The 144,179-nt window shown below is 41.0% G+C and overlaps 1 protein-coding gene across 6 annotated transcripts; it reads right to left on the reverse strand.

Moving 5' to 3' along the window:
* Positions 1 to 20,499: 20,499 nt before the first annotated feature.
* Positions 20,500 to 110,087, reverse strand: CHRM2 (cholinergic receptor muscarinic 2). Of its 6 annotated transcripts, none has more exons than XR_014616202.1 (4): positions 109,523 to 110,087; positions 27,560 to 28,992; positions 26,489 to 26,648; positions 20,500 to 24,337 (listed from the first exon to the last, which is right to left on the reverse strand). XR_014616202.1 is itself a non-coding variant. In XM_084206816.1 (4 exons), the coding sequence occupies exons 3-4, from the start codon at positions 28,951 to 28,953 to the stop codon at positions 26,555 to 26,557; spliced, it is 1,488 nt and encodes a 495-aa protein (XP_084062942.1). In that variant the 5' UTR covers positions 28,954 to 28,992; positions 107,428 to 107,501; positions 109,523 to 110,087; the 3' UTR covers positions 20,500 to 26,554. The 6 variants fall into 6 exon arrangements, 5 of the variants coding, with proteins under 5 accessions (XP_084062942.1, XP_084062941.1, XP_084062945.1 ...); XM_084206816.1 differs by adding an exon at positions 107,428 to 107,501 and having other exon boundaries at positions 20,500 to 26,648; XM_084206815.1 differs by having other exon boundaries at positions 20,500 to 26,648.
* Between the last annotated feature and the right edge of the window lie 34,092 nt (positions 110,088 to 144,179).

Raw genomic sequence — 144,179 nt, forward strand, 5'->3', positions numbered from 1 at the left:
AGCAGGCAGGAGTCCTTTGTGGTGTGTGCCCAGTGTAGGGCATGACCCCAGTGCATGTACCCCTGCCAGTAAAATGGGTCCTTTTGGGCTTAGTGTTTCTGTCTTGGAGCAGAATTTGGTTACAGCCGTTCAAAAAGGACACACAAAAAGTCTCTTTTAATATGTGGCAGTAATTACATCTACCTAATATAGACTTAGGTGCATGTTCAGTCTAAAAGAGAGGTAAGCAACTCCTGTTTTTCCAGGGTATGAGTCCTTGTTCAGTGTGCTGGAGGAAAGTGGAAGGTGAAGCATTCTCTGCCTTTACACTGAATTAACTGGGGGTCTCAGCCACAACAATGTAAATGCATGTGCCTTGCTGATTCACTGTCAGTTCATGAATTGATAAAGAGCTAGCTTCTTACCCAAAACTGAGCTTCTAAAATGTCCATGATTGCTTAATGGAAGGGACTAAAGAAAAGCCAGCCAAGGCCTGTGGGCTATTTGGAATTTGAATATGACTAATTTTTCATTCACAATTGAATTCATGCAATGCACTCTGCACAAAGAAAAAAAACACATGTTGTCCCCAAAATAGTTTTTAGATGACTTGGGGGCAGACAGTTTTGTTCTTTGATTGTGTAAACTTAGGACAATAAAAGCCCCAAGGGATCCTAGAGGGGACATGGCTTGGATGCTTAGTGCTAACTAATTCCAAGTGAAATGTCACAGCTGCTGATTAGAAGCATTCACTAAGTTAGCAAGTTGTTTTAACAAGTTTGTGCTATTCCTGTCTCTGTTTTTCTTTTACTTAAAAATTCAAAGCCTCACTAAAGCAGAATATAGAGCATTATTTTAATGATTTGTAAATACATAGGAATAAATGTTATATATATCTTCCAGAAGAGAATAATTTTCATTTATGTGTTGGATTTTTTTCTTGCAGGATATTGAAGATTTGCCAAGATGGCACATCAGACTGAGCAGACTTCTGCTCAAAGAGAATGTGTTCATGAGTAAAGCCATCAATCAATACTAAGCCTTTTGGTAGGTCCTTCCAAAGTGTAAGACCTTCTAAAGGACAGTGTAGGAAATAATAAGTGGAAATCATTATGGATGGAAGACAAAAATGGTGATAGTAATTTTGCATAAATGGGAAACAATAGTGGCCACTTATGCCAGAATAACTTAATATATTAGGAAGTTAGATAATTGGGACACTTTATGGACACAGGTCAGAAGAGTTTAGTCTGTTTAAAAAGCAGCTGATCAAAATTTTATAACTTGCCTCAATTAAGATAAAAGAGTACACTGATATTTTGCCACCTTAAATAAGATATTTATTGATATAAGTGATATAAGTTTATGCAAAAAAAAAAAAAAAAAAAAAGACCATGATGGAGAAAATGCTGTCCTTCTATTAATCCCATGTTCATTCAGCAGAGGAACAGATTCTCATCTTTTAATGCCATAAAAATACCTCAGTGACTCCAGCTCAAGAATTTAAGTTGCCTGGGTAAGGTTTCTGCCCTAGTAAATTAAATTCTTTAGAGAGAATCTTTACATTTACATTGTATAATCTTTCCTATCACATGCACTTTTCAGTGTAATTGTTGGCTGCAAACCCTTTATATCTCTGTGAGACAGGATATGGATGAGGTACTATTTACTTATTTAGTCATTGCATTGCAGCTTCAAACAAAAATTCTTTTTATCTCTTACAGTCGCTTGGGGTGGGTTACTTGAACTCTCTTGGTTCTCAGCTAATGTCAACATGTGGGAGAAACAGAACCTGTCTGGTTCATGCTCTTTTTTGCTCAGAAGTTAATTCTGCTGCGTGTGCAAGGAATGTGCAGCCCTGCCAAATGGATAACCCTGTGGAGGCTGACATTACAGCTTGCTGTGGGGTGCTTGTGCCTGGGATGAAGCAAATTCCCGAGCAGCAGGGACCTGAACATCTTGGAGCACAATCTGTCTGATTTCACTGAGTATCTCACAGAGCTCTGGCCTTTCATCCAATGCAGAATGAAAACAAGGTATTTTCTAAAAATGGAATTCCTGCTTGATATTAATCTAGTCCCACATATTCCACTGATCAGGAGAGCATTGCTGGAGGAAATGAACTACCTCAAGGCTGGGTTCCACCCCCTCCTCAGCTCAGTCTGCCCAATAATTTATGTAGTGCTTAGAAAGAGCAGCCAGGCATTACTTGTAGTGGAGGGAGACCTGCACTTGTATTCCCACTTAAAATTCATCACATTTCTCCCTAAGCCATCACCTGCTTTCTGTGAAAGCTTGGAACAAGCTGTCTGAAGTGGACAGGGGTTCATTGGTTCAGCTCAGCTGGAGTGCTGCTCACAGACACCATCACCACTGCCAGCTGCTAAGCCAGCAGCTGCATGGGAGCATTTGCACTGCTCTGCTGCCACCTGACCTTTCACAACATTGCCAGTATTTTACCCACCTCTTATATTCAGCCTGACTCACACACTGTTCCTTTTCTGCATTGTCAATACCAGTTTTGGGGGTTGTTTGTAAAGGAGTCCAAAAGGAGTACCTCAGTAAAAAAAGGAAAAAATAAAATCTCATTTTACATTTTTATCTGTTTAAGGAGCTGAAAATTGAGGAAAAAAAGGGATGTTAGAGTTGAGTTTAACACACTTTGCTTTTTGCCAGAATAGTCTTGATGCTAGCCTTTGAAGATTTACTTCCTTTGGGGATTGTGTCTTCTCCCTTCCTCAGGAGCCTGGATCAGAGCTGTTTGCCCTTGAAGGCTGCTTCTGGTTAAGAGGAGTTGTCCTCCCACGCTCTCCATAACTGCTCCTGCTGAGGATGAGTGAATTAAAAAACCAAAAGCACTGTGAATGTCAGAAATATTATTTTCCTTGTGATAGTTTAATGAGGTTACAGCTTATGGTAATCAAGAAATTCCCCACTCTGTGAAAGAGAAGGGGTTTATGCTAATCTGCTCTGATGCTGATTGTTTTGCAGAAATGATGTTGTGCCTGTGTAGCAGCAGCCTCAGCCTCTGGCCCCTTGCTGCTGGGCCTGGGGTACAGGGCTGGGGTTGTGGAAGGGGGGAGAGAAAGCCACCCCTGTTTGGTACAAACTGTCCAGGGGTCTCTTACAGGCACTTCAGCAAAGTTCTTCCCTCTGGCCACCACCTCAGGGAAGGTGCAGCTCTCTGTGTGTTCTCTTTGCATGGTCTTGTGAGACCAAGGGCATATCACCCCCTTTAAAAGAAACAATTCTATTTACTGAAAATCTTCCTGCTGAAATATAATTTTATGGGTATGTTAGCTCTCTCCCTTAAATATTGCTTTCATAAACGCTATCTGTTTTCCCTGGGAATTTTATTTGCATGTATTAGGAAACATGTAAACCAAGAAACAGAGCTTTCACTACAGATAAAGGGTAAGAGCGTTGAGGAGGCTGAATAGAAACATTTTAATTGTGGGATTTAAATTAAAAAAGTTCCCAAATATCATCACTTTAAAATTTGATCTCTAAAACTAACCAGGAACATATTTAAGTGAGAAGTGTAACAGTTTACCCAGTAGAGATTGAGATAACCTGGATTAACCTGCAATCACAACCCTTCATATACTGAAAATACTGTCTTGTTTACTCACAGTATTCCTGGGTTTATCCCTGCTTTTCCATGCAGGGATAAACCCTGATCCTTCTGGCTGGGCTCTCTTGGCCCTGAAATTCTGTTGGCTTAGGGGAGATGAACAAAAGGCAGAGGAGAAAACACAGCTTGTTACCAGCTGGCAAAAATGAACTTCAGAGAAGGCTGCATTTCCAAGAAAAACTTTTTGGGTGTCTATAAGCAAAAAGAACTCCAACACTGACAGTTATTGTCTTCTGAAATGGAGGGATAATTCAGGAGTCAGCAGCACTGTAAATGGTTCAGAGACTTCATAGTGAGGGATGGAGTTTGCTTTTTGGGAAAAAATGTGGTGTGAATAAGCCCCCTGTGCATTCAGAGATAAACAGGGAAAAGGAGACACTGTGAGAGTCCTTCAAGCTGACAAATTACAAGTGTTCTACTGTACCACATAATCACAGAATATTCTGTGTTGAAAGGGACTCACAAGGCTCATCAAGCCCAGCTCTGCAGGGAATGGCTCACCCAGGGATCAATCCCACAACCTTGGCGTTAGCACCATGAGCCAGGGGGATTCTAGGCTGAAAAGAGAAACTCCACAGAGACCTGCATGCACAAGGTGTAATCCTACAAGGCTACTCCTGTGCACCCTTGAAAAGCTGCACTGTGTAGAGAGGAAATTGTGACTAGAATGAAGAGATTCCCTTGTACACCCATATTACCTGGGGTAGGATCACTTCACTGCTCCCTAACATTGTTCTTGGAAAGTTGCTCTATATTAAGAGGCTGGAACAAGTACTGCAATAAACAGCACAAGTTGGATAGTCATAAAAAAATCTACACCAAACTTTAAATACTAATCTGTGCTTGAGACAAATAAGAACCTGGCTCTCATGTGATTTGGGGCATGCAACAGCTGAAAAATGCCTTTACCTAAAAGAATTGTTCAGGACTTGGTGTGCTATGTGCCTATAGGCACACGTTCTTTCCCTGTCCCCCTTTCTCTTTGCCTGAGGCACAGTAATTATATCTGTATTTTGGGAAAACATAGGCAGACCCTCCTTGCAGACATAAAAAATCTCCTGTCTGCACTGCTTTTCCTTTCTTGTCACACAGAGAGGGAGAAGGCTGTGACTGCCTTCAGAACTGCCTGCCTGTGTGAGGAACTGAAGCAGCAGGAGGAATGAATGGTGTTAATGCCAAGTTCCAGAGGAAAGAGGACTTTAGAAGATGTGGGGTGCTCCACATTTCTCAGAGGCCTGGTTTTCCTGAGTGGAAAAAGATATGTGGTAGGTGATTAGGAATTAGAAATCTTCATGGCAATATTTGGACCTGCCTTTTGATATTGTGAAATACAAAGCTGTGTTTCATGTCTGGCACAGAAGGGCAATGTGTGTATTTGTGATTGCGATATGTGTGGACACCAACCATGGGACGACTGCAAATTCTAATATTAACTGAGGAAAGTAAAGCATGGAAGAAGGCCTCTGAACCTAGCCTGTGTTTGCAATTAACCTGGATTAATTTAGGAGCTTTTGAATTACAGCATTCAGGATGTTGCTCTTTGCTTGTAGTCAGGCCTTAAAGAGTGCTACAATAGTAACCTTTTTAAGTATAATTTTGGAATATTGTTTGTATCCTTGAAACTATAGCTTTGGAATGTATAGAAAGGAAATGTGCTTATCTCACTCCTTATCAAAACTGAGGAAAACAACTTGAGAAAGGAAGAGGGACATCCTCTCAAGGATTTACAACTTCAAGGGAAGCTGGACATCACTGATAGTCCTTGTGATAACAAGGGGGACCCACATCTGGGGAGCTGGACTTCACCAGATGGGATTTGTCATTGTTCTTGCGGAAACTGGACCAACATCTCGGAGGCTGCCACCACCATCTGGGGATCTCCTTTTTGGGACACATCCTGAGAAAAACTAAATCACAACAGTGTATAGAATTATGATAGAAATAGAAACTGCTGAGAAAGCTTCTGAGCATCCCTATAAATTCCTGTAAGCCCAAATATCGGTGTGCAGTCGGAGGGTAAACTGCCTCCACTGTACCCAGCGCTGTTTTGCTCATACTTTACCATAATTAATTAATAAATTGATTGTTGCTTGAATATTGGCCTAGTCAAGCTTCTTATTTATAACAAAATGCAAGTAAGGGCAAATCTCCCTGGGTTTCCTGGTGACATGCTCTTTGTCCTGATCCCTTTCCCTTTGCACAGTTCCCCCAGCCACAGCCTTGTCCCCAGCTGGAAGGATGAGGTGTGTGGGAACTTTCCAAAGCTGCCCATTGGTGATGGCACAGGGGGCTCAGCTGAACAACCAACACTTTTTTTTTAATACAACTAAATGCAAGGTTGTTCATCTAGGAAAGAAAATTTTAGGCCTTACTTTTGTAAGATAAAGGCTGTGTTTAGAAATCACAATTGAGATAAAGAGCTGAAGGATCAGGGTGAATAATCTTTGCAACATGAGCTCCAAGGATGGTGTATTAGCAAGACAAGAGCCTGAGCAGTCCCTGATTGTGTAAATGAAGATCAGCCACAAGCAGAGCCACAGTTACCACCACATGCACCAAGACTGTACACAGCTTTTGTGAGAAAACCAGATCTGAGAAGCAGGAATTGCGTTTTGCTGGGTGTTTCAAGGCACAGTCATTGTTTTAGCCCTGCAAACCAAAGTTATCTGATATTTGCTGTGTGAAAGCTAAAGAACTCAAAGGCATTCAAAGCAGCCTGTGCTAAGTAGTGGTTTCACTCCCCTGGGACATTGTGGACTTAAATTCAGTGGCTGGATTGAGTGTCCCACACTCCAGGGGTGCCTTGGAGCCTGGGCACACCTTGGCACCCGGTGCATCTGAACTCCATGATGGTCCCAGCCACAGGCACCTCGTTTCCCAGGCATGGCAGAGTCCCATCCTGTGGGAGTGCTGCAGCAGGACCTGGACATGTGAGTCCCTTTGGACAGTCCCCCAGGACACCCGAGGTGGGGGTCATCCCACCTGGCCGTGGGTCAGGGTTTGGGGGTGTCTGCTTTGCTGGATTGGGATCAGGAATCTGAGCCCAAGACTTCCATGGCAGGAGCAGAGCCAGGAGAGCTCTGGTGGCATGCACAATGAGCTGCAGTGTTCTCAGCTTGGGTCCCCTGAGCTTCAGTGAGTCACAGCAAGTGCAACAACCCCAACTGGAGACAATCCAGGCAGAGCAACGCTGGTATTCGGTCAATCCCCTGTGTCACTGTGATATTTTATGAAAAATCCCTTTGCCAGGATCTTTTCTCCTGAGAAGCTGGGAAGCTTCAGCTTCTCCATGTTTTGCTGCTTTGGAATGTGATGTGGAGAATTGTTTACCCAGCATGTGAATTGTTTTTAATTAATGGCCAATCACAGCCAGCTGTGTCAGACTCTCTGAGTTTGTCGTGGGGTTTTATTATCATTCCTTTCTAGCTTTCTGAGTCTCCTTTCTTTTTCTTTAGTATAGTTTTAGTATATAATTTTATTTTAATATAATAAATATGATATGCTATAGATTAATATAACATAACATAACATAACATAACATAACATAACATAACATAACATAACATAACATCATGATATGATATGATATGATATGATATGATATGATATGATATGATATGATATGATATGACATGATGATATATAATATAATATAATATAATATAATATAATATAATATAATATAATATAATATAATATAATATAATATAATATAATATAATATAATATAATATAATATAATATAATATAATATAATATAATATATATAATATAATATAATATAATATAATATAATATAATATAATATAATATAATATAATATAATATAGATATGATATACAGCATAATATAATATAATGTAATATATCAGCCTTCTGAAACAGGATTCCCATCTCTTCCCATGCCCTGGGACCCTCAAACACCACCACACCCTTGGATTACCAGAATTAAAGATTTGAGACCCCTGCTTTGAACTCGGATGATTTGTATCAGCCACGTTCCTAGAAAATATTTGCATTGTTGGTCTAATTCTGAGGCAGTCTGGCAATCTCCTGTAAATCCACATGTTCATGGAAAGCTTTGTTTTACATTGAGAAAGGTGTTTCAAATCAAACAGTGTTCCCAGTCAGATGTGTTTCATATTTTTAAAAGCATATTGACAAACTGAGAAGTCTAGGAAAGAGCTACAAGGAATACTGGAGCCCTGGAAAATCTTTTTTACTGTAAAATGTCCTTTTCGTTTATCTTTAAAGGTAAATGGTGCCTGTTCACTGCAGATAAGTGCCTATGAGAGGAGCAGATTTACTAGGAGACAACATTTTAACCTTCTGAAAGTATAAAAATCTGCAAATGGCTCTGGTGGCTGGGAGTTGAAGCTACTCAAATTCAGAACAGAAATCAATGGCAAATGCTTAAGCTAAGAATACTCAGTCACTGAAGTATCTTTAAGAGAAATTGATTATACCTGCCAGCAAACTTGTCACTAAATCAGGATTATTTTTAAAATGTCTCCAGATTCAGCAGAAAATTTTTCTGTAAAACCACTTGTAATTCAAGTGGAATTTCTGAACTTGCAGTAGGAATCTCTGGATGGTAACTCATGGTATCTCTTGGTATGTCTTGGAATCTCATGGTATCTCTTCTGCAGAAGGTCAGAATAGATGACTACTGAAGTTAAGGTTTTACAATTATTTTCTGCCTCAGAGGTTAATCTAAAATTAATGATATTAAAAAATACTAGCTCAAACAAAATGTTTTCTTGCTAGATATTCTGTTAAAATCCACTGAAATGAAGCAAGGCTTGTTTTTCTATCCCTTTCCTTAATTTTTCCACTTACTAAACTATAATGTAGGCAATTTTTCAAAGATATTACTTTCTTTTTTACATTTTCCTTAAAATATTTCAATGATTCATTTAAATTTTTTTACTTTCTTTTTTCCCCATGTATAATTTTTGAGAAAATTTTGACCAATAGCTCTGCTTTACTCAAATATGTATTTTATTTATCTCACTACTAAAAGAATCTATGCCTTATCATCTGAGGTCAAATGTTTGTTAGGAATTTGAGAAAAGAAACTGATTTCATACCCTGGTATGTTTCCCCACGCTGAAGGGCATGCAAGCCCTGGGTTGACATGTCTCTTTTTTCCCTGGAGGATTTGTTAAGTAGCAGTCTTAGTTCTAGAGAGATGACAGAAAAAATATTGTATATTCTTGTTTATATGGTTATGGTTAATAAAGAGCAGCAAATTGCCCTGATAAAGGCAGATAAGCAGGTGATGAGGGCTAATTAGTATCAGACCATCTCATTGCTAAATAGGGTTATAGCTGGCTAAAAGAGAACACAAATGCTGAATTTCACCAGTACTACTGATGATTTCAACACAGGAAATAGATTATCCTGCCCAGTTTCACTCTTTTTCTGGTGAGAATTTTATAATTTTATTTTAAGGGACAGCTCCCTGTACTCATGAATGTTTCCACAGCGATGAAAGGCAAAGGTTATGAGAAGATTTTAACCATAAATATTTGATGATTTGCTTTCAATATATTTTTTCTTTGTTTCCTACAAAGCATGCCATAGGTGAGGAAAGCTCCCAGGGATATGTAGAAGTTGTGCACCTAAAAACAGAGATGGCATTCTGGAGTGGCATCCCTTGTGCTTTCTTACTCTGTGGTGAATCCAACACACTGTTAAAACTGCAGTTCCTTGAACACTCCTTCATTTAGTTGAGAAGCTTGCAAATGGATTAAGTTTCAAAGAAGGTTCAATAGGTGCTTTTGGTTGTCTGAGTGTCTGTCTGAATCGCTTTATTTCTACAAGAAATGGTGACATCTAAAAAATGTCCCAGCTGGATGACTGCAGCAATCACCTCATCTTATTACTTTCAAAAATTTGCATGTTGTGACTTCAGAAGAGAAAAAGGGGTTCAGAATCCACCTTAATTTGTGTTGGCATCTCATTACAGACAGTCCTAAAAATGAACGGGGTTCCAATAACCCCTGAAGCTTAGTTTGAAGGAAGATTCCTGCCTACAAGGAAATGAACTCATGTTCAAATGCAGCTCTTGCACAATGAGAGCATCACCACTGGGATCTCCAGGATTTCAGAGGCCTGTGGCCCTGAGCACAAGGCAAAAGTCTTTCCTGAAGGTGAAACCTCAGGGGTAGAAGAAGAGGAAAGAGGAAGGCAGGCCTAGGGAGGGTTGGGTGTGATTAAGAGCTCAGTTTCTATTCAGGAAATACTGCTGAGTGATGAAACCTGAGCTGATTCATCATCTCAGCTCCCAGACCTTTTTCTGTGTTATTCTGATTAATCTATGTTGTGTTGGTGATCAGCTGTTGGATCAGGTTACAGAACTGCATATGTGTCCTGGTTTCAGCCAGGGCAGAGTTAATTTCTTCTCCTTACAGGGCTGTGTTTTGGATTCTGAACGATAATAGTGCTGATAGCACACTGATGTTTTGGGGTTTTTGCTAAGTCATGTTTATCCTAAATCAAGGACTTTTTTTTCCCTTGTCTCATGCTCTGCCCATGAGGAGCTGCACAAGAGAAACTGGGAGGGAGCACAGCAGGGACAGGAGACCCAAAGTGACCAGAGGGATATTCCATACAGCAGAATGTCATGCCCAGTGCATAAAGTGGGGGGAGTTACCCAGAAGAGTGGGTGATCTGGGCTAGGGGAGGAGGGCAACAAGGCTGGTGAGGGGCTTGGAGGAGCTGGGTGTGTTTAGCCTGGAGAAAAGGAGACTCAGAGGTGACCTTATCACTCTACAATTTCCTGAAAGGAGGTTTGTGCTAGATTGCAAGGCACTGTGAATTCTATTTGCCATCTGTTAGAGGTGTGGCAGTTTTCCTTATCTCTTCCACAAACCAATCCTCCCTCCAGGGAGATATCTTCTGTTAATGGGCCTTTGAGTGTCACTGCATGGCTGATAAAATTACATCATCCCATTGGGAGATGCTCCGCCCAGGGGGAGGAGCCAAGCATTCCTAACTGGATACAATCTAAGATCTTGGGGCAGCAGACCAGTTTCTCCACTGGATTTCCCAGAGGAGCAGCTGCCTCTTCCACTGGATCTTCAGAGGAAGACTCCACCCTTCCACAGGATCACTGCTCCAACAGAACCACACCTGACACTCCAGGAGGACTGCAGCCACAATTCCAACTGGACTGCTACCAACACCCTGACCCACAGGGTATCAGGTTGTGTTCTGACTCTGTCAGTGTTGTTTTGGTTTACTGCATTGTTTGTTTTTTTTTTTTTTAATTTTTATTATCTTTTCCCTAATAAAGAACTGTTATTCCTGCTCCCATATTTTTCCTGGGAGCCCCTTTATTTCAGATTTATAACAATTCAGAGGGAGGGGGTTTACATTGTCCATTTCAGGGGAGGCTCCTGCCTTCCTTAGCAGACACCTGTCTTTCCAAACCAAGACAAGGTTGTAGTCAGGTGGGGTTGGTCTCTTTCTCCAGGCAGCAACTGACAAAACCAGAGGACACAGTCTCAAGCTGCATCAAGGGAAATATAGGTTGCTGGGAAGGAGCTGGTTTTTTGGTTAATTGGAGGCAGTGAGGAATAAAAGAGGGCTTGAGAAGACTGAACCTTTTCCTCTAGTTTGTATTTCTAGGTACAATTTTTTCTCAGCTTGCTGCCAGTTTCTTAGGCTTGAAGCAATGCTTTAGTGGCCTAGGAATGCTTGTTTCTGTTAGAACCCACTAGAAAGCCTTGGTTCATATCTCTGTCTGTCATGTCCAAGAAGGCTGAAATATCCATTTCCATTTAAATCTATAAGAGCAACAGATTCAGATAATTTTTTTTTTTTTTTTTTGGTTTGGTTTGGTTTTTTTGGGGTATTTTTTATGCTCAACAGAGTGGCCACCTTTCAGTTTAGAGCACTGGGGAAATAAAAAGGGGGAAAGTCAGCGCTCATAGTTGTCCCTGGCAATATCTGAGGCCCCCACAGGCACCTTCTGCCACAGCTGAGTATCCTAACAGCAGGTACCCAGTAGGTAAGGAGTAATTATTTTGTTCCACACTTTTAGTTCTTAAAAAGTAGGAAAAGTTCAGCCAGGGGATATGAGGAGACATTGCTGACAGCCCCTGCTGACTGCAGGACTGGGAGAAGAACTGGGAAAAAAGTGAAAACTCATGGATAAGAACAGATGAATACTTGAATGAGAACAGATGAATACTTGAAACAAAGCAAAATATGATACAAATAATACTAATGATAACAATGTGGCATTCAACTTCTCTGGAAAAATCCCTTCACCCAGGATTTTTCTCCTGGGAAGCTAAGAAGCCTCAGAGAAAAATGAAAACAATAATTATCGGATTTGTTTCTCCTGTGTTTTGCTCTTTGGGGATGTGTTTGGAGATTGTTTACCCACAGGTGAGTGTTTCATTGGTTTCTGCTGTGAGTTGTTTTGACTCTTTGGCCAATCAGTGCCAAGCTGTGTTGGGACTCTGGAGAGAGCCACAAATATTCATTATTATCTTGTTAGCCTTCTGTAAGTATCTTTTCTGTATTATTTAGTATAGTTTAGTACAGTGTACTGTATAATACTGTATCATAAAATAATAAATTAGCCTTCTGAGAACATGGAGTCAGATTCATCATTCCTTCCTGCCCTGGGGCACCCTGCAAATACAATATAACAATGCTAATAGTTGTAGTGAAAAGGAGAGAGAGGGAAATAAAACCCAAGAAAGGCACAGTTCAAATGATCACCACCTGATGCCTGCCCTGTCCCTGGGCAATGATGGCCACCCCTGGCCAGTTTCCCCCTAGTTTACGTACTGAGCAGGATGTTCTGTGCCGTGGAACATCCCTTTGGTTATTTCAGGTCAGGTCTCCTGGACATGCTCCCCTCCAACTTTTGTTGAGAAAGCACTTGCTTTCTGAAAAGTCCTTGAGTTTGGGTAAACACTACTTAGCAACAACTTAAACATCAGTGTGTTAACAACCTTATTCTCGTATTAAATCCAAAACACAGCACTGTAACAGCTCCTGAGAAGAATATTAACTCTATCCTGGCTGAAACCAGGATTGACGAACAGAACAATATTTGATTATGAGTTTTTGAATCCCAGCAGATCTTGTGGATGAACAGGGACCCTCCATGACCAGCACTCTGCAGGCAGAGGCAGCTCTAGCAATGCAGCTGCAAAGCTTTAGGCACTGAGGAAGTTTTACCAGCTCTCTACTTATTCCTCTACCTCTGCTCCTGTCACTGCACAGGGAGTCTTGCAAACTCAGAGTCCTTGCTCAGCTACCATGTAAGTTGTTCTTAGCTCATTTAAGTGTTTTACTCTGACATTTTGTATGGCTGTTTCTGTGTCCTTATGGCTGAGAGCTTGGGTGTGTTAGGAATGTTTTGTTGTCTTCCTGTGTTATAACTTTTGCTGAAACTTTTGGACTATTTGTGTGTTATGTCAGAAGTGTGGGCACAGGGGAAATGAGGCCTGTTAGGTATTGCTGAAGATGTTAGCTTACTTTGTCTCCTTGCTGTGGTCTAGTGACCTGAATTCAATCACCTTTCTCTTCTGCCTTATTCACTACAATCTCAGTATGAGGGATGTCATAAAGCCAGGATGGAAGTTGCTTTACACTGTAGAACATAGCTAAAACTATGAAAAAAACCCTTGTGTATTATTAGGAAAAACAACCAGGAAAAGAAGTCTTGTCTTGTTTGTCTTTGTCTTGTTTTGTTGGGGTTTTTTTCTGAACATAAATGTTTTATCAAACTCTTTTTTTTTTTTTTTTTTGCACTGGTCCTAAAATCAGGTTTATTTGCATTGTGTTTGCTACAATTGCCTTTTTCACATACACCAACAGCAAGCTGTTAAATTAAGCAGTGAAAATGGGATAGCTCTCTCAAGTTTCCTCATATTTCCTTTGGAAAGCACCCAATATTTTGGGCTTTTTTACGAGCAAACAGGATTTTCTCCTGGGAGCAAAGACACAGATAATGTTTTCTGTGCTTTGTTCTCCATGTTCCTTTCAAGCTGTTCCAATTTCCTCTCTTATTCCCAAGGACCACAGAGCAGCCAAGGCAGGTAGCTGAGCACAGGGGCTGGGGGCTCTGTGGGCCCCATCCCCACTGCAAATTCCTGATTAACCCCCAGCAGCACCTGACACGTGATGGCTTCGTGTGGGAGTTCTCAGTGAAACATCCTGATGTGATAACTCCTGCAGCTGATGGCACCTCTTGGAGCCCTTCTGGGTGTTTGATTGATTGCAGGCTGGTGCTAAGAAAAATGCAGCTCGTGGGTGCTGGAGCTGTTTATTAGCCATTAATAACCACGTGGGTGGACAGCTGCACTGTGCTGATCAATGCACAGAGCTCTGCTCCTGAGACAGGGCTACAGAGAATTTGGCACCCAGGCTGTGCAGGGACAGAGAGAAGAGTTCCCTTCTTGCCTACAGGGGTTCTTGCCCTTGCTCAGCTGGCCTAAACTCTTGCAAGAGGCGATCCCTCCCAGGTGTTTGGAGAGACATGTTTGTGCCAGGCATGGAAGACAGGCTGTGTGCTGATGCTGCACCATCTCCTCTGAACAGGAGAGCAAAAGCCCCCCCCCAGATTTTGAAAAAGTACTGCTTTTCAGTGTTTTTCTGAGGTTTAAAATAGCAGATTTTTCTTTTGTTCTGCTCAAACCACACTCACTGCGCAATTATGTTGAATACAAATTTTAAATATTGAGAAATGTATTTGTACTGAGGAGACAGTAGTTATTTGTAGTTCAGCTTCTGTGCCTGATTTTGGGATATCTAGCGTGTCAACATCCTGGCCTTCAGGTTTTTCAGTTGTACATCTGTGTATATGCTCATGAGGCAGACACACAAATAGTAGGGACATTGAAATAGCTTTCCAATTCATGGAAAACTAGGACATTATTATTTTGGAAATTATTATTTTGTTTGTTTAAGCTTGGAACAAAAGCTTGTTTTGAGAACTTTCCATGAAAATGATAAATCCTGAAAACAGCTTTCAATATTTTATGTTATACAGGATGTGAATTTCATGAATTTCATTATTTATTACAGCATCATTTAGAAATGCATATAATAATCATGCAAAACCATGACATACTCAAAGAATAAATGATGGGATTGTGCTAAACGAAATTTTAATTTTGCTGAATTTTTCATGTCTAGTTTTGAATTGCTTTTCTGATGCTTATATCACTACAAGTATAATACTACACCCCTCCCTTCCCTGGCCACTTTCACTCTAGAATCATTTCCTGACAAATTTATGGGTGAGATGTATTCACAAACAAATGGTCCCTGGGCTTGTATTTGCTCTGAGTTGAAGATTAATTTTGAATTTATTTTCAGATAAGCTACTGGCCTGATGAAAAGCAGCAGAAATTAAAGATAAAACTCATAATGCTCTTTCCCTAAATTCAATATTTCATCTAGACTCTTCCTTTAAGTGCTTTGCTTTGGGGCAGCAGTACCCACCACCATTAACAAATGTTGTTATCAACAGGTTGGAATCACTCTTAGCCATGGAGAAACTAGAGGTGGTTTCAAGGCACTGACCCAGGCATGAGGGGTACTTTATCTCATTGGAAGGTAATCAGCACTGTCTGGACCCCTGAGGAATTACTGTTTCAGGATTAGGTCCATAACCTGATAGAGGGAAAGCCCTTGGAGGAGGTTTCCTGGAACAATAGGCAAAAGGCAATAGAGCAGGAGATAGGGTGTGCAACAGAAATCCCTTTAAACCAGAAGGTAAAACCCAGAGTCTTAAAGCTTCTCCTAGCAAGTTAACAGCTAAGGGTGTATTTTTTATTCAGTATATTTATTGCTTATCCATCACAGTCACAGCCTGTGTCCAGCATAACAGGAAGAGCAGTGGGAAATTGAATCCAAGTCAGTTATTTTCTTTTTCCCTTCTATACAAAATGCAAATTTGAGATGGAGGGGTGGATGGAAATGGAAAAAAGTGCCTGTAAACTACTGCCTGTCCCTTCCTTGCCCTTTGGGTGACTGTCACATTGGGCCTTTGCAATCAGGTTCTCAGCTCCCTTTGAAAGGCTTCTCTCCTTTCAGGTTAGTATCCATGTGGGGGGGTGATGCTCTTGTGAAGTGGCTTTGGGGTGATGCTCTTGTGAAGTGGCTTTGGGGTGATGCTCTTGTGAAGTGGCTTTGGGGTGATGCTCTTGTGAAGTGGCTTTGGGGTGATGCTCTTGTGAAGTGGCTTTCCTGGCACCTTTGGTGGGTGCATGCTAATAGGGAGCGATGGAGAGGAGGAAACATGATGGGGATGTCAGATCCTGTTAGCAGAGCAGTCCTGCTCTGCCCTTTCCAGCTCCACTGCCCCAGGCTGAAGCTCTCTGCCTTACTGCTTTGTTCTCTTCTCAAGAAGTGCCTTTGAGAGGGATGAGAGGGGCAGGTCCATGCCAGCCACGATGATTGCACCCAGGGTAAGGAAAGAAGGCTGCTCTCCTATGCCCTCAGGACACTTAGCTCAAAGGTGGCTCTACTGTGTTCAAGGACATGCCAAACTGGACACAACAGTGCTGCTGTAAGGACCCAAAGCTCTCCCAGAACAAAAGGCACTCCTGAATACAGAACAAAGCCGTAAGAACCGATCAGTTTTATTTTCTCCCCGTATAGTTTGCACCTTTGCATAACAGATTTCTCTTTCCTCCCCTGTCTCATTTTTTCTCAGCATAACACCAGTTATTACAATTATTGTTACAGCTATATCTACAAAGCCTATGAAACCCTGGGACTGTGCACATGTGGACTGAGAAGCATCTTGTCTGACTGTAGCTGTTCAAAAGAGGCTTGTCTGAGCCTGGCACCCTGGCTCTCCCCATCATCAGTATAGGCAGAAAAAACTGTATCCAAAGAGGCCTTCAACCCACTTAAATAAGGTTCCTTAAATAAGGGAAAATTATGTTTCTACATCGCCCCTAGGAGGGTGTCCTACTTTTGGCAGATGAAGCGTGACATGCCTCATCTTCATTTCTTCTGTGCCCTGACAGATCTTTGCAAACACCATTGACTTTCACTTTTCAGCCCTTTCCACTCCCAGCTGTGTCTGCCAAGGGATTAACACATATTTTAGCTTGTAAAGTACATATTCCTCTTTGCAGGGTCCTTGGCATTAGAGGAGCACCTCTATAAGTGTTCATAAAAGCATAATCATGCTGACTGCGTGCTCTGGATTATGACCCAAGCATGCCCAGAACAGAAATTGTGGTCATTCCTGTTCTCTGTGGAATGCTATGGAAACCTGTTTGTGCTTGTTCTAGCTTGGTGCACGATGGCCACTGCTCAAGGCTGTGCATAAGCCATAAAACTTATCCCTTATCCCTTTTTTTCCCTAGAGTATTTCAAACCCAGGAATTCCTCTGAAATCACAGAATAAGCTGAGCTGAAAGGGACCCTCAAGGATCATCGGGTCCAACTCCTGACCTTGCACAGCACCATCCCCTTGAGCCCCACCATGTGCCCAAGAGTATGGTTCAAATTCCTCTTGAACTCTGTGGGGCTGTGCTGTGACCACTGCCCTGGTGAGCCTGTTCCAGTGCCCAGTCACACTCTGGATGAAGAATATTCTCCTGATATCCAACCCTCTGACACAACTTCAGGCCATCCCCTCAGGTCTTGTCACTGCTCACCACAGGGCAAAGATCAGTGTCTCCCCTCCTCTTCCCCTTATGAGGAAATTGTAACTGCAGTGAGGTCTCCCTCAGTCTCCTCTTGCTTTATCCACCCCACTTCCCCACCCCCCCCCAAAAAAAAAATAAAAAATTAACAAATCCTCATTTTATAGCAGAAAAAAAGTTTCACTAGAAAGCTCCCAACCAACTCCATTATTTTTTAGTTGTCTAGCTCATGTCTGCTCAGCATGAAGAGAAGACTTCAACCCTCCCTTTTATAAAATCATGGTGACTTTTTTCCATACAAGGAAATTAAATTCCCTGTAATGGAAAAGATACCAATTAAAACACTTGGAAACTTTTGGTTTATTTTTTTTTTCATTTTAGAAAGACAGCATGAAAAAAACTGGGATTTGATGTCCATGTTTGATATGTCTTGTTTATATTTTCTGTGGAACATCCTGAACATCCACTATTTTAGTAACTAAGCCTCTCTACACTGAATTCTGCTCTCATCCTTATCTCTTGGCTACTGGCAGGAATGCTGAAGCCTAACCCTCCTGTTGAAGGACATTCAACATTGGCAGAAGCTTAACTCTTACCCAAAATGACAACCCAGCCAGACAACCCCAGAATATCTTAATTTGCCCCAAAGAGTGCAACTTTTACAGAGTTCTTGCTCCTTTGGGCTCCTGGCACTGCTCCCATCTGTCATGGGAGCTAAGGTAGGTCTGTGCTGGAGAGATTTAACTTCTTTGACCTCATTCCCTATTCTTTCATTAGCCTGCATTTCAGTAGGATGAATTTTGCAAAACCACAGATCCATTGTGTCTATAGTTCCAGAAAACGATTTGGTGCAGCTGCCATTGGCAATGTTTCTGTTTAGGAATATTGCTCCTGTGCCATATGGATTTAATATTCTCTGCTCAGCCCTGTTTATAAGTGCTTTCCAACTGCAGGCAAAATGACAGTAGTGATTATGGGGGGAGTCAGGGAAAACCTTTGGTTCCTAAACTAAATGAATTAACTCCAGAGTTTTTTGAGGCATTCCTTCTTAGCTCTTTCCATCTTACATTACTTTGCATTTTTAAGCCAAAGGCTTTGATTTTGTAGTGCTTTATTTAGCATCTTTAGCAAGCTGTTAATGAGAGAGAGAAATCTGGAGAGGTAGATGAGACTTGTCAGAGACAGGCGAGGAAGAAAGGGACAGGGAGAGGGAGCAAGGACCAGAACAAGGAAGGAGAGGATGGCAAGACAGGACAAAGACTGAGAGCAGAAGGAAAGGGGTATTTTTGTCTCTCCAATTCTTGGATATCATTCTTGCTGATTTTATTCTTTTTCCCCATTCTGTGTGTTGGCAGAAGGGAACCTGGCAAGCTCCATGGAGAAGAAGGTGTCAATGTCCTGGTGCTGCCAAGTGGGTTCCCACGTGTAGATGGTGCATGCAATGCTTGGCAAAAGGCCAGAAACAGGGGTAATGGATTTACTAAATAGCAGCATTTCTCTGTATTGATCTCCTTAGGGTGCTCCCAGGACTCAGGGTGCAGTAGGCAGCTACACTTTACCTATTTTTTTCTGCTAATAAATGGCCTCAGAGAGAAGCACTTAATAAAGACACTTGTGCCCACATTGTCTCAAAATGTCTCTCCAGAGGGGAGGTAATGTACATTATTAAGTATTACATTAACTGCAAATATTACTGGCTGTACTTGAATATTGTACTTGATTATTGTGCTATATGATTCTAGTCCTTTAAAGAAAAAGATAACTTTGCTCACAGCCTGGTGGTGAAACTGTGAGTCTGAGTGAATGGCTCAGGCAGGTAATCTGGCGTATCCAGGTCTCTTTTCTACTGTGTACAATCAGCACTGGCAAAAAAGCTTTCAAAATATCAGTGGGAAGACAAACAAAAGTTTAGCATCAGTGCTCTGGTAGCCTTAGCAATGTGTTTCTGCAATATGGATCTTAAATACATGTATAAACAAGAAATGTGCATGCTGAATATAGCTGTGCCTTGGGAAAACAGATTTCAGGTACCTGCTTGTGTCTCTGTTGCAATTCTTACAAATGTCTTTTGACCATCAGGGTCTACCCCTTAAAATTTTCCCACCTTGCAGCCTATCAGTAGAGTCCCTGCTCTGCAGGGTGCAAGGGGGCTTAGATACTGGATAAGTACATGTAAATAAATATATTATAACACATCAATTTATCTGATTTCTCTGAGACAAAGGCAGGTGAAAAACTGGATTTGCTCATTTTCATTGTGGAAAGGTGCAGGTGAGGAGGGATGGTGAAATGGCTGAAGGTGAGCTTGGGCTGAAGAAACAGCAGAGCAAATGGCAGGGGCAGAAAGTCTTTGGCAGAGAGGGTGAGACAGGTACAAAGTCCTGTAAAGCTGGAAACAGTGAAGATCCTCAAATTTTAGAAAGGAAAAATTAGGAAAAGGAAGCCAACATAGGCCTATTTTATTAAAATGTCTTCTCATTTTGGAGCAGGTGGACAAAAGTATCTTGACCCAGACAGAGCTGATGCACCATGCCCAAGAGATCCCCCCCTTGAATCACTTGTCAGACTGACTGTGCTCCAAAAACCAGATTTACCTGGGCAGCCATGGTCCCCAGTCACCACCACCACTGGATCCCTTTGCTGCTTCTGAGCTCTCTCTGCTTGTGAAGTAGAGGTGAAACAGTGTCCTGGGACCCTAAGAAGCTGAATATGCACCTGATTTCTTTATTTCTACTCCTGGATGCTTTCTGAGCATGCTCTGCAGACAGGTTTGCAGTCATAAGGCAAAGGGAGCTCAACAAGTATTTGGTTGTTAGTGGTACCATCTCCCTTTAATTTAAAATTTTATTTTTCTTGAATATAACAGGACAGCTACAAAAGAATCTTACCTATTCCCTTTCAATACTTGGATGACAGAAATATCTGGAGGAATGTTTTTTTGGAGGCCCTTGTCAGAATGCTCAAGGGACATTGTGGTTAAAGGTGATATTTTCTGGAGGAGGAACAAAGATGTGGACAAAACAAGAAAAGGTGAAGTTGTACTTGAGATCCTTCTTGAACTTCACACTTGCCAAGGAAGTCAGAGAAAATAAGCTTAGAATTTTTTTTCCTGATTACTACACACATTCTCAGCCTGTGGCTACTGTAGGAAAACCATTTTTCTCCATCCATCACCATTACATTTTACAGAGTAGTTCAGTCAGTAGAAAGATTAAATAAACAGAGATACCACATACAAACACATTTTTACTATTATAATTCTCTGTTTAATGCAATGCTTTAACTAGGAATACAACTCAGCAGAAGTACATACATATATATTGCATGTAATTTTAGTTGTCTCTTCAAAATGTTTCAAACCCTCATCATCTTATTCCTTCATGGCTTGTTTTGATGAAATACCTTCTTTCTTCATCTTGTATAACAAATGCTGCTGAATAACACAGACATTTCTCCTCCAAATGGAACACAACATTACATCCAAATTCCCAGTTAATATAACTTAATCAAACTTTGCTTCCACTGTATGAATGTTGTGTATAATATATGTATATCTATACAGCATATATAAATATATATCTATAATGTATATATAATCAAGTGGGTCAGCTTTACACAGCTAACCATAAACTTGTGCTTATCTTATTTATATGAGATCAAATGTACGGCATCGAGAATTTGACCAGTCCCCTACTTGTAAGATTCTCAGTTCCTGGTTTTACCACATGATTTTGGAGATCACATACATGTAATGCATTCCTTCTTTCTTGCAGTTGTATTTTCTTTTGAAGAAAAGAATGCAGCTTTTTTAAAATATATATATATATATATGAATAACAAGTTTTTCATATTGTTAAGTTAAAAAAGATCTCAAGAAGAGATGAGGTTCTTCCTCATACGTAGAGCTCAAAGCATAATTTGACATTCATTGTGGATATATTTACATTATAAGCTGATCTGGATAGTATTACACATAATGTATTATTTTTTACACAGTCAAGATATGGTGTTGGTCATGTTAAAACACACTATCTAAAGGTATTTACAAATGCTAGCCCCTAACTTACCGACCACCTCAGCTGAGTGGCACCAGAAATAAGGGATAGGATAGAAGGGTGTCTGTTGACTGGCAGTCATGGCACTCCCACCAGTGTTTTTATTACAATTCCTGCCAGGGTGTGCTTCAGGGAAGGGCTGTCTTTGGAGTAGAGGTGGAGAGACAGAGTCTCCAGAGGGGGCAGAAATCCCCACCTCTTCCCTGAAACCCACATGGGCTGGGGGAAGCAGAAAGGCAATCCAGCTGTGGCTTGCTTGTCCCTTTGCCAGCAAGAACACACCAACCTTGTCCCCCTGTGCTTTCTCCAGTGCTGTCAGGTGAGTCAGTCCAGATATTAAACACTCAGTGTTTAGTATCGTAAATCCTTACAAAAATTCTTCCTTCCAAGGGCACTGGATCACGGGCTGTGATCACACTGCCTCAACTACCACACAGAGCTGCTTCTGCCAGAGTCAGAGCACCTTGGGACATCTCAGAACATGGTTGCTGTGTGCTTCTGGGCAAGTATGATCCAGAAAAAAAAATAGAAAAAGAGAAAAAGAAAAAAAGAGACTCACAGTGGAAAGACCAAAAAGAGCAGAATGGCACTCTTCAGGTAATGCAGAACTTTGGAAGGCAAAAAGACACCAGAATTTATTTTCCTTTATTTGGTTATTACTGGAATGAAATGTGTTTAACACATCTACCCAGTACTCTGAAACAGGAGTCCTGGGAGGACTGATACGCTCCTGTAACCCACTAGCTCCACAGTGCAGCAAAGGAGGGAAGTAAAAATACAGGAGAAATAATTGCATTGTTTGTGGTAGATGTTCAACTCAGCCTTGCTGTAATTACATTCTTGGGTTTGGGCTCTCAGTGAATACTCTTCCAGTCAGCTCATGAATGAAAGGGGATTCAAGGGAAGGCAGGGCTGCCTTTCTGTGGCACAGAGCAGAAAATTAATCCGTGCATGTGGCAGCATGATATCCCACTATGAGCACATTCACTCTTGGACATTATCCACCACTGTGCCTAACACAGAGATAACACAACTGGGGAGCAAAAGAACTCATTTGGCCTTGTTTCATCTGAGGGTTTGTTTTACTTCCAATTTAAAACCCATGCAGAAAGGATTTATTCCCACTCCACACAGTAGCTTGGGCTTCAGTGGAGGAGGGTGTTGCATGCTAGGGAAGGCAGTTTTTGGGTGGGGTCAAGGAGGTTAAATACCAGCATTCACAGTGCCTGAAAGGCAAGTGAAACTACAAGCCTGTAGCTGTAGCACAGGTGACACTTGTTAAAGTAAGGAGGAAAGCTTTTTTGGTAAAACTGTGGCAAAAGAGGAAAAACAGGCAGAGAAAAGAGGCCACAGAAAATTAAAGACCATCTCTGAGGTTCCTTCAAGGCAAGGTTCTCTACAAACTTTAAAAAAGAAAGATTCCTTAAAAGTCTAGACCATTTTGTAACATACCAGAAACTCCACAATTTGTCAAAAAATAAAGATTTTTCCAAAGTATTTTAGGGGGAGAGAGAAAACAGCATGGCTCTACTCCACTCCTGCCCCCAAGCTGCATTCATGCCAAGTTTCCAGCAAGTTGGCTGTCAGGATGCTTTACCCACTCAGTCCTGCTGGGCCACTGCCATGATTAATTTTGGGGCACAGAAGTGGCAAGGAGAGGTACTGTCAGCAGAAGTGAAAAATTCAAAGAATGCCACCCCAGCAGCACAGGAGAAACTGGGAGCTGTGTCCTGAGGCAACACTCAGTCACCCACAGGAATGTCCCATTCACAGGAAGGAAGAGCAGAGATCAAAATCAGTCAAAACTGGGGAAGGGGGCAGTGAGTTTTCTAGCAAGTCCCATACACAGATGGACACATTCAAATCCATAAGGAGATAAAATAAAAAGAAGTCTCTGCCCTCCTGCTCCTATCCCTGGATGAGAGGCCAGGAGCTGCTGGGCCACTTCAAGGGTTTCTTCAGTGGTGTGTGGGCTGTTTTCACCACAGCCACACTTCTTGAAGGCACCTCTTCTTGTCAATATGTTTTTCTCCACCAGAAGAGTATAATGCAGAAGGCTGATAGATTTAGCACTTGCTTTTGTCCCCTCCATGCTTTGTGAATGCCAGACAACTGATCTTGGGGGTCCACTTGAACACTGCCATCCCTGTGAGCTTTTGTACAGCAAAAAAAAAAAAACAGTGAAAGAAAGCAAGAAAAAGCAATCTGACCTATATTGTTGTGTTTGTTGTCTTTGGACTGCCTTCCATCAGGCAACATTCAAATACTTTGCAATCTTTCAATAGATCCTATGATTCCTAATAAATCAAATGAAAATCTCAAACAGAAAGAAGGCTGACAAGTTTTTCGTAGACTTTGTTCTCATTGGAAAGCAGATCTTAAACATTGCTTCAGCTTTCTTTCTTCCTTTTCCTTTTCCTTTTCCTTTTCCTTTTCCTTTTCCTTTTCCTTTTCCTTTTCCTTTTCCTTTTCCTTTTCCTTTTCCTTTTCTTCTTTCTCTTTCCTTCTTCCTTTCTTCTTTTCTCTTCCACCACAGACATCTTTAATAGTCAGGAAATTTGCCCACTATTGATTGTGGAGATTGATGCATCTCCAAGGTGCTGTTCTCTTCCTGGAGCATGGAGGTACAGCTGACCCACGACAACACAAATCACTCCCTGTGGGCTGCCTCTTTCTGGAATAATGAAAGAGGAAAAAAAGGAGGGGGCAAGAAGTTCTAGCTGCAATTTTTTGTTGTCAGTTATCATATTTGGGATGTTTTTTCTTTTTCTTTTTGTTCTCATGAGTCACCTGCACAGTGTGCTGGATTTCTATGTGAAACAGAAGTGGCCAGCCCAGCACATGGCGTGGATGTGCTGCTGGGATCCTCTGGCCAAGCTGAAGGTGAAGATGAGGCAGCTCCAGCAGCAGGGCCACCTTGGGGACCACAGGGTGCAGGTGACAGCCAGGGAAGCCGAGGTTACCCAGGGAGAGCTGCTCTTCAAGACTGACATCTAGATCCTGCAGATCTATCACTCAGGAGGGAAGTGAAACCTGGTGAACGTGGTTTGGGACACAAAGGAAAGACATGAAAGCTCAAAGGATATTCAAGAAGAAATTATTTTGGTTCTGGACCATTAGAGCATTTTTGTCTTACTGAGCCACAACCACCTGAAGAGGTTCCTGATATCTGAGGGCACGTTCTGCCTCTTCTCTGCCTTCAGGAGGGGTGAGACAGTGCAATAAGTGCTGGCTCTGCACCTCCCAGCAGCTGGCAATGCACATTAGGCAGACAAGGTTCCATGCAATGTAGTGAATATTAGTTGGTTATTTTTTCATATATATCAACCATGTAGGGTTGTGTGTGTGTTTGCATGCCTGTGGAGCCATACACAGGTGCACTATGTCATCTATTTTTACACTGTTTAATTGTCTGCAAATGTAAGTGTACCATAAACTGTTACAGGGTGGAAACACGGAGGATTGTGTGTCCTTTAAGCCTTTTAAATATACTCGAACACAAATCAAAGCATCTTCTGAGATCAAAAGGGAGTGTGGTGCTAGGGAAAAGTGCTGGAAAACTTTGAAATTATGCTTTTCCTTTGCTTGTATTTTTTCATGAATTCTGGCCCCGAAATATTTTTCTTCCTGTGGTATTTTGAGTGTCATCATATCACATGATGGAGGAGTATAATTGCAATCTATCTGTCACACTTAACCTGCAGGAGTGTCCTTATCTGTTAGATTATTTCATTATGAACAAGTGATAGCTTCAAATGTGACAATAAGGGATTTGCAGGCCTGCCAGAAAACCAAATTTAAAAGATTAAGTATGGCTATACAAACCATTATTTCCCAGACTGAGTATCTGTACTATTGATACCCACAGCACTTGCTAAAAGAAAGAAGCAGGTGTGATTCTTTTACAAAACTTTTCTAAAGAAGTCAGATTTAGAAATTGAACATATTTGATTTTATTCCATCTCGGGACTTTATCTGGATTTTTCTAACACTGTAAGAGACTGAACAAGCCAGGAATGTGTAAGTCCTTCCTTTGACCTGTCAAGATAAATAGTGAATGAAGTTTTAAAAGGCAAGCAGTGCTCATTTTGGCAAGGTTTGTCATTTAGTTATTCTTCCTTACAAGCAGGAAGATTAAAACAGTGATAGTAGATATGACTCAAGGCGAGTGAGGGTTGCAAAATTAGATCCCTGGCTATATAGAGACAGTTATATTAGGATAAAATCACTAGGGGTCTAAATTCAATGACTTCATATTAAGACATGTTGATCTGGAATTGAACATGGCCTTAATTTACTGCCGTTTAATCCTCCTCATTTTCACTTTCTACTGGGAACTTGTGCTGCAAAACATGAAAATTGTCATGATACCAGAGTGCTTTGTCACTCTGCTCCATTAAGCTTGTCAAATGTAAAACTCAATCCTGCAAGATTAATTTCTCTGTAATCTCAGAGGCTGCTATTTTGAGGTGCATTTTGGAATACTCTGAAGTTGTAGCATGAAATAACCAGATGAACTGGTGTCCTGTTTGGTGGGTGGCTTTCACTCCGGAAAAGAGATCCTCAGGACACTGTCTATGCACTTTTTGGGTAAGAAAACATATAAATATACCTTTGTTGGGGCCAGGAAATTAGAGGTACTAAGAAGGAGGTAAATAAAATATGCATAACTCACAGACAATCTCTGTTTTCAGTAATCTGATACTCTCTGACCTGTCTACAAAATATTTTGTTTTGCTTCAGCAAATATACAATATTGGAATACTAAATTCTTTGTCAAGTGGAAATGATCTAAATTTCACCTAGTGCAGAGCAGCAAAAAATATTTGAACTTAACCCTTGCCAGACTCCCATAAAGACTATTTTAATATCTGTTTTTCTATAGTCACAGTTTTCCTGTCTGCATTTTTATTAGTGTAACCCATTGACTTACAGTAAAAATATGGCTCTCAGGTAGTACAAGGCAACATGACCAATATCTTTTCCAGAAAGCAAACATCTTGTGCAGGATTTACCCAGAAATTACCCCAGTTTCACGCTAAGGGCTTAGCAGAGCTTGATCCAGCTGGGTATGTCAGTCTATCTATTCTTTACCTCAATAAATTAATCATAGAATTATCTTTTGACTGGTCAAGAGCATCGTCATCTAATATTATCTATTCATTCTGTGAAGCCTCAACATACCTCTTCATCTGTACATCCAACTTTAAATGGATGTAGCTTTTCATTTTTCTAGTAATAATCTTGTTTCTATTCTTCAGCTGAGACCCTTTGTTTGGCCACCATGGTGGCTGACTGGATGAGACCTTTAAATTTACAGCTTCTTTTGTTGTTCAGTCTTGCCCTGGACAAGTAAAGTACAGAAAGGAAGAAAAGGCTGATGAAGGTAAAAGACAAATCCACAGGTTGATGTTATGTGACGAATAAAGTGAACAAAATTGTCTCAAAAGCTTTGGTTTACATGGTTGCTGAAGAAGTCTTGGCATGTAGCAATCTGGACGAGACGACGTCTTTTCACTTTGATCTTGACATGATGAAGTAGTCACAGAACAAAAGCCCCTGGGATGGGGCAAGCAGCAGACTTGGAACAATATACAATGATTACATGTTGTGCATAAGAACATTTTCAGAACTGATGTGGTTTTGGAAATGGTGGTGTCATAAACAACATAAAAACTTTCATCATGATTGACCTAACATTAAGCTTCTTACATGACAGTGGCAAAACAGCTTTAGACAACTTTGAGCTTTAGAACATTTCTGCCATGATTGATTTGGATTATGCAATGATCTTCCAAACTCCTATGTCTCTTCCACACAGTTATTATTAAAATTTGGTGGGTTTTTTTTTTTTTTTTACCTGGATGAAGACACAATAAACACACACAGGAAAAAAAAAAACAAGAAAAAGAGAATGAAAGAACAAGTATTTTACACAGAATGACCAAAAATCATAGACTTAAAAGCCCTTCTGCAGAACACTCTCAGAAAGTAAGGAACTGTGCCTCCTGTCCACATACTTGAATAATTTCTCAAACATCCCCGTGTCCCAAAGATTTATTTTCATTTATTAAAAAAATGTTTTAAAGTGTAGTCCTCAGGGGTACAGCTGATGCCCCTTATCAGTATTTCCACTAACATCCTGGATTGCACATTCCATAGAAGACCATAAAGTGCTGTAGCATCAAGGGTTTTTTTAAAATTAATTTGGAACTCCTCCACCCTTTCCACAATCATTTTCACTATCGTTTTTACCTTGTAGCTCCTATATTCTTGTAATGACACATAAGAAGGTCCTTAAAGGTCTTCTTGAAGGTGGCGTTGCAGAGTGCGTAGCAGGCGGGGTTGACGGTGCTGTTGATGTAACAGAGCCAGTAACCCAGGGTCCACACGGTGCTGGGGATGCAGGACGTGCAGAAGCTGTTGATGAGCACCATCACATTGTATGGGGTCCAGGTGATGATGAAGGCCAGGAGGATGGCCAAAATCGTCCTTGTCACCTTTTTCTCTCTAGAAGGGGGTGGTTTCTTTTTGGCCGGCTGCTTTGTCATCTTGACGATTTTCCGGGCCACGCTGTTCTGCTTCTCCTCCCCGTTTGTGCCTACGATCTCCACGGTAGTGTTGGTAGGGGCACAGCAGTCCCCCTTTTGGGACTTGGTGACTATCCTGATGCATGTCAGCTTGGAGTTCTCTGCTTTGACATGGTCTTGGGAGGCAGAAGCCTGTCTGGCATCTTTGGTAGCTTCTTCCTCTTTCAAGTTGGAAGCGACCGCACTGACGGAGGTGGAGTCATTGGAGCTCTCCTTCTCCCCTTGAACACAGTTATTGGTCACAGTCTCTTCACTGGTTTTTCCATTCTGAATTTTGCTGTGCTCCAACCCATCCCCACTGGTCGGGACATTGTTATTGTTTGGTTTCACTATTTTACCTTGGACGAGGCTGGGGGAAACTGTTTCTTGGTTTTGGGCAGCTTCTTTTTTTCCTTTCTTTATCCGACTCTTACTGGCTCGAGAGATTTGCCAGTAAAGGACAGTCATGATGATAACGGGCAAATAGAAGGCTGCAATGGCAGTGCCAAAAGTGACAGCAGGGTTGGAAAAAAACTGGATGTAGCAGTCCCCATCTGGGACAGTCCTTCCTCCCACAATGAATTGCCAGAAGAGAATCGCAGGGGCCCAGAGGATGAAGGACAGCACCCAGGCGGCTGCGATCATCATGCCGGCCATCTTCGTGGTCCGCTTCACGGGATATGTCAGGGGCTTGGTGACACAAAAGTACCTGTCAAAGCTGATTATGAGCAGGTTCATTACTGAGGCGTTGCTGACCACGTAGTCAAGAGCCAGCCAGAGGTCACACACCACGGGCCCCAGGGGCCAGTAGCCTATCACAGTGTACAGGGTGTACAGGTTCATGGAAAAGATGCCGATGATCAAGTCAGCGCAGGCCAGGCTGAACAGGAAATAATTGTTGACAGTCTGGAGGTGCCTGTTGACTTTGATTGACACCATGACCAGGATGTTCCCAATTATGGTGACTAGGCTGAGGGACCCTGCCACCAGGACGATGAACACCACCTCGACAGTTTTATAGCGGCTCTCCAAGGCCATCACATTTTCAGAGGAAGAGTTTATGTACGTTGAGTTATTCATTTCGCTTCTGATCACAAGATGCCCGCTTACAGCTTAAGCCTGCAGAGGAAAGAAAAGAAAACAGACACCATCAGGAAGTTAGTCCCTTTGCCTTAAAGGAATGGATCCCAAAAAAGATGACTTGGCAAAAGTTTAAAGCTAGAAGATGTATTCAGGAAAAACCGGTCAGCTTTGGCTGAAAGAAACACCTTAGAGTGTACAGCTTAGGAATAACAGAACAATAGGCTAGCTCTAAATATGTGAGAAAGGCACACGTTTGGACTGAAAACTACATTTTTAAAGTTCTCAGATGCCTTTTTTTCTTTGTTATTTTTTAAAACTAATATTGACTTGAATATTTTGGAACTGAACCTGCATATTATTTCCTTTCTTGCTAACAAAATAGTTCACTTTGCTCATTTCAAACCCTATTCCAAATAAAAAGTCGGGACTGGAGGGTATAACATTCTTATAATCCAAAGTGAAGCTGTGATCTCCTGAAAGGCAGATCACGGGAAGGAGATCTCTGTTTCTGTCTTTCTTTCTTTTCCACCTGGGCATGCTTCTGTGAGGTTTATGGAATGGGTTTTTATCATATCTCCCCCCAGTTTTCTTACCCTGCAGTTCCTTTTTTAGGCAGCACATACAAAGATTTTGGCACTTCATCAAACTAATTAGTCTGTCAATAAACAAAAGAGGGTGGGTCTGTTGAAGTTAACAGAGTTTGTAAACTCACCTCAGCTGATCATTTGCCTATCTAGTTAGATGCATACATATTTGATTTCTATTTTTTTCAATTTCAGTAAGATTAAAGTTATTTTTTACTTACTTTTGAGTATTTGTACCTGGGTAAGGCATTGTTGTCTGTTTGGGTTTTTGTTTAAACATGGTATTATCTTTTGATGCTTGCTTGATTGCACTTTTCCCATTATTTTTCAAATCACAATTTTTTTAATCTGCATCACATAAAGCTAAAACAAAAGGTCTGAAATAGACAGCAGGGTAATGCTAAATAAAGAAACAGATAAAAATCAGTTCTGTTTACACATAGCAATTCCTTTTCTGCCCCTTATACCCTACTGCCAGTGCTCAATAAATAGTAATTAAATTGCTAGTGATACACATTTGATAGAAGACTCAGAAAATAGTGCATGCTTTTACCTTCAGGATATATTCTGTCCTTTTGTGCATCCCCTGGAAGTCAATAGAATGCACTAGAATTGTACAGCATCTGAGTGCTCATTATTTATGAGCTGTGCTCAAGGGATTATTGAAGCATGAAGGCCAGATGTGACAGGGAAGTTAGAGTTTTTCCCTAATTACAATATTCTGCTGTTTCCCCCCCAATACATAAGGCATCACTTCTTTAAGAAGGAGTCTCTAAACATGGTAATGCAATCAAAGGAAGACAAAAAAATTATCTATGTATGGCTCCTCTCTACACCAGGGATTAGAAAATTCTGCTCTGGTCCCTCTGACTAACCTGCTGATGCACAGACATATGCAGTCCACGTCACTTCACAGGAGCAATGCATTTTTACTGTCAGTTCAGAACTGTGCTGCTTTTTTTTTTTTTTCCTTTTTTTTTTGCAGATGCAAAAGAAAGAAGATGATGCAAAATGTCAGCACAGTGGCAAAACCCCTTCTGAGCTCTGGGAAAAATAAGCAAGCCTGTCTCTGTGGAAAAGTCAAAACGCTAAACCAGGGTAAAAGGTTTTTTGTCTGAGGAAACTTTGTAATCTTGAAATTTATCCTTAGAGAAATACAACTGGCAGAGGGTGGGGCTCATGCATTTGCCTTTTGGGTCAAAAACTGCTAAAATTTTTTTGCCAATTCTATGTTGAAGTGAATAAATAGAGGAGCATAAGGCTTGACAGACAATTATTTCTTGCTATCTATTTACAGGTACAACACCAAAATCCTTGAGATCAGGTTCAAGATAACAAAATGAGGAAGTGGAATGCTTTAGTTAAGTGTGTGCTCTGTACAGTCAGAATAGGCTGAGTGGAATGTTTTAGAATTTCTACTCTGTGCAAAAACATTGACAGGACACCTTTAATATATAGGACTGACATTTCAGCAATTCCCAGTCTATTTTTCTCCCAAAGCTTCCCAGCTGAGCAGCTGGTTATCCAGTTAGATGTGTAAGGCATCAATTTTTTGGACAAGCCAAGAATTTCTCCCAAGCAGAGTTGTTTATGAACATTCTTTGCAGAATGCATTTTTAATGAAGAGGCAAAACCATGCATAGAGATGTATTGATTAAAAAAAAAAAGTCAGCTGAAGAGGGTTCATGATCTAGTGCTCTGCAGCTACCTCTGGTGATAGAAAGTGAGTGGGGGAGCAAAATGGAAATGAATGGGAGTGGATTAGAGACAAAAAATTATGCTTTGTTATAAGGAAAAAAGTGTTTCTCTACAATATATTTTTGAAAAACTGTTCAGAAGTTCTGTTTTCATTCCACTGAAGAACAAAATTAATTTTAAAAACTTGAAACTTGTGAAACCAAATTACTATTTCCCAGGTGACTTTATTCCTGAGTCTTTTCAGGTGAAATTTTTACCCACTTTCACTGGAAATATTGGCAATTCAGTAACAACTCCCCTGATTTTATGGGGAAACATGGGATGCAAGGAGATGGATGAAAGCTAAAAGCTAATCTAACTTTCTAGAAATGGGATTTCTTTGTGTTAATAGGAATGGAAGCAAAGCAAAGGAGTCTCTCTTTCCCTCTTTTTGCACAAAACTTTCCAGCCCTTAAGAAGGCTGGTGGCTCTGGGCTGCAAATTTCAAGGGCAGCTACAGCTTCTTGAGGTACAGGGAAACATCTGCTGTCACCAGCTCCAGTAAAACTTCCCTTTGCCTGCATCAGTGGGGTGGTAAAGTGAAGCTCATTTTGCTGTGCATGTTGATGAGAGGGTGTAGGGCTGGAGAGACAAATCTGATTTCCACTGACATACATGGTCACTGCTCAGAGTACTAAAATTACCCATGCAGAGGCAGGGGTGTGCAACTTCCTAACCCAAGAGCCCCTGCAATCCTCTGGGCTCTCTCCTGCTGGCTCCAGCAAGGTTGGTGTCAGAACCCAGGAAATTCCTCTGGTTGCCCTGGGGACTCAGAGCCCAAGACCCCTGTGCCTTTGATTTTGACCCATGGAACAAATTGCCACCTTTATATGGAGAATTACAAGTCAAGAGAGTTTAAGTAGAATAATAGTTTGTCATGGGGTGAAAAATAGATTTTTGGGGTTTTTAGAATGGGGGTTCAGGAGGCAAGCTGGAGGAATTTGGGTGTGTCCAGTCTTTCTCCTTCTTCTCGCCCTCCATCTTCTGCTTTCATGGTGGCACTTTTGGATTGGTTTATGTGGGAATCCACAAAAGCAGATGGTTTTGGGAAAGCTGCAAAAGGCAGGCCTCAGGGACAGCAGAACTGTATTTAGAGCTAAGCAGTAGCCATGAAGTAGGTCAGCAGAAAAATTATTTAAAAAGTAGAAAAGCAAGGACAAATAGAAGAATGGTCTGTGTGTTAACGCTTGTCTAGAATAACTCCCTAAGCTGTAGAAAAGTTTATCTAGCAGGATATTAGGAAGTTTTAAGCTTAATAATAGAGCTCTGTGCATTGTGTTTCAAGGCTTACAAGCAGGTAATGTGTTTGAAATAAACAGGCACTGTTTTAACCAAAGGTACATGTGCTTATAGTGGTTGGATGGAATCACTGTCAGTGTGCTTCTGCTTTGTGTGATTGGTCAAAAAGCTTATAAAGTAAGCTGTAACATTAAGTTCTTGGTCTGCTGCCTGGGGTGTGAGCTGATGGCATCTTCCCACTGTCATAAGCATGTAATGAGACTGATGCTGGAAGATAAAACAGCTCAGGGCACGTCCACAGCAGTCCTGTCCCGTTTGTGATTTGAGAACGAGAACAGAAGAATCCTGACTCCTCCTTGGACTGCCAGGCTGGGAAAAGAGGCTTGTCTGTATCTCAGAGTCCCTCTGAGCAGCAGAGGTTCTGAGAGGCTGGCATCAGGTGCACAGAGAGGGCTCTGCTTCTCACCGTGGCTGCTTGCTGCCTCTCTGCAGGACTGCCTGCGCACTGTTCTGTTTTTGTCCTGCCACAGAGCCCATCTCTCCTGCTGGAGAGGCACTTGTTATGGGAGCAGATGTTATTCATCAGGCAGACCTAAGGGGCAGAGGCATTTTAAGGTAATATGACCTCCTGTGTGAGAAATACCAGATCTCACTCTTGAGCAAACAGAGCTCTCCTCTGCAAGCCCATGGGTGTTTGTGTGAGTTGCACAATATGGCACTGACTCCCATGGGCAACCATAATTTATCCTTCTATACTGAGTGCATTCTTGCTGAACAGAGAATACCCAGAAAAGGCAAGGAATGTCTCTTGTGACCTTAAAAGCAACCAAGATAATTTTCTGAAATATATTTCAAAATATATATGACTTTTTGGAGTGGAAACATCATAATCACTGCACAGAAAATGCCCAAAGCCAAGAAATCCACATATAAAATAATTCATTGTTTGATATTTGAGATGTACTTGGGAAACAATCCCAGAGCAGTAGTTCCTCCCTCTAAAGAAATCACAGTACTGAAAATCATTCCCTTCTATTGACTGGGCAACAGTTTGGGGCAGAGCTGGGGCATCCTTAAGCACTGCATCCTGCTGAGTTGTGCTCCCCACTTACCCTCACAGGAGCACATCCATTTGGTGCACGGAAATTTTGTGGGAAACATTGTAATTTTAAATTTAAAATATATCTCCAACATCTGCCACAAAACAGACTATAGAAATGTTTGGTATATTGGAAAAAAATGGCTGATGCATCACGCCTGTCAGAGTTTGTTAGACAAACTCTTCTTCTGTATTGTGCATTTTGACAAGTTAAATTTAATGGATTTAAATTTAAAAGATTTAATGTCTTCTTTGAATTCTCTGAAACCATTTAAAGGTCAGGACATGAAAGAGGCAACAAATGATCAGCACCTGAGAGTTATATTCGTGATTTAAACAGGATTACCCAAGAATGTATGAGCATTGCCATTCCGAGGGCACATCTAAGCATCTAAGTCTCAAGCAGAAGGAAATATGCTTCTTTAACTTTCTTTTTTTGATCTAGTTCCTCTTCAGCCCAAACTATTTAAAATAGATTTGATGATTTCTGTAGTAATAATGCAATGTTTTTTTCCTGAAATGATATTGGTTCTAAATTTCTTCCTGGTACCATTTTAAACTCGCAGCGTGGAAACAAAAAGAGAGAAACAAAATCCCTTAATCTGTGATAAATATCCCAGATCTATTAGCCAGAATTTATTGCAGACTTTAAGAGAGAATATATATATATATATATATATATATATATATATATATATAGTCTGGACTTTTGGTAAAAATTCATTTCAAAAAATACCCAAACACCTGAAGACTAAAATCTTCACCACATAGATTATCTTCTGCAATCCTTTTGAAACAAGAAACATCTTTGCTAAGTGTTCCTGTCTTGGTGTGGTCTCTTATTTTTTTTCATTTTCATGCACTTTTGTTTATCTCAATCAACTCATATCCTGCAAAAAAGATATTATGTGGGCCTGCTTGGATCTACTTTTCCCCATCTAATTGTGAAGGATACCTAAGGGAAAAATTAAAAATTTCTGCACAGACCTTGAAACAACAAGTAGATCAGAGTCAGAAAATATTGCAAAAAGCAAACAACAACTGAAACAAGGCAAAAATGAAAATATTCCCCCAAAGCAGCAGGGGACTGTACATGAGTAGGTGTCAATGCTGGCACCAAAACTGCTGCCTCAGGGCACATTGGGGTCTGAGGGTTTTAAAGCTGTAAACTCCAGCTTGCACACTGCTGCTCTTGCAGTCTAAAACTGTGGAGAAGGGAATATAGAAAAACTCTATGAAAGTAAATATAGTGTCATGAGCCCAACTTGTTGAAATTAAATATGACACAAGTAGACGTGTAGACAGCACAGTACAAACAAACAAACAAACAAACAAACATCTGTCTAGATTCAGGAAATAAATAAAAACAAAAAGGTATTTTTTCCTCAAAGATCTGATAACAAAGCATTTCTAATATATTGGTACTGTTATTACTGTTACCACTGTTTGACAGTCACCCTTTGGCACTAAGACACATGAAATATTACCTTTCTGCCAGTATAGGTTTGGCTGCAGATATGTTTTTGTTTTTTGGGACCTGTGTAATCAAGAGAGAATTTGCATTCTGTCTTTGGGCAGCTGATACAATTACAAGCTAAACTTTGCATCCTACTGCACTGGGCAAACCTGAAAAAAAAGCTTAATACACATGGCTCAATCTAACTGATTTGGATCCACAAAAAGGGATTTTTTTAATCTCCTGGACTAGAGAAGATACTTTCTCCAATAGTAATGTGATAATGTGAGTATACATGCCTCCTTATTCTTGCTAGGATTATAATGAAAATCCTTGGTCCAAAACTAGTGAGAAAATAACCAATTCTCTTGGTGAAGTTATGGAAGGTTTTCCTCTCTGCTCTTGTGGAACCGTGAGGTTTATCCATATGATAAAAGTGACTGAGTACTGTGGTCCATGTCATTCCTTCTGAGTCCCACCTGCAATCCTGTGCACCTCAGCTTCTCAGAGGTGCTTGCACATAGAGAGAGTTTTCAGAATGGCAATTCTAAAGCAGAAGGTTTCAGCATTACATTTCAGGCAAAGTAAATAGTTAAGGATGCTTTTGCTGTTGAAAGCTAGAAGATAACAACATTTTTTATGTTTATTATGTTTTGTTGTTTTTTTTTTTTTTCAGGTAAGCTGTGAAATATGTCTATTTGCTAAGATCAAAATAAATTTATAATCCAGAGAAATTAAAAATTTTCTTTTCAGAAAATTATTTTTTGCAGTATGAAAGGCAAAATGGAAGCATCCCACAGCTTTCTCTGGAGGGCTGAGTTAAATGGATAGGATCTCCATCTAGAGGCACAGATAGGCAGCTGCCACATAAAACAATCATTTCCAGTAGTAGAATGGCTTAAAAATATTTTTAAAACTTTTTAAATTCTCAGGCAGAGGAGATCCACATTTTATTGCAATTTACATTTTCTTATAATTAATGAGCAGAGATATAATTTGATAAAAACCTGAGCCATTACAGTTAAATATTCCTGGGGCAAGCAGTCTGGATGAAGTAGTATATGACCTGGGATAAGCTCTATCAGTCAGAGCATGGTTCTCATAACACCACAGTTGTGGTTTTGATCCCTGGGTGGACCATTCACTTAAGAGCTGGACTTGGTGATCCTTGTGGGTCCTTCCAAATCAGAATATTCTGTGATCTGGCTAGACTGGGGCAGCCAGTGCACAGAAACGTGTGCTAAGGCCTGAATTTATTCACTGCAACCACCATTATTTAGTCACAATTTGGGCATGACCCAATTCAAAAAGATGTTTCACAGAACACCATAAATGGTTTGGAAGAGTGGATGATGCCCTCAAAAAATAAAAACTGGGGACTAGCTCATACCACACCCATTTCATCAGTACACCTATACTGATTTCTGCTGGCAGAGGGTATAGGAGAGATGGAAAAGGGACATCAAAGTGACAGATTTCAGGAAGTGACTTCTCCTTTCTGCCTTGGCTGCACCACTGCTGCTGGAAGGTGACTGAAGCTACTCACACCCATCAACCAAACAAGTTTTATCTGACTATAACTAGCACTTTAGTTAAAATAGTCATACTAGAGCTCAAACTAAATTATACCCATCCTCAGCCATGAGAAAGGCTGTGCCAGCAGAAGTTATTTAAGTTTCTGTTCAGACTGAATTGAAGATCTTTAGGTTCAAGGATGTATCTTCTGGAGGAAAAGTGTGGTGAGAGTTAAATAGTCCCTCTGCAGCCCAGCACAAATGGAAGGCACAGTCCTGCACTATCCTCAGATCACCTATCACACCTGTGCTGTTAAACACAAAAACCTTATGAGAGCTACTCAAAGTCCCTGACTGACAAGTGGTGAAGCTGCTGAAAGAGGAGAGGGATCAGAAGGCTGACGGAAACCAACTTAACATACAGGCAGACCTAAAAAATTCCCCCCAAACCAAACCAGCAACCAACCAACCAACCCCCATAGACAAAAAAAAAAAATAAAAATCCAAACCTCAGGCTTTCTAGTCTTTCCTGGCTTAATTGTTTTTTTGGTTTGGTTTTTTTTTGTTTTTTGCAAGAGCCTGTGGAATTTTGGTCATGAAAAAACCCCAGAGAACTGAAGTACAGTACAGGGAGGGTCTCTCAAGGAGCCACGGATTAACCCCCTCAACCTGCCAGTGAGTCCAAAAAACGTTCTGTGATATTTCCCTGAATATCTGCAAATCCCTCCAAGACATAAGAAGTTCTTTTGGGATCATGAATAAACCCATGGAGACTCTCACTCTGTTCATCAGACAGAGTCAGAGTAGGGCTTCTGACAGGAATATTAACATATGAGAGCCCAGAGAGACTCTTACTGAAGCTAAAGAAAATCTTTCCTTTTCCCTAGGTTGTAAATGGCGTAAGTACCTGGCTTTTGCATGGGATTTTCTTATTCACTCACAAAGATCTATCAGATAATCCTCAAATCTGCTTTGGAAAGCACCTTATTTTTTTACTCAGCAAATGCTTTTAATATTCTTTTAAACACCATCATGGTCAGTCTTACATGAAATTCTCAAGAGCTTGAAAATCTACTCTGTTCTTCTGTGTCCATAAATTCTGGGGATTTTTACACATCTTCCATCTTACTTAACAGCTTACCTAAGATGTAGATTAGAAGCACAGGAAAGAATGGTGACTCAGATATAACAGGGAATGGCTCAAATCCTTTGCAAGGATTTAAGCATATATTGAACAGAAGTTCAAACTTGTTTCTGTTAGGGCAGCTAATTTTTTTATGCCTGTATTACTGTAGACTGCATTTGAAGCAGTGAAATACTGACAGAACTTGAGGTCATTTCCTTACAAGAAAGCAGTGATATCTAAATTTTCAAACCAGAATCTGTATTTCCAAGCTCATTCTGCAGTCTGATAAAAGTTTGTGAAAGATGGAAAGAGAGGCAATGCCGAACAAGATACTCATAAAAAGATTAAAAAATCTAAACCAGAGTGTTTGCAACAGCTAATTGTAAATATGTTGATCACAACCATGATTGTTTACTCTGGGTCTGCACGACCATCTCTGCTTTGGTGAACAGAGAACCTCAACGTTCACATAGTCCTTGCCAAAAAAGGAGAGATTTATTTAGCAGTTTTCCATAGCTACAGCATTAGGGTAGGTTCCCTAAGTCTCTGACTGTGCTGTGTTTCACTATATGATTGCTACCAACTTTAATTACATAGACTATAGCTACAGACTAATTGTGCTTTGACTCTATTACAGGTCTAACAAATCTGTGTCTAAATCTGGCTCTGATGCATGGGTCCAGATATTGGTCCTAACATGCTGCAGTTACCCTTAGCAAGCTAAAATACCTTAGCTTTGCATTAATTCACCATGCCTTTAAAAGAAGACTCTATTAAAAAATAATTAAATGTTTAGCAAGCTTAACTTAGGAAACTGAGGGACTTGTCTCTGACCATGTAACTTCTGTAAAAATTATACTAATCATCACTGGGCCAGGTAGACTAAAATTCATAAGCAAATACTCTCAAGCTCTCTGCACGTTTTGGTTTTTAAAGAGATGCTGTAAAGTCTGTTTGCATCAGATTTTGACCACTCTTGAATATTGACCAAAATAAAATAATAGGAACATTTGAAACATAGGGTTTAAGAAAGGATAAACTGGATTATTTGAAGCCAAAAACATTAAAAACCTGAGGGGCATTTACTAGGACAGGATGGAGAAGAGCAGGCCATTACTCTGTGCACAGATCTGCAAACTTCACAAACTCACGTTGTTACTTTAGCAATGAAGTCTGTGTGATAACAAAATTTCCACTGAGTGACGGTGATGAATGTATTTGAGTCTCTTGCACATTCCATTCTATTTCAAAGATGACTTTTTAATTAAAAGAGAGAAAGAGATTGATTCTAAAATTCAGAAACCGTGTCGTTGTATTTACCACATGGGAACCTCTTTTACGTTGTGGCAGAAGCACCATGCCAGCTTCATCACAACTGTTGGTATAATGACTGGACTTGCTGATGAAGTCAGTTCCTCTCCCATTTGTGGTGTTGAGGATCTCAAACTCTTTTTATCACAGTTATGCTGTGCACTACTCTCTGTCCTTCTTTGGCAGACTTCTCTGTTACTGTCTGCAAGTTTCCTGTTTCTGCTTCTACATCTCAGACCACATTTCCACAGCACACATGTCTAAGGAAAAAAGACTACTGACTCATATATTTCATTTTCTGAGGTCTCACTTTACCCTATTCTTCTGCAGTGGTCTACTTCTCTGAACCTAAACCCATCTCTACATAACAACTCTTTAACTTGGGACTTTGTGGTAAAGCAAACTTACAGGAAGTGAAATTAAATCTAGATAGGAATATTATCTAGCAGTGTCCCTAGGGAGCAATCTCCTCCATCAATCTGCTGTGTCCTGAAGTGTCATCTTGGAGATTAAATCCCCCCCACTGTGCCAGGCAAGAGCAGCAGAACCACCCAGCAGTGATTGCTGCATTGCAACGTGCCTCCACACAGCACAAACACACTCGAAGAGCACAAGAACATACCTAGAGAAAGACATACAGTGTGTGGGGCAAGAGAAAGTATAAATGGGGTGAATGTGAGAGACAAAGATAGGAACAAGACTGAAGCATGAATAATAAGAAGTTGATTAGAAAAAGGCAAGAAAAAGAGTTCTTCAAGAGCATTCACACAGGCTCTTCAAATTGTCACCCCCTAATGCCCGTTTTCAGTCAGAATTCCTCACTGACCCTAGTTTCAGTACCTGTCTGAATTATCCTGTGACAGCCCACAGAGAGGTAGGGTAACATTTCTTCAAGCCTTGCACTTTGAACAGTATTGTGGAAAAACTGAAGCAACTTGAAGTTCTGAAATCTCACCTCAGTTGTCATTCAAATATTTAAGTTCTCAAATCCACTGCCTTTGACTGAGACTTGGCCTACATAACCTCTTCAAAGAAGAGGATAGAAATTATTTTTTTCAAAAAGTTATAGTCTTCTTTCATAATCAGACATTCCAGTGTATTTAGTATGCTCAATTATTTCCTCATAAGCTGGTCACAGCAACGCAGTCACTGCCCAGAGTGGAAGTGAGGTGGGAAGGTGGGATGAGGATGGGAGGTGATTTTCCCCTGCTGAAATCTGTGCCTCTGTGCAGCTCCCTGGATCAGAGGCTGCAGGAAGCCTCAGTGAGCCCACACTGATTTGCAGATGTTGTGTTCCCCACTCGTCCCCTCGCTGTGAAACTCTCAGAGATGTGTGGCTCAAAGGCGCATTTCACAGCTCCCTGCTCTCAGTCACTCCCGCTGTAAGCCTGTGACTTCAAAGGGACGGCTGAAAGGAAATGTTTGCAGGGAAAAAAGGGGAAAAGGGAAAAAAAAAGAAAAAGATTGTCTGCTTGTCCCCTTTTTTTCTGTTCATGATATAACAGGCTTAAGATGTTTTGGTATATCTGCTTCTCAGTGGGTTATTTTTCCCTTCTTACTTCACAAAAACCATAAAAAATGCTGTCAGTGAGAAGGAAAACAGCTGTGTGATGCTTTCATCTGAGAGTGGGCTCGTCAAAGAGCAGGCAAATGACTTTCCATTCTATAAGCAGGCTCCTTGGGTCAAGCTGATGTCCAAGACAGTGACCCCCAGTTTTTTATTTTAGCCCTTTCAGCAGTAGCACATGCACTGCTGCTCCCTGCTGCAGACCCAGGCACAGAGTAAACAGAAAAATCTCTCAGGGCTCCTGGTGCCCTTTCAGGCTGTAGGCAAATCACTATCATGACATTTTCTTGTTTCGTAGTGTAAATGAGGTTCAGTTCTAAATCCAATACTTTTTAAGGCTTTAAACATGTCATCTACAACATCAGTATCCTCCACATAGGTAAAGCCCTGAATGTCTGTCATGAAATTTCTAAAGCTTTAATATCTTTTTTGGGTTTGGTTTTTGGTTTTTTAGTATGTATAAAACTATATTCAAGTAGGATTAGATTTTTTTTTTCCAGTTTTTAATTAGTTTGGATCTGTTTGTTGCTCTGCTCTTGATCTGCTGTGACATGCAATGCAATCCTATTGAATGTTCAAGGCACCAAACAACACCAAATAATTAAAATGCAGGCACTCTTATTTGTAGAAAGACATAGTGGAGGGATGTACAGTCAGGTTAATGTTTAACCTCTTAATCTCTCTAATGTTAGGGTTGGAAAATGTCCTTTAAATTTAATTATCTGCTTCTGTACATTTATTTTGTAAAAGAGAATTTAAAAATGTAAATTTTCTTCACCGAGATCTTTCATAATTTTGTATCCACTCATAATGATTCTGGTCCTCCTAAGCAAATGCTATCCAGCCCACCTTGCCACTGAAATGGGCATTTATTCTCTTCCTAATTGTGTAAAGATCTCAGACCTTGTAATTCAAGGGATAGAGTGCTTTCTCCTTAACCCCACCAAAAGCATTTCAATGAAAACACATCTGCATTGCATCACCTTTGCAAAGAGGATTAAGCATCCAAAATATGGCATTCACAAATAATTTAATTATATCTAGCAAGAAGAAAAAATGGATCCTGTGATTTATTAAATTCATTCCCCATACCTCTGCACAAACTGTTTATAATTGAACATAAGAACACAGTTCATAGGTATTTTCAAATACAGGTATGGCAGAGAGATTAAGAGATCTGAACTCTTACATTTTCTCTGGAAGAATCTCTTCTTGTTGCCTTGCAATCCTCCCAGGTGAAGGGGGGCTGTTTCTCTACATCAGGTAGTGAGAATCTGATGCAATTTGTCTTGTGAAAACCAGAATCAATATGACTTCAACTCCCATGTAAATACACATGGACTTCAAACACAAACAGAAATTTGTGTTTCAGGCATTCTAGCAAATTTGTCATGACCCTGCAGCACGTGACTTGTGATACTTCCTGTTCTTCCAATACTGGGAAACAGGGTAATGTTTGAGAGCAAGTAAATGGTGATGCAGCTTGTTCTGGTATCTGGCTGAGAATAAAGATGAGGTAGTAAAAAGAGGAAAAAATCATATATTTCCTAGCTTCTCTTTCTAAATCTTGTGATGCACATTGTACTTCTGTGGTCAGGAAGAGGTTAATTCTACCTGCCTTTGTTGGGGTCAGGATGAAAATAAAGCTGAGGTAGTGAATTTGGATAAGTGTGCCAGAAGTTTTGGTTTTGCAAGGCTCTATGCAGGAAGTGACAAGAGACATTTGAGATTTTTCTCTGTCTGAAAAGAAAGTTCATGAAGCTGTTTTGAGACTTACAAGCAAACTGACAAAGGTAGTACCATTAATGATGGGGAATGTCAGTTTGGTGCTTCACCTTAGATATTTTTTTTCCTTTTGTCCCTCCTATTTTTATTTGAGGAGGTGTTATATCACCAAGAGTGACTGCAACTACTCCAGCAGACACAGAAGTTTGTTAGAGGTAATCACAATTCAAGTAATCATTTTTCCTGCTTCCTTTAAATGGGTCTGTTCTGAAACAGATAAAAAATCAAAAGCTCATAATGCCTTCAAAGCATAATCTCTCTTTCTCCATGTGTGTATGTATAGAATACATATTTATGTCTGCTGTAGTTTTATTATTTCCTATCTTTTTCATTCTTTACTAATATATTTCTCAATATGCTTGATCTGCATTGCATTTTTTCCTCTTTATCTGATTTTCTTGTCATTGTGTGCACAAGGGGTTTGGGCAGAACTGTGAATATTAGACAAAGAAAGATAATTCCAATATGATCAAAATTATAAGTGCTAATCAACAATAAGCAGCGTTTCTGTCAGAAAGTGCACACCCATTGAATGTACGGTGTGTTTATGTCTCTCCTCTATATTGTTTGGGTTTGAGATTCACAGAATTAATCTGAGCTCCCTCTGTAGCTAACAGAACTATCTATTCATGACAAAAATACACAGATAATATTTGCTTGTGCTAGATTCACTTCATCTGCTCTGCAAACACTCTACTTTTGTGCAGGTTTAGAATTAATTAAATATCAGGCTGCTTGTGAAAACAGCAATCACTGGGAGGATATTAGAGAGTGTTCCTGGATTGAGTTGTGAAATTCCACACCTCAGCATTGGCCCTGGAAGCCTGACTTCAGAGATTGCTGAGAGCAGGGCTCCGCTGTACAAGCTACATTACTCATCCACACTCCAATTTCAGAGCCTGAAATCTCATGGTAAATTGCTCTGAAAAAAAATCAATAGGTCAAAAGCCCTGTGTATGCCAATGGCAAAATTTCTGTTGCTTTTGGTAGGCTCATGACTTTTCTATGAAATAGGCAAGGAAGGGGATTGGTGTCTGGGGACTAGTCCTAGTTCATTGTTTTATTAGATCCAGAATCATATTCTGCTCTTCCCTGCTGTGAACTGTCCTGGGATCACCCTTGCTATTCATCACTTAGGAGAAAACTCTGTCTTCAGTACCCATTTGTAACATTAGGAGTGCTCAACCAAGCATTTCCTTTATCTGAAGGAAAATATTTCTCTTTTTCTCTCCTTAGCACATGGTCATGCAAAACTGTCTGGGGCTGTGACTCTTGCCAGGTTATTGGCATACATATCTTGGAAAAAAAAAATCTGCAAAGTATAAGATTGGGTTCAGGTTTGGAACCTAAGGAGCTTCTGATGTTCTAGAGCTGTAAAAACACAGCTCTGCTTTGCAGGCTGCTTTTCCAGGTGTATTTGCTGGACAGTGCTCCCCTACTTTTAAGCACCTGCTGCAGTTCACCCATCCTGTTTATGCCCAAATGGATCTCCATGGATATGACTATTGTAGGTTCATAAAGTACCATGGAACCTCACCTGATAAAAGGACTTTGTAAATGGCAGAGACTAGTAGAATCATCATAAAAAAAAGCATAATAACTGTCCTATGATGATTGTGACAATCAGCAGAACAACTGAGGACTAAAATACATTCTTTTTCATTCACCTATTCTATGGAGGAGATGTGGCCCACGGGTTTTCTTTACAAACAGGGAATTCAGACTCTGGGAAAAGCTGCAGGGAGAAGAGATACTGGGATGTCATGGGATGGGATGAGTTAGAGGAAGCCCTGACAAAGATAAGGTCATCATAGTACAAACAGGAGGAGAGGAAGGAAATTATATGACTGCCATGGGCAGGTGTTCAAACTTTTTGTTCAAGTGAACTAAATAGAAGAGACATAAGTCATGACCATTTTTACTCATGTCTTGTCCCTTAAGTGAATAAGACAAAGGAACAAATAAATAACAGCAAAACAAGTTGAACTACCCCACATTTGTCCTCCCACTTCCTAAAAAAAAATTTCCTCTAGTGGAAACATTAGTACAAGAATTTTAGTGCAAGTACTGCTTTTCTGTAGCACCTGTATGCCACTCCTGTGGTTTAAGGTAATGGAAAAACTTCCAGGCAACTGAATATTTCCCTCTGCTGTAAAATCTCTGGGTGGCTTAAACCCAACATTTAAAAACACTTACAAATGTGAATAACCTCAAGATACCACAGGCGGCCACATCTAACAGTTTAACACAAAGGCCACTAATTAAAGCTCTCTCTGTGTAAAAGGAAAGCAAAAAGCAAAGCTCTATCTATGTCTCCCTCTCAAAAGAAAATCAATGGAGACTACAGGAAATTTCTTAGAGAACTGTTGGACGGAAGATTGGTTCCTTCAGTTCAGTCACTGAACCCACACAGAGTGGCTGAAGTGGTGCAGGATTCCCTGGGGCAGCTGAGCTCTGCCTGCAAGGCTGGGGATAAGAATCACCCCTGAGATAAACATGGTGTTTCCTCTTTCTAATCACATTTCTTTCTGCCCTGATCCTCCTAAGTTTTACCACTTCAGGGGCAGTGGTTCACAACAATTGCTTTGGATATCTCCTTATTTCCCACCAGCCATGAAACAGAGGGTGACTGTGTCCAGCAGATCAGAAGTATCTCTAATATAGAGACTTCTAATTTTTTTAAAAAATTCTTTTGTTCACTAACTGATGCATCTTGGAAAGTAGTTTGAGAGCAGACCATATGTCCAAGATCAATGACAAAGGATGTTCTGTCAGACGGAGTGAAGCACGGGACCTGTGAGGGAAGGCTGGGGACAATGAAGAGATGGCTGTGGTAGCAGCCAATGCCAACAGGCAATCTAGTGAGAAGATGGAGTCAGTCTTTTTACAGTGGTGTGTAGTGAGAGGATGGAAGAAAGAAGACAAAAGGTTTTGATGACACTGAAAGAAAAAGAATTTCACTATGACGCCAGCAAAACAGTGGATGCAAATTTGTGTACAGGCTCCATCCCTGGAAGTTTTTCAAGACACAGCAGATAAAACCCAGAGCAACCTTGTCTGAGCTCAACACTGACCCTACTTTGAGTATGAAATTGGAGTGGAGACTTCCTGAGGCTGTGTTCACATGAATTAATCTATGTTTCTGTGGTTCTAGTGTGTGCCATGAAGTTATCGTTGTTAATTGTACCCCCTCTGGATTCTGGATATTCTGGATTCAGGTATTCTGGATCAGGAAAGCAGGAAGACAAATACCTTTGTTTAATATGGAATCAGACATGATGATTGTGCGGAAAACAGTCTGTGAGAAAAGCACAATGGAGACAAAAAGGAACCAGCATCATGCAGGTGCTTGGCTTCTTACTCAGATAAGTCAGTATCTGATCTGCACCAGAATTACCTGCCCTAAAGTTTGTCCAAGAGGAGTCACCTGCCTGCAGTTTGCAATCTGCTGCTTCCCAGGAGCTGAAGCTGAGAAGACCCAGGGAATCTGAAAGAGAGCCCCCCTGCCCCAACTTCTATAGCTCTGACCTGTTTTTGACCACTGGGCAGCCTTTGCAGCCAGTCTGAGAGAGACCCTGAGGATGGATGCAAGGCCCCCAGGGAACAGCTTAAGGGGTAAAGATCAGACCTTACAGTTCTGCCCTGATTACAGCATTTTCCTGGAGAAAGGTTTCATGTGAGCAAAGCTGTATGCTGGAAAAATTTCATCCCAAGAGCAACTCCTCAGGGGCATACTTCAGCTCATTCCAAAGCAAAATGGAATCAGTGGAATCATTCAGTGAAGCACAAGCGGATCAGGCTCCTACCCCTTATTTCTGTTCCTGCCCTGCCAGAAGTTCACAGAGCTGTTGTAATGAATCACATGAGGGGATCCTAAGCCCTGCACTGTCTGCCAAACAAGCGCTGCCTTGTTCATAAGCAAGAGAAATGCCTTTTTTAGCAGGCCCTGGCAGAACTGTGGAATAGCAGGAGCACGCAGCAGTAAGCCTTTCCATCTCCATTATGTGATACATATCTTTTGCCTCCCCTCCAAATTGCTGTTACTGGTGATGGTGACAGCTGTCCATCTCTGATCCCAAGCATGCAGGTCTGGAAGGAGCAGCTGCTTCCTCTCTGAGCATAATAACCCTGACCTGAATGGAGTCTGCAATGATGATGCAGCTGAGATCCATTTTCCAGTGTAAAAGCTCAACATAAATGTGCCAACCACATGCAGTTCAGACTCAAAGGCTTGCAGGAAGGTAGCCAGACTCTTTGGGTCATCATTTCTGCTGTTGACTTGGAGGTTCTGTTGTTCATCCACTGTTGAAGAGGATGAGGGTACAGAGATTCAGTCCATTTAAAGAATAGTCAGTTCACTGATGCTCTGTGAAGAGTTACCTCTATAATTAGTCCAGCTCTAATTACAACCCAGCCAGATCAGCAGTCTCAGTTTTTTGACTGACATTATAGTACCAGAAATATACTTTGCAAAATACTTAAGTATGAAAAATAAAAGTAGAAGGATGTGTTTTGGCAGAACTGTTACATTAGAAGTGATGGTGGTATTGGACATGATAGCACAGAGGTTTTGAAGGAACAGGGTTTTAGCATAAAAACAATGACTTAGATTGAACTTTTCTGCAATCAGTGTCCATCCCTGAAAAATGTGGGTACAGCACATCATCCCTGACCTCAAAGGCATGGGTGGCACCCAGAAGTGCTAACGCTTATGGCAGTCTATTTATCCATTCCAGTCTCCTGTCTGTCCATTTTTTTCCCTCATTTTCCTGCTCCAAGTTTATCCTGCAACTCAGAGCTCAAAGATCTACAGGTGCTCTCACACTTCAGAGCAATTCTGGGCTCCACAGGCAGGCCAAGGCACTAGAGCTGGTCTGTGCCTTCGTGGCTCTCCACAGTTCTGGGCATGGAGGACACCTGGAGGCTTGTTCACCTTTTCATTTCCATGTCTGTTTACAGGCAATGGAACAGGCAAGCACTGGGGTTTTTTTAGCACATTTTTACACAGGGCCTGTGCTTGCTGGGAAGTGTTGGGATTTTGGGGCACATCACTGATGGCAGGCATTTCCACATAAACACACAGAGCTTTTGCTAAGGGACAGCTACAACAATGCTCAAAGAGAAAGGAGAAAGCAGTGTCTAAGAGAGGAAAAAGGGGAGATAAGAGGATTCATTTAAATGCAGTGGAGCTGAGCTAAAACCTGGATCAAAGCCTTGAAATGACACCATGAAGTTGGTGGAAGCCTGGTAGAACTGGCCCAAGTGAGACTGCTAAAGAATAAGTGACTCATTCTTATAATTCCCCCTCTCTTTCATCTTTGTGTGCTGAAGGTAAGTGAATCCTTATTCTATTCCTACATTTAGTGAAACCATAAATAAGCAAGTTATTAGTATTATTACAGCCCCAGCTGTAATAATGAAACCCGGCAAGGGCCTGAAAGGTTTTCAGTAGTTTCAGGAAAAATAGCAAGAACAAAAAAGAAGCCCACCACCTCCAACTGTCATCAAGCTCTTTATATATTAAACTGCTCTGGAAAGACATAATATTGCCAATTGTTATATATTATTGCCTCATGGAGGCCAGATAGATTGTTTCATCACAACCACCTCTCTTTTGCTTTAAAAGTTCTGTCAGTGAATCCAGTGACAGAAAAGCTCCCTGGAATATCTATACATTCTGACTCATTAATTCATCCTTTTCCCTAACTGGTTCTCTGATGCCATTTGAAATGAAAGTGCTGAAAATATTCCAAGCACATTTTCTTCTCTAAAGATTGTTTGATGCATACCACAGTGTTTTCCATCACTCGTATCCACTAAGCTGTGCTCTGTCTCTGTTCTGTCATTTGCTGTGCTCCCAGGAGATTAACAAAGATAAGTTATTTAAGTTTTGATGACTCTGCAGGGCTGCTTTCAAAGTGGCATTTTTTTTCATGCTAATTTTTTTTTCTACTTGGAGAAAGTGTCTTTCCTTCTGGAACAAACTTCTGAAAAACATTCTGCTGGGTATTTTCTTTTCCTGCTAATCTTTACCTCCGGTGTTGTAGACATTCAGGAAATAAAAGTGCCAGTTCTGAGACCTGAAGGGCTGTGGTGCTTAGAAGGTGTTGAAGAAAGGTCTTGTCAGAGGGTTACCCTTTGGCTACAGAGTAAGTCTGCCTACGTTTGGCAGTTCCTTCTGAAAACACTCATGCACACTTTCTAATGGCTGTCTTGAATCCAGAAAAAATCTTCTTTATGACACTTAGATGATTTCATTCTTTCATGGTATGATAGATAATTGAAATACCACTTTAAAGTGTACTTCACATGGAGAAGCTCACAGCTTTAAAGAAAGTCACAGCAACCACATACCTTGCAAGAAACTGTACATTATGATAAATATTTTGAACTCTGAGAAAGAATTCAAAGTATGGGTGCTCAGAGGAGGTATAATTTTTTAACTATTTTTTTTTAATTTCCTGGCATATCTTAAAATATTCAACAGAAAAATTACTAGATTTCTGCTAAGAATATTGGATAGGAATAAAAGAATATCCAGAATATACTGGATAGGAATTAAAGCCATGCTGGTATCAAGAGCCTTGTCCTGTGTCAGCCTGCAATTCAATACCTGGCTTCTAGTGGTGGTTACAGATTTACTGATTAATTACTACAGAACAGTGAAGGAGAGAGTTTTCCCACCTATAGCAGCTGATGTTTAACAAGGGTACCTAAGTTAGCAGACTCACCCTCAGCTCTTCAGTGAGTGAGGCTGGGGAGGTCCTTTCACAGTCATTTGGCTTTTCAGAACTCTGAATCAGGCCCCCAAAATCTCTCTCCCTGCTCTCTCTTAGGTCCCAACCCAAGCATCTCATCTGCAGCCGAGTGGAGCATGAACCCCCATCCTGCCAAAGAGTTGTGTCTTTCAATATCTCATCTTTGTCTCATCTCTCCCCCACCAATTTTTGTGCAGCCTGATGTGGAGGAAACAACAGCCACACAAGTTTGTTATAATGGCAATGAGGGGAGCAAACAGCATGGCAATAAAGTGACCAGCCAGCCTCCCTCACGAGCTGCTTTTTATTGTGTTCTGCTGTTCTGCCATTCCCCTAATGCTGCCCATTCATCTTGTGCTGGGTTCCCAGTCAAACCTGCCCACAGCCCTGTTCTCTTGGGGCTGGAGAGATCCAGCTGTGGCCCACTCATGGCAAATAAACTGTTTCATAAAAATACAAGGGTTCCCCCAGAATTTTTTTTGCCTTTTTGTATCATTGCTATGGAATAGATGATTGCAACTGGACAGACACAAATGCCTTCGTTGGCATATGTCAGACAGCTAGGCATCATTTATTTGAGATGCCAGGGCAATATCAGAGGAATTCAGGGTTGAGAATAAGAGATGTGGTACAATCTAAGCAGCATGTAGTGGTACTGTAATTGAGGGAAGATACAGGGAAATGGAGTTTACCTTTGAGTAAACCAAGCAGTGTAAATTTGTTGGTACTCCTCCAGTGCAGTAACACTCACTGGGGAAGGAAAAAGCTGTTTTATGAGGTGGAGGAGGAAAAAAAGAAAAGAGAAAAATTCAAGCATGTTATTGTAGAAGATTATAGCGGCAATTTATATGAAAGCAGCTGCTCAGTTTCTCACCCTGAGTCAAGCTGAGACAAAAGGTCAGTGAATACAGGGATGGCAGTTCAGTATCTACTTCAATAAGCAGCAAAGTGACTTTGCCCTCTGCAATCCTTCAGCATGAAGAAAGACTGCCTTGATTTTTTTGCACTTAAAGAAAGTAAATCATGTCCACCTCTAGAAAGTTCAATAAACCTTTCTGGTTAACACATTTTAGAAACTCCAGTCAAACCATCTAGTTAATCTGAAATCCTAGAGCAGATGCTTTGACAACACCACAATATTTATATCTTCTAATCCTGTCACTACAGCAGGCACAGACTTTCTGTGCTTCACTATAGAAATAGATTTCCTGTTTCTTGTTTTTCTGTTGAGTCATAAAAAAATCCCTGCTATAAAAGATCCATAATCAATTTACATCCATCTTTTCATATCCTGGTTCAATTCTGGTTTTTATTAGCTCAAAAGTTACCTTAAATGCTCTGTATTTTCCAAGAAGTAGGTAATTAAATAAATTAACAATTTCACTGCAAGGGAAAGAAAAGCTTCATTCCAGTATTTACCACAAAATATTCTAAGCAACTGGTTCCAAGCTGTATAGTGACTACCCTGGGTTAAGATTCCTCTCTCTGAACATTTCAGATGGAAAGGTCTTTTACCTCTTCTGTGTCTGCTTAGGTTAATTTAGCTGACCTACTGGGACATCAGAGACTGCCACTGTCTAGCTAGAAGAGAAAAAGGACAGGATGCAGGAATCACATGAACTGCACTCTGTGTCAGGTACAAGTTGAACTCTAAGCTTATTTGGCCCCATTCCTCTCAAATAGGAGACTTTAGAGAAATTTGAAAGTCCACAGATGTGAATCTGGTACAAGGAGCTGGATTTTCATGGGCTGCACACTGCAGAGCCACTGCCACGAGAATGGTTTGTGGTCTCACCATCATTTAAGCAGGACTGAAGGTGTGGACTCACAAAAAATACACATAAAACATTCCTAATGCAAGTCTACAAGACTGCATGCACGGGGAGATGGCATTCTGGTTCTGACTTGCCTGTGGCTGGATTTCCAGGACAATTTCTAAGCAGTACAACTTAAACAGACTTCTTTTGTCCTTTCTCTATTTACAGCTATTTATCCTGTTGTTTGTTTAGGAGCTTCCTAAATAGCTGATAAGATTTGTAGCTCTAATGGACACAAGCAGAGGGAGGATTGGAAACTCACTGGGCAAGTCCTGTGTTTTCATGGTGCAACTCTATCTGGTTGTCACAAGGTGTACTGAGATCAACCCTGACCATGCACATCTTTCAGCCTTTGTTAGACCTTTAGATCTCCCAAGTATGGTGTTATTTGAAAAAAAAAAGGTGTGCTCCTATGTGCTCCAGGGACCCTCCTGCTCTGAGGGTGAGGCAGGAAGGCTTGGAGAAGATAACGTATTGGCTTTTCTATCTGAAGGTACTTACACTGACATAATTGCAATTATTAATACTGCTGACAGGATGTGCCCAATCTATAATTTGAGGTAATGTTTGGCAACTTGAGCAATACGAATCATGAATCATTCATTAAGTGAGCAATGCATTTAATGAGTTAGAATTAATTTTTAGATGTCCTCTGTCATTTTGTTGTGTAATTTAAGGGCACCAGCAGTATTTTTTGTATATCATCGTTTCATTGAGGCTTGTACGCAATCTCTACAGTGCAAATATATTATTTGCTTTAGTTCAACCTTTTTTTTTGTTTGTTTAGGGGAAAGTCTTTGGGAATGGTGCCTGCTTGATATTTCAGATCCTCTTCGGCTCTAAATCAGCACAGCTATATTGAAGTTAGCACAGCCCTGCCACTAAAAAGAAAAAAAAATAGGGATTTGTTTTCTAGTCAATAGGTTTTCAGGCTGCCTACCACTCAACAAGACGCCAGTACATTCAAATTATTTACATATTGGAAAGCAAGGCAACCCTGATGGGAGGGAGAGAAATGATGCATCTGACTCCACAGATATCAGAAGGCTAATTAATTACTTTATTATACTATATTACTCTATACTATATTACACTACATCTAAACTGAATCTGCACAAGCACCCAACTCAACTCAACTGCCCAGAATCTCGTGACTGTCAACCCACAGTCTCCACACACACACACACACTTGGCCCTGACAGGCCAAGGAAACAAAACTCCATCACTTTGGGTAAACAATCTCCATATTGCATTCTACTGTGGCACAAACACAGGCACAGCCAATGAGATAAGAATTGTTTTGATCATTCTTTTCTCTGCTTCTCTCACTGCTTCTCGCAGGTTCAGAGAATGTGAATCCCACAATTACAGTCTTTTTGACTGCTTCACCAAAAATCCTCAAAGGTTTTTGACCTCAGGACATGGTACCATTGCACTGTGTCAGCCCAAAATCGAGGGGCTTAGGCAGAGGAACACATCTTTTCTGAGATATAAGTAAGGCACCTTTTTCTGCACTGACTTAGCCTCCATTTTTCTTCCAATATATCCTAATAAATAACTGAGAAAATCCCCCTCCTTTCTGCAGAATCTTACATTTTAGTTGCACATGCTCTGTCTCTGGAGACAGCCATCCTCACACTCCATCACCAGAGGAATGAAGACAAAATGCCAGCTTCCCGAGAGACCTCTGAGATGTCTTTAACTGCATAATAATTGATGTTTTTATGGAGTTCCAGATCATTTACTGATATTGAACACTTCAGTGGTTTAATCCTTCCTCACACAATGTGTAGACAAATAATAGCTTGATAGAATTTATCATTCATGAAAGGCAGACAGAGCAGGCAAGCCAGCATGAAAATATTTTAATTATACTTTGTCAGAAGTATATCACAGGAGATGAGTGCTCTTCTTTCACCAGTTTCATTTGGAGAATTTTCCCAAGTCTAAATTTGTTTGCTATTAATTGCACTTGGGTTCAGATGCTGTATTTCCAGAAGGCAAGAAGAAAGTGAGACAGGATAAGAACAAAAAGTAGCAGAAGACTGCAGAACTTAGGAGAGCAATATTTCACTCGAGAGCAGACTTGGAAATGAAAAAAACTTCCTAGAAAACAGCAAGTATAGAAAAGAAGATAGGACAAATGACATGTTTCATTAACTCCTTGCTATATGGCAGTTTAATATGGGGCAATGCTACAGAGTGCCACTGGACACAAATCATCAGGGCTAAGCCACTGCAGAAAACCTGCCCTTTGGTAGAGGTTCTCCAGCACAGCATTTGTTCTCTAGGCACTTCTCCCTAGCTTCCCAAACTACATTTACAAAGTACAAGTATCTAGAAGTGTAAATAAATGCCATCTGGGGTTGATAAGTAACACAGAAAACTGGATTTCTGATCAAATTAAAAAGTTATGTCATAAATAATTCTTGGAGCTGAATCCAAGCTTACTAAGCTAGAGGGAATTTTTTCAACTATGTTTCAATAGTTTTGGGATTGAGCCCCTGGGAAACTCTGCAAGACAAAACAGGGTTAATGATCATTGTACTGCTCAGCTTCTGCTTATGCAAGTATTATTATTTTGATGTTGTATTAAACAGCATTTGATAAAGGTTGTCAAAATTATTTTGTCTCCTGTGCAACAGTAGTATTGCTTTTATGTGTGACTGCTGTTATGTTACTGGTGGCTTAACTTCTAACAATATGACATGGTGGGAAATACATGAGAAAATCAAAGATAAAAAAATGGGGTAACCATATAAACAATTCTATTTTCTTTCTTGTCAGTGTTATCATAGCATCATAGAGTCCTCATAGTGCTGAAATAGTTTGTATTGAAGGACTAAAAATAAGACATAAAGTATTTACCTGGCCTTTGGTGGATTCAGAAAATAGTGAAAAATTTTTCTGTCACCCTGGTGGCCACTTGAATGTCTCAGAGCAAGAACTAAATAAAGGAATTCCAAGAGGTAAGATTTCTAGAATTTGCTCTATTCTGCTACCATTTAAAGCCAATAACAAAGCACTCTTGGCAGTCATAGCGGTGAGGTCAGGGAAGCAGGACAGGGAATTGAATTTCCCTTCCTAAAATCTCTGCACATACTACCAAGGTAATGGGATCAAGCCCCAGGTTTCCAGCCATATGCCTTGTTTGACAGTAACTCCAAAACTTAGGCATGTATCCAACATGTAATTCATACAAACACAAACATTTTTTTAATCTTGCCAAGCTTTTAGCGTCAGTAAAATTTCCCTGCAGTGAGAAGCAACAATTCAATTAAATGTTGCATGAAACTATTTCTTTTCCCTTGCTGTACATTTGCTGACTATTAATGCATCCTGTGCTTTTCAGCTCAAGGTAGACAGACATATCTATTTAGCTCTATTTAGCCTTCTCAGTGTAATTAATTTAATTTTTATAACTCTGTCATGATTGATATAATTATTTCCTTTGCCAAAAATTTCCTAGCGTCTTCAATTCCTTCTTACACTGAATGATGTAAAATGTCTCCCTCAGTGGGAGGAGGGAAGATGTTCCCTCAGTGTCTTTAGACCTTCATATTCTGTGTTTTTCTTTCTTAAAGGCGAGATAATTGAAACAAAAGACAAGAGGGCTGAAACCACTGTGGATGAGACATTTAACTCTTCATTTTATTCACTTTCTCCCTCTTCAGGTTTATGTTTCTCATTCACAAGAGACCCTTGATTGTTCTTTTTTCTTTCCCTAAAAAGGTTACCTTGATTTTAAAGCTGATGTTTGTACATGGATGCACCTGAGGCTGCCCATTACATTTATCAACTTTGTACATAATGTAATTATTTAGGAGTACATTAGAACCATACATATTCTATCTTGGCTAACCTAACCACTTCCATCAGCTAATTTTGCTAACTGTATATTTCCCTTTAGCCTATTGACTTCATTAGGGTGCTAATAATTGAGCTAATTAAGAGCAAATATTGCAGTAGTTAATTTATCTGTTCAATCTTGTACTGAGGTTTGACAGGTATTATTTCTGTTGCCTTACTATCTCTTTGGGAAAGCTTTTTCCTTGAGAGTGTGGGCTCTGAGAAGAGCTGAAGGATGGAGGTGAAGAGTCTTAAAAAACATAAACCAAGTCTTAACAGGACTTGAGGGTATTCAGGTACTTCAAAGCCTGCATGCTATAAAAACACACATTGGTCTGAACAGCTTCTCAGTCAGAGGAATGTGGAAAATTGAATTGTCTCCCTGTAGGAAATATTACTAATTTGTTTTCAGCCCACACTGGTGAAATTTTGACATCTCAACTATTTGCACATAAAAGAAAGTGGAAAATAATCTGTGTGGAAATATTGGACTGCAAAATGTTTTCTTTCTTGACCAAAGAAAAGATTATTAATCTCAAAAGGCTGATGTACTTGGCATTCAAAAATTTGTACAATACTTCTGACAACTGGATATATTAGTGTTGGGATTTTTCTTTTTGATTGAAATGTTTATTTGTAATGTTCTATTTGAAATATTCTATTACTAATATTACTGGGAAAGCATCCTGTTTTGTTTTGTGGTAGTGTCTGGTTTTGTTTTTTGTTTTTATCTTCTAGATTTTTAAGGAAAACATTAATTCAAAAGATTCTGGATAGCTTCTCTCCTAATGTCTATTTTCCAAAATTAAAAAAAAAAGAAAAAAAAAAGAAAAAAAAAGAGAGAGAGAAAGGTGTAATAAGTAATCTTTGAGAGGGTTTTCTTTTGGTTGACTGAAGACATAGAGAACATTCATGCAAGCACATCCATGAAAATGCCCTTCCTGGGATGTGCCAGAGAAGGGGCATTTTGAAGAGAAGTTCATTTAAAAAAGATACCACATGTTTCTGTATGAACTCACTTGTTTTCATTTGATTCTTTTGGGCCATAGATTATTTCTGACATGCTGGTTAACATATTTTCTTAATGTCTTCTATTTTTCATTTTCATGAAAACATTTTTGATAAATTATGTGCTCTTTTATTTGCTGTAGTTGTTAATACAATATGGGAGGAAATAGAAGAGAAAAGCTTGTTTAAGTGTGGAAATGGAGCCCAAAACCTAACAGAAGGAAAGTCCTGGTTTTGATTTCAGGTAAACATCTGCAGAACTGGAATAGCTTTGTTTTTTTGGTTTTTTTTTACAACTGCCACCAAGAGAGAAATTTGATAAAACTAAATGCTCAAGGTAGCTAGTTTTATTTGAATTACCTTGGCTTATTTGGATGAGAGAGCTCTGCAGCAAAATGCATGCCACTTTTCAGATTTCCTGAGGGCTCCATCCCCTCTCTGCCACACCAGGCAGGGAGCCCACGGCGTTCCCCTCCTCAGTGCAGGCTTGGCTCTCAGGAGTCCCTGGGAAGAATTGCCAGCCGTGTTAGACATAGATGACTCTTTTGGATTTTGTGACAACATGAGAGGGGAACCAGGGTTTTGTCAGACATTGTTATGTGTGTTTTTCCTGCTTATCCCCTATAAGTGGGTGTCTGATGCCAGCAGAGGCTACGTGTCTGTGCATCTACAGATTCTCATTGAATGGCACTGGCCTTTTGCACATGACAAAAAATTAATATTTTAATTACACTTTTTTTACCTCCACCTCAGTTTTTTTCTCCCTAAATTTGCCCTGCATGAACCCCTGAATTGCTTCATGCTGCCAGGCAACTTTCTGCTGGAAGTGGCAAGTTTGTGCTGGTACCAGTGGGACTGGCACCAGATGGAGGGCAGGAATATGGGTAGCACAGTACTGCCCTCCTGAGCCATCTGAGACAGTGGAACTGGATGTTGCATTTTTAGTGATTAAATATGAGGATGTCAGATCAGGGAAACTAAATCAGCAGTGAGTGAAGAATGTGGCCACAGAGTAAGCTACAGTTAGTATTTTGTGTTTAATTTACTCCATATTTGGGCTGGAGCTGCTGTACTTTTAGAAGTTACCAAACAGCACAGAAAAATAACATCATGAAGACATTTTATATTTTAAATTAACATTGACCTTCCATTCACCTTTCAATCCTCTTGGGTTACCCAACTTCATATTAGAAGTGTTCATCTGCCTTGCTTCTCCCCCCCTTCATTGGTTGTGTAATTGGAAAAAGTCAGTACAACTGCACTCCTGTGGTTTGGCTTTAGTTGCTCATACTGACAACACTGTGGAATATTGCAATATATTGCAGTTTAGAAAATCACTCATATACAATGGCCTTTCATAAATATCAACTTTGAAAGCTCTTCAGAAACTGCATGAGGTAGATAGGTTAAAATTGATTTTGCAGTCAAGCTAAGGGAACTGGTGAAGGCTATGGTAACCCCTAATGGAATAGAAGAATTTCAACAACTGTGGTATAAACAGTTTTGTGCTAAGCTCTACCCAAGCAACAGGACTTCATATTTCAAAACATATTCAATGCTTGATTCCTACTCATCATCTCTCGTATCTTGTTTTGGGAAATGTGGAGCATTTTTTCAAGCAAACTAGACTTTCCAGTGAAAACTGGGTGAAATATAAGGTGGCAGTTTGATTTTCTGAGATATTTAACTGTTACATTTTAAATGAAATCAATGAGAACTAGAAATGAAGAGGTTCTGCCATAGGTTACAATTGAAAAATTCACACTTTCACAGTTCAAGTCCTGGTACCTCACTTGTTGCTATGTTAAAAGCAAACATATCTCTGGATGCTTTGCCACTTGAGAAACGTTTTTGTGACTGCGATCACAGAGGTCCCAGGACGAGGGAAGAGACAAAAAGGTTGACTCCATGTTCAGAAGGCTTGGTTTATTATTTTATGATATATATTATATTAAAAACTGTACCAAAAGAATATAAGGAAGGATTTCATCAGAAGGCTGGCTAAGATTAGAAAAGGAATGAATAACAAAGCTCAGACTGCCCAAAACAGTCTGAGATAGGTGGACTGTGATTGGCCATTAATTAGAAACAACCACATGGGACCAATCCCAGATCCACCTGCTGCATTCCACAGCAGCAGAGAATCATTGTTTACATTTTGTTCCTGAGTCCTCTCAGCTTCTCAGGAGTAAAAATCCTAAGGAAAGGATTTTTCATAAAACATGTTGGTGACATGTTTTATCAGAATTAATTAAAATCTACAGATACTTAGGAGACCATCAGTGTTCCTCTTCCCTCAAAATCCGACCTGAATTCACAGATCTCTTTTTATTACAGTCCAAACTCAAGCTAAATTCTCCTCTGTGGGAATTTACTTGAAGAAAACACTGTAAATTTGCCATCTGTTGGATTAGACATCCACAATCCCAGACCCAGAGTTCCTCATTGTCTCCTTCCTGCTTGCCTTCCTGCTGTTCCTTTTTTAAATGCTAAAAAAGCAGATCTGAAGCCTTACCCCAGAAACCCAATAATATGCCTTGAGGAGGCAGACTCTCCTTGGAGGGCAAGTACCTTTGGTTCTAATTCCCATGCAGGCTTGTTTTCCTTCCCTCCTCCTGCACTGGGACCAGGTGTGGGCATCCATTGTGTCTCTCCACGGTTTGTCATGGCCTCGCTTTTAAAACCTTGAGTGCTCTTCAGCAGAGGTGAGAGCTTTGGGCTCACTTGCCCGCTGAGCCACGGAGAAATCCTGAATATACAGAACCTGTCAACAGCAGGCACTGCAGGTTGAAGGTGTGTGCTTAACAATCAGCTACTCAACCTCTAAAGGCTTCTAATTGAATTGCTAAAACCACACAAGGGGAGGGCTGGCCTTTGCCACATAGTTCCCTCCAAAGCTCTTTTTCTGCTCCTAGGGCTTCTCTTTTTAAATGTTTTCATTTTCCTGGCAGCAATTCTATTCTCTATTACTGCAGTTTCTCTTCAGTGGTTATTCAGATTAAGCAGTTTGAAATTCTTTGCTGTTGAGCTCTGGAGTTTTCAGTTGTGCAAATGGTGGGGGATATTGAGAGAAGGGGAAACTCTGGAGTCCCTGAAGAAGTGCTTCCTTCCTTAGCATGCTGATCCAGGGATCAGATGCTTTTCCTCAAAGCAGCACTCTTCAACAACTGAGCTGTCTTTTTTCAGGGACCATATTGGAAATAAATGTCTGCTGCTCCTATTTCCTACAGCCTGCGACTGCATTGATTCCAGCCCCCAGCACTGCCTGCTGCTCTGGGCTCTGGGCACCTGCCAGGGCCAGGAGTGCTCTCATGGCTCTCGTGGTGCCCATCATCTGTGTGCCTGTGCATCTGACTCACAACACAGATGTTCAGATACTCTTCCAGTTGGAATATTCAATCAGGTAAATTTAAGGCAGTCTCATCACAAAACACAAATATTTGTTTGAGCTAAGCCCATAAGCCTTTCCCCCCACTCTCCTTCTGCCTTAGGATGAGAGGAGTTTGGTTCATACATGACAGTTTCAAGGATCTCTTAAAACAAGAGCTTAATGGGAGCACAAAAGACTGTCAGTTATCATAAAATCCACAGGCAAAACTGCAGTAAATGTTTAACAGCAGAGTTCAGGTAGGTGTCATCTAAATTATCCTATGAGAGTCAGTGTTTCTCAGCAAGCACATTGCAAGGATGGCTTCTTACACAGTCCTGCTAATATTTTGGCTGCTGAAACCAGATAATTTGTCTTTGTTTTAATTAGGTGGTGTTGTCAGCTGTCTAGGAGTGAAAAGTTGCACAATTGCAACTGGTACAGCCATACAAGGGAATTCAGACACTTTTGCATCCTCTCACGGGGAGCAGGGATGAGAGTGGAGTAGGACACACTGTTCTAATTGGTATTGCAGAAGATCACCTAAAATCCAAATTCTCTGCTCTCTTTGCTGAAATCACCATAGAGGAGGGCTTTGTATTGCATTTATCAATAACATCCACTGTGCCAGGTTCACACCTGCTTAGACCCAGCTGAGATATATTTTATCTGCTGAGCTTTGGCTTTTGACATCTCTGGCAGAAAATGCAGTTGAAGGGTTACATCAGACATGGCATATCTGGAGCTGTACCAAGGGGTAACACGGATTCTGCTCTTCAGCCATTCACTGCTGCCATGCTTGGAGATTTTTCCAGCTCCACTGGGGAATAAAGCTGCACTCAAACTCTATGAGCACACAGTAAGCACATACCAGCTTAACCTTCAAAATCATGGCACACAGTGAAGGTGCCAGACAACTGAATTACAGTCTCTTTGGTTTTCATTGCTGATGCTGGAACTTTAAAAAAAGAGTAAATACTGCACATTTTAAAAGACTAAACTGAGATTAGGATAACAAAATTTTAAAAAAGTTAATAATAGAATCACAGAATGGTTGAGGTTGGAAGGGACCTCTGGAGGTCATCTTGTCTACCCTCCCACTCAAGTGGGGTAACATAGCATAGGTGACCTTTATGAACCTTTAATCAACTTTTGTTTTGAAGTTTTTTTGGTTGCATTTGCAGCAAGACCCTACAATTGCTTAATTGAATTTAGATAAGCATCCAAGAGCTCAAAATTCTCACTGAAGATAAATTGAATTTCTCTGAAACTTGGTAAACAAATCCTACTGAAAAATCTCATGAAAATCACTTATTTTTGTCACACTGAAATAAAATGGAGTAGAAATTAATTTACTGGATTGATCTCCATTTGTTTACCATAATTTAAAAAGTAGCTGGCCTCATTCTTTAAACTATTCATCACCTCTTTATCTGATATTGCTAAGGGTTCCTATTTATTCTGCTTTTGAAATAATTTTATTAGAATAGTCCTTATGTTGCTCTCTTGGCATTTTCAAGTACAGATAAATAACAAAAGGAAAAAATCCCACATGAACCCGATCTTTTCATAATTGCAAGTCGAGCTTCTGTTATTGAGAAGGAGTTGCAGTTCATTTGTGTTCTCCTGTATTCACAACCACAACTTTCTCCAAGCTTCAATTACTTTCAGGTACCAGAGTTCATGGCCAAACAGTGATTGCAATAGAGAGATTGATCTGAGTCTCCAATGTATGTGGACAGCACACCTGCTCCAAATGTGACACAGGGGGGAGGAAGGGCACAGAAACCCACCCTGCCTGATAACTGCATGATTGTCCTGGCAGTGTTATCAACACTTCAGAACCTAACTGGAAGCAACAAGGTGAGGAGTTCTGGGTACCTGTAGAAAATGATATTAAACCCATTAAACCAGGAGAGTGTAGAGTTTTCAACACTCTGCTTATCTGAACTGATGGCAGTATTTTTAAATGTTTCAGGAGAGAACAAAGCTTCTCTGCTTTGGGATCAGGGACCCAGCAGTCCTGGAGTGTGTTCCTTTAAAAATTTCAGGGCAAAGTCACCAGCTCAGATAAAGCAGTATAACTGCATTGTGGCTTTAATTCAATTATGTCAGTCCCTGAGCATCTTGCCCTTGAATAGTTGAAGAAGGAAGCTCTTCCCTCTCAATGACTTTATCAACCAGATAGATAGGCTGGAAGAAAGGAAATATTACTGTCTGAATTAAAACTTAACTTATTATAGGCAAGTAATTAAGGGATAAAATCATAGAGGGCTACATTTTCTTTCTCACTAAGAAATCTCTGCAGCAGGGTAAGGGAAGACATCAGAACCTTACTGATGGCTGCAGCATTTTAATTTACATGGTCAGCCACAGACAAGAAGTGTCCTAGAATAGCCTGTGTGCTTGGTGTCCCTCAGAGGACTTTCCATGGCTGGAAGGCTGGTATAAAAGAGTTTTATTGTCTGTGCTTCGGCCTTGAAGAGGAGAAGAAAGGTGACAGATGCAGGCTTCCATTACAGGTAATTTGCCTTGAGAAACTCCCTTTGAGTAGAAACAGTGAGGACACCAATCTATTTCACAAGTGGTGTGAATTAGAATAAAAATAAGGAAATTTTGATCATAACTTTTTCCAAAGGGTAAGCCTAGAAAGCCCATGACAGAGTACATTTTGGAACCCAGGTTTGAGCATGTCTGTAGCTTTCCTGTTCATGAAATTGCCCTCCATTCATGTTTAATTTCTTTTATCTTTATTTCTGATTAAGGGAACACCTGTCAACCTCTATAGGTAAGAATATGTTACAAGAAGAATCCTATGACACATTTAGAGATTTCTTAGCCTCTCCTGTATTTGTGCCCTAACATTCCTCAATGCAGCTTTCCTTTGATTTAGACCACAGGAAAATAAATTTTGATCTCCTCTCCATGCTCTTCCTATTGATCTTTTGGCTTGTTTATATCTGCTTATACTTAAACTCTATTAAATTTCCTCTTGACTTCTTTTTTTTGCCTCAGAGTCATTGACTCTGTTATCAGAGGTTACTTTATGCACTGATAAAGGCACTCTTTACTGCTATCTGCAATGCCTCCCTAGAACCAAGTTATATTTTGACTATCCCACTTCTTGTACTTGATCCTGCACTTAATCACGTGCTTAAAGGATTGAAACCCATCCCAAAATAGATAAAACTTCCTGAATTTCAGTTCACTTGCATCCATTTCTTGTGCAGAGGGTCTCTATCTGGCATGATATATCCTACTTCTCAGAAGGAAACCATTCTGTTTGGGGGCAGCTTTTTTACTGGTTTTCATTCTGTTTTGGAAGTGAACTAAGACCCTTTACATGTTCCTACAGAAGTGAAACTCTGCCAAAAAGCTATTAGCAGGCCAGGATGCCTTTGATTCAGGAACCCTGCTAAGTATATTAACTATTTTCCCTCTATGATTCTAGCTGCTGACATTATGGAGCTATTATGTGACTCTGTGGAGTCACAGAAAAGAAGAATGGTTAATCACAAGGTATTACTCGTTTTCAAATGTGATCTGGTATGAAAACCATCCTACCAGAACCCCTCACTGCAGTTTGCATAGAAAATGTTAGCAGCAACATCCCTGTCAGCATTCCTTGTCCAAGAAGGTAGTTTGTCTTGCTATGAATTGCAGGTAGTCTTTACCTAACAGGAAATTTCAAAATATTTTGAATCTGCTCACTGCAAAAATGAACCGGCAATTACGTGATCCAAAGTCAGGTGTTAGTGGTTCAAGAGTGTCACAGCTGCTTGAGCACCCCTGCTGTAAAAGAAACTCACTTTTTAAATGACCACACCATATAAAACAGCAAAGGAGAGAAGGAGAAGAGGAGGATGGGAAGGAAAGCCTCTTTCCCACAGAAAAGCAGTACCAGCTAAGCACAAGGATAAAATACCATGACCCTGCCAGTGACCTAAAATTGTCAGGAGCTGGGTCTGAATTGGAATGGAGTGGAACAAGAATAGTTTTGTGTTCCACCTTATGCAGACAGTTCCCACTGCAGGAAGGGGAGAGAAGGTGTTCATCAAAATACGTAGGAATCTTGTAACAATTGAGGTTTGGACTTGTGGCATTCTCTGCAATCTGTTGTCAGGCATTTGGAAGCTGTAAAACCAAAGCCCAGTGGGGCAGCCATGGATGGCTGGTGCTCCTGGATAAGCTGAGGCATCCCTCTGGTGCCTTGTGCCAGCTGATGGGCACTGCAGCTGCTGGGTGGGTACACCCCAGGAGCCAGAGTGGGACAAAACACATGGAACTCTCTGTCCAGCCTTCTGGTTTGTGTCTGCAGGGAAGGGAGCAGCTTTACCAGTCTTCCCAGGTGGTCTGTGATGGAAGAAAGATTCTTCCTGAAGTGAATCTGACACCTGACTGCACTGGTGGCCGTGGGAGAGGAATCCTGTGGTCAGTAAGAAACTCATTGCCTCATTTAACCACTTCTGTCACTGGAAATACCTGCTAAACTGCCCTTCCTTGGGGGGAAGTGAATAGCTGAGAAGGAAAGTGGCCAAGCTCAACAGCACAAATGATATAATTGCAGAGCATGTTAAAGAGGCATTATTAAGTGAAGTGGGCTGGATGATTTACTTTGAATCTGCTCAGTGAAAATTTTACACTGGGAGACGTGGGGCAGTGCCAAGGTTAATCATCTGCATGGCTTGTCCATGGCCAACACTCCCTGCATAGACATCTATCTGCTCTTTAGAACAGGGCAACCACAGAGTGCAATCAGAGAGCAAGAATGAGAGATCAAACCCTCTGTATCACATACAAAAATATGTTTCTTTACATTGCCACATGGTACTAATGAAACCATGAAGTGAACAGAGCATAAGGAGAGCAGCACACCATCTCCTACATGGAGTTTGCACTTTAAAGCACCCTGGGGCATGTCTTGAGATGTAAGAAAATTTGTAGAACCTGACTATGAGGTGTTTTATAAGTAAAAAGTGTTTCTGCGTGATTACACTGCTTATTAAAGATGCAAAAGATTGAACTGCTCTTCCAGACTGTTTGATTTCTTAAGACAATTTGACATCACTGTTTATGGCTGGTTTCATGTTTGTCAGGGAAAATACAATCAACACTTGCAAAAGTTTCTTGAATAATAAAATTCAGTACAATTCCAGAGACTTCAACTGGTCAAGAAAGGAAAATATATCAACTGGACTCCTGACAGTGTTAGGGAAACGGAAGAGTTATGCAGCCAATTTCACAGAGGCAAGCATGTTGATTCCACTGTTTATAGTAATTGTCAAATTCAGTTCTGGTTTATGAAGGCTTAAGGATTTGTAATTTATTAAGTGTCTGAAACAGTTAAGGTGTATTTTGCAGGTTATTTTGTCTTCAGAAAAAATAATTGTATTAGTCACATTTCTGCATAACTGATATTCATACTATAAGAAATGTTATCTTACGATAAATGAAATATTCATAATATTTTGAAATATTCATTGGTCATGAAGAACAGAAAAATGCAAGAAGGGACAAAGACCTTGGATATTGCTGTGATAGAATTACTGTATACATTCAGAAAGTATTTTGAAGGATTTTTAAGAGTTATTCCAGGTTTTATTTTAATGTTCTGGATGTATATAAGAATTTACAAAATTTTAATGTAAATTTCTCGTTTACAAGAGTAAAAAAATACAGTTTTGTTTTCAAATATATTTGAGAAAAAAATGACCATACAAAGCAAAGCTTTGGAGGAAAATATCCCACTGAATTAGATTGAAAATACCTCTTTTTCTGCCACTTTTGAAATATTCACCAAGATGCAGAATTCAGGATTTTGATAATGCAAATTGAAGAGTTGGCTTGGCATGTTAGGTCTGTGTATTTGAAATCCCCTTCCAGAAAATACAAGGGTGAAAGAGAGCTGTGAGGAAGAAACACCTTCCCTGTGGCACACAGGGTTCCCTGTGGAGCCTGTTTTTCCAGAAGAAATGATTCCCAGCTCTCCTACCTTAAACACACATGGGCTGGTCAGGCAGGGAGAAGCCACACACTAAAAGCAAGGAAGCACTTGGGAATGATTTGTTCTTTCAGCTTTTTGCTACAGAGGATGATAAAGAATGGATGGCTCTGGGGACATTTAATGGTTAGGGATCCTTGAGTGTGTAAAACACAGATTGAGATGTGGCTGAACCCTGTTTAATACATTTTTAGCAGTGGAGGGCTTTTCCCACACTCTTTACCTTTGTGCAATCCTCTCAGTTGCCAGTTTTTCCCTACAATCCTGGTGGGCAGCAGGGTTGGCATTCTTCAAGCAGGTTTCTGCTTGCAATTTCCAGCATAATTTCGGCTTTTTCCTTCCATATGAATTATACAGAGGGGCTTCCTCCAGAATGTGGAGCCCTGCTGCCTTCACACATGAAGGACACCTCTGCCCAGAGTCCTGCCCTGTAGGGCTCTGCTGAAACAACACTGTTTGAACATCAGGGTCATACTTTATACAAAGCTGATGAAATGACCTTATAGTTTAGCCTTCATTATAAGCAAACTGTTGATTCCTTTGTCCTTTTATGTGTCCCCAAATGTCATCAAAGAAAATGTGGCTGCCACCAACACCAGCTCTAAAGAAGGCAAAGAATTTCCTTTCCAATAAGCAGTGATGCCTGGAAGAGGCAGCTCTTAGCCATGCCCTAGGAGGATGTGTGGTGTCCAGTCACAACTGAGCTTAGTGTTTCTGGTCACAGACCCCTTCCTCTGGAAACCTGTGTGATTAAAGACCTAATTACATTGTTTTCCCTATCCTTAGTCTGCATGCCCCAACCTGACACTAGAAGTCTCATTTGTTTAAGCAAATGAAAGATGTCTGTCCCAGCTAATTAAGATTTGGCAACACTGCAGTAGTCATTTTTCAAAGAAAACATCACTCCTGTCTTCTTGCCAGAGGCAGGTAAATGTGATGTGAGTGACAACCTGACTGCTGGTTCAGGCTTAAGAATGAGAGAGAGGCTGAGCCCCTACGGTGGAAGCACAGGGGACAAAATATCTTGGCAGTGACAAGCATGTTTCAAACTCTCTGCACCAGCAATGCCAATGTTTCAAGGCTGCATAAAATTCAAGATAAAAGGTCACTAAGGAGCAGCTGATGGCAGAATTTGAATAGTGCTAGAGAGACTGAATCTCACAAAAATGTTTATGTTTCTGTTTGAGAGTTTGTCAGTGATATTATAGTTGGCTGTTTTTCTTCTCCTCTCTTGTCTGACAATAAATTCAATGAAATTCTCTTCAATTCCATCATGATTTCCCTACCAGTTGTGACAACCTTACTCTCTGCCAAGTCTGTTGGCAAAATTCCAATATACAACTGGGGAAATCCATCAGTTATATGAGCAGAAATCTTGGTAATGCCCACTCATAAATAGGGTAATTGCAATTGATGAGGTGTGCTCAAGATGAGGACAGTTATCAAAGTGCAGCACTAGAAATAGTGTGGTTATTTTAGATAGGGGTTTTAACATCTTTTGTCCAGTCAAACCTAGTAGGAGTAGATAAATAAGTAGATATTTGAAATTCAGGAGCAAAAACAAAAGGGACAATCCTTCTGGTTTCATAAAATTGCACAAAACAGAGGAATCTTTTGAGAGGGAGAGGGAAGGAAATGTTAACTGTTATTAACTGAACTGTGAATTACCCCTCTTAAGAACAGAAAAGTGGCAGGTCTGAGGAAGAAATCCTTTCAGAAAGTCCACACGTGTTGAAGCATAGAATTTAGTTACAGTTTAATGCCCGGATATGTTTCAAAATGATACAGTACTAGGAAAGAAATAAAAACATCACTGAAGAAAAATGAATGGAAAATTATTCTGTAGGCCATCAGACTCAAAATTGTCCCTGTTATTTGCACTGGTAGAATGGTGCAGTAAAAAGCATCTAGATTTGGAAAGGAGTACAGAAACAAAACAAACAAAAAACAAACCAAAAACCAGAGACTGAACACTGAGGGTAATTCAGAATTCAGGTTTCCAAAGTTGGTAGAGTCATTAATTGGGAGGGGGAGAAAGGTGCAGATGAGAAGGAAAAGAAAGATGGATGTCTGTGCTTTGTACAGGTTTTGTGTCACTGTTATCTGAGCACTTCACAACCTCACCATGAGATGAATTAGTTCATCCTATCACACTCCTGAAAATTGAATAGTGAAAACTTTCCTGGACAGTGGAAAGGAAAAAACAAAAGTAAAAGCAAAATAAAAAAAAAAGTAAGCAAAAAAAAACAAAACAAAAGAAACAAACAAAAAAAATAAAAACCCACCAAAAAATCCCACAAAACCAAGGAAAGCTAATGTGGTAAACTATTTATTGCCTTTTTGGGTTTTAAGTAACTAAATGTTGACCTTATAATGCATGGCTCAAATAAGCAGTTGGATGATATTTTACACCTGCTATTTTCTGTTGGGCTGAGTTCTACTGAGCTCAGGCTTCTGTGGAAGAATCAGCAAAGAATTTTTCTCCTCTGCTTTCGAGACCTTTTCCCAACTCTGCCGTGTAATAACACTCAGATTCCGCATTTGGTCTCATTATTTCTGGGGGCACAGACAAAGACCCTTTCATCTTGTGAAGGCAGTGTGGAGGTGCCACAGCCTCAAAAAGAGCCTGGGAGGGCTGGCTGTCCTGGCCTTGCCTCCAAGACCCTCCCTGTGGGACCCTCCTCAGGCACAGCTTTGTGCCTGGTCCTGCCCCTCAGCCGTGGGACACCCACAACACCCAGGAGGGGACAAGAGGGTCCCTTCCACTCTGCTGACACAGTGGGGACACAGTGCAGACAAGGGGAGGCTCCCAGAAATAATTCAGCTGTCTCTCAGCTCACTCCATGCCCATCTCTGAAATCTCTTAGGACTAAATTGCTCCAATTTATCTGCCCCAATGGCCATGCCCTGCCCAAAGGGCTGTATGGAGACTGGAGCAAATGCAGCTCATCTGGAGCTGGTTCCTATCCCAGATGGAACAGGAGAATTGGAAATCATATTACCCTTGACTTTGAGGATTGTCCCTGTGTGCAGGTTTGAGCCCTGCTGGTCATGTAGTGCTGCTGGATAGTCTTGCAGTGACAATGCCTGTGCTGTGAAGCAGAGGACTCTGTTTCATCAGCCCAACAACTTTCATCAGTCCTGAACAACCTTGAAGGAGAAGTGTAATTCCTTTAGCTTTTTTAAAAAAGATTGTTACCTTAAGGATATTAGAAGACAATCAGTGTCTGACTATAGTAATCATCTTTTACAGGAGAAATGACACATCCCAATCAGACCTCCTTTGGGGACGTGACCTCTTTTATCAGCACTCTTATTAGAGTGGACCACTGGTCTTAGAGGCTGCCTAATGAATACAAATCTCCTAGCAAAGTAAAAACATTCCTGTGGAAAGCCTCTGCAGTGCCTGGTGGGTTTGAACACGGGTGTGCTCTCCTGAAGCAAGTGGAATTTTATATTTACATCTCTGGAGGTTTCTGTGTTTATTGATTACCAAAAGACCACATCGACATCCTGGCATCCCTGGCTTGTGCCCTGCTGGGTGACACACAGGGACAGAGAAGGAAGGATCTGGGAGCCTCTGGGGTCTCAGAACTGAACTGCAGTGAGCAGATCCCCAGTCCTGGCTGACCACTGGCAGCTGGGAGATTCTCCCATACAGCATGCTGGGTGTTTCTGGTCTGTCTGTAGAACCTTCTGTGAGAGCATCTGCTCCACTCACAGCGCAGGACTGAAACACTGGCAGGGCAGAGGGAAGGCAGTGGGAAGTGTCTGAAGATAGAGGAGTAAAAGAGGGACAGCAGAAGGAAGAACAAGGGGAAAGGGAGAAAAATGGGGAGAATGAAAGGTGAAAAAATGAGAGGCATAAGAAAAGGCAAATGAGATGTTCTGAAGCTTTTACAGAAATGGCACAGGTTTTCCCTGCAGGATGTGTCCAGGGGTTGTAGCTGGTGCAGAATGTTAGAATTACCCCATGTCTGAGGCTTCAGAAGTTTCAGTTGGTTCCTGGACACACAATAGTTGGAAGCAGCCTAAAACTAGTGAATATCCTTGTTCTTTTCATGTGTAAGAAGAAAAGTTTGAGCCTGTTGATAAAGACTGATCATTTTTTCTTTTGACTTTTTTCAAGCTAACAAAAATTAAAGACAAAAAAATTGATGTTGCAGGCACATCATTAAATACCAGAGCTCTGTCATCTATACTTTCTGTCTGACCAGATACTTCTTTCTATCTGACCAGATACTCTGTCACCTAAATCTATTTTCATCAGATCACCATAAATTCTGCCTTAGGAAAGGTATACTGTGAACCTTGATAGAGGATATTGAGAGAAGCATGAAATAAAATTAAAAACCTTCTTTCTCACCATGCTTCAGGATGCTACTGCTCATCCTAATGCTTTTAAGCAAAACTGAGTGTAGTACTGTGTGAATATCAGATGGTAGCTGGTAAGAGAAGACTGCCTGCTGCCCCAGAGCAGTGTTGTGCTGTTTGTCTGTCTGTAAGTGATCTGAGCCAGCACATGGCACAGAAACACTGCATCATTCCAGCCTTGTTGCTCCACCACCACCACCACGAGGTGCAGCCCCACAGTGCTATCACATTGTTGAGCTTGGCCCTGCAAATAAACTCTCTAAAGGTTGCAGCTATGAATAGAGCTGGTACACTGCTTTATCACCTCCCCAGCCTGAGCTCAGGGCTGGCTCTGGGGTTGCCTGCATGTCCCCAGCATGCCAGGGCACATCACAGCAGTGCACCTGTATGCAAAGCTGGATGTTTCCTCTGATGGAATCTGGGCGTACCCTGTCTGCACAAAAAGTGGTGCTGTTTTAACCAGCTCAGTGTCATTGCTTCCACCAGCTCAGTACAGATCTAACAAGCCTTTGGTGACAGTGGTCTTGGGGACAAGGCGTGTGGCAGGTAGAGCCACCCGCCGTGGGCAGTGTCCGATGAGCAGAGCAGTGACACAGCTCAGGGCTCGCTGCCTCGCTTCTGCCAACACCACAGCGCTGGCAATGCCCCCTCTGCTGTCACCAGGCTCCTCAGAGCAGGTCCTGCTGTCACCCCAGAGCAGGTCCTGCTGTCACCAGGCACCCCAGAGCAGGTCCTGCTGTCACCCCAGAGCAGGTCCTGCTGTCACCCCAGAGCAGGCAGTGCTGCGGCGGTGGCTCCTGACCAAGCCAGCAGCTGCCGGTTGCTCTCCCCAGGCTCTCACCCTCTGCTCCCTCCCCTACTGATCCCTGTTTCCTCCACCTTCTCCTGCCTCTGTGCTGGAGGCAGCGACATTTGGTCACACTGAGAAGCTCTAACCCAGCTCTGAGCTGTGTGCACCAGCATCCTGGAGTTTCACTGTAGGATCACAATGAGTTTAATGAGTACCAGAGTTCAGTAACTGTAGGAACTAAAAATAAATGCATAATAGATAGATTTTTCTTAATTTGCATCCCTATCATATGCTCTATCTGCATCTTAACTTTGCAGATAATGCTCTAGGAGACAGACTATCAAATTGTTTTCTAAAGTGATGTAATACTATATTAAAGCATGCAATGTAGATTTCTATGAAATGCTGCTATCCCCAGAAACCCCATCTGACTTAAATAAGAGCACTACTGTCTGAGAACTAAGAAAAAACAAGAGACTGCAAATAAAGACAACAGTTCTGTGGTATGTCTGATCTGGGGAGGGATATCCTCTAATGTGGCTACTGGGAGAGCTGTTTGATTTAATTTTATTTAACATAATTTTTAATTCAAGAACATAAACGGCTTAGAAATGAAACAATGTGAATATATTATAAGAAATAATGGAGCAGATGGAAAATAATACAAATTAACTTGAGCTCTGATTTGGGGAATCACTTAAGCAGGCACTTACTCAGCAAAATTTTTAGAATGAGATATCAAATTTTTGGAATATGTCTCATTACTGGTGGCCAGAATGTTGATAGAAGACATTGCACAGTGACACCTTTTTTTTTTTTATCATATGTCCTCATGAGTGCAGGAATGAGGGGGGGGAAGAGATTTTTCCCCTTAGCTGTGAAATATGATGTGCAATTTTGAACTGAAACTCATGATTAGCCTTAAATGTATTTTCAAACTTTAAATACAACTTAAAGTCTCTGTTCAAGGAGATATTTTTGTGAATTGAATATTCTGGAGATCTGGAACCAGGGCAGGAATAAAGATCTATCAATGGTGATGTTTGAAGAAAAATTGTCAGAGTATTAATTTGCAATGAAAATGAGAGAAATGAATATATTTAGAGGGGTTTGAACAATAAGGAAAATTGGTTAGGTAGTGTTTTACTCTGCAAGATGGAGATCAAGAGACAGTATTAATTAAAACTTTCTTTGGAAAGCTGATTTAGCAACCAAAAAGCAGCAGCTGGCCTCCCACACCACTCTGCTGAGATCACAACATGGGTGAGCACATTTCCCTCAATGGGCCAGGTGGAGACAAACCACAGGGGGTTCCTCAAAGCTGATAATCTTTCCCCCAAAACATCCTGATCACCCACAAACTTTGCCAATGTTAATGTGTGAGTGTGAATGATCAGCAAACAGCACAAGAATGAGAATCTCAAGTGATCCAGTACATTGGAAAAAAAATTAAATCAGAAATTTAAATTTGGTAAAGGCAAGAACAAAGTCCTACATGAAGGAAGTGGAAATCAGAGAGACAAAAAAAAAATAGAGACTATTGTTCTTGTGGAAAAGATCTCCATATCAGTGAGATGCAATATGCAGTGTTGCTATGAAAAGATAAATATGATTATGGAACATGCAAATCTGCAAGTTGAGGAAAACAATTATTTCAGCACCTTACAATAGTGAGTATTCAGCTGGAATACTACATTCCATTTCACACACCACTTTCTGAAATTCCCAAATGTATTATCAGGGGTCCAGGGCAGTAGAATTAAACTGAACAGAGGTTGAGAAATCCTGCGATAGACTGAAAATTGGGAGAATTGGATTTTTTTTCATTCTAGAGAAGTTTGAATTTCAGAAGGCTGTTTCAAACAATGAGAAACTGTTCTCTACCCTCATAAGCAATGGCACAAGAAATAATTACTTTGACCTGCAGAAAAAAAGATTTTTATTCCTAATTAGGTAAAGCTTCTAGGTAAAAAAGAGAGTTAAATGCTGGATCAGTGTAACAACAGAGTTTTTTAGCATCTCCATCCATGGAGGTCTTTAATATCAGTGTTTACAGATACCTATCAAGGATAATTAAAATACAGATACCTATAAAGGATTAATTAATCCTCAGCACTGCTTCCATGGAGTAAGCATCACACCCTTTCTAGCACTTTCTGGTATAATTTTAAATGTCCTGATCAGGACACCATACAAGGCTTGCAGGATAATCCTGAAGAGGGGGCATACACCAGTGGGTGGTTTGGTAGCTCTTTTCCATTTTTACTCTGTTATTTTCACCTCTACCTTATGGAGCTTGTTTGGCATTCTGAAGGATGGCCAGCAAAGTCACAGTTTTAGTGAAGGAGTGTCTGTGAGTGCACAGAGCAGCAGCACCATCCTGTATCAGAGTGGGATAAGTTGTATAAAAATAATATTAATTCTTCCATATGAAGAAGGGGTTCTCCCACATAACACCTGAACCTATGGGAAGAAGCAAAGAGATCTCTTTCATAATTTCAGTGTAGCCATGTAACACAGTCTACATGCACCTCTCCTTGAAAATTCTGGAATGAGTTCAGAAAGAACAAATTGGAGCAATCACTGGTAAAAGACTCTCAGATGTGTGGTGGTGGTGTTGGCTGTAAAAGTAAGGAGAGGGGGGAAAAAAAATATTCCTGAGTGGGTGAAATTGAGTTTTTTATCCCTATTGGCACAATTTGAGGAAGTTACTTGCACCCACCTTCTAAAAGGTGAGCTAAGTGACTTGCATTCAAATGGAAGAAGAATTCTCTGCACAGGGCTCCCTGTAGTCTCTGAGCTGCTGGAAATATTATGACTATCCCAAATTGTCCTTCTATTGACTGTAATGAAGCTGTGTCACGTACAGTTGCTGAGACACTGACATTAGAGCTTACTAAAGATAAAATGCCTTTTGACTTAATGGGACTTCTATTTACAGTCATTTGTCTTTACATACAATCTAAAAATACAAGCATTTATCAATGTATGTTTTCTAAATCAAGTCACTTCATACTTCTACTGGGCTCCCTTAATAATTCTGCCAAGATCAAATAAAAAATTTAATGGGTCAAAGAATGCAAATAGTGGTGTAAAACTTCCTGCACAGATCTTTGGAATCTGAAATCAGATTCCAGCTTCCAATACTTATAAAATGCTACAGGGCAAGGCAACAAAGGTGAGGGACCTCAGAGTAAAACAAACCTGCTCAGTACTTTCATTTTTTAGGATTCAGTTCTTTGCTGAGAGAACATCTGAAAAGATATTCAGTTGGGCATAACTTTCAAATATATGTCCATTTTGGAAAGGCTATCAGGAGAATTAGGAGTTCAAAGCAATCCTTCACAGCTGTTAGCCCCAGTAATTCTCAGTGTATGTACATTAAGAAAGTGCATGGAACTGAACTACACTATAATTTAAAATCTGTCTGGCTTTGTAACATGCAACTCACCTGTTCTGGGGTATGCAGAAGAACTAATTTTGTAAGCTTTAGTCATTCTGCAGTATTTTGTATTACAGCAATTTAATTTTGAGATAGCTTAAAACCACACAGAGAACGAGTAATCTGAAATCTTAACACTGATGAACCTGGTGGCTGATTCAAGAAAATGGATAGGTGGAAAGGAAACTACACAATGGTATTTTGAAAACTGTACACTGCAAAAGGGAGAGGATTATTCACTCCCTGGTTGTGTTGCCTGGCATCAGAAAATGAAAAAAAAAAAACAAACTCAAAACAAAACTATGAATCCAAATTTCATTGCCTGAAATTCTGCTTGGATAGATTTTTTAAAATTGATATGCAACCAAAGTAAAATGTTCATATGGGATTCAGTAATTTAGAATTAAATTTTTCTGCTGGGAAAAGTAATAGTTTGACACATCAGAGATTTATACATAGGTAAATAAAATAGTAATTGATAACCAGTGCAGCATGTTACAGCGTTAGAAAATGAGTTAGAAAAAGAAGGAAAAAACTTCCAAACAAACAAAAAAACCCCACAAAGCAACAAGAACAAAAACAAAAACCTTGCAACAATTTTTCCCACTTCTGATGCTGAGTTTTCACATTAAAAATTCCAGAGACACAAAGAATATAAAGTTGGAAAGAAGGACTAAGGTCATTGATAGCAGTAACTTTATGGAGCATTGGTTATGTACTTTTTTCTGAAAATTATTAATGAAACTTCAAGAACCAAGCTGTCTGGAGCTAAGTCAGAACTCACTGCTTATTCAGTATCTAGTGCAAGGGGAATCTTCATGTGAAATTTGAATCCTCCTCCAGTGGCACCATTCATTAAATAGGAATTAGGCATGGCAACTTTGGGCATACCTTTATTTGTTAGAAAAACCCCTACATCTACAGAAGAAGCTTGTTCTATACCTTACAACTAAGGCAGAGCATCACAGATATTGTGGGGGGGATTAGGGTGTGTGTTCCAGGCTCGGGGTCCCAGAGCACAGACATTTTCTTTTTCAAAAGCAGAGGCCACTGACATGATGGACAGCGTGCAAATGCATAACAAGTTCTTCACAGACACACCTGCTGACAAAAATCCTGCTGAAATCAATGGATCTGCTCCCAAGAACCTCCACAGAAAAATCTGAAGTCTCAACAAAGTCGGTGGCAAGGGAGAAGAACAAGAAAAATTTCTTCTTTTAAGTACCAAGGGAAAGAGGCACCAGGTCTCTGTCCCTGGGGTATTTCACCCTTTGTTCCTTGTTCTTCATTTTAATCAGAAGCTTTATATCAAGGGCTGTAGCAAGGTGCCTCTTTCTGGTTGAAACAGAGGTTCATTGGGTTTTGAGGATGGAAAGAGGAAACAACAAGCAAAGCAGACTTCAGAAGTGATTTTCCTCTCCTTCCATGGGATACTGTTTGCCTGATTTTAGTGTTCTGAAAGCTGGGAACCTTAACAAAGCTATTTAGGATCCTTCTACAGCAAAGAACATCACAGAGAAGGGAATCCAGAAGGGAAACTGCCCTCTCTTCATTACCCCCATGGGAGAATGGAATTAAGTGCCATCAGTGATACTTCTTTATTACACAGGAACACCAGTCAGACCTGGTAGACTACAAGGCCAGCTTGGAACTGGATTTTGAAACCTAAATGGGAGGAATCCCACATCCCATACTGAACTGGAATATCTCACTGGACTGAGTAAATCTCACTTGTGAATCTTCAAGAAAAGACACATCATCACAACTGTCTTATGAAATTCTCAGTGCCTACTAAGTAGTAAAGCTATTATTCATTTTCCTGCTATTATTCATTTCTATGCTGCTTTTTGGCATTAGAAAGGGCTCTTAAAGCACATAGATTTCTTTGGCTATTGTTAGGTAAAATGTCAGTCCTCTAGCCTGTGATTAGAAAGCTTTCAAGCTAAAGGTGTTATTTCCTTCTTTCCATTATGTGTGTAAGACAGAGCTCACAGTTGGTGGAAATGAGCTGGAAGGGAGTTCTGAAAACAAAACAGAGCAATAATGGGATTTTTTTTACCCTCACTGCAAAGATTGGTAGCAACCACAAAAGCCACCCTGCGAACGTAGCAAGTAGAGTTCTAGTTCATGTTTGCTGCCTTATGTAGATTTCTCTGTCAGCTCAGTGCAAAAATAAAAAGTCAATCTGAGTGTCTACAAGGCCTGCAAAGCCAGCCTTGTGCCTAAACCCTCCTCTAATAAAAGTGCAGTGACTAAGGCAGAGCTGACAATTCTGCTGACAGTGCACACAGCAGATCTGAGCACAGCTCATTCTTCCAGATTGTCATGGCTCTGCATTGCTAACAATAGAAAATCTTGATCAGTAAACTAGGCAGAAATCTTCAAGGACACATACATAATGGGGATCAAGAAGTGTCTTTTTCACACTTTAGACTGAGGCTACATTAATTGTGTAGATTTGTGCTCTGCTGTCGCTTCACAACACTGTTAATGGCATTGTTTCAACACAGCCCATCAAAAGCACCTGCTGAGGAGGACCTCATAATGAAGATCTTTGATGCACAAAACAAGAAAGCTCCTCCTGTTGCCTTCAAGAGGGCAGCAAGCAGTGTTGATGCAAGCAGCCTGATATTACCTGGGAATTTAATGCAGGATCTCTCCTGTCACCAAGCCCTCAAAGAGGGAATCTGGGTCACAGGTGTTGTAATTAGGGGTAGGAAGGCACAAGCAGGATGGTCACAGTTTCTATTCTCTGAGCAGAAAGCAAAGCTGTGAGATGGCTACATCCTTCAAGAAACTATAAAAAGAAAAGGAGAGCAATAATCCAGCTGGTGAACAGGTTCAATTCATATTTAAAACTGGCTTTCACCTTACTGAAATCCTTCAGGAGATTGTTAATTTCCTCATCCAATAAAATAATATTGATTAACAAAATGAAATTTTGATCTATGTTTTGGTAGTTGTGTTTTTCTTTGTGGATTTGTTCTTTTTTGGGGTTTTTTCCCTCCTTTTTTTGGCCTTATTTGTTGTTTTTATTTCTAAAAATGACAATAATAATGTACTAGGAAGACTTCCCTTCCAACCTAAAAGCCTCGATGAATTAGATGCAAAATAGAGTACTGCCAGATCCTGTAATTTTAATGCCTCATATGTTTGGGTTTTTTATTTTGTTTCTCTCCCTTAAAAACCCAGTTCTGTGAATTCAGGTTATGACAGCATCCAGTATTTTGAAAGGAAGTAAGTTTCTAGTTCTCTAAACATTCCAACATCTGGAAGGAATGGAGAACAAAGGTGTTGTTTTAAAAGATGCTTGCTGAGGAATGATCTTCCTTGAGACTGATCTGGGGAGATTCACTGGGTTGAGGTGAAGATGATTCCATATCTGCTGTTTGTAGAAAGGAATCACAAAGGACCCCAATGAAACCTTTGCACTAAAATAAAGGTTATTGGTGTCTAGTGTCCTGTGTATGAAGTGGCTTGGGCCACTAGTGAGGAAAGACAGAAACCCTTGCTGTGCTGAGGGTGGCACAACTCAAAACCTCCACTCTCTCAGGTGCTAGAAGATGAGACTTCCTTCACTTGCCTCTATTCCTTTTTCTTTCCATGTGTAAATGACTAAAGAAGGGAAAGGAAAAAGGAAATTCCAACTCATACTGAGGTGCAGTACACTGAATAGATTTACAAACCATGCCCAGTGCAATATTAAACTGGATTAGTCTGATGGATCTTTTTTTGGAGCTTGTGGTACCCAGATTCAAATAGCTGCTACACTGTTTACCCAGCCCCACCAGAATGGGAAGCATGGATTTATAACTCCTATGAAATCAGCAGGTTGAAAAGAACAAGTTGATTAGCCAGTTTGCAGTACACTTTACACTTTGCAAAATAAACACACCAGCTGGGACTAGCTACCCTGCTAGCAAATATCCATATGCCACAAAATTTCATAAACAAAGAAAACTGGTCATGTTTTTTCACTTTGGTTCAAAATATAATCTACTTTTTAAGAATGTTTGCATTTTTAAGAGATGTTGCAATGAGACAGAGGGCAACTGAAGTTAAAGTTACAGCTACAAACGTGAATAAGCAGCTGTCATGGTGTGTTGTGGTTCAGCACCAATCACAGTCTAAAAACAAGAGCCATGAACATGGGGATAAAAGCCCCAAACCCATAAAAAATAGTGGAGAGTTTCTTAAGGGAACCAGAGGGGATAGGAATATATTTTCTTTTTCAGAAGACAAGGGGAAAACGGGGACCAGGAATGCACCCTACTCTCTACGGGCATGACCAGACCTCTCAGTATACATAGTTTGGAGCCCCTTGGCCTCAGCAAAGTCCCACTCTGCTCCAGGAGTTGTTTGAGGACAATGAAACATGCATTCATGGGTTTGTTTTCAAAAACATCACTGATCTGCTTGAGTATAATCTATTCACACAGCCAAAATTTAACATGCAACATCACAGAACCCTTTTGAATAAGCGAGAGCATTCACTCATTCCTGATTCAGACTGGTTTTGCTTAGTAACAATATCTGGTGACTCCTGGCCACTTTAGAGTTCAAAAAGTTTCTTTGATGACATTAGATAACCAGCACAAAAGTCACACCCCATGTGCTTTCTTGCTCTCTGTCTGCTGGAGGCAAATGGCACTGCTGCAGATTGCTGTGAGAGGGCTGCTAGCCCAGCCAGCTCAGCAGCAAAATGACAGGGCACTGGAAGGGAGTAACACACTGCCTCCACCCTCCCTGGTAATCAGTTCCTCCCTTTTCTCAGTCATTACCAATGCTCTAAGGACCCAGGTAAAAGGGTGAAAAACATCCCCTCAGCTGTGGGTCCTGTATCAATTTATACACATGGAACAGACCCGGTGAAACAGAGAGCAAGGGAGCTCGTAATTCCACGTAACTCACGGCCATGCCACAATCAATACTGTGTAACACAGGTGCATTGTTTGTCTCTGAAAGTCGTTGTATCTCCCAAAGAACTCTTTCACTTTCTTAATCTCTTTTCCTTTCTTTTTTCCCCAAGGAAAAGAGAAATGCTTTATGGAAAGCAAAAGAGGTCTCTGAAAATCCCATCACTTTTAGATTGCTTGTCAGTGGCAGACCAGATATGCTTAAATCACAGCTCAGTGAAGCATGCATAAGGATGCATCCTGCTTTACAGAGCTCTTGCTTATGTCTATTCTCTTGCAACCTCCTATTCTACCCTCAATCAGAAATCCTGTACAGTAAACAGAAAATTTCTAAACAATTTAAAAATCCTGCACAGTAAACAAAAAAGTCCAGTAAGCAACAGCCTAAGCTTTACCACTGACAATTCCTGAGAGCAAAAAATTCCTGGTTTGCAACCATCCATTGTCAATATCCTTGAAGAGCCTTGGTGCACTCAGGCAAAAAGTGAGTGACCCAACAGCCCCAAGGTCTTCAATGTGAGCAGCTGTCTTCTGCTCCAAGGTAATTCCCCTCTTCCAGAATGACAAGGCTTGCCTTTACCCAAGTGAACCACAGAGGATCCAGCATTGAATTACATCAGTGTACATAAACACATACTATCATGCAGAAGACATGATCCTCCACAGGTATGTCTACACTTCCAGGTGTAAAGTGGGCTCAAAAAATAGATGTAAGGGTGCCATTCCCCATGACCTCAAAGCTTTTCATCCACACTGGCATTTATAGCTCAAATTTCCAGGAAAAAGGAAAAAGCTGTCCTTCATACATGTGCTGATGCAGTGGGAGAGTAGCATGCTCTGCCCAGCCACAGCCTGCTCTGCCTAGAACACTTCAACAAGATTTGGGTTCATGCAGAGGTTGGGAATGGGCTCAGGCTGTCCTCTCTCAGAATAATCATAAATAACCTGAATTCAGAGCTGCTACCACCACGGCAGGTATTCACTGAGGATGGAAGGCATCCATCCACACGTGTTGGAGAATGGCCTCAGACCCATGAATTTTTGACAGTGTAGGCATACCCCTTCAGAACATGCCTGATGTCTTTGCTTTAGACAGTCACCCACTTCTACTTCAATGGTGTCTCAGAGAACATCATCTGCCCGTTCACCTCTCCCTGTGACAAAGAATTGAAGTTTGCAGCATTCACAGCAAGATGGAAGAAAATCCACTTTGGACATGTGCATGCACTTGGTAACAACCCCAAAATCTCCTTAGCTGTGCATCAGTATCCATCATGCTTTAGTCCCCAACAGAGAGATGGTTTGCTCCGTCTTGTCAGCGCTGGAAGGTTTTGGGTTTTCTCCACGGGGAATTTCCTCCAAAGTGAGAGCAAACAGTGCAGCCAGAAGAGCTCCAGAGGCAGGCAGGGAAAACAGCCTGGTAGCTGAGAGGAATTTATTGGCTTCCGCTGCTTATGAACAGCTCAACAGCATGGAGTCCTCCAGGTTGGTGTATCTCTATAACCTTGACCCACCTGGAGATCCATGGTGTCGAACCATGAACTCATGAAGGCAGCACTGCTCCCAGTGTGCATCTTCATCCTCATCCTCAGCGCGCCGCACAGGGAATTGCTGAATCCTCTGTCACTTCTTCTACGGCAGGCAAATTCCTCTGCTGCTTTTCAGTGCCCCTTTTCCACCACTGTACAGCATCATACACATGGGTGAGAGGTCACACACACCTTTCCTTTCAGCATGGGGTCAATGGCAGGCACTACACCTGCCATACTCAGCACCTTCTGTATCAACGAGAGCATCAAGGTGGAGACCTCCATCAGGAATTACAAAATCTGGGATTCCTTTCATGTCCTAACCATCTCTGAGTGAGTCTTTTGGGTGGCTGCTTTGTTTTGCAGCGATGCTGAAGAATGTAACAATGTGAGAAATTATTCTGGTCGGCCAAGAAAGATTAATAAAAAGAGACTTTTGAAAACTCCCCTGCATCAAGGAAGGACTCTTTAAGGCAAAGAAATCATTCCTCAGTATTTCTCAAAGATGAGCAGAATCTGAGTTGTGATTCCAGCCTCAAATCACAAGCTGATGTCCAAGGAAGAGTATATGCTGTGGTGATCATGGTGATCTCAGAAATTTTTCTACCATTTGTGAGCACAGTGGCAATGTGCAAGGACAGTGTCATAAACTGTTCTTTTTCTCCACTGACTCTGTACTTTGGTGCCTCTAATGAGACCTTGCTTGCAGCTTATTATTTTCAAGCTTTCTACCCTGCCCATTATTCTCATACACTTTGGGTTTGATGTATAAGTAATAAATGGTCAGCGTGATTGCTATAGGACCTTTATGGAAAAGTCTTAAGATATGAAGGTTTATATAAGTTAATTTTGCTTAAAGAGCAAATTTCAGCTGACTGCTTGCCATTAATTAGCCTAGCCTTACAAAACTCCTGCAAGGTATTATATGAATTTTACAGCATGCTATGCATTTCACAGATAGGTATGCTGAGGTTCACAGAAAGACTAAATGCCACATTATTATTTCATGCAAGCAGCTGACCAGTGTGGTAATTAAATTGTGGGATGATACATTCTTGAGCTTGCTTCACTGTGGAATGATAGCAGGACATTTTGAACAAATAGGCATCTATTTTGGAACTCATCTCCCCTATTGATTTGCAACCTAGCTTTCTTAATTTTTCAGTGCCTCTGCAAAAGCAATCTGTTTAAGCTGTGCTTGTATTTGTTTTCTCTTTTTTTACCTTTTTTTTTTATTTTGACTGAATGATAATTACCAAAAAAAAAAAAGGAAAAAAGTCATTCCAAAGGATAATTTCTGGAGACTTCATATCCCATAGATATCTCTGAGGTTATAAATACATGAATGGAGAAGCAGACCTTGAGAGCCAGACTTGGGATAAATTGTGCAGCTGTACACAGAAAAGCGAACTACACATGGAAAAGCAGGCACTAGAAAACCCCAATACTTGTAAGTTCTGGAAGGTAGGTTTGCCATTCATTTTTCTGCCACCTAAATGATTTTTTTTTTTTTTTCTTTTCAGGGGGAAGAGGCTGTAATTATTCACTGCTGATCTACAATGACAGTACATGGCAGCATTTCTTGGCCAGGGAAGAAACAAAGATAAGACTCCTGCATGCCCCACCACTCTTCACAGGGAAGAAGCACACACAGCCACCTGACTGTAAATCCTGATAACCCAGGAAAAGCTTGAGAAGAAACCTTGCACACATTAAGGCTCCTGTTCAACAGCACACTAAAAGTTACTCTCTAATCTTCCCTTTTTCTAAAACCGTAAAAAAGGAGTGAAAAAGCTGATCTAACATTCAATATTGATATATATGATACATTATTAAAAACATATAAAGAGAGGCCAATGACAATTCAGTTTTGAAAACTCCCCTGTATCAAGGAAGGACTATTTAAGGCAAAGAAATCATTGCTGCATCTCACAGTTCATCCCTACAAAGATGTCTCACATAACTGTCATGAAAGCATTTAAATTGAAGAAATTTTTGGTTCCTGCAATGAATGTATTTGGTGTTTATTTTCTTCTGCAATGTATTGGCATGATTTTTTGCTCAGAGTCAAAATACATGTGCTAGAGCTGAGGGGTTTTAGGGATGTGTGTCTGTTCTTGCTGCTTTATCTTTATTTCAAATTACAATGCTGTTTGTGCCATTAAATTTAGTTGCAGCAGAGAAGCTGATGATGTCAATGCAGGGGCAAATCATGAGCATAAGCAGAGAGGACAAATGAAATCTTAGTCTGCTTTCATGCACTTGCCAACAGTCATTTCAATGCACAGTAAATATATGCACAGTAATTCAAATTATGTTGATGACACACACTTAGTTTATGGTGAATAGTACATTGTGTGGGGGGAAATACATGGGATTCCTGCTTAGTAAGACATTATTCCTCAAACAGCCCAGCTGGATTACATGAACTGCTGCTGACTAAACCCCCAGAAATGAACAAGACTGATAGGAAAACTAGCTCTTCTCAGAAGGAAATAATATTTCAAGATCTAACTGTAAGGAAAAAGTAAGTAAGAGACACAGAATCTGATACATAACAAAATTACAAGACTGTGTTTTCTACAACTTAGAGCAGCCCTTTGATCACTTTACTGTGTCATGGCACTGTAGATTTGTTGTTTCCTGCTTCATTTCCATCAAACATGAATCTGAATAAAGTTTTACTAAAGAAATTGTCACGAGAAGATCTTTACAGAACAGGGATTGGGAGCTACCAAAAGGTACTATGGAGGGTGACAGGCAAATGAAATGTATGGTCTGACCTTCCAGTGCTCTTTTCATTTTCACTTACCTCTCCTGCCTCCTTCCCTGCTCAGGCAGGGCTGTGAGCCTGTGCTTCAACCATGCTGCAGTGGTGACTGACAGCAATGATGCTAAAGTACTGTGGAAAGATTATTGATGTTGTGTTCTGTCAGTCTCCCTTATGGTATTATCACTATAACAGCATATTTCACTGCACCACCATTAAGAACTTCCTGGCTGTCAACAACAGAGCAGACTGAGAAGTGGGCAAAAAAAAAAAAAAAGTTTGAAATGTTCTTTATTGGCACAGAAAATATTTCTATTTTGTTTTTACTTCTGTCAAAGTTCCTGGCTGGGGATCTGCTCTGAGGGTTCTTTAATTTGCCTTTATATTATACATAGCACCTGCTGATCACTGTCAGGTCCCATCCAAGCAGAATTTGACGCAACAGAGGAGGGGACAAATCTCTTTTGCAGATCTCAAAAGATGACCTCATCTCTGTGATTTCCTCTGTCCTCAGAAAGCAAAGAGGAATTTTAAGAAAGTCAATTCCTCCCAAAGGCCATGAATACTGTTAGAGGTTTTTTGGTTTGGAGTTCAAATTTGTTGTTATAATACTAGAAAATAATAATAAAATATTATTAATGTACAATATGTAAAATATTAGATCTCATCTGTCTGTTATTGCAAAGTCTTTCAGTGATTGATTTAAAGGCATGTGAAGACATTCCTCAAAGTAGATTTTCTTTTATCCTTCACTTTTTCCTTTAAACAGCTCTGGTTTGGAGCCTCTTTTAACATTACAAGGGCTGGATAAAACTACCTCTAGAGACCATTGGTATCACCAGCAGTAAATTACCAGCAATTGTGCTATTCTCTGAAATGATAATGAGCTGGATTAAAGCAGATAGAGAACTGCTACCCTAATACAACTTGGGTAATTAAATTTCAATATGTGGAATTCTATCTGGCATTGCAATGGGACACCATACTCCATTTCCTACCCTTTGATAAGGTGTAATTCTGCTAAATACTCTGAAGCAGCTGGCATATTTCAGCCCAGAAGTGTGCTGAATATGATGCATTGGAGAGTTTTTAGTGTACTGGAGTTGAATCAGTTGGTAATATATTTTATTACTCCCTTAACATGAAAATGCAAACCATTTCCAGTAGCACTTGATTATGGAGAATCTAGCATGATTTTTGGTGGTGCTGAGCTCTAACACTGCCAGTGGAAGGCTATGAAAGCAAAGAGATTCCCAAAATCCCAGTAAATCAGCCTCATGGGCTTCCCTAAAATGCTGCAGAAGACTTTCCTGTAATTACTGCTAGTAACATGAGGGAATGCAGCAGAGACAAGATGAAAGCTCTGGACAGTAATTTTTATAATTATCAAGTGGAAGTTCCTGGGTAGATGTTATAAGATGAAAGTCCTGCTAAGTCAAGGCTTTTTCTGCCTGTGTAAAGTTACTAGTCCAAGGGAAGTGCCAAAGAAATTGATCAGTATTTGTATACAATTTATGTCATGGCAGAATCTTTTCAAGGTGAATTTGAGTAAAAAATTTCCACTAATTTCTTTGGAGGACTTGATCAAGACAGACACTTGTTTTATGAAGTTGCAGGCTTCTCTCAAGAATAAAAAATTTCACATCTCTTAGCATCCCTGGGGAAGTGTGTCTGTGCTGCTTCAATTTTAATTTGGAATAAGATATTGTCTAATACTACCTGGCCACAAAGGTGTAAAATGAAATTTTACGACTACTAGGAGAGAAAGAAGATCTATTTTGACCCCTGTGGAAACAAGATTTCTCCCAATCCAACTGTTTGTGAGCTGAGATTTCTAGATCTTTACCTAATGGGCAGAATTAATTTGATGTGAACTGTGTGTTGTGTACTATTGAACTAATGAATAGTTGCTGATGGATATGGTATCTGCAGGGCATTTCCCTCTGCTGAGTCACATAGTTTTTGCAGTATGTCAAAAATGAAATGATTCTTCTAAGGGCCAGCATTTTTCTGAAGACAAATAAAGACCAACATGCAGCTAAAATCTTTTTAAGGGACAGAACAATCCATCATTTCAGACACAATTTTGACATTAGCCAATGTCTTAGCAACTGGCTATGCAAACTGCCTGTCCCCAAATGCTGCCACATGCCCTCTTCCATCCAAGAGTTATAACCAATACTGAAATGATGAGCAGTTTGCTATAATTGCTTTAATTGCCTTTTATAGAACCCAGCAGCTCTGTGATAAGTACAGGAGGTGATTGTCCTGCTTTACTCCAACTGGGCGGTCCCACCTCGAGTCCTGTGCGCAGTTTTGGGCGCCACAATAAAAGGAAGATACAGATGTCAGAGAGCATCCCTAGGAGAGCACCAAAGATGATGAAGGGCATTGAGGGGAAGCCACACAAGGAGCAGCTGAGGTCTCTTGGTCTGTTCAGCCTGGAGAAGAGACTGAGGGGAAGCTCACTGCAGTTACAGCTTCCTCAAGAGGGGAAAAGGAGGGGCAGGCACTGATCTCTGCTCTGCGGTGCCCAGGGACAGAACCCAAGGGAACGGCCTGAAGTTGTCTCTGGGAAGGCTTAAGTTGGATATCAGAAAAAGATTCTCCACCCAGAGGATGGCTGGGTACTGGAACAGGCTCCCCAAGAATCCTCACAGCAGGAGTTCAAGAAGCATTTGGACAATGCTCTCAGGGTGATTCTTGGGGTGGTGCAGGGCCAGTATCAGAACCCAGGACATTCCTCTGACTGCCCTGGAGGACTCGAGACCCTGGCAGGGGGGTCAGAGACCTTGGCACAGAGTCAAAAACACCTGTGCCTTCGATTTTAGTCCATGGAAAAAGTTACCAACTTTGTGTGAAGAGTTACAAGCCACAAGAGTTTGAATAGAATAATAGTTAATTTGTCACAGGGTGAAAAAGTAGAATTTTGGGGTTTTAGAATGGGGGTTCAAGAGGCAAGATGGAGGAATCTGGGTGTGTCCTGTCCTCCTTCTTCTTCTTCCTGTCCTCCATCTTCTGCTGTGATTGTGGCACTTCTGGATTGGTTTAGAGTAGAGACAGACTGTCTAACTTAGGTGAAAGGTATTGGGAATTATTGTAAATAAAGTACACATGGTTTTTAGAATAACACTAACACTGCCCTGAGGGTGGTCAGTGTGCCTCGAACTGACCTGCCAGACAGACCTCAGTGGGACAGAAAAAGAATATTAGATAAGAGAAAACAAACAACCTTGAAAACCAGAGCTGAGGAATCTCAACTTCTTCTTTGGTCGCGGGGCTGGGAAAAAAGACTCTTTAATATCTGGGGAGCCATTTCAGCAACAATAAACCTGGGAGACCAGGAGCTGGGCTTTGATGGTCCTTGTGGGTCCCTTCCAACTCAAGGATATTCTATGAGTCTATGGTAACACTGTGGCAGAAGCCAAGAGAAAACACACAAGTCTGGAAAAGTTTCATCTGCTCCAAGGTATGCAATAAAGAGATCATCATTTTGAAACACTTGCTCATGAGATGTGTCCATAAAGAGGGAGAGGAGAATTTGAGTCCTGAAGAGTGTTGCACAGGACAGTATGCTAAAAAATTACCAAAATTATCTACAGGAATATCAGAGGCTTCAGTCATTAGAGAAATTTGCTAGAAAACTAAGAGACCCCCATTTTTTTTTCACCTAAGAGACAGTCTTACCCCAGCCTACAGGAGGCCATCCCCATCAGGGATTTAAATCAGACATCTCTTTGAAAAAGACTCCTACTGGCTGTACCATTATACATGGAAAACAAACAGCCTGCTGAGCTTTGCCTACAAAACCTTCCCTCTTTGATGAGTTTAGCTTCTGCTGCGAGGAACATGGGATGTTTTAATCTTGATCAAATGGGCCAAGGAACACCTTGATGTCCCTGGCATTTTCAAAAGAGATTATCTTTCACATTCAGATTTTTAACTCCTTGCCAGCTCTCTCCTCAGCGTGCTAGTCATTTGCTTAATGCCAAAGAATGAGCCATCTAAGCCCTGAAAAATCTCAAGCACATCACAAGCTATTTCTTGCACTAAAAGGCTGAACTTCAATTCTAGATAGTGGTGATATTTACACAAATTGCACTCTATCTCTTACACTATTAAAAAAAATTAGCCTGGCAAAAGTAGTCCTTTTTCATACTGCTGTTTTATCACTGGGCTTTAGGTAGGGCATCAGTCCTCACAAGCAGAGGATAATTTTTCTCAGGAGTGTAAATCTGGTGTCAGAAAACCCAGTATTTTCACAAGGCTTCTGTTCTATTAAGAACTGAGCACAAGCTTTAATACAAATCTTGCCTGAAGAGTGGCTTTAATAAGGCTTTGGTGTTTATTTCTAATGTTACTTTTGGTCTGTGTTTGTTTGTTTGCTTGTTTGTGTAATGGGTTTGTGCAGGTTTGTGTGTTTGTGCAAAACTCATGGTGCCAGAACGAAACTGGTGAGAGTGAAAGGTAAGAGAGCACTTCTCATTCTCTTGTGTCCCAGCCTTGTGTTTCTGCTGCAATGCCAAACTCAGGAAATTAGATTAATTTTCAGGGAGACACTCTGCTTTGCCAGCATCTGAAAGCTCCTAAATTCTGTAAGTCTGCTACACATCACTGCTGACAGGTCACAAAGAGAGAAAACACTGACCAAAGAGAAAGAACAATCTAAGGGGCAGCAGTACCACCCAGTAAAACTCAAATGCTGCTCACTACACCAGGAATTACATGAAAAATGGATATACAGTGTATGATCTCTTCTCCTGTCAATGATACTGACCAAACTAAACAAAAAACTAGACATTTATCTTAAAGGAAAGTTGATCTTTCAAAACTGAAATATCTCCAGCAGGATGGTCTCATTTTGAGATGGTCTTGCTTAGAGACTTAACTGGAAATCCAACTCTTTGGTTTGGTCTGTTGTTCCGTTGGTTTTCCTACTTTGTAATAATTTTGTCTAAAAGCTAAAGGGAAAAGACAGGCAGGCAGAGAAATCTTGTAGTTAAAGGATAAACTGATTAAAATGAAGAAAACAAAATTACATTAAAGGGCTGTGATGTGTTGCAGGACAAAAAGAAAAAAACACCACCAGCAGAACAAAACCCTGGAAGATGAGGGGTTTATTACTTTTTGCTTTCAGAAAATGATGATTGCTCTTTCCACCAGTTGAAACATTGCTTTAGAAGAACTGATTTTTCCCAGGTAAATGGAACAAAATCTGATTTTCTCTCTTACTACTGAAGCTCACAAGAAATATGATATTTTTGGAACAGGCTGCTGTGCATATCAGATGTAACTGAGCAGAACAGCCCAGTAAAGTACACAAAATCAGGGAAAAAATTTGAATTCAGGTCAGTGTGCACCAACATAAAAATCAGAGCAAATATCAATTGCTTCTGCTATTTCATGTTAATTCTTCAAAGAACTGCACAGAACCAGATAAGCAATACCAAGAAATACTTTGCACCTTGTCAGAAAGCAGGTGGTAATTGACAGTAAGCATCCCCATGGTAATACCCTGGAGAAAGAGACTCTTGAAAGGTGTTTTGGTTATCCTTACTTTTGTGGGGCTTTTTGCTATCCCAGGCTTTAAGTAATTTGCCAGACTTCTTGCTTTAATAAAAGCAGAATAATGTGTCACGTAGAAGTGATATTTACCAGCTGTCAGGTAATTTCCCAACACAACTCAAAGCTGTTCTCCTCAGCAGAAGGCTTCCTGTAATTCTGTGTGGCTTTCCATGTTGCCCACAAACTCCAGTTATCTTGTGAACTCTTTTCCTTTTCCAATTAAAAGACAGAACTGCTTTCTAAACAGTTTCAGGGTAAAGTGTAAGGCTTGCTCCCACTGCTCCTGGATAAAAGGACGCCAGCTGCAAGCAGCCATAGATGACAAAAAGATTTCTATTTAAACATCAGCATTAACAAGGAAAAGTCTCCTTCTGAAGAATGCTACTGAGTTGGAGCAGCAAGCAGGGCTTTCCAATTAAAGATTTTACTTCTTCTAAGCCTTTCAGGAGCTTTTTCAGTAACACTTCAAGGAAATCCACACAGATATGCAGAATGAAAATAAGAGAAAAATAATAATAATAATAGTCATAAGGAGAAAGAAAAAAGAATAAGATGGTTTCTTTGTGCTTTTTTTTTTTTTTGTTGGGTTTGTTTATAAATCTGCCTTTAAATTATCTTATCTTCTAGTGTAGAAAAAAAAGAAAATTACAAGTATTAAAATGATAAAGAACAGAACTGTCTTTTTTTAATTATTGCCAAAGCAGCCTGGGTTTTGAGAATAATTTATCTTCCATCTTTACAGCTGAAAGATGCTTTTTTTAATCTCAGGGGACTGCGACTGGGACAAAAACCACCCTCTGCCAGCTCTGCTGGGGCCCATTGTGAGCAGTGAGGTCACAGAGATGCTCAGAGAGGCAGCAGCAGGGGTGTGTTTTACACCCTGGGCTCCAAGGCTAAGGCAGCCTGGCAGGAGGGGAGCAGACACGTGTGGGCTCTCAGGTCTGCTCCAGGCACAGGCTGCCCTTCAGGGCTCTCTGTTAAATGTTCATGCAGGAGGCCTTTGAAGTCTCTCTGCAATTGCCAGTCTCTCTTAATTTAGTGTTCCTGGTCCTGCTGTACTGGGGGACACTGCTGGTGCAGGTGTGAGGGTGCTGGGGACAGGCAGACACAGTCTGTTTGTCTGCTCTTCATCTGCTGCCTCTGCAGTAATTGCTGTCACTGGTAGCTGACAGCAGGAGGGAGACACTGCTCCTACCCTCTTCTTGTTAAAGGCATTTGTATTTCTTTTTAAAAGAAATACAAATGCTCTGACACTGCAGCATGGCTGGGGGTGAGCCTGCTCCGAGCACTGTGGAGGTGAGAAATCCCAGTGGGCTGGAGGCTGGACTCTTTTTAAAGTTATAAATTATCCTGGGAAAGGTCTCTTTCAATCACCCTGCGTGACAGGAGCTGGAATCCCAAAGCCCTCTGTGCTGGTAGAATAAAAGAGAGGCAGAAAATGAAAATGAAGTTGGTACTGTACCTTCAGGAGAATGCATTAAAAGTGAAATAAAAATCAAGCCCCGTATTTGTGAACCAAATTGTAGCTACTTTACTCGGTTTTAGAATTCCCTCTGTGACACTCAGAGCCTGCAAAGGATGGGAGGAGAAGATTGTGCCATCTCATTTACTCTGCAAATGTCTCTGCAGATGAACATACAGGGAATTAGATATCAGGTGGGGAGGTGGAAAAGAGAAAGCAGAGGCAGGAAAGAAACAGGAAAATCCCTGTGTATGAGTATTAAAACAAGCTCCTGAAACATGAAAAGGAAGAATGGAAAAGGATCATACACCAGAAATATAACAGAAAAACAAAACAAAACAAAACAAACCAGACAAAACCCCCCAGAAAATAAAAAGCAAGAAAAACCCCAAAAATTAGTGAATTAGGTAACGTAATCAAACTCTTTGTGAACCCCAGCCAAAAATGTAATCTAATTAAAAAAAAAATGGCTAAGGAGGAAGACAGCTGGAGAAGAAATGACTGACAGCTAATCAGAATTAAAGAGACAAACAAGAGTTTGGCTTAGAGCAGTGGGATGTATCCATCCCCAATCTATTTATCTAAAACAACTATCTTTGTTTGCTAACATTGTTCATTTCTCAGGCAACTGATCTGTCTGTGCTTTGCTGCAAGGGTACAGTGGTTATCTCAAATTGCCTTCTAAATCCATTCCTTCATCTTCAAATTGCATTCTCCATGGGGCAGATATTGGGAACTATTGTGATGTTTTTTATTTATTTTCCTGTACATTTTCCATACAATAAAGATAAGACACACATTAGTGCTCACTTTAGCTCAGAACAGAGAGGCATAATTAATTGGTTTGGAATCATGTATAAAAAGCTGGGTAAGCTAGATAATTTTACTGAGGTGGAATTTTTTAATATAGCTAGTCAAAAAAGGTTGCCTCAGTGTTATTCTCTCCAGTGCTATGGTCTGTCCTGTCCAAGATTTGCCCATGCCCCTGCAAGTCTCCATGTGGTAAAAGAAACTGAACCAGGTGACAATTTGAAGGAATTGCCTGGTAAGCAAAGCCCTGCCACAGCCAGTCACAAACTGTGACCACATTTCATCCCAAACAAGCACTAGTGTTTTATGGTGATATTGATAAAAAGGCAATCATCCTGCAGGACGTTTGACAGCAAAATATCGAGCAAGGGTTACTTTCAAATTCATACCTAACTTGCTCTTTGCCTACTTTGCCCAAACACATGAAGAGCCCGCAGCAGGCACAAAATAAGTATTTCCCTTCAAAGTAGAAAACAAAGTCTGTTCTAAGAAATTCTCCTCATGGTCTAGTCACAAAAAAACCCCCAAAAAACCAAAAAAACAAACAAGCAAACTAAAACCAACCAACCAAAAATAAAAAAAAATCCAAATGTATATGGATCTAATCCAACCAGATACATATTCTACTCTCCTGTAGATAAATAACAAATTTTTAGGTCACAAACTTATATGTAGTGGGCTACAGTAAAAAGTTTTACAAAAGTAAAAAGTTTTACAAAACTACCATTATCTACTAAGGCTTATATCTCCTCATTCTCCTTTTCTCCACTAATTAGATTTGTCATTGTATTTGTTTCTTCACATACATCTTGCACATTGCTGAGCTGGTACTTTGATCCCTCAAAACAATATAAGCAAAAAAGTTCAGCAAGGTTCTTAAAACTTTGTTTCAAAATGCAAGAAATTAAAGGCAAAGGGTTTCAACAAGCTGTTGAAACCTGAGAATATGGATTTGCGTTTCTTTTTTTGCGTTTCTAATTAAGCAATTGGTAATTTTTGTTGTTTTGTTTCTTTTTAATCTAGGCAGATGTTTTCCACTAGAATTTTTAGCTAATAGAAAATCAAATATTTTACTGAGGAAACTTCTTTAATAAATTTATTAAAGCAATAACTTTCTTGTGCTTCTGTAATTTTTGGCAGTCATTGCTTTTTAATACAAATAAATGGCAGGTACTAACAGTTGGAGTTGTTCTCTTTTTTTATCTTCCTCTCCTAATAGGTCTTTTCTTGTTCTTAAGCATAGAAAATTACTGAATCTGAAAAGAAATAAACCTTCTCTGCTCCAAAATACTGTTTTTCATTTGTAATTCTATAGAATACATGCTAATAAGGAAGTTCAGTACTTAAAGAAATGCTATAAAGACTGAAAATGAAAGACTGTTTAAGAAGAAGACTCAGTCGGAAATGGAAAGCTCCTTGCAAATATGGTGTCAGCTCAGAGTCTTAAAAATTAATTAAGGAATGTTAAGAGAAAGGGTAAAAGAAAAAAAATCACTAAAATGGTAATGCTTCATTCTACATCTGGACTTTCAAGGGAGACAAGCATAGCTGAAATCCTACTCTTGAATTCCATGTAGACACTGAAAATACATCTCAGGTGAGAAACAGGGTCATGAAGCAAACCTGATGATTTTTTGTCTGTTTGTTTTTTTCTGTTATTGCAGTGAGACTTCAACTTAGCCTGGTCTGTTCAGGACAGTTATCCAGTCAATGACATGTGAACCTAAAGCAGCACTGGGACACTTCATCAAAGTACCAAAATCAGATCGTTCTGGTCTCAAACAACTTATTGTAAAATATGGAGTGAACATTTTGTCTTCCACTGGCTGTGTGTTAAAATCCTGACTAATGGGACTGGGGCACAAAACTTCAGCAGTAAAGTGCAGTGCCAGTGCATACCTACAAACCCAAGCAGACTGCTCACTGCCAGCCCTTGCAGTGAGCCCACCCTGAATCCCTGCAAATTTTCTCATGCTTGTGCAGGTACCCTTCCATCCTGCACGTTTCAGAGACAACAGTTCCTGTGCTGTGCCACTACCAGCCTTCCTTTACAGCACACAGGGGGGAAATCAGAGCTGGATCTCTCCCTCATTGTTTGGAGACAGACAATGAGAGCTCCTCATTCCCACTCAGGACTCAAATCCTGCAGTTCTGGCCCAAACAAATGCCAGTTACTCATCCAGATCTCCTAACTTCTTCTGAGGGACCACTTACGAGAGTGACAGCGTCCAAAGTGTCAGCAGGAGAAGAGCACTCATTCAACCTCAAACTAAAAACACAGAGGCTGCTTTAGAGATGGCAGCCACTCAAAAAGTATAACCCCAAGCACTTGGCTGCGTGCAGAGCACGGGGAGGATAAGCCAGCCCACGAGTTTGTGAGCAAAGCTGCAAATGGTGCTCAAGTTACCTCCAAACACAACTTCTATGAAACAAACTTGGCCATACTGTCCTGGCTGTGTAAATAGGAGGTCTAACAATTATACATGTTGCTAAAAAATAAAAAGTTATTGTTTTACACATAAATCTTAAAATAAAATAAAATTTCTTTATCCTGAAGAGATGACTTTGCCCCCAATGGAAAAGTCAGTATTGAGATCTGCTCTCAACACAAACACTTAGCCAAGAAAGATCAGCATTCAGGCAAGGAACTGTCTTTACCTCCTTCTGCTCCAGGCATTTCTTTACTGCTCTCTTGAAATGTGAAAGTGCCAATGTCATGCTGTTGAAACCCTTAGGTTTTAACCTGGTGTTACAGACTTGCTGGGAATAAGACTTTTTCTTGGATGGTTCCTCGCTTGTTTGTTGTTTTTTTTTTTTTTTCTTTTAACTAGTAAGTAAATTAATGAAAGAAAGCTTTAAAAATTGAGTGTTGCAGTATTTTGACCACTTGTATGGTTGATGTCCAGACCTGATTAAGGAAGCAGTTTATGTAGAGCACACTGCATGGAACCCCCATCACAGCTGATCCTGCCTTTTGATCTGCCTGAGTTCATTCCCTCTCAGCCCCACTGCAGCATGGACCTCTAAAAGCTCCTCTGTAATTCTCAACCTCTCTGCTACTGCTTTACAATAAAGATACCAAAAGTATAAAATCAGGTTTTACTTGAAAAAAGCGATGGCAAGTGCATATTAAATGTGATCACAGCAAGGAGATTTATAAAATAAGTGGATGGCTGGTATTTATTTCAGATCAAGATCTTCACCAGTCAGGAGCTGGGAAACAAAAACAGTTTGTGACAGGCAATAACCTGTAGTGATGGTAGAGCAGCCCTTGTAATGAAGCTGCAATCACTCTTCTGATCTCCTGCTGCCTTGTTTCCTTCTTTTCCTTCTTGAGGAACTGGCACTTCCAATCTGTTCTAATTCTCCTGATTCTAGGCTTTGATTTATACTGCTCTGGCTATTGTACATCCTGTCAGAGGAAGGAGGAGTTCAGCCTTCGAGGTGGGGAGAGAGGCAGCAGTGACAAGAGGGTGAGTAAGAACAGAGAATAATACCAGCCATTAGACAATGCTGATGGGTGACGTATGAGCCTGCCTTGCTCTGTAATTATACATAATATTTTTGCTGCAGCCTTGGCTGATGTGAACAAATACAATGTGCCACCACCTCCCCAACACCCTGGGGAAAAAAAATAGAAGAAAAAAAAGAAAGAAAGCTCCATGTGAAATTATAGTCCAATAACAAGAGCATGGTGCTGAACTCAGGGTCAGGACATCTGGGTTCTGGCCCCTTGGCATCAGTATGAGACTAGACAGAACACATTTATTCTTCCTGCTGCCTTTGTTTACTCTGATGCATTGAAATAGATTTCTAGAAGCTCTGCTTTGCTAACAAAGTGCAACAAATGAAGAACAGACTCTTTAGAAGTGATGTCTCAAATAGAATTTATCTAACCCTGCCAGTTATCACACTTGCCTGTCTATTTACAGGTCCCTGGGGCCCTGTGAGGCTCCCATGCTTTTTTTGGTCATTTTTTTATGGCTCTGAGACATTTGTGAAACATAAGAACTTCCAAGCAGGCAGACATCACTAATGCCCCTATTCAAGAGTACAGCAATGACAAGTTGACTTTTATATATATATAAATTATAATAAATTATGTAGTAAATAAATAATACTGTAATAAAATCATATAGTAGTTATACTTAATTCTTTGAAAATCAATTTCCTTGATAATCAACAGCCTTTTATTAAGTGGAAGTATCCCTCTCTGCCCTCAGTAATCAATGTAAAATCAGGCACATGAGGTCTGATACCACTAGTAATTTTAATCACACTTGACAGTGATGCCTATTTCCACATGATTGACCAATACTTCTTAAAAATGCATTACATTTCTTAGTTCAGCAACTGTCTATATTCTGCTGCCTAACAGTAAGAAAGTCTCTGAGTAAAAGATGCTTTGCAAATATTTTCAAATGTGCTGCCCTGTATTTTCAGCATGTGTGAACAGGTTTTATGTGTAAAAGAGGAGATTCTAACAAATGTGGGTGAAAAGCTAATGAAAGATTTTGCAGTCTTTGCTCAGACTAGATACTATTTCATTCCTTTACTATTTTGTGCCAGTCACAGGGACTATCACTCACAGTATGGAGCAGTTGATGTGACAAACATTTCTGGGATGTTTGTTCAGTGGTGAAATACCACCCAAAGCAAATAAAAGAGCAGTTGCCTCGATCCTAAAGCGAGCTGAAGAGACAGCAGGTAGTATAAAAAAAAAGGCAATGCTAAAGCAGCAGATATGTCACAAGACAGGAATCCCTTTGCTTGCTGTGCAAGTTTTTGCAAAGTTTTCAAGAAAGGGGATGATGGAGCAGCCAATGCTGAAGTGGAGACCATGAGACAAAAATGAACTCCCCAGGGAAGCCAAGTCTATTTTAAGATCACACATTTTCCTTGGGACACACATGGCCAGCCAGGTTTGTACTTTTGGAGTGGACTGAACTCTGTGCCACTGCCAGGATGGAGGAGATGCAGCAGAGATTGTGTCTTGTGTGGAAGCAATCCTGGTGTACTCGAGGAAAACGTGCCCAAAGGGAGTTTCCACTACTACCCACAGTGCAGACCTGCAGTTTAATGTATCTTTAAAGGCACTTGCCTTTAAAAAGAGAAGTGGATGATGCAGAATAATGCTAAACCATAACAGATCAGCGTTATGTTCACAGGCATTGAACCAAAAGATCCTCCTGCAAGTGTGATCAAGAACAGGCTGAGGTATGGAGTCAGCCACCAATGATTTGCAATAATTGTCTGATGTGGGGAAAGGAACGATAAATACAACCCCTGCTGAACAGCCCATGCCTTTGGTTTTGTCCTTTCTCTGAGATATTTCTGATTTGCAATCTTTGCCTTCAGCTGTGCTGCTCTGGAGCCCTTCCTAGAGCAAAAGGGAGCAGCTCTTTTCCAGCCTGCCTAGAGCACCTTCAGCTTCTGCCTACAGATATCAGGCCATTAATTTAGAGGTGGGAAGCTGGTTCACATGTGTTGAGTGAACAGTCACACACAAAAAGTACCAAGTTCTCAATACTGAATGGAAAAGCTTTAAAGAATCTCTTGGTCTTGACATAATAATTGAAACTATTAATCAGACTGTGAAGCTTAGCCAGCACACTTGCAGATGCACAATTTAAAATATAGGGGGGAAATATCCAGTGGACAAATTAATGACAATTAACAGATTGTTCAGCACAGGTCATTTTATTTTCAGTGATCTGAAAGCAAAAGAAAGCATCAGCTGTCTGATGAGACCAGTGACTGATGAGACCCAGACTGAGGGAACGTCTGTGCTCAGAGCAGCCCATCTTCACACAGCCCTCTTGGAGGCTACTGGGAAGACGCAATTTCTGGCACAAGCCTAACAACTTTTTGTGTCCTGCCCTCTCTTCCCTAGGCTGGGAGGGCAGAGATAACAGCCTGACAAACCCACAGAAGGGACAGGCTGCAAACAGCTCAAAACAGCGAGGTGCTCCTGCAGTGAAGGTGCAAACCCAGAAAATCAGCAGCTCAGTGTGTTAATGGGGCTGGAGAGGTGATCATAACTCATTGACTCAAAGACTCAGACAGCAGACAAAGTCATTTTGTGACTGACAAGGCTGTGTCTGTGAAAAGAGTGATGAGAAGTGCATGTTGGAAGGAAGAGGAGTATGGAGGGTGGAGGAGTAAAAAGGAAACTGAGCAGAAGAGTTCTCTGTTTTCTACCTGCTGGATGTAGACCAAAGAGAGAAAGTTTCCTCTCTCTTCTATCAATCCAAAACAGAGCACTGCTTTCCATATAATAATAAATCTTTAAGTTGTTTTTGTAACAATGTTGCTCTCTTCAGTTAGATGTTTAATTAGAGTAACAATAGATTATTAATAATAAATGTGGGACGGCTTTGGCAAAAGCTATCCTTTTAAAAAACATAAAGGAAAGAAGTATTTGATTTTCAGATCGTTTCCCCAATTCATCCTTTCATTCATCACTGTGTGGAAGATAGCATAATCATCTATGTATAAATTGTGATAAGAGCAACAGCCTGTACTCTGCTGTGGGCAATATGGAGGGCTTTTTTCAGAATTTTTTTCTTTTGCCCTTGAGGAACTGTAGGTAGTCATGTCAGCAAGCAGCAAGAGAAAAAAAATAGCTGTTGTACCAAATTCCAGGTATTTCAGGAGCTGGTTCTGCCCCTGCACCGTTCAGCCTGAAGGACTGCACCCTAGCCCAAATGACAATTTCCTACAGGAACACAAATAGCTATGTCATTGTTTTGTTAATTTACTCGAGAATGCTTATCTAAGCAAAGATCAGCTCTCATTTTCCTCACTGTGCAATTCAATTCAGAGTTTAAGGACTGGTGGGAGATCACACAACACACAGCCCTCCTGCCTTTTCCCCGGTGAGACATGCCCACCACTTTGAAGCAAAGACAGTGATGTTCTCACTTTCTAGCTAATCGATTCCACCTCTAAAAAGGACTGACATCTTAGCAGCACTGAGGGGTAGCTGGAAACACACCTTGGCTCCTACCAGAGCAAAGTGCATCTGAGTACTCTGAGGTGCTGTCTTCTTTTAGCACCTCTCCTCCTGCTTTCATGCCTGCCCCATAAACACCCCCCGAGCCCCAGCTCGCCCAGCCCTGGTGTCAGAGAGAACGTGCTGCCAGCTGCCAGGGCTGCATCAGGCTCCTCCTGAGGCTGCACTCTGAGCACCCAGGCTGGCTCACTGCAGAGCAGCAAGAGCTCTGGCACTCAGCACACATCCTAATCCTCTCACATGGTGGCAGGGAACACAGGCTGGGCAAGAGACAGCAGCCTTTCAGATCCCTGTGTCCGCACTCACCCGGCGATGCTGTGTCCCTTTCAGTGCCCAGGAGGCTGTGGAAGCAGGCACAGCCTGAATCCCCCCAAAGCCCACCTGTGGCTGACCACTGCAGCAAAGAAGAGAAGGTTAAAGAAGACTGGGGGAGGGAGTTGGCGTGACGACCACAGGAGGCTTCTAGGTGGCCTCTACAAGAACTAATCATTACACAGGAAAGGGGGATAATTACTCCTTAATGCTGCAGTGCAGGAACTGGCTTCGTGGCAGAGCACAGGAGCTTGGAGAGATGAGGGTGTCAGCACAACAAAAATATGTTGCTGTGATCCCTAACAATGAGGACTTTGTAGACCTTCAAAATGAACTAGTGATTCCTCTTTATTTAGTTATCATCTCTTCTCTATGTGTTCAACTGCAAAAAATTTCATCTTTTCTGGTTGTTGTGCTTTTAATTTTGTTCCTTTGTTTAAGAAGCAATAATGTGCAATGAGTAAAATGCTGATCTGGAGCTGTTTGTGTGAAATAAATAAATTACTAAAGAAAAAAAGAGTGAGAGCTCTCCTGGGCTTTTTTTCTTGTTCATTTTTTTTGTATTGCATCAACACCACTGCCAGAGGGTCAGGAAACAGGTTTAACCACAGCTTCCTCATGCCTGGAAGGAAAGGGCTGAAGACCTTTTTGTTTGTTCTGTCCACTCAAACTGGAATAAAAGTGAAATTGAGAACTTTCCACCTGCTAAGGTGTGCAATCAGGAGTCTGAGCCTCCCAGCTGACTCAACCTGAACAAATCCAAAGAATATCAGAAAATGCAGAGGATGCATTTTTCCTTTGCTGTTGTGCTGTAGGCATTCGTTATGCTGTCATAACAAATAACATAACATAAGGTGCATTATACAACATATAAGGCACCTTATGTTATGTTATATATATGTGTTTTATATATATATATAACATATATATAACATATATATAACACACATATATATAACATATATATAAAACATATATAATATATAACATAACACAAGGTGCCTTAGCACAAAATCAAGGCACCTTCAGCTGGTGCTGTCCACTGACCTGCTCTGAGGAAACCTGATGTTCCCACTCTTGAACAGTGGAGAAAAGAAAGGTGCAGGGAGGGCAAGGGGCTCACTCTCAAGTCATAGCACCACAGAACATGCTGATGGCCAGAAGATCCCCCTGGAGAGAGAATGCCCAGCCTGCCTGTGCCCCAGGGAAAGGTGATTCAGACAGCCTTCAGTGGGACTGATTCTTTAGAAACTGCACTTTTTGTCCCCAGCAGCCAGAGCCAGTGACTCTCCCTGTGAGCAGCACATTTGATATCTGGGCTGCCACTGTATCCCAAACTGGGTAAATGCTGCTGCTGCTGGTTTGTGGGGCTAAGTGCTTTCTCCCTGCACCTGCCTTTCCCTCAGGGCAACTTTCCAAAGTGTCTCATAGTAGTTTCAGTTTTACTAAGAACCTACCCAAGAAGGACAAAAAATTTCTGGTGAGCAGAAAAAGTAAAGTAAAGCAGGCTGAGCATTGTCCATTGCTCATCTGATGACTCTGGCTGCAAAAGCAACTCTCCCTAAGCCTGAGTTCCACTTTTCTCTCTCTGAAGTGTGTGGCAGCAAAAGGAACAGGCACACAGTGGTACCACCACCCCAACATAAATTTGGATTCCATCCCATGTGTATCTGCCTGTGCCAGCAGCACCAGGGGTCAGTAGAAAGGCTCTTACTCTCCAAAGGCCCTGCTGTTAGATAATTTGCAGATGGAATAAAAAGCAACTGAATATTTGAAAGATAATATATCATTCATTTTCCTCTATGGATGCCCAAATTTAGGTATGTTTAAGGGCAAGTTTAGTGCTGACTGTTCCAGAAATGCTGCCAAACACCTTAAAAATCTAAACAGGAAGAGCAGACAAAGCTTGCGAGAATGAAAATGTTGTTTTATGCTATTTCCATGTTAGAAGCTGAGGTACAGGAGGTTACTGACTTTGACCAAGGCCATGTCAGCAACCTGTGGCAAAACCAGGAACTCAGCCTTTGTCACTACTTTCTGAAGGTATTAACAATAAAATGACTCCTCATCTTTTTGTGTCACTTCCACACACCACTTTGCTTTTTAAGAGGAACTGAAGACAATAATGTGGAATATTAATTGTCAAATCTGTCATTCAGAAAGGATGGCAGTGCCTGACTTACCTGGGCTTTTTTAAACCTGATATTTTGCATTCCCCTGTGCTTCAAAGTAGGAGATAAACAGTCTCACTCTTTGCTAAAGAAAGGGAGAGAGATAGTTACAGGCTTTCTTCAGACAAAACATAACAAATGCTTTTGCTCATTGTCTTTCTTTTTTCTTTCCTTACTTTTTTTCCTGATCGTTTACTTTTGGGATTTTTTTCCCCTTTACTGAAGCACATAGCAAAATAATTAATAACAGTAGGATATTTCTTGCAGGAAACTGCTTCTGATGTCAAAACCTTTCACTAAAAATCCCTACATTTACTCTCAGTGGATCAGATTGTGGAAATGACTAGCAGACATCAAACAGACATTTTTAATGAGAATTTAACAGTGAGCCCTTCATGTATTCTTTCCTTCTAGTGGCAGTTAAGTGTGCTGGCTATCACAAATGTCAAAAGCAGAAGGGTAACTTATTTTACCTTCCTTCTTCCCTGCTTTTCCTCACATTTAAGAACCTTCTATGTTTGGCTAAAGGAAAAAATTTCACCACCAAGAGTCCCTGTTTAAATTCTCAGTGCTAGCCCTCAAGGTCACACTGAGAAGGCATGACATTGCCAGGTTAAATATAGCACTTTCTTTGGTGATGGCCTCTCCTTTCATGTCACTCGTGATCTGACAGCTTTCATCAGCTGAATATACACTGCTAGAAAAGTGAAATTTATGTGGGTGAAAGAGGCCAGTAATGGATCAGGGCATCAGTTTGAGCATGGAAAAGCAACAGCAGAGAAAACATCTCTCTTTTACTTCTCACCAAGGTCTGGAGCAGTTGCAGCTTCAGTACCTTTTTGTTCGAGGGACAGTGAACATTTGAGCTTCTCCTCCTTTCCTGAACAGAAACTTTCCCAATAAGCATCTCCTAAAGGCTCCATTTTCCAACACTCCAGTGCAAGGAAAAACCCTGTGTATGGAGTCTGTCTGTTCCTTTTTTTCATTTGGCAGCACCACAGCTGAACTTCGCTATCTGACAATCTGCGGGAAGCAACCCCTACCACGCTGCCATGGCACCAGGAAGAGGAATTATTGTCCCTGCCTCAGGATGCCAAGCCAAAGCCTACCCAAGGTAACCAGAGTTGGTCTCTGACCTCAGCAGGCTTTGTGTCAGGCCACAGGAATGTGTCAAACATCATGCAGCAGGTGGGTGGCATGGTCAGGAGCTTATCTGTGATCAACTTGGTCTCAGTCCAGTGTGCTGAGTGAAAAAATATCCTGCCTGCTTCAAGGCTGGTGCTTGCACAAATTGCAGGATATGCCTGTATTCAAAGGGTTGTTATGCAGAGAGATCAAAGAGGTTTGAAAGCCTAATAAAATGGTGACCATCGGTGAGTTCATGCACCTGTGTGTTGGTAAATCAACTGGTACAAACAGACTAAAAACCCATCAATTCCTGAGTGATTTCTAGAATAAGTGGAGAACATAAGAGCAGGTGCTCCTAACTAAATAGCTGAAGGCATGATGCAGTAAAAACACTGAAAATAATAAACTTATTACTGCATTAAGAGTCCAAAACAAAATGCTTATAAAATAGTGCCCTGCTTAAAAAGTACTGAAGGCAGAAATAAATGAAATTAAAAATAAAAAAAACAAACCAATGAATGAAAGAGAAAGTCAAATCCATGGATTCAAAACAACAGAGTTTCTGATTTAGTGAAGTCATTGCAAAGCAAACTGGAAGGTAAGACAGGAAAAAAGTTATTGTGAAATTTTTAAGGTCCAAGAAGTTGTTTGAACCAAGCAACCACGTTTGTGGAAATGACACTTCATCTCTGGTAAAGCCCATGGCTAAGGGAGGGAGTTAAAATAAAACACAAACAAAACGTCAATTGCAAATGAAGAGGAATGAGGGTGCACAGACTGACAAGAGCTGGTGGGGTGTGTGCAGAGAGGGGAACTGCAGGACATTTCTCAAAGGTCTTAAATTCAGCCAGTTCAGGAGGGAACCAGTGGGGTCTGTTCCACATCAAGGGACTATTTGGAATAATTCATGAGGAAAAGGACTTTGCAGAGGTACTGAATTATTATTTTGGTTAAATCTTCTCTGCAAATGATGCTGTGCTGATATCCATGTTGGACCTAATTTTTTTGAAGACAAGAAAGCACATGAGCTGTCAGAATGTGAAACTCTGAAAGGGGAAACATTGGAACAAATTGATAAACTAAACAGCAGCATATCAAAAGGACCTCGTGGCTATATATGCAAGGGTTTGGAAAGCATTTGAAATTGAAGTGGCTGTGCTGATAGCAAAAATATGCAATTTGTTGCTGGAGTCAGATACGCTGCAGGACAGGAGGGTAGCAACAAGCATTCCTATCTTTAGGACAGGCACAGGATTAATCTGAGGTATTGTGTACTGAAAAGCCTCATTCCACTTCCACCTTAATTGATTGAAACTAACAAAAACTAGATTTACATATAGAAGAGAATAAAAAAGAATTGTAGCATTTTTTAAAAAAATAAAGTTGTATGATACATGCTCTTTGAAGCATCAAGCTAAAAGACCAAGTAAACCAACCTGACAAATCTACATATATAGGTATTTATATATTGTATTAAGTTCTTTGACAAATTAAAATTGTGATAGAATAGGTAAATTATTATTACAAGCTGGAAGCTGGTTAAGAAAGAGAAAACAGAAGCTACACATGAATGATCCTTTTTCACAGCAAAATATTAACAGTCAGGCTGTCCAAGAACTTAGACCTGCTTTACTGAAATTATTGCTCTTAGAAAAAGAGAATAAGGATTAAAGTATTTCATAGTATGTTAATTAAGTTGGGAGAAGCTAACATTTGGGTAGCTAATGGAAATTAATATTGGCTGAGTCAGAACAGTCACAGGTAGAGTGAAATATTTGGAAGCCTTTTGGATTCTAAGCCAGCTGTGGCCACTCATTATGGCATTACAGTGAGCAACCCTATTCTGCTCTATTACAGCAGCAGTCAGGAAAAAAAAAAAGCCCAAACCAAATAGACAACCCAAAACCTTCACTAGCATGGGAGGAGTAAGGGGTGTTAAAATGGAAATGACTTTATTGTTCGTTCCTTCTCTCCTGGTGGGTTAAATGAGTGGCACCTATACAATGAACTGGCTGTTCCAGTTGGGCTTTTCATTTCACATAATAGAGAGGTATCAATAACACTGAAAGACAACTGATTTAAATAGATCAAAGGTTGTCTGGAATATGATTTTCCAGAGAAAATATTTAATTAACCTACTGATTTCCTGCTACATGCTATCACTAAGGTACTGAACTCACTGGGAGGCAAAACCAGATTAGTTGCTTATCTGGCCAGTGAGTACATCTGCAGCTTGTCCAAAATCTCTAGAGGTCAGTTTATCTAGAGTGTCCAGAGGTTTCCATCTGGGGAGGGAGGTGAGGAGATCTCTTTGCCATTTGGAAAAGATCTCTGGGGAGAGAGCAAACCCAAGCTGATGGGCATAAAAACCTTTTACCTGAGGGCAGTGCAGATATCTAGGGCAGCATTCACTACACCTGCCTTTTTGGTAACCAACATTGATCAAAACGCCCTACAGGATGAGACAAAACACCTGTCTGATCCAATGCTGTAATCATTATGTTCTAATGCTGAACATAAGTGGATGACTGATGCCTTTTTGAATAGGAAAATAATGAGCAATGAGAACAAATAACACAAATTCTCTTAATTATTCATGCTAACATTCATGAAACTTTTGAAATGTGTGAATATTTTCATGAATAAATCATTGGTCACTGGCTTGCTTTAAAGGATTTCAGAAATAATAGCGGAACAAGCTTGTTGCCATTACTCATGAACAAAGTTATGAATAATTTTCAATATATGACTGCTCTGTTTTCTAATTGACTGAGCATGAGACAGATGAGTTTAAAACAGACATCAGTAATTCGTTGCAAAGCTGAGAGAAAATTTCTCAGGAACCTATGAAAATGCTATGGTCTATATCAAAAACTTATTTTTTCCCCATGCACAGTTTTTGCTAATTTTTTCTTCTTACAAGGTGGAATGGATTACAAAAGAGAAGGATCTAATCTTCATGTTTGAAGATCATCCTATCTGCACAGAACTAAAGAGATCTTTATATATTCAGGCTACCTGAAAATCCTGAGCCAGAGAAATCACTAAGCAAGAACATTCTTTTCAATTATAGGTTTATTTTATCACCTTGGCTTCCAACACTAATTTTGGCAATGATTCAGAAGAAAGACCTATGGAGATATTTTTGTCTCATTGTACCTCTCTCAAAAAAAGCCAAAAACCCCAAACAAAACCAAACACCAAACCGTAAAACAGATGCAACCAAAAGGCTAAGAAAAACCACACATTGCTACAGTTTACTCAGAGCTTTTCTAAGAGCTTGAGGGAAACCCTGGGAAATGCTGATTTACAGAATTTCTTGCCTATTTATGTTGTGGCTTCTCACAGAGATCGTTATTGCCATCGCTGCAAGAGGTGCCCCGTGCTATTCCCAATGCCCATTATCACATTGCATTTCCCTTTCAGTAGAGTCTGATGAAACAGAGCTGTTCCATGAACAGTTGTCAAAACACTGGCATATTCTAATTACAATATTTGCTATGTTTCTCTGAAAGTCAAATTCTGAGCTCAATTGCACCAGAATAAACCAGACACAACTAAAATCACTGGAGGCACCCTTGATTTGAAAGAATGTAATTAAGATCAAAATCTAGCCCATGGAGTCTCAAGAAATACTGGAATGATGGGAATCAAAGAATCATCTTGTCAAACAGAACACATGCAGCAGACTCTGAGCAAAGCAGCTGGCCCTAAATGTTCTTTCATTTAATCTGTATCATACCCTTAAAAACAAATACATAAGGCACATGGACTACTGAAATCCCATTGCACATCTTAGTGGCACTGGCAAGCATTCTCTAGGAAGTGCTTGATGGAAATGAAATTAAACTCACTTCATCCTATCCTATACCCCTGGAATTTCAAACTGTGCTATATGAGAGATATTCTTTGGAAGATGTGCTGATATATAACCCTTTCTATGGGGAATAGATGGTGTTAGACATAGGTAATAATATAGATTATGAGGTGGGACAGGCAGTCCAAAACGACAGACAGCTTGGCAGCCTAAAGCAGTTTTACATAGCAGCAAGCTCAGGGTGTATGGGAAAAGGAGGCAGCCCATTAATGCAACTTCAGCAGTGGTCTCAACTTTTAATTCTGCCCACTTCAATCAGGGAAGTGTAGGAAGGTGGTGGGATAAGTCAGCAAGGGATCCCTCCTCGATTTAATGTGGAGAGCTAGGGAATGCAATCTGCTAGGCACAGGTGTTTGGCAGGCAGCTGGTGGGACGTGGAACTGTATTTCTTGGGCAGCTCTGACACGGGAAAAGCTGTGGAGACCTTGGCAAAACTGAAAGCTACCTCTGCCAAAATACAGGAACTGGAAAAGATGGGTAGGTGGTGTATGGGGAGTCTAGTTTAGCCACAGGAGTTCTCAGTGCTTGGCTCTTTCTGCAGCCTGGTTCTCAGAGATGGGAATCTCTAAGATGGATCTAACAGGGCTTGAAATGCTACCACACAATTTAATGCCAAGATACGTTAAATACCAGCATACAATTTAAGGCTACAAGCATTTGTGGAAAAGTTATCCCTGTCAATCATATGAGCTGCATCTAAACCCCTTCAGCTTTCCTTAGCCTGATTATTGTTGCCTATCCCATCCACCCACCTAAACAGCCAGTAGAAGGTCAGGGCAGCAGTTTCACAAGTGAGTAATCCTCTTCTGTGCCTTCAAATCTCTCAGAATTAGCTGAGAGTTGCCTCAAGCTGCGAAGCTCAAAGCCAGAGAGATCCAAAATTTCTGAAAAATGGTCAGACATAGTCTGAGCTTCCCAGCTTTAATTTCTTCCCACTCTTTACTCCACAGTTTAACCCACCCAAGCCATAACCTCCGAGTGACCAAACCAGGATCAGCTGAATCAACTGAACATTAGCTGCCCTTTTTTTCTGCTTGGGATTTAGAAGGGGGAGGATCTGACTGGCAACAGACACTGGGAAGAGTGGAAGAATGTCTTTTTCTCATACCCCTTGCTTGTCTCCCTGTGCTGTAGCTGTCTGTGAAGCCTCACATTCCTTGGTGCCGGGGATGCTCTTCCTCGCCTGCCTCTGGCACTAGAGGGCGCGGAGATCTGGGCTCCGGGATGGAAATAAAACTCCGCGGCTTCCTACTTTGCCTTAAACTGAACTCAACTTTCAAAGAGGTCTTGATTTCACAGAAAGGCAATTGGCTTCATTTTTACTGGCTTGTCTGAGTTCCCCATGCAGCATTGCTATGGAAACAGGGCCAGAAAATACATCTTTTGCATGTAGGTCATGATATTAGTGGAGAAGGGAAAGCTGGGTGAACGGGTGAGTGGGTTACAGGAGTGAAGTGGGACAGAGCGACCTCCTGGGATTATATTAACAGCAGTGAGGGATTTCATAGTGGGTGTCCTCAAAAGGCTTTTGAATGAGACACCAAACGGGCTGAAAGAGCCTAGCATTTTGAGTAGCTGAGAACCATGATGCACACACAGGGATTCAGCCCAGAGGTGACAACCAAAGTGACAGTGGGCACTGGTCTGAACACCCAGGAGGAAAAAAAAAAAGTTTTCTTTTTAGATTCTGTTTTTAACTGATGGCCTCAGTTTCCTCCTTTCAGTGTCTGTGTCTCCATCCTGGATGGTGACAGAGCACAGCCAGAGTGCTGTACCTTCTATCTCCTTAGGACATTTTTGATCACACATGGTCCAGGTCTCCCTGAGCTCTGCCCAGGTGCGGAGTTACAACCATTTGGGTACAGGATACTACTCAAAATCCTGCGTTTGGATGGGAGAAAAGCATGACCTGTCCTTTTTATCATTTTGCCCTCCATCCAAAGCAAGTTGGGGACATCCTAGACCCCCCTCTCCATGTACTGTGCCTTGTTCCCAACTGGACAACAATGCAGAAATCAGAGTGCTGAGGGAGGGAATGGAGGGGGCAGCTCAGTGGGGCACAACAAACCAGTGAGATTACTGCACTTCTTACTCTCCTGGTGCAAAAGCAAACAGTCCAGGCTCCTGCAGAGGGGAAGTTCAACCAGACTTACACTCCAAGAGATCCTAAAGGAAAGAGGAAGAGTATTCTGTATAGCTTAGAGAGGTTTATAGATGAATCACCGAGAGCAGCTGGTGTCATAAACCACACAATCAAACTGGTGTGTATTCAGACAGGGGTTGTGATTGCAAGTGATGCAATACCATAAAGGCAGACAGCATGCATACTTCTGCTCTCCTGTATTAACCTTCCTTATCCTTTTTTATAGTTTGTGGATTTGCTTTATCCCCCCAAATAGCTGCAAGAACAGGCTGTCAAGAAGAGGTTAGACCTTCTTTTTTGTCCTTGCCTTTTTCTTTCTGCAAAGAGAATATCTTCCTTAAGGGACAAGGACAAGCCAGTGTGTCCCATTTTTATGTATCAACACACTGGTTGATACATAAAAACGGGAATAGATGTCATTCTGGCTAGATTTGCAACAAGAATTTCCAGCTGGAAATAAAGCCATCTCCTTGCCCTGGGAGGAACTTTAGCAAATCAAAACAGTAAGAATAAACAGTCTTACAGGGATGGGAAGAATCGTCCCTTGTTCTTCACCCAGCAAAGGGTGGGGAACACCATGGGCTGGTGGGGATGAGTTACAAGCCCCCGGAGCTGGCAGCAGGCACAGCCATTCTCCAGGGGCACCTGGCATCAGGGCCCTCGGGCTGGGCTGCCCTGCAGGGGAGAGCAGAGGAGCTTTCAGCCTGCCTTTCCCCATCACCCTGGTATTGGGGCAGCCTCCGAGCCTGCCACAGGGCGGACTGGTGGGAAGGTGCAAAGCTAGAAGTGCCTTAGCTGGAGGGATGGCTAGAATCGGCTTTTGCCCGAGAAGAAGCAGAAAGCACTTAGTCCCTTCAGAGCCCCCGATACAGCCTTTTTGTGGGGCTGCCCCAGGACCTCGATGCCCCAGGGCTGTTTCTGGGAGGAAATTTTTCTCCCACAGCTTCATCGGAGCTCCCTCTTAAAGTGTCATCTCGCTCCTTCTGGCCCTAAGCACCCCATGGTGGCGGCACGGGCGGAAGGAAAGGGAGCCCAGAGGCACGGCCGGGACAGACACAGCCCAGCCGGGGCAGAGGGACGAGCCGGCCCCGACCCCGGAGCATCCTCTCCCGCAGCACCCCGCTTCCTGCTCCGGGGAGCGAAGCCCAGGGCGAGGATGCGGGGAAGCAGGGCCGCAAATGAGCCGGGGAAAGCCCGGACCCTCCCCACCTCCGGCGGCGCCCCGAGCCCGCTCCACTCCCCGAGCAGGATATGAGAGATGAGGCAGCGGGAGCTGCTGCCGGGCACAGCGGGGATTCTGGGGGCGAGGGACGGCGCCGGCACAGTGGCAGCTCCCTCCCCGGCACCCCGCATCCCTCCTGGCCCCGCAGGACAGGGATCCCGCCCGCCCCGTCCCTTCCTGCCCGCCCGACAGCGAGCGCGCACCGCGGGCAGGCTCCGCTCCCCGGGGACGGCTCCGCTCCCGCTCCCGGTGACATTTCTGCAGGAGTCATCGACAAACATGTCACAGCGGGATTTGGGAACGGTAGCACGGCAGACGAACCTGTGTCGGAATGTAGCTTTTGTAATAAAACCCCCTGTGTACAGCGCTTGAAAAATGTGAAGGTTTCTCTAACTCAGGCTACGGTGTCTCTCCCGCTATGCCGTGACAGGCTCGGTTCTGGGATTAATATCGCAACAGAAACTCGACAGAGAAGGGCTCTGTGCTGGGGACAATCGCTTTGCCTAATCTCCTCTCGCTGCTTTGCACCGGTGGCCCGCTCAGCTGCGACCCATTCAGCAAAAGTTTCCCTATGGTCTGTTCTGCTTCTTCTGCCAGGAAGCAAAAGCTCGTTTCTTAGACATTATTTCCTTGGCGGGAGCTTTCCTACGACAGCAGCGGATGAAATCCTAGGTGCGGCGAAGAAGGGGCGGAGGGTAGAGGACGTGAAAGAAAAGCCAAGAGAAAAAAAAAAAAAAAGACAAAAAAAAAAAAAAAAAGAAGATGGAAAGAAACAAGAAAAAAAGAGAGAGGAAACGTCAGTAAAAAGCAAAGCTTTCCTACCTGTGATCCAATTAGCAGAAGTTGCATCTCATCCCGCTGCAAGCGGCTCGCTGGAGCGGCGGCTGCGGAGCGGCCCCGGCGGCGGCGGCAGAGGCATGCGGGCTGCGCGCCGTCAGCGCCCGCAGCCAGCGGCTTTATCTTCCTCTTCCATATCTTCCACGAGGAGGGAGGGGGGTTGGGCCGGGGGAAATACAGATCGCTCGGTACCGTGATAGTGGGGGGAAAGAATAACAGGTTGGAAGCTTTAAACGAGAGGTGGCATCGTCCGGGCTGATGGAGTTTTTGTCTCTCGCTCCCTCTCGCCCTCCCACACCCACAGGCACACACATATACACACACACCCTCGGGAGTCGCTGCTTCAGTTCAGCCAAGCTGAGCTTTAAAAAAAAATAAAGAAAATAAAAGAAAAGAACAATAATAGTACTATCAAACCTGACTTAAAGGTTTAGACAAAACTGTAGTAATTAAAAACGGGTGAAGCCGGGACTCGCGAGTGAGCCGGTAATAATTTACACTTCCCCGGCGCTCGTGGGGAAATGAGAGTGAGCTGCCGCCCTCGCTGGGCTGGTGGCGAGCGAGGGAAGCGGGTGCCTAGGTGAGCATCTCGGGTGAGCGTCCTCGCCGGGTGCTGCGGCTGTGGGTCCGCTCGCTGACCGCCCGGAGGGGTGTGCGGGGGTGTGTGATGTGTGCGAGCGCCAAGTGGGCTCGATTAGCTGCAATGGGAAGGCAATTTCTGCAGAGAACATTTACAATTTTCTTTCAATATGACAGGATTAGTTGCTGTTGAAGGCTCTCCTCCAATAAGATCGCACTGCTCTCTGATTTGGTGGCTTTGCTGAATAGAAATTACTGGTTCTTGTTATCTCTCAACACACTCTCCCGTCTTCCTCATCAGGCACTCCCCTCTTTCTCATCACAAGTCTTTATCTACAATTTGCACATCAGAACTACTTTTTTTTTTGTTTTGTTTTTTCAATTACATTCTCCCCATCTTTCCCTGCAATACTGTCCTCTTATTTCTGGTTATTTTTCTTTTCTTCTTTTCTTTTTTTTTATTTTCCAACTCCTTGATAGCTGTAAGTGTAAAAGCATTGTATGGGAGGAGAAAGAGTGAAAGAGATCTTGCTTTTAGATTATTGCAGTCATCGGAGGCTCCACACATTGTGGAAAAATGTTGTCACCCTACATCCAGTTCAGTTTCTTAAACTGATTATTGTTCTGAAATTTTCATGGGGAGAGGCTTCCTTTGCACAATGAAAAATAAATTAGGGAAAACAGATACATTCTGAGAACAAGAGTTAATTCTCACAGGGTGTAAAGAATTCCTCTTTAACTAATAGTCACTAGGCTAAGTATCCATTTTGTTTATGAAAACTTGCCACTTCTGTGGATGTAATCTAGATATAAAAATCTTAAGGTTTTCTTTATTTTTATTTGCCTCTCTCCTGGACCAGAACTGATTTGTGGTCTGAAGTTTGCTTTTTCCCTGGGGATAGGGCTGTCGGAATGGGAGGCAGGAGAGCGGAACCCATCTCATCTCTTGTCCAAAGAATAGCAGGGGGGAAGTGCTAAGTGCAGAACAGAGAAGTGGACTTTATGAAGGCAATCCAGGCTTTTGGCTGCTGCCTCCCCTGCCCCATCTCTTGTCTTGAAAGGCTGAAGGAGCTACAGCCCAACCACTCCCCTCGTCTCCACTCCAACCTCTACTATAAATATTTCTTGGCCTGAGATTGCTGCAGGAAGAGAGCTGTCTGCACCACTCACAAACATGTAGCTGTTGCTCCTGGAAGGGTCTTAGGCATAGATTTACCCCCCCAAAAATGTGATATGGCTTCAGGGTAGGGCTACTGCCTGGAAGGGTTCAAAGCCGGGCTGGATGGAGCTTTGAGCAACCTGATCTAGTGGAAGATGTCCCTGCCCATGGCAATGGGGTTGGAACTAAATGATCTTTTATGTTGCTTACTACCAGCTTAATTTGGAGATGGGGAGTTCTGAATTTTGGAGGTAGTTTTGTTGTACAAGCACAGTGTAGGTACAGTGAAGGTGCAGTAAACAAGGCTGTGTTTCTCTACCTGAAAGCACTTTCACATGATTTAAGGGCTAGATTGGGATAACTCGTAGCTCTTCAGGAAAATCAAGGCACCTGGGACCTTACTTCTGCCCTTTGGTTTCTCAGCTTTCACAGAAAATTTTGCCTGGACTTCACAGCAGAGTTGGAAGCCACCTCTCCAGGCACTCGGACCGTGTTTGGTATCGGGAGGCTGGAAGCGTGCCATAAGCACGCCGCAGCCCCACGGGATCGATTGCTCCCTTCACTTCAAGTGCCAGGGCAGGGGACAGCCACCTCCACAGTCTGGGTGTCCCTTCCTTTCCCAGACAGAGCCTCAGCCCCGCCGCCCCTGCACCTCCCACGGCTTGTCTCTCAGCCCTTGGCACTTAACACACTTTAACATTCACTAATCAGGATGATCAGCAGCCTCAAAAGTCACAACGCCTGCTTCTTCTTCCCCTTATTATTATCATTATTGTTATTCTTTCCCTCCCAGCGAGTGTTTGATTGTGCACGTTGATTTCTGGAGATTTAATTAGAGTTCAGCAGCTGCGAGCACGACTCAGCCCTTCCCACAGCGGCGGGCAGGGAGCGGGTGGCGTCCCTGCCCTGGGATGACCCCGGCAGTCTTGGGGACTCCCCAGGCTGCCTCCCTGCATTGCAGAAAAGGACAGAGGTCCGGGGATGGCTTCCAGCAGCAGGGCTGGAGCGAAGGCAGGAGATGGCTGTGCCCAGCTGCAGGGGGCTCCCCAGTGCCACGCTGCTCGGCGCCGTGTGGCCGTCACGGACCGCTGGAGGGACATCCTCCGCCCTGCCAGCCTCGCCCGAGCGGCCAGCATCTCACTTCCTCGCAAGCCGTGATCTCCCAAGGAAATAAAAGCCCGGTCCTGAAAACCCCTGGTGCGTGACTCTCACCTCCCCCGTGCCTTGCCTGCCGCCCGCCCGGGGGGAGCGGAGATTCCCCCCAGCCAGCGACACGCGTGAGAGCAGCGCTGCCTTCCCGAGCCCGGCTCTCAGTCACTCTCGGCAGGCACATCTTGGTGGCAGCCGGTGACTCCGTGGTAATTGGCACCTTTTAAGTTTGACAGAACATCCGTCATTAGCGGCTCTCCTCTTTATGGATCTACGTGCTAGACACGCCTCCTAAGTGGAAAAAAATGCCGCTCCTGAGCTTAAAACGTTTAAAACACATCCCTTTCCTCCGGATCTCCCCCACGTCCCAGCAGCTCCAAGTGCCCCTCGGCCGCGGCTCCTGCGAGGAGAGGGAGGGCGAGGGAGCCGAGTCATTTACAGCGCGCTAAACCGCAGTGGAGTTAAATTCTTCCTAGAACCACAGAACAAAGCATTCAGCCCTTCGCTGGGAGGAAACAGAAAGAAAGCCCGTGAGGAAGCGGGTGTTTGCTCATGCTGAACTTCCCCCCCAGCAGAGGGACCGAGAGTCGCTGCCGGGGAGCGCAGGCGGAGACAGCAACTTTCAGGGAGGCTGTTTCCAAAGGAAAGCTCATCCGTATCCAGAGATGCCCGGTGACCTCTAGTGAGACTTTGCTGGGGGCTCTCCTTGGTTTTGGCTACACGTGTCCCAGATGGCTCCTTCTCCCGGCGTGGAGCTGCCTCCTTGGGGTTTGCTCCGGCAGGATGAGTCCCGTGTCCCCATGGATACATAGCTTGGGCAGAGAGGGAGGAGCGGTGTCCCCAGCAGCCACTTCCAAGGGGAGCTTTTCTGTTGTATTCGTAGGGCGAGCTCCCTCTCTGATTGAGCTCTCATCTGCACCTGGGGGTCACAGAGACAGCTGCAGAAACTCAAGGTTCTCTCAAGAGAGAGGGAGGCTACCAAGGGGCTGGGCGGGTGGTCCCCATGCTCCCACAGCTCCTATCGCTCCCTTCTCAGTGGGGGGAATGCTGCTTCATCCCATTGCCACAAGGTTGATGTTAGAGAGGGTGTGAGAAAAGGGCAGACTGTGACTTCCCTCTCACTCCCAGAGGCTTTCATGTCCACCTAGAGCCAGGGCTGTTTCCTGCTTGCCGAATTTCCTGGGAGGAGGGAAACAGGGAGACGCACGCTCAGACGTGCCAATGCCCAGTGGATGGGGATCTGATGTTCAGCTCCCTCCCAATATGTTCTCCATGGCTTAGGTGACTGGCTTCCCAGTCAGCACACAGCTTTCTTGGGGGACTGAGAGAGCAAGGCCAGGAAGCAGCCAGCTCTGCTAACCAAAGTGCTTGATTTTCCTTTGGAGGTGTGGTCCTCTCCCTGGCCTCTGCTGGAGGTGGACATGTCACCTCCCAGGGGAAAGAAGTGGGCCTGAGAGCCATGTGTGTTGAGAACACCTCTTTCCTGTGAGGTTTTAGCAGAAGTTCTAGGCTGGGAACAGGACTGGGAAGAGCAGGATGAAGCCCTAATTTCTTTGTGCAAGAAAACGCCAGGCAAACAGATTCTTAGTGCAAATAGTGAAAGGTCCTTGGACTTCTACATTTATTTACTCCAAGCCTTGCAATGGATAGCTGGGTTTAATGCAAGGGGGAGGCAGGGGCCTGAAAGATGGTGGGAAAATGCTGGTGAGAGTGGGACAATGGAAGTGCAAATCATCCTGACAGTGTGGAAGACAGAGAGAAAGAGGAAAGAAAGGAACAAATCCAAACTAAGACAAAAGCAAGCCAGACTATGTGAAAATAAACTCCTAATAGATGAGGAAAATAAACTCCTCTAATATGAGGAAATTAAATGAGTTAAATATACTGATGGCCAAACCTTTAACAGAAAATGATGTGTAATCCCTCAGGTAAGTTTGGGGCAGTGAGTTTCTAGGAGTGTTGTAAAGCACAGTTAGATTTGCCAGGGTAGGCAGTGAAGCATTGATACATGGAAGCTTGGATCTCACTAGTGCCAGGGAACTAAGAACATCTTGGTTTCTTCTCAGTTCAAACTTTAAAGTCCTCCAGAACAGCTGGCAAGGAGGGGTGTTGCTTTCACCTACCAGCTACATTAAACTGCCTGGTCAATACAAAATTATCAAGCTTTTCTTTTCCATTTCCCCTGAATGATGATACTCTTTTTGTTTTGTGTCCCCTTTGAGTCTCAAAGCCCAGCGTACTGGGAATTATTCAAATCAGATGAAAATGGATGCAGTGGAAATTCCCAACAGGCTTAGATGGGGCTCAGGGTCTAATCCTAAGAGCCAAACTGATCCTCTCTCTTGTGGAGCAGCTAGGTGGCGAACTGGAAAATCAAATCTACTGTTTTTTATTAAGGATAAGCACAGTATCTGGAGAGCATTCTGCTAGGCACAGCAAAACTGATGGAGCACTCTTTAATATAAGCATGCACATAGTTATCATCCTAGCAATAAACCCCTATCAACTGCAGATCTTCACTGCAGTTTTTGTTGGTTTGTTTTGGTTTTTGTTTGGTTTTTTTTTGTTTGTTTGTTTTGTGTAGGAATAATTATTCCTTGCAAATTCTGCAGTGAGCCAGGTGGGCAGATCTGAAACGAGTTGCAGAACAAGCTGCAAAATGTATCTGCTGAGAACCAGTGTCGACTTTGTCCAGATTTGAGAAGACAGTGACAGATAATCATGATATAGCATATGTTCAAGGTTGTCAGACATACTTCAGATTACAGACAGAAATGTTTGTTTCAGGAAACAGAAAATAAGAAAGAAGTATTTTGCCTCCATTTATGTGATATAGGAGTTAAAAAACATTAACGAGGGGACAAACACAGATATGATTTTATTTTTAACATGGCAAGTTTTATAGCTGTGACACAAAGCTCTTAAAAGGCAAAGAGTTAAATAAAATTCTCTCTAAATTGTGCACAGGTGTGTGGAGTGGGTTCTCTGCCTCATAAAAGCTTTATTTGACGTTGACCATTAAAAACCAGACCCTCCTTGACCCGGACCTCAGGGGTTCGTATCCTGAAGTGTCTCTCATAGGGAGAAAACGGGGAAACCCTGAAAAGGACGGAGCCGCCGGAGGAGTTGGAGCCTCCGCCTGCAGCACCCTGGAGAGCGGCACCGGCGTGTCCCTGATCCCGGCGTCCGTGTGTCCTTGTGCCCGTGGGTCTGTGCACACACACAGACAGACACACACACAGACACACACTTAAGTCCATACGTAGAAACTTTCTCTCCCCACCTCCCCTTTGCACAAGCGCCCCTTGCTCGTATTTGTGCTTGCTGCAGTTCAGGCAAACACGAGCCAACAATCAGCCGCGCGTTCCTTGAGGTCACATCTCCAGCTATGAACCTCATGTTACCTGGAGGATGACTCCCTGCAGCAGGCTGGAGCAGGGAGCTTCTGTGCCTTTCACATACCCATGAGCTGGAGCCAGTGCTAGAAATGAGGAAGAGTTCATTGTGCCTTTGAGTGTCCAAGAATCCCAGAATGGGGAGGGTTGGAAGGAAGCAGCAGAGGACACCTAGTCCCACCTCCCAGTGTCCCCTCGAGCACGTTAGTCAGGACTGCATTCAGACGGTTCCTGAGTATTTCAGAAGTTCAAACACACAGAAGAACACAGTAACCTGAAGCTCAGCACTAGGAAATCTCCTTTCCTAGTATGTTCCTAAGTATGGACCAAAGTAAACAGTTGTGTTAGTGCAAAAGGGGAGTTTTTCTACAGAGAGCCTCAGTTACTGGAAACCTGCCCATTTCACTCATGTTGTACACAGGGATGATGTGTGGACACAAGAAAGCAGGTGTCAGGCAGGCCATGCACTTCTTTTAATTTTAATTAGCTGGGAAAAAGACCAAGAAGTATTTCAAACACAATTTTTTCTCAGAGCAGCCAGACTGTTGGCAGCTTTATGTGCACTGCAGTGACTCCAGAGAGGCACCAAGGACTGTTTGCTTGATGAAGAGGTTTAAAGAGGGCCACAGTTCAGGGGGAAATTTTTCCCCCCAATATTACTTTACAAACAGAATCAATGGTTCATCTTCCCTGGGCATGAAGTCAAGGGTTCTGTCTGCTCTTTAAGCACTCAAGCCTACATAGGGAGCTCTCCTGCAGTGTAACTCCGTAGCTATTTCCCCTTTGAACTTTTGATTCTGCCACAGAGCTTATGCAAGATCTGATACTGATAACTGCTCACCCAAGCACACACAAGGAGTGAATGGTTTTCTGAAGCTCACGTGAAGCACATAAATCCAGAAACAGGATTCTTAAAATAGGAGCTCCTGAAATGTTTTTTAGTAAGCTAAAGCTTACTCCAGGAAGCAGCTTAGATTCATCCTAAAAAAAAAAAAAAAAAAAAAAAAAAAAAAAAAAAAAAAAAGGAAAAATACAAAGAGGAAAACAAATTCAGTTTCTTTTGGAGAGAGGGTATTGGAAACTTTACCTCCTAGGTTCCTTGTGAGCATTTTTCTATGAGATTCTTGTTTTCTCCTCCTGAAAATGTTTTGTGCCTTTTGTAACTTACTGGAGCACTGATGCTTGCAGAAGAAAGACATTGCCTGATTAAATGGTTTAACTTCATGTTGGTCACACTCAGCTGGGATGAGAATTCAAGCAACAATAGCAAAATCCTTTCAGCCGTTTCATTTAAAGACAAGCATTAACAGTGCTGGATAGCACCTTCTTCTCAGTGTCCAGTGAGTTGCTGACTTGAATCAGAGTGAAAGTAGCTCTGTTTGTTCTGTGTTGTGGGGCAGACATCACTCCTTATGCTCAGGAATAATATGACATTATTACATTACTTTAGTCTTTTCCCTTCTCCCACTGGTGGTGATGGGAGTGACACCCTCACCAAAGGGTTTGCACCACACAGTGCCAGGAGTCCTGAGGTGTCAGAGGTGTTCCTGCAATGAGGCACAATATTTTATAAGTATCTCTTCTATGGATCAGGCCTTATGGGCTCAGATAAAGCTCCATGTTGTTGTGCCTCCTCTGTTTTCAACCTCTGAACCACTGCACTCCAGTGTCCTCTGTCGATATGGCTTTAAAAACACATCTTCCATTTGTTTACCTCACTCTTTAACCTGAGTTTCATGGTCTTTTTTCCTACATTCTTCACTTCTTCTCCTTCACAGCTTGAATTTCTCTTGAAGTTTTTTACTTTGTCTCAGGCTCACAGCATGAGGAAAGGAAAGAATTTCCAATCTGTAAGCTGGCAAATTTAGCCAAACTTTCTCCAGTGATGTCCGGATTCAGGTATTTCTGTAGAAAGAGCCAAGCAGTTAAACACTTAGACATGACAAAATCTGCCACCCCCTAGAAGGCTCTTCCAAATCCCAGAGAATTATGGTTGCATAAATTCTCCTGCATGTTTTTTGTTATCTCTTCTCCTGTTTATCTTAGTATTAAATTCTGTAACTTAGGATATTGCCAATACATCTAGAAACACCCTGTTTTTGAACCTTGGGAAGTTTTCAGACCCAAGGTCATCCTTGGCTTTGAAAACTACAGTATAAGTTCTACACTTCAAAGGTTTGTGAAAAAAAAGTATTTTCTTATATGGGTTTTGAAGTTGATACCTAGGACCTCAGCTGATGTCCCCACAATGTTTTGGTTTTTTGTCTGAAGTGGCAAAACCAGTGATTTTCCATCTTGTAAAAGCAAATTCCCAGATTGGAATGATTCATTGTATATTTACTTTTTCTGTATTTTTTCTTATGTCCCTACTCTCTAAAGGTCAGAATTCCAGTTTTTTTCTTTACCCTCTCTTCAGCCAAGTGTCTCCGTTTTTTCTTTCTTCATGGCAATTGTTTTTCCCCCTTTCTGCTCCACTTTTACAACATCTTTCTTGAGACAAGTTCATTTTATTGAAGATATTGTTCTGGATGAAACCATTCCACTTAGATAAATGGTCTGTATAACATCTGTATAATATTCTAATATGATTGCCCAATATTATTTCATAAATCAGCATAAACCTTGTTGCTTAACATCCTTCTGCCTTATTTACTTAGCTAAGCTCTGAACACACATTTGCTAATCTGTTTTGTTTTATACTCATGTCACTGGTATGTTTAACTGAAAAACTTAAAAAAAAATACAACAGCATATATTTTTTTCTTCTTCAGCATCTACTGCTTTTTATTTTTCAACATTGAGCTTTGTTAACTGTGTTGTTGTTCAGCCACCAATTTTTTTTAATGCACTTAACTATCTTCACTTTTTCTATTGCTTTCAGCCCACCACAAAACCCATTCTCAATTCACTGCACTCTTCTGAACTGCTGCTGGAGTCCCTTTGTCAGAACCAATTTGCAAACTCATTTATTACTAATATTTGAGTGCTCAGTTCCCACTCTTACTTCCTTTATTACATCATTCCTATCTTATCTGCTTATTCTTTGAAAGAGAATAAAACTCCATCAAATTGAGTTGCTTAGACTTCCCCTCCTTTCTACTTCTAGCAGCTGCACTTAAGTTGTACTGATTCACATCACCTGTGTACCTACAGCTTCTCAGCCTTCAGCTTGTAAATCAAGATAAGATTAGTGACAGTCACCTTCACATATCCCCTAACTCAATTTTTTATTCTTAAATACTTTTTCTTGTTTCAGCTTTGAACTGTAGCCAGTATTGTCATTCCACTAAAGTTAAAAATCCTACCGTATTTTTTATCTCCTCACCTTCATTATCAACACAAAAAAGAACTTCAATATATTCCTAAGCATCCTGGAGAATTTACTTGTGTATTTTGCTGAAAACTACTCCCAACTAGAAAGAGTGAAATGTTTTTATGAAACATGACAATAAGAAGGCATTCTTTGCCTCTTTCTATGGTTTTAGGTTCTTTCTTGTCAATAGGATATATTTAATTATGACAATACTAATAAAAACGGGAACAAAATTTTCTGATTCAGTTTGACTCAACAAACACAACATTTATAGACCCTCTGTCAGTATTTCTATATTGTACTGCTTACATTTACCTGTTTTCACATTCCTCTGCATTAATTTTTTGTTTGGATTGATTTGCATTGGAAGGAACAGACTCTCATGAGGAAAGACATGACAATAGTTCTGTAGCTCAAGCTGGTATTAAATCAAGTATAAGCAGCCTTCCTAATAAGCTTTTAAATTAGAAGGAGAAAGCTCTCAGATGAAGTTCTACACTGCTGCAGTGATTATTAAGAGCAATGAATCATGTGGGGTCAAGCTCAGCCAGCAAACTAAATTAGTTTTGGAGCACTTTTAGAAGGTGTCTTGCAGTCACATTTTTAATACTTAATACTGTTTGGTGATCCAGCAAGACTGTAGATCACAGCATGTGGCAATCTTACATAGGAACAGAGATTTGTATCCATGGCTGTCTGATTCTCTTGTGAATCCTTAGAATGAGAAATAGCTGAAAATCCCCTTCCTTCAGGCATTTTTTCACATTCCAAGTTATCAGGGTGGACTTCTGCTAGGTCAAACACTATTTAATCAAGCAGTGCTTTCATAAACCCTTGTTTTCTACCAGAAATACCAAATTATTTTAATTTTTACTCTTCCTCGCTGTACCAGACATCTCAACAACTGAATAACATTTATTAATACAAGTTCCTTCTGCATCCCTTGAAGAGACAACAGATGATGCAGTGAAACTCTGTATATGCCTTTTAAGAAGAACAAAGTATGTGTTTTCTTCTAGAGTGAATACATAGACCCTTTTTTACATTAATGACAAACAGGGTGAGTAAAGTTAGTTGCATTCAATTATTCCACTTGAAATATTAGCATGTCAATGTTTTTTAAAACCTTTAGAAGTCCCTATCTGGTGCAAATTTAATATGCTGCTTAGACTGTTAATATTCTGTTCCTGATTTGTCTCCTTAAGAAAAGATATTCCTGAGTACCTGAACTGTCAAACCCTGTACAGTGTATTTTTAAAGACTATACTTAGCATTGTAGCTGAATTTGTGCACAGAAACCGGCCCAAGTAAAAAGGCTACCTCTGTAAACCATTACAGAAGACCTTTTCATGCCTATTTCTATGTGCAAGATAAACCTTGGTACTGATATCTTTTGTAAAATGATGTAATCAGAATTATTATTCTGATAGTTCATGAGAATGCCTAAGTGAGCGCTCAGTGTTCTGCACAAAAGTGTTGGTTTAAAGGACCTGAATGTGGATGATATGCTCTCACCTGGACCTCAGGGACCAAAGAATAAGCTCAGGAGTCAGAGGTATTGCTTTGATACTCACTTGATGCCAGATTTCAGAACAGTCCCTTCAAGTGCAGGTTATACAGCTCCTGTGCTCCAAACAGAACTGCTCTGTGTGTGGCTGTTGAGCAGAGCAGTTGATACTGAGAATTTGGGCTTTGCTTTGTCAAGTTAGTTAGTTAAAACCTGAAGAACTTAGTAAAAATGTAGGCTGCAATCTCTCTTGGCTTCCTTTTCTCATTTGAGAATTCACTCCAGTGATTATCTCCCTGAAAGGAGTGGTGTGAGGCATTAACAGCTGGAATTTTCATATGGAAAAGATGCCATAGCACAAATTATTAAGAGAGGAGCAGAGAGGCACATATCTATTTCATTTAATGGGTGGGCTATTTGTCCCTCCTCCTCATGTCTCTGGTTCAACAAAGTTAAAATTTACATGGCCAAATATTCATAAAATAACATTAGATTCATGTTCTCAATTAATATTACATCTCTGTACAGCTGTTTCATTGATTTAGGATCCTTTCATTGTACCAGTAAGCAGAAATAGATCATGTTGTTTATACAGTTCTTTAAAATGAAAGAAAAATGCAGCAGAAAAATGTCTCTTTTTTTTTTCTTTATCTGTTAGCTATGATATGTGAGATTGTGTTTATTCCTCTTTTTTAAAGCACATTTTACAGAATTCCTGTTGTTATCTAATGCTCTTTCTGTCAAAGATTTCCACCTCTGATCTACACTGAGCTTGATTTTATAGAAAGAAAATGGCAATACCAGAAAAAAATTCCTTATATCAATCCCAGGATTTTTGTACAAGTTGTTACCTGAGCTGAGCCCAAACAAAACATGCTAGAGAACAAGGACCAAAATCTTTCCAATTCCAGGCAATAATACTATACAGGGAAACAGTAACAGAACAAAAACTCTCTTTCATCATCCCAAGCCATCCTCTGGGTGCCTGAAGGATAAGCAACCAGATCTAGCCCTGCAAAATGAACTGGTTTGCACAACATTAACTTGCAGACTCCAGAGCTTGGACCTAAGCCCTTGAGTCTTCTTAGAAGTTTAAGACATTGGATGCATAAAGGATAGTTCAGTCAGCAGGCAAGTGCAGCAAGTGACTTATGAGTCCAGGCAAAGAATGACCCTCGGTGCTCAACCTTTCTGGACCTTTATATACCACTAAAGTTTCATCCTCTGTGTGTGTGTGTGTGTCTGTCTGTGGGCAAGAAGATTTTGGACTTCTTGCTGACTACTTTCTGCCATAATAATAATAATAATAATAATAATAATAATAATGATGTCTTTGTCTGTGATGAAGTTGGTTTTCCTTCGAGCAGCTTGTATAGTGCTGTGTTCTGGATGGGTGATGGCAGCAGTGTTGGTAACACATGGATGTTTTAGTTATTGCTGAGCAGTGCTGACACAGAATCCAGGCCTCTTCTACTCTTTATTCTGGGCAACAATTTGGGAGAGAACACAGCTTGGACCATTGACACCATTAACCAAAGGAATATTCCAATATTCCTTATGATGCTGTGTTGTACTCAGTAATAAATACAGTGCCAGAGGAAGTTTACCAGGATTGACATTCCTTGGGGGCAGACTGAGAATCTGTTGGCTGGTTGTGACTCATTGGATTTTTTGCACCCATTGCTTGTATTGTTAGGTTTTGGCTTTTTTGGGTGATTGATTTTCTTTTTTTTCTTTTTTTTTTCCTTTGTGTTTTGTTTTGTTTTGGCTGGTGGGAAGAGTGAGATAGTGGCTCTGCGGTGCTAAACTAACTGCCAGGATAAAACCACAACACTGGCCAGCCAATGTGATGCAAAAATCCCAAGCTCTAGATATCTGCTCATGCATTTTAGACCATTGGGCTCAGGCTGTCCAGACTTTGGGTAGGACCTCTGAATTGTTTTAGATTTTTTTCTTTCTTTTTCAGTAGAAGGGATAATCAAGAGGAAATTTGCTGCATTCGCAAATTCCCATTTGTTTCCTTGCTTTTCCCTTTTTTTTTTTTTAACAACAGAACTTCTTTTCTAATGTTTAAAATCTGGCAAAACTAGTTATTATAAAAAAAGGTGTTTGTCCAAGATTTCTGATTAAAAAACTAATGTGAACTACAGGTTATTAATTCCTTTGAATGTAAATACAACAGATGCCACTTGAGGTTGCCCTGTGTGTGGCAGCTCATGGAATAATGGCTACATAGGGAGTCTCAAGTAGATGAATTCACAAAGGACTAAGGAAGTTGTGTGTGCTCTTACTGTGGAAATTAAAACCAGCTGGAGAAGGCCAATTTCATTTTGTGGCACCCATCAATGTTTCACAAGTTGTTGTTGTTCCCTGTGAAGAGGAGAACTTTGAAAAAAGTTTTTTATTTCTGAGAGAAGTGTCAGAACATCGACTTGTGATTCTGTGAAGTCAGCCTTAGAGGAGTAGGGCAGGGGAAAGGTTTTTTCTCCATAACCAGTAGACACCAGGGAGATTTCTGTTGCCAAAACAAACAGCCTTAAAAACACCAAATAAAATTCAATAAAATGCTTCAATAAAATAGAAAAAATATTCTTCCTACAACATTTCCATTAGATCTAAATGGTAGGCTCTGGCAATTAAGAAGATTGAAAATAAGGGTTGAAGAACTGAAGAGCTTTAATAATTCTTATCATTTACTACCCTCAGACATATATACATAAAAGAATTAGATGTATTAGTACTTCAGAATTTGACATGTAAGAAAGTATAGCTCAGAGCTGGCAGTCCAATTCTGCCACAGACAATAAATCAAGAGGGTGTTCTCAGATGTGACTTATGTAATGAAGTATGAATTGCTTAGCCACAACACCCCTGTGAAAGATGAATATTTGCCTTCACAAAATCATACAAATACTGCCCATTGCATGTTCCCTTGAATGGTGCAATCAGACTCACTACCACCAAATGAAAATATATACATTTGTTAATGCCTCCCAGGGTATAGCAAATGAATGCCCAAAACACACACACACACACCCACGAAGGAGAAGGAAAAACACAAACAAAAAGCAAAGAACAGCTTCTATTTTGATGTAATTTGTTTCTTAAGGAAAACACCCACTACCCAAACTAAATGTCAAGTACAGTTGCCTTCTTTATTTTACAGTGATCAGCTAATTGTCATCTTTTGAGTTCCTTTGGTTCTGACCCCACAGAGCAGGTTCATCTCCTCTTACACTGTGTGGTGAGCAAGGAGGTGGGATGGCCCCAACATCAGAAGGATGTGGACCTGTTGGAGTCCAGTGAGAGCCACGAGGATGGGCAGAAAGCTGGAGCACCTCTCCTGTGCTGACAGGCTGAGAGAATTGGGATTGTTCAAGCTGGAGAAGGGAGGGCTCCAAGGACACCTTAGGGCACATTACAGCACCCAAAGGGGCCCTACAGGAAAGCTGGGGAGGGACATGTCACAAGGTCACCTAGTGATAGGACAGGGAGTGATGGCTTCAAACCAACAGTGGTTTGGATTAGATATCAGAAAGAAATTCTTCACTGTGAGCATTGTGAGACTCTGGCAGAGGTCTCCCAGAGAAGCTGCAGATGTTTCATCTCTGTAAATGTGCCAGGCCAGGTTGGGTGGGGCTTGGAGCAACTTGGCCTAGTGGAAGGTATCCCTGCCCATGACAGGGGAGTTGGATTTAGATGACCTTTCAGCTCCCTTCCAGCACAGAGTTTCTGTGATTCTGTGGTTCCGTATGATTCCTACAGACATGACTCACAGAAACTGATTATTCTGGGATTAACCCACAGTACAGGGCAACGAGCACTTGCAGTGATTAAGCAGTCTGTTCTTTCCTTGAAGTATTTAGGGGGCAGAGGCAGAGCTTGCCACTGCTTTCCAACAGAGACAACCAATTTGAGGACACGTCAAACCTGCCCAGTCTGCTCTTGCTGCTGTACAATTACTGTTTGCCTCGCTGAGTTACATCCTCGTTAATAGGCAGTCCCATTACAATGGCCCCCTCTCGTCTTCAGTGAAAGCGGCAAGAAACAATCACCCCTTGTTTTTATCAGGTTCAGCCCAGCTCTGTTCAGCCCAGCAGAGCTGTTGTTATGTTCTCTACCAGATCTATTTTTACACAGGCATATGGAACTGTTTTCCCTGCGCTGATACTTTTTTGCTCAAGGGTTATGGTTTGCTTTTCAGGTTATTAATCAAAACAACAACAGCAATAATAACAACAAAACAACAACAATAATAATATTAATAATAATAATTCTACCCTGTCAGCATCTGCACTTTCAGTAAATTTCTGTTGCATCTTTTTTTCCCCAGTTTCCTTGTTACTTGTCTTTCTTCCATATACTGCCAGGTGCCCAGTTTCTAGACCGTAAGATCCTAGAGCAAAAGTTTTCAAAATTTTGTGTTTAATATACCCTGAAGAAAAAAATCCTAATGGAGCTGCAAATATAAGACTAGTGAGTACAGATTTATTTTTGTTAGCTATATTTCCTATATGCCTTCCCTAGAAATAGCCAAAGTACCTCCAGGGGGTTGTAGACAAACCACTGGAAACCAGAGATTTAAAAGGTGAGTTTCCTGTACCTTGAGGTTAGAGTCAAGCAAAATTTCAGGTGCTCTCTGCAGAGTTTTAGGGTTTGAGACAGCTCCTCTGCAGCATGGATGTAGGGATGTGGTAGCAAGATGTACCTTGTGGGAGAGAGTTGATGGAGTCTGACATACAACAAAAAGAGAGAGAAACAGTATTTTTAGCCTAAGGACTATAACAGGACTTTTTTAATCTGACAGGAGCAGATCTCAAGGTAGACAATACACAATAACAATATACAGAATTATTCTTTATTTGAAGAGCACGGGGTACCTTTGGTACTTAGCTTTTTTAGCAAAACTATATTTTCCTTTATTATTATTTTTGTTCAGAAAATGCAGTGGAAGTTGCACAAATAAGTGTACAGAATTTTAAATGGTTTTAAAACCAGCACTGGTTGATCAATATAGCACATAATAATTTTTTCATTTATATATTTCAAATTTACACTACTCAGTAGAATATCAGTGACAATAGTAGCTGAGAAATAATTCAATGATTATGCCACTCTCAGCAAATGGCTTTTTGACATGGTGGAATAGATTTATGGAAAAGACAGTGTTTATTGTTCCTATTTCAGCATATGTCTGAATATAAAAAATATATTTTTTTTTTCAGAGAGAGTTCGGACTTTAAGATTTAGTATGTCTACAACTCAGTAGAAATTAAAAATTAGATTTTTAGACAGCCTCGATTTTTGTTTATACCAGTAATAAAATTTATATAAATAATTTCAGGCCTTTTAAATAATGTCTTTAGAGAGGAAAATGTATGCATTAAGGGATCCTTGGATGAAATCCTTGTGGGATTTCTATAAATGAATATACATATTTATGTTTAGTTGCCTGTATGAGAAAGGATAGATTATTTTGAATTGCAATAAAAAATGAATTTTTTATTACAATTCAAAGCAAGGTTTTCTATAGTTTTTTCTGACTCATAAACCAGTTGCTCTCCCTGTCTATAACTGTCACTCCAGATGTGCTAGATACATCCAGATTCATTTTCTTTGAGTTATAATCAAATATGCCAAAAAACTACTGCTTCACACTTCAGCTACTGTAGCAACTTGGGTGAATGAAGATTAAAAAAGATAGATTAAAAAAAAAATTCCTAACAACATTGTTCCTTCGTGTGCCAGCAGGGTCCTCCCCACTGACCTTATTAGGCAGCTCAGAAAACCCAGGGGAAGCCCATCCTTATCTGGTAGAAAGACCTCACTCACTGGAATGGTTATGGATTTGGATTGATTTGGGTTACCTATTGCTTATCTCTCATTGACTGCACAGAACTGAAGGAAAAAAAAACCACAGGAAAAAATAATATTCTATAGAACACTCATTCTTGAGTGTCTAGACTAAAAGAGTGCTTACTTGTATTTAATAAGCACTAACACTATCCTTGCTTTTAGCTAAAAACCAAAGGTTTTGGTCTCTGAGCCAAAAATCAGCATCAGGCATTGGGCTGCTGAAGAAGAAAGTGGTTTCCACATCTCAGGTTATCACCGTGATATTTTCTGAAAAATCCCTTTGCCAGGATTTCTTCTCCTGGGAAGATGAGAAGCCTCAGCTTCTCCATGTTTTGCTCCTCTGGAATGTGGTCTGGAGATTGTTTATTCAAACATGTGAATTGTTGTTAATTAATGACCAATCACAGCCAGCTGTGTCAGACTCTCTGAGTCTGTCACGGGTTTTTATTATTCATTCTTTTCTAGCCTCTTGATGTATCTTTTCTCTATTCTTTTTAGTATAGTGTTAGTATAGAATTTTTAATATAATATCATATCATATCATATAATAAAATAATAAATCAGCCTTCTGAGAACTTGGAATCAAATTCTCATCTCTCACCTCATCCTGGGGACCCATGACACTGCAACATCAGGTATCCTCCTCGCTTTCATTTCTCTTCTCCTGCCAAAGCTGGAAGTGTGCCATTAAACAGAGCAGCTTGATCTACTGCCTTCTTCTGTTTTAGCAGGGGCTCTAAAAATGCTGAATTATGAACAGTGATTTCCAGAGACCTGGTCCTTTAGTCAGCTACAAGTTCTGGAGGACTGCAGCTCCCACCTGCACCTCCTGGGTGGAAGGACTGCCACTGGCAGGGGGGAGTGGGCTCAAATCTGCCAAGGGAAGAATGCTCCAGCTTACACCCTCTGAGCAGCCCTTGGTTATGGGGCAGGCACAGCAGACTCAGCTTGGAAACTGAGGGAAACCCGTGGTGCTAATCCCTTCTCTGGCAGTGCTTGAGAATATTGTATATGAGGCACAGAGTGTTTGACCCTGACCATACATCCCACACCAGTCCAGCACTCTCTGCCTTTGTGCACAAACCAGAGGCTTTTAGGAGCTTTCTAGGACTCAGGAATTGCAATCATGACCAGGTGTAGAAAAACTTCTTATGGTCTCTTCCCTAGGAGGAATGTGTTTTAATTTCATGGAGCTGGAGGGGTCTTAACTAATCTCTGCTTTACTTAATTAAATGTGCTAGTAGAAATTTCCATGCCACCTCTTGAGGAAACAGCAGGAGGGAATTTGAAAGAAGCTGTTGGTTAAAATGAGTAAAGATGTTATACACACCTCTTCTGCCTACCTAATTACTCATGACATGAACACACACAGCTGTGACTAGGATGCACCAGAACAAACTGTTCTATAAATTCACAGCAGCTTCCTGTGTATTCCAGAAAATACATAAGGACCTGCAGAAAATGCAAAGTGTCAGTGGTCTCTTGGCAACTCTCTGTTAAGTAAACTCATATGAGGACTGTAATAGACAATAAAAGCATTCACTTACAAAAGGTTTTCATTCCTTCTAAGATGTTGGATACTTATCTCCTGAGGGATTAATTTGTAGGAGGCAGATACTGAATGTTCCCAAGGCCTCGTTGGGAATTCTCTGCTGAGTGTGAAGCTTCTGCAGCTTGTGCTGAAGTGAAGATCAATTTAAGAAGCTTGTAGCTGTGTGTATGAGGAAACATGTTGGTTCATTTTCTTCTACCTTTAAAAACAGAGTCAGAATTAAAATAAGATCAAGCAATTTGATTATAAGGGAATGAACATAAATCTATGGAGCATGATTTCTCTGCCAATTACACTGGTTTTGCACTAGGGCAGCTACATGTCTTTCAGGGTAATTATTCTCCTTTAGTGAAAGGAGAACCATGGCCTGTGGTCTAAGAGAAGATTGTAATAAATTCTGGATACTTGCCATAGACAATATTTCTGTAGGTTCAAAAAAATTCCTGATATACTTCTGGTTCCCTTTTAGCTTCTTCTTAACTCCTCCTGGTTAGTTCAATTTGCAAGAAGGTTTTTTGCAAACCCAAACACCTTTATGAAGGCTCATGAAAATAATAACTGTCAGGCAGACTGAGTGATTGAAGTAAAAAAACTCTGAAGAAGAACAGATATTTAAAGATTTTATATAAAAAATAAAAGGTATGTACTGCTGAAGATATCATTCTGGTATCATCTTCAAATGTTATGCATGGTGCCAGGGAACAGAGGACAAACTCCTCTTGTTCTTGCTACCATATCCTTACTTTGTTTATGGAGAGGAGAACTGGTTCCACAGTGCAGAAAGTCATTTGCAAAAGAGGTGATTTCCGCCCACTTCAAAACATACCCAAAAGTAAACCTGAAGAAATGGTGCATCCTATTCAGAGAAAAAGAGGCAAAAAAAAGACAGCATGCTTTGGTAAAAAGCAATTTAAAAGAATATTATATTTTCCCTTCCTTGCCTCCTTTGTGTGTGTGTTTTGCAGGCGAGCAGAAAATTTACCATACAGCAATAATATGACAAACTTGCAATAACCTTTCATGACTCTGTGGTCAGAGGGCCAAGTCCAAGTCAATGTGACTTGCTAAAGTATGATTGATTTATACAGGGTGGTGTTCTCGGTGAGACTCGTGGAAAAGATGAAGGTTTGCAGCAAAAGATTACTTTCAGTTCACTTACCTTCTTATTCCCTTGTTTCATGTAGATATAGATTGGAACTTTATAAACCCAGCCTTTTTATTTTTAATCCCACAGTGTTGCTCATACAGGAGGACTTTAAATTTTTGCAACCTTTTCAGCAAGATATCACTGTGTTCAGTTTTTTTTGTTCAGAAAAACATTGCAAACTTTTCAGGGAATTTGACTCATATTTTCAGAGCCATAAACCTACCCAGAAAAACAGTTTTTTACTTTAAGTCATACTTGAGATTTCTAGAGAGACTTTCCATTAAAAATATTATTTTACACTCAGGCATATGCTGAGAAAATCTGGTCAAAAACATTCATTGTACAGATGTAACAAGTGTCAGCTAGTCACAGCTCTCATCACATAGTTTCTAGCAGTAAACTTCAGCATATGGCAGCTCCACACATAGTTGCCTTTATTTACATGTTGTTTGCTCTTGCAGGGGGTGAATAATTACATCACAGGACAAGGTTTCTGCTCCCCAGTTGAATTAGTGAACATTTCACAACCAGCAAATGATGTGAAGTATATCAGAAATCAGAGAGTGAATGCTTTTGTTTGCACAGAAAGATCCCAGCTCTCCTGTTTGGATGGGCATGAAATGCACCAAGGACAAGAAGAGCAAACATGACTGAGCTCTCTATTTCTAATAAATGGTTTGAATAATTGGGATGGTGTTTAGACAGCCTAGAGCCAGTTCTAACAGAGCTGCGCAGAACAGCAAAACCAAGCTGAGAGCCCAAGAAAGAGCCTCCATAGAAAGAGCCTCCATCTTGCACTTGTTGAAACAGGGGTCACTTACAACATTTACAGCTTCTTCACAAGTGTCAGAGCTTTCCATGGGAAAAGTGGGTTTGTGGCCACTATTGAGGGGAACAGAAACACATGGTCATTTTAATGAAGCAGCAGGCAAGCCTTTGAGAAATGTTTTTGAGAGGCCAGGAAAATGCTGTGGAAAAGCTTAAGGTTGAATAACACCAATACTGCTGAATTGATGGGAGAGCCCTTGTGAGGGTCAGGTTAGAGAAGTCACATGCAAGGAGGAGAGCTCAGGGTTGTTGGAGCTGTGTGCCATTGCAAAGTTAATGAAGGCCACGGGATTTCCATCTTTTATTAATTTTAAAGCTCAGTTGAGGGCTAAGAAGGAATATTTCTTGTAGGAGTCTGAGTTAAAAGCCCAGATCAACATGTCCATCATCCTGAGGAAAATTTGGGTCCAGAGCCAAGTGCTGCTGCCTGGTGGTGTGGTGGTGACTCATGAATAGCACATCCAGGGCAAATGAAGGCTTCCTGGAGGTATGAACATATTGATTAAAAGCCCAGTAGTGCCAATGGAAACACTCCCTACCAAGAGCTTTAAATCAAGCTGTTGAGACTGGATTCCTGGGGATATTATTAAAACTCCATTATACATCTTGGGCTCCTGAAGAAATGTAGCCATATGTCTGCTTGATGAATCACTGAGATTTCTGATAGAAACATCTCATCTGGTGCTGATCCTGCCAATTTCTATCTATTTTAAGTTCCAGAAACCAATTACAATCCAAAATGTTATAAACTGAGCAGGTATCTCAGACATGCCAGTGTTGCTGTAAAAAGTTTTTCTCACACTTTACATTTAATTTTAAAAATTGCCTCTGTTATTGAAGAGGTTGAAGCAAGGATCCATGGCATCAGGAAGGCAGAAAGCATTTGCAGACAGTCAATTTTGCTATTGCTATTTGGGATACAAAAGATACATCCATATCACCTTCATCTTCTGATAAGTAAATAAGTCAACAGAAAAAGTGTTTAAGAGAAAACTGTTAGCAATTAATCACATGCCTCAGAGACCTCAGATTCCAAATGTAGGCACAATGGCATTGGAAGTTGAATTTATAGAAGCAAATAATTAAACATGCAAATTATGACGTTTATAATTTAAAAATCAAAGTTCCAGCAAAACATGGGGAAAAAAGTATTTGTCTCTGCTTTGAAGTCTAGGCAACTTTACTGGATGGGCTGCAAAGAAATTAACATAAAATACTTTGAAGGGCCTATTTATTGCTGAGTGATGCTGTGGATAAAAAAGTCTTCTGTTAATATACAGGAAAATGTTAAAGTATGTAAAAATTTTAGAAAATTAGTAGGTGAAGATAAGAGTGAGGAAGGACATGACTGTATGAGCTCTTTCTGATATGTTTGTTTATTTACTCTGATAAGAAGGAGCATCCCTGATCCCAGCATAAAGGAATAGAATTTTTTAATCAAATGCTCTGCTTGCATTTTGTGACAGCTATACTTTTTTTCCTAGATTTCCTTTCTGAAAAATCAGTCATATTTTTAAAATAACTTTGGTATTTCTGGGAAAGCCTGAGAAAAGTGTAAGAGTAGGTTTTGATGTTTTCTTGGTTTTGATAAATGTCTCAATTTGAAGGGAAAAGAACCTCTTAAGTTTCAAAGGCATAGAAATATTTCCCAAAAAAATCTGAATTCTGAGAAGTGATTAAAATTACTTCTAATTTAAAAATTTAAATTGACATAGCTATAACTACTTTTAATAAAACATCTTGGAAGCACACATGGCTGAAAGGCGAGGTATCTATTAGCAGCAATAAGGGCAAGTAATTGATTTCTATGACTTCATAAGGATTTATTACCCTTGAATAAATTTGTTAATAGCTTATTAAAAACAATATAAGAGAGAGGGACCTTAATGGTAAAATTCAGCAAATGAAATATTCAGATTGCAAATTAAATGAGAACACAAAATGAGGCAAATCTTCAGAGAGCATGAATTAGTCAGAGTCCATTTAAGTCGGGGGAGATGGAGCAGTTAATGCCAGCTGACCATGTAGCTCCACAAACTTCAATCTGCTGTCCCCTCATTAACAGTGGTGCAGCCAGTGATCTCAATGCACTGGACTGTGCAAAGCCTTTGCATAGTAAAAAATCACGTTGTTCTTCTGGTATCAGAAATGGAATTTGGAGATGTAAAGAGGCTAAGTGTTTTGCAAAGGTCACAGGACAGATAAGTGGCAGAGCCAGGAATAGATCTGGCATGTCATGACTTCTTGCAGTAACCAAAGGACGATCTGGCTTGTCAGAATAAATCCTCATTTAATTAGGTGATGTTCTAAGGGCAAACAAAAATGCCAGCATAGGTTAAATGTCACCTAATAATTTGTCCTCACAGCAGTTCATCCATAACAAGCCATTGTGAAGCCCTATTTCTAATCTGTTGCATCACAACTTCTGCTACATGACTGTTAAAAAAAACTTTTATATTTTTGTCCTCAAATGTAAATTCAGAAGATGTAGTGCTGATTAGGCCGTGCTTTGTCTGGAGATATAAGCAAGGAAATTTCTTGATTTATTCCATGCAACACTGAATACAAATATCAGATCAGTGCCCTTACTGCTCTTTTATTAACTACATGTGTTAACCCACTGAGGAAAGAAATCCCACCTGATTTTACTCAAGGCAGTTCTAAACTGAATTCAGTTTGGGTCCTCCTTAGCAGCAGTCCAGCATAGAGTAGAGTGAGGACACCTGTCACCTGTAACAAATGGGACAGCTCAGCCACATCAGAATCCAGACACTGGTATGTCTCTCACTTACTTTGGCTGAGTTTGTGTTTCACCTAAAAGTCCTAAATTCCTTAACATCTGTCTTTCTTTCCCTCCTATTTCCCTACTTGTATCCTCCCTAGCAGCACCAGATACAGCCAATGGGGCTGTTTTCTCCACTAGTGGCTGCGGACAAATTTCATGGTGGGATAAATCTTAACACCTTTACCTTAATACAATAAATCTCAGAGCATGTTTTTACACAGATATTCTCTTTGGCTGCAATTTAATCTTTTCACATTTTACTCCTACACTCTAGTTTCTAGAAATGTTGCTTTGATGAGTGAATTTTTTAAATTTTTGTTGCTGTTGTTTCCCTGAGCATCTAATAACATCTCATTTACCTGCAGAACATGAAGTGGCCATAAAGTATTCTGCAATGTTAACAGTGCAGGAAAGGCAGTACATTAGAAATAGGGAGCAGAGCTTTAGACCTTGGAATTCACTTCCAGTAACCCAAAGCTGCAATGGCTTGCCTCAGCTAAGGACTTAACTTATAACCTGCAACAACAACTGGGCCATAGACTGAGATGACCTTCCTCCTTTTATTGGAAATATTTGAATAAAAATATGTCATTTCTCAGGGAAAGGAGAGAACTGCAGACTCTTCTGTTGAAGCTAGCTATCATTACCTATGCCAATCATATCCTGCTCCAGAGATAATTACCAGAGTGTGAGAATGTACCTGTAATCATAAGGTAAATTAAACATATAAATAAGCTTCATGCAGTTAATTGCAAGCAAAACGAAAAGAAATAAAAAAATAAAGTACAAGAGAAAGAGAAACAGAAAGGCAAAATGAAAATGGAGACTTAGAGAAATCATTTTATGAAAGACTTTCAAGACCTATTTTAAGTGATGACTGATATTCATATCTATGCAATTCATGAAAAAAGAATTGGAAAGGAAATTAAAAGAATAAATTTAAGATATATATAAAAGTTATTCTGCCTGACTACCTTTGCAGTTGCTTTGTAACTATCCAGCTGGGTTGTTCAGTTGACCAGAATGACAAGATCCATTCCCAAGTTTCATTCCCAAGTTTCATTCCCACTTGGCACCTCCTTCCTTTCTGCAAAACCCTTTGCCAACGTATTAAAGGCCTGATGCTGCTGTGGCCAGTAATGGGACTCCCCAGCTTTTTGTTGACACTCTGTGGCTTTTGTACTCTGGAGACTTGGCACCTCCACCGTGCTCCTCCAACGTGGCCTTAGGAAGAAGGAAGAGATTTGCACTCCTCACATTTCCTCAGTGATGCAAGTTGACAGATCTCACTGCAGAGCCTCCTGCTGCTCTCTTCTTTCTCTGTCCCCAGGAGTGTGACTATGAACTTTGATTACCCAAGACCATAAGCCCCTGAGAATTACATTAAATAATCTTTTCCATTTCCTTTTGGTGAATTCTGTTTCAAAGTTTCATGGACAGCATTGCTTTCAGACCCTATCAATCACCCACATTTAACTCTGGAATTATCACTGCTCAGTTAGCAGGAGGTGCAAACTTCAGACTTAGATAAAATTTCTGGGATGTTTTGGGAAGGGAAGTGAAAAGACAAAAAAGAAAGAGTAAGAGAAGAGATGACAATAGTACAAGCTCATCTTAACAGATTATCAATAATTCAATGCAAGTTTATTTTTCATTACTGCTTTCATGTAAACACTTCTCCTAAAATGCTTTACAAAATAAATAATACAAGACCATAGATATTACCCTGTATAAATTACAGCCCAACAGAGGCAGAAAGATACTGCCTGCAGAACATATTAAAGGGAGACAAAGGCCAATAACAAAGAGAAGAGAAAAGAATGGAAGAAATTAAGAGGCGCAGGCAGAGGAATGAGGAGAGGTTTGCAGATGAGCCCTGATAAAGGATGGAGAGTTGAGGAAGCAGAGAGGTACTGGAAGGCTGTTGAAGATGGCAAGAGACTGTGCAGAGGGTCAGAGGAAGCTGGAATTAAACCAGTGGAGGAAGGAGAAGGACTGACAAGTGTAAGGCCTGGAGGTGTGCACTAACAGGGCAGGCATTTTTCAGGCAGAGATGAATGGGATGCTCAGGGACTTCCCTGGAAATGTGGGGTTGTGAACTGGTGGGTTTGGTATGACAAGCACAAGACAGTGGACAGTATTTTCATTGCTGCTAAGATGCAGAAAAGCCTGGGACAGGCTGTGTCATCTAGGCAAAGAAACTTGGAATTTTACAGGAGAGGAAGAATAAATTAAAATGGTCTATCTTCAGATATAACTTATTTATGAATGTCAGGTGCAGTTTACTTTGGGATAGGTTCAGATGATAATAAATTCCCCTCAGATCTTGAAGCCCATCCACCTGAGGTGGCTTTTCAAATTCCCTTGCTACCCTGGCTGTGGCCCTGACCTACCCCCTCCAGTGGTTCCTCCATGAGAACATCCTCTCTAGCCAACAGTAAATTGATAATCTGGAAACATTTTAGAAATGGCTCCATCATAGCATCTTCACTTTTAGGTGCAAACATTTTGAAAGTACAAATTTAGCTGTGCACTTGAGACTTGTGCTCACAGATATGATTGGGATCCTCAAACTGATTTTGCTCAATGCTAGGTTCTGCCTGTGTAAAGTCAGGGAATATCAGAAGTTTTGCAGTTTCATTTTCCACCCTGAATACTCAAAATCCTTAAAAACTATTTTTTGTCTTTTAACACTCTCAGTTGAAGATTTGATGTCACCTTGGTTTTAAAGGTCATGATGGGGTTATACCTGAAAATGGAAGGATATTTTAGTCCTGTGATCAAAGGGTCTATGTTTGAGCCTGAGGCCTTATGAGATTTTTTTTCCCAGAAGTAGTGAAGGGCAAATATTCCTATGTCACTTCCTTCATTCCAGACTCCCAAATTCTATATGAAGTAATTTCTGTGCAAAATAACTGCTTGAGAAGAATTTAAAAGCAAATTTATATATCTAACCAAATATTTTCAGAAATAGAATGACTTCTCCAAGAGCTGATCTGTGGGACAATTTGATGCTCTATAAAAGTCATTAATATTAAATCAAATGGCTTTAAATTAAGCCTCTGATTTTGCTCAAAAGAGAAAAAATCTATTTAGACTTTTCAGGAAATTATTGATAAAATACTCCCTTGATCTTCCCAAAATTTCAGACAGCAAAACAAAGCAAGACTAACTAATCAGCATATTTGTTTTTCTCCAGAGGTTTCAGATCACTCATGTGTCCTTCTCAGACCAATGTAAATGCAAGATAAGGAATCATGCCAAAATGTGCTGAAAGCAGATGCAAGTAAGCAAAAGGAGCTGAATTCCAAAAGCCCCCATGATATTAGGTAGAGATAATCTGCACCAAAATACCAAATACTCTGTTTTGTAAGAGAAGTTAATTTTAATGAGATTTTAGCTAAAATCATAAAACAATAATTGCTGGGCCTTCTATTTGTCAAGTAATTTTGCATACAATTGTAGTCATACTCCAGTAAAATTAATATTGAAAATGCTGGCCAAAGTGTGCTGTTTTCAAGATCTGTAGCCCTACTTTCTGCCTTCCCCTGTTCATGCTGCAATTGTTCATATTTTCGGCAATTAATTTTGTTTCTCAACAATATCTAAAAGTTACATGTAGTATGTCACTGGCTGAGCTACAATTTAATGAAGACAGTAGTGATATCAGTTGATTTTGTCTAAGAAAGAAAAGCATCAGAAAAATTACCTAATAGCTTACATAATTTTTTTCTTTTTCAATTTTTTAAGCCAGCTTTGATAGAGTGCATCTCTGATGCAGAATTCCTGCATGTACAGGGGAATGTTTTAGTTACTATAAAGGTCCAAATGCATCCACCAGGCAGATGTCAGAGAATGTTTGCATTGTAGAATTTCAGCTGTGTTTCAATTGCTGTTTTTTGGTTTGTTTTTATTTTTTTTTTTTTTGTAATGACCTGAATGTTCATCTCAGGATATACATATTTTTCAGCTTCACTGCTCATATGAGATAATTAGAAACAAAAATCACAGAATTAACTAGGTTGGGAAACACCTTTGAGATTATGGAGCCCAACCTATGACCTAACACCACCTTGTCAACCAGACAATGGCCCAGAGTGCCACATCCAGATTTTACTTAAACACCTCCAGGGACAGTGACTCCAAATAACAGCAAGCACAAATTTTCATACCTACAGACAGTAACCTGGCAAGAGCTATGAGTTTTGCAAGGTTCCTTAAATACCATGTGGCTTGGTTGGTCAAAGCCAATGGGAAAAAAAGCAAATGGAAGAAAGTAAAGTGATCCCCAGAATATGTTTGACTACCAGCTCTCAAGTCTTAGGCCAACAAGACTTCTGATCAAGATGTTGTCAGTTTTATGATAACTGTTTCCAACATAAATATACATTAATTAAAATACATTTGTGCCTAAATGAAGTAAATGGACTTTTTAAGAAAAGAAAGCTATGAGGGTTCTGATAGGTAACTTGATTTGGCACACATAAACTAGCTAACCTGTGTGCCTGGTATAGCACTAGAAGGTTTTGAAGTTTTGTCTGGTGCAGAGAACAGAGTACTCAACCTTTGAAAGGTTGCTTTCCACTAATTAGTGGAATTAGGGCTAATATGTGCCAACCAAGCCCATACAGAATTGTTTTGTTCTTATTTTTCTAGCCTGAGTGCATTTAGCTTAAGAAGAATACAAACCTACCTTCCTTCCTTCCTTCCTTGTGAATGACAAAAATCCAGTGAATGGCTCTCAAAGCAGGGTACAAACAAACAGGTGGTGTGTGTGCTATTTCTTGGGGATTTCTTGAGCCCCTGGATTGTTCTACCTCTCTCCCCCATTTCCCACTTTCAGGAAGCTTGGCACTTATTGGACTGCTGTGTGAGTGGTCAACTCAATAGCTGAACACAAAGAAAAATCCTTGCAAACTAACAAGAAAGAGAAACCCTTGAGCCTGGAGAGTTTTTTCTGCAGGATTAGTGGGTTGAATTAGATGAGAAAAGGTCTACCAAGGATGAAAAAGCAGAATTATAAACATTTATTCAAGAATAGGTGAGGGAAGAAGACATTTATATGGAGGTTGAATTTTAGTTTAGTTATTTATCATGTAATTTATCTCATTCACAAGCCACACTGAAAAAACACTCACCTTGGTAGTTGTGCAGCTGCAGTTTTGAAAATCCTTCAAGGACAGAAGCAGAAGAGTTGCTGCTAGCAGACCCAAAGATCTTCTTGGATCCAATCTGCAACAAGGTTTGTATGGATATACCAGATCTGTGATTTATTTTTAGTGAAAAGTCAATCCTGTTTGGGTCATTCAGAGCAGAGCACATTGACCTGAAAATAAAGAGCAGGGAGATGAGAGAAGTTAATCTATGTCATCTACAGTCTCCACAGACTGGGCTGACTCAGAAGTGACACATTTTTGACTCAAGAATGGAATGGTTACATTACCTATGGGGGGGATATTGCAAACATAAAAACACAGTTAAACCAAGCCAGTCTGTGTTACCAGCCCTACCTGAACAGGATTCAGCTGTGAGGAACCTGTCTGACTGTGCCATCTTCAGCAGCAGCAGCTCTCACCATGCTTCAGCCCAGGGACAAGCCTGGGAGAAGAACAGCTTGAAGGGGCAGAATGAATTCCAGCTCCAGTCCCACATTCCTGTCCATTAAAAGCAAATATTCAACTTTAAAAATGCAAATAAAGACGTGAAAGGAGACCAAACAAAAGCAGCAGCATTAACAGCTTCTCATAGCCCTTTATGGCTCTCCGGAGTGATTACATCCTATTTACTTCCACTTCTTGAAGCTCTGTTACTGTATTCTAGCCATGGGGAAAAAAAAAAAAAGCCACTTTAATTATTCTTCAGTGCTTTTTTCCAGCCAGGCCCTGTGTCTTGGATTGAAATCAATGTTAATGGCTTTTGAGACTCCAGTATAGATATATTTTTTAATTGATGTCTCCTCTTCCTCCTGCTGACCCAATTCTCATTTTCATTAAATTCAAAAACACATTGATGATCCACTCAGATTTGATAAATTATTTTAGCTCCTTTCTGCAATAACTAAATTTAATAGTGGTTTGCTGGCACAATTTAATTACTGGCACAAATATTTGAAATTTGTGAACAACAGCTGAGCTGCAGTGACAGAAAACAGGTGTTCTGGTGGCTATGAGGATCCTAGTAGCAAGCAAACTAAGAAAATGCAGGCTCCTGAGTGGACTCATTACTGCAATTTTTGTTTGAACCTTTTCCTTATCCACCAGTTTTAATCTTTATTCCACCTGTCAGGGCAGTTGCCATTACAGATTTCCTCTGTGGGACTGTTTTTAATTATAGAGAAGACACATACTTAAGAATTTGCCAGGCTGGGAAAGAAGGAATGGAATGAAACTGAAAAGGTGTTTAGAATGACTAAAAAATTATTTGAGGTGCTGGAATTTTTTAGGAATTTTTTACCTGTGGGCCTCACTGATGCAGCAGAGAGGCAGGGAATTCTGCAGCTCAACAAGAGTAGGCAGCTAAGGTTAGCAGAGGGAAGGCAGTAAAGTTCATTAGATGTCATACTGTGATATTTCTTACGGTTTTGCTTCTTGCCAGAGGTGAACTTGCTGGGCTGGTACCCACTGAGAAATCTCTGCATCCTGTGGTGGGAAATGGGGATGTCTGCAGAGCTCCAGCTGTGAGCACTGTGCCTGCACGTAGCTGTGCTCACAGCCAGGTCAGCAAGTGCAGGTCTGGGGATTTTTGGTGTGCCTGGCAGGAGAATAAACTGGTGGAGGAAATGGGATTGAGCTCACCTGCTGCCCCTATGCTCTGGGCCCCAGAAGCAAAAACATTCATAATTGTCCACCTGCTTTTTCCTGGAAAATATTGGTATGAATCACATCTCTCAAGGTGAGAAATAGTCACACACAAGTCCTGCAGGAATCTTATGAAACACCTCACCTGTCATCAATGCCAGACAGAAGCAGGAGTTCTCCATCCCTCAGAGTCCTTCCCATGAAGTTTGCCACTTACTGCAACAATATACTTCACTTGGGGGAGGAAACAAGCTCAGTAAAATAATTCCTTTTCTTCTGAAGTAGAATTTAGAGACATTTTCACTGTACTACTATAATTAGATTCATAACTGTGGTCTACCATGAATTGGTCATGGAAGTTTTCTAAATAGAGAGCAGCCTAATCTCTGCTCTGAGCAATTTTGTAGCCAAAAGACAAAAGGTGAATTCAGGAAGACAAAGAAGGGAAAACTGCAACAGCCTCGAGTCAGTGAGAAAAACTGGCCAATATGTCAGAGTCAGTTTGTTGTTTCCTGCTGCTCAGTTGAAAGCTAATAGATAATTGTAAGGAATTTTGCAGATATTTCCAGACAGGTGGTCATAAGGAAGGAGATTTGAAGAATCAGTTAGGAGGCCCTGAGGGTTTTAGATAAATTTTTGCTCCCTTTAGTGTTTGTTACTTCGAGTGGTTGTCCTGGATCTGGATTACATAGGCATACCATGATGATTACTGGTTGGAATGGAATAATCATCAGAAAAAAAAATATCCTTGATATTCTTAACAATAAAAGCCTTGTCACAAACTCTCTGTACCTGAAAAAGCTGATGGGGTACTTCCAGTAGTTTGTACACCATTCAGAATTGCTGTTGAAGGGGAAATGTCCTTGCTGGAGGAGATATTATACATCAAAGTCGTGATTCAAAACAGTCAAGATGAAGAGGTAATCAAGGGTGCTAATGGTCACAGTGAGGTGTGATAAATCTGGACAAAAGTGGTGATTGTGGGCAATAAATCCAGCCACCTGCTGGGCCTGGCACAGAGCCATCTGAGACAGGCTGACTGCCATTAGTTTTGAAGGTGAGCATAAAATGAAGCATCCTCCAAGTTAATAACACTCACATAATGAATATTACCTTTTATTAAAGCACTAGGTCTATGACCAATGCAAAATTAGTTTGCCTGAGTGCATGAGCACATGTGCTCAGAAGGGGATCTTGAGAGAGGCAAGCAGGATGATGAACACACCTGCAGGATGTTATTTTGCCTTCCCTTTGGCTTCTCCAGCCCTTGTTCAGCAGCTGCGTTCTCAGAAAGCTGTTTACTCCTGAAACTGTGGTGTCTTATCCTAAGTTCAGCCAGTTCTACTGTGTTGGAAGTGCATGGAATCTGGCCATATTAGGATCAAATCCTAGGACAGAGGAGGTTCTGGGTCCTGCACTGTGACCACAACAACCCCTGCAGCACTACAGGTGCCCTTCAGGATCCTTAAGGTTTTTTCCAACCTAAATGATTTTGTGATTTTTCCAAGTGGTAGCTGGAGACTTTTCTATTCTTTCTCTTCTTAGGGAAGCACACTGTCAGGAAGGGAAATCCCAGAAATTCTGACTGGGGAGCTGGCTGTCCTTTCTCAGTCCTGCGTCACATTGAGCTCTCTGCTGGTGATGAGGGATGAGGAATAGCCTCAGGGCTGAACAGCCTTTGAGGTGACAGGATCAAGCAATTCCCTTTGAAAGTATGTTTTAGGATCTCTGCAGGTAGACAGACATTGCTGTAATGTGTATGGAGGTAGGGGAAGCTTTTTCAAAGAAGTCAGACAATTACACCTGTGTCTGTGGAATAATAACACAAGACCAGCACATGGTGATGCTCTGTGGCATCTAAATCTTAGCTTCTCTTTGAATAAGACTAAATACAGCTTACTGCAAGGAGGAAATTTCCAGCATTTGGTTATCAAGAATTGGTAATAACAGTGTTAGTTTTGGGGTTTTTTTCACCAACCACATAGATTGATTCTTACACTAAAACCAGTACTTAGAAAACTGAATCAGATATCAGATTAAGTAGACCCCCTGAGAAACTGTATTTTGACAATTCATCATAGGAGGTTGTTAAGTTAGTCCTGTATTTGATTTTTTCTGTGGTTTTTTGGTTTTTTTTTTTTTTTTTTTTTTTTGCATTTGTTTGGTTTTGTTTGTCTGTTTGGTTTTGGGTTTCTTTTCTTATTTACTGAATAGGTTTCTTTTTTTTTTAACATCCCCAGTTGGAACTAGGAAGGCTGCTTCAGGAGCCTCATTAGGCATTTCCTTTAGCAGCATACACTAGGATCTCACAGCTGGCCTGTCTCTGCAGCATTGCCCAGGATGGATGTAGGAGCTGTTACCCCCAGAATGCTGTCAAAGCAGAGAGTCTCCACATGCAGCAGACTGAGGGGTAACTCTCAAGCCTATGATGTTTCTTTCAAGTCTCAATGTTTTCAAATTAACATGTAACTACAGTGTGCCCTACTGTAGTTGTGTATTTTGCTTTGTTTGATGTGACATTTATATGCTTGCACTCATTTTAACCAGTCCCTCTCTGTCTAACACTACTTAGGCTTTTATTTTATTTTTTCAGCTCAGATGAACAGATTACCTCTTGGGCAGAAGATGAAGAGGTCTGGCTCCACAGGTAGAATCCTTTACCATGCAGAAAACACAAGAAACAGCTAGTGCCATTAGCTAGTGCCAGTTCTGCAAAAGAAATAATGGGTAAAACTTATTCAATCTTTTTAAATAATCTTTTTTTTTTCTGGAAAAAAAGCCTTGTGTATTGAAAAAGAACTTTTCTGGGGGGAAGGAGCTACTTGTTCTGGTAGAACTTAGAACTTTTCTCATGAAGATTTTGCAGATCTAGGGCATGTTGCAGATCAGTCCCAGTTCAGGTCCAAGGGCTGGTTCAGCAAGCTGTGGAGCACAGCATTTCCTAGTCTTATCTCAGAAGGATGCTTTGGCTGGGTACTGCACTGTGGGGACACCTGAGAGCAATGATCCCTGAGGGGAGGATGTTCAATATGCTCTCCCAAAGGCTGCAGAGATGTTAGCTCCAGTCTTCTCTCTCTTGCAGAGTAGGGCTCTTTTAGGGTGCCTTTTTCTCAGCCTGCTTAGTTGTTTTCTTTCCCTTCCAAGAAAAAAGAACAAAGACCAAACTAGCCTTCACATTCATAGTTTTTCCTAGGAAAGAGGAACTTTAAAATATCTGTTAGTGAAAATTCATTTCCTATTTAGTTTTGGGTAGTATCAGTGGTCACTTATGACCTCAGATTGAAGGACAGTTTCCTTTTTTTGCAGTTTATCAGCTGTGCTTATAAGTCAGAAGCTGTTTTGAGGGCTGCAAGCATATGAATTATAAATCTGCAGGTGTAGGATTTCCCTTTTATTTGTGTACACAGAGTAGAGCAGAACTGAAGCTTATGGGCACAACAGACACAAAAACAATTTCAATGAAGGAAAGGAGATGTTTCAGCCAAAAAGAAATTATCCTGGTGTAGCAATTACATAAGTGCAAGTATAAAGATATGGACCATGGCTTTCCTTATGAGATTTAGCAACGAAAATCCTACCTTAAAAATTTCACAAAATAAAGCTACAGAAGACATTCATGGGAATGAGAAGGAATAGGTATATAGAGCTTGTCCTCCTGGGAAGAGAACAAGGATTCACCTCCCCCTCTTCTCCCCTAACCTCCTGCCCTGTGCTGAAGCTTGAGTTTTTCAAGCTGGCAGCTCAAACTTCAACCACTGCTTCATGTGTTGGACCCACAGGAGGCAATGCACAAGGGAGTCACAAAAACTGTCAGAGTGCATCTCTTGGAGCTCATCATGATTGGCCCTAATGTCAACTAGTCAACTGTGCAGCGACATTTCCAGCATTTAGTTCCAGTGCAGTTTCTACATTTGGCTTTTTCTTATTTCCAAGGGATTCTTTCTTACGCTGTCCACGTGCACGTGTGCACTCTCACGTCAGTTCAGGCGTCTGGGATGAATATTTCAGAGATGGTGTTTTCAAAAACGATGAAAAGGCTGAGGTTGGGCGTTAAGAGATGTTCTCTTTGCAGGTAGTACAGTCCAAGTGCTTGACCATGTTTGGAGAAGTTTTACAGAAGGCATTGGAATCACAGGAAAGGTGGAAGAAGGGAAAAGAATTAGTTGCCAAGGGAAAATATTCTGCACGCCTAGATGTAAATGTTCTTTCCTGGTACACTCATTTTTTTGTTTACTGAACAATCTTCCAAGATTATTGTTGGTACCAAGAGAAAAATGAAGTGATATTTCAGCTGCTAATTTCACAAGCTGCTTCAGCATTTTTACCTTGTCAAAAAAGATTCTAGTGTGCCATTACAATTGATGTTTACATCAGCAAAAATACTTTTTAAAAAAAATCGTAAATTTTTAGTTTTGTGTTTCAGAGCTGCATCTTCTTTGGGAAGAATTTTTTTAGAGTTTAGATAGTCCTATATTTTTGAAAAAGAGTACCTGTCTCAAACAAAATTTCATAAGAAATGCTTTCTTCATAATATATGCTTTTGGACTATGGCTTCTTCAGTTAGAGAAATCCACA

The sequence above is a fragment of the Fringilla coelebs genome, assembly GCF_963513975.1.
Source record: "Fringilla coelebs genome assembly, chromosome: 5".
In the NCBI taxonomy this organism is placed as follows: Eukaryota; Metazoa; Chordata; class Aves; order Passeriformes; family Fringillidae; genus Fringilla; species Fringilla coelebs.

What these genes read in the sequence shown, in the direction of transcription:
- CHRM2 (XM_084206815.1), bottom strand. Translation starts at nt 28,953, where the DNA reads ATGAATAACTCAACGTACATAAACTCTTCCTCTGAAAATGTGATGGCC. An exon ending in AAGAATATAGGAGCTACAAG is followed by an intron (nt 26,649 to 27,559) that starts GTAAAAACGATA and finishes TTACTTGTCCAG; the next exon opens with GGCAAGACTGAACAACAAAA.